This window comes from Mauremys mutica, chromosome 3 (assembly GCF_020497125.1).
Source record: "Mauremys mutica isolate MM-2020 ecotype Southern chromosome 3, ASM2049712v1, whole genome shotgun sequence".
In the NCBI taxonomy this organism is placed as follows: Eukaryota; Metazoa; Chordata; order Testudines; family Geoemydidae; genus Mauremys; species Mauremys mutica.
This window is the reverse complement of record NC_059074.1, coordinates 105,999,046-106,143,224: the sequence shown is the minus strand read 5'-3', so window position 1 is coordinate 106,143,224 and position 144,179 is coordinate 105,999,046. Positions and strand designations below refer to the sequence as shown.

Genomic DNA, 144,179 nt, shown 5'->3' with positions numbered 1-144,179 from the left:
CCTTTCTCCCCCTCAGGTGAGTGCTCTAACCACTGCACTAAAGAGTATAAGGTGGGCACCACTTCCTCTTCCAGATGTTTTGTGTGGAGGGAGGCAGGCACCTAACTCATTCTCACAAAACCTGACTTAGATGCCTAAGCCACCTGACTGCAGGAGAGGGGTTCTCAGTTGTGGATTGCAAGCAGAGACAGAAATCCTTGCAGCCTGGACTTAGACACCTATCTCTTTGGGAAGGGAAGGGCTTAGGACACACATCTGTCCTCGGCATCTCTTGTTGGCTAGTTTGATATCTCCCTGCCTAGCATGCTGGCTTTTGTGGATCCCATTCTTAGGCACCTGTCTCTCCCTGTGCATTGTATAGGGAGCCTATAAGCCTAATTCAGGCTTTGTGGATGACAGTGTTTATTCCTGTGATTTTCTAGATTCCTAAAAATTAGACATTACAACATTCAGCATCACACCACCCAAGTCCCTTAGTGGATCCAGGTCATAATGCTTAGTTAATTCAAATTTATAAAGCATGAGATTTTCATATAGAAGGTACTACACAAGTCCAGTCAGGAGTGCTGGAAACGCCCTAGAAGTGGAGGGGGCCACCAGTGCCCAAACCATGGTTTTTCCCCTTCCCCCATGGGCCACGCTCTCGCCCTGCCTCTTCCCCTAGACCCTGCCCCTACTCACTCATCTCCACCCCCTTCATCCCCATCACCCGCCCTTAAGGCAGGGAAAAAGTGATGGGGCCATGGCTCCCTGGCCTCCCTGTTCCGGCACCCCTGAATCCAGCATCTTTTTATTTTATATGTTGTTCTTACTGGGACTGATTCTGCAGCTAGTCCACTTGCAAAGCTCCCAATTAGGTCAACTGGAGTTTCAGCGGAATCTATAGAAGCAGGCCCACTATAATACTCATAGACAAGATTCATTATCAAGGCTCCTTCTGAGTCATTATGAGCTACATCAGTACTCTAAAATATTTTGCTGATGAGTGGATTATTTAAATATCTCAATGCACCATTAGCAAGACGATTTTAAAAATTAAATAGCAAAAGGATGATTTTCCTTTCCTATCTTGCTCTCTAGCCCTCAAGGCTGTGGAGGAAAGTTTGAAAATGTGTCATGAGTCCACCCTAACGGCAAACAGAAAGAACAACCAAATGTATGGTTTTTAAAATCTCAACCTTTTTAAACCAATCTCATGATTTTCGTGTGTCTATCTCATTATTTTTGAACAGGAGGGGTTGGCAATACTAGGTGAGGGGGAACTCACCTTAATCTGTCTCTTTCCCTTCAATCCTGCAACGGGAGGGAGACTGGATTAAGTTACGGGATGCAGAACTTGGATGGGATGGGGGATCCCCCCAGAAGTAGCACGCCTCAGAAGAGCAGGAGTCCAGAGTCTGTCTTTGTGCCTGAGGCCAGACCTCAAAACAGACTTCAAATTCCCTGGTGCTCTAAGTGCAGTGTCACAATTTTACTGCAAGTCTCACAATATTTGGTGGGTTTTCTAAAGCCCAGCGGCTGGAATCAAGAGATTGCAAGAAAAACCCTGCTTTCAGTGAAAAATAAAAAATTGTAGCCCCCACACAGCAGTGCAGAACTGCTGGTAAATGTGAACCAAGCACACCCTGAGGACTTGGAAACTAGAGGGCAAATATAAACAATCTGAAAAATGATATTTTAAATATCTCGGGATTTTTAAGCCAATCTCACGATTCCTGAATGCTCGGGGCTCGCAAGACTGTAAGTGGGTGCCACCCGGTAAAAGGCCACCCAGCCGCAGGTGGTTCTGCTGCTGCTCCCTTCATGCCACGCCTGCTTGCCCTTGCGTTTGTCTGCTTAGCTGGCTGCAAGCAGTCGCCAGCTCTATTGCACGCTGAGAAGGGAACAACAAACAGCCTTGCACAGAGCGGATCCGGGTTACACCCCGCTCGTCATCCCACCCCTGCAGCTGCCCGCAGAGCTGGACGCGTCCTCAGCGCAGCCCTGCTGCCTCTTGCTAACACAATGACGCTGCCGCTCTCCTACCACAGCGGGAGCGCGTAGCAGCAGCAGCAGCCCCTCCCTCGCAGCTCGTCTCGTTCGGCCGGGGGAGGGGGGCAGGGACATGGAAGCGCGCAATATAGGCGCAGGGCTGATGGAACGCGCGCGGGCGCAGGCTAGCTAGGGCGCGGCGCCGCCGCCTTTGCTGCTGCGGGGCGGGGGGAGTGCCCATTGCCAGCACTGGCGGGGAGGGGAAGGCTGGCTATAGGTTGAGGAGATGGTGGTTGGCGTTGTGCTGGAGGCGTCCAGCTGATTAGTTTGAGGGAGGAAGGGACGTGGGGGATGTGGCGAGCCAGGAGAGTGCTTAGCTGGGGGGGAGGGAGAAGGTGGACATGTGGCTGAAGGGAGGCGGGAATGGCGATAGGGGAGGGGGAGAAGAGGGAAAGGTGCTGAAGAAGGGTCTGGGGCATTTGTTTGGCAAGTGGGGCTTGACTGAAAGAACAGGGGGGTTCCCCCCCCCCCCAATTATCTAGGGCTGTTGGGTCAGTTAGCATGCAGGAGAGTCTGTCCCTGAAACAAACATAGCTAACCAACCCTCTGTCCCCCCATCCCAGGCATACACCCACATCCTGGAGAGGACATGATATGGCTTCACCTTTGCAATCTTTGTTGTCATACATGTGCAAAAATGAGCTGCCTGAGTGGCTCTTGGGGTGAAAATAAGCCCTTCACTGGAGTGAGACCTGTCAAATATTAGTCCTAGAACAGGTCTGTGGTGCTTTCTCATTGGGAACACTTGATTTGCCTGATTTTTTTTTTAAACAAGCTTGCAAGTGGTTGAAAGACTTGCCCCTGGAGGGTTTCTAATCGTGCAAAATGGATCAGACTCTTGAATGTATTTACCTTGCAAAATAGTTCCTCTCTGCTGTAGCATTTGATTAAAATAGGACTGAGAATGACTCCTGCATTTTTGGAACATGTTGGGATGACATAAGATTTTTTTTTTAAATGCTGCTAAATAATAATATTACATTGAAAATGGCTGGATCAAAACATTTTTTAAAGGACTCAAGTTATGTTTACATGCTCTTATTTTTAAATAGCATTTTATAATGGTAACAAAATAATGGATAATGAGGAACCAATGGATGTAATTTATTTAAACATTCAAGAGGCTATTAGGGAAAGTTGCTAACCACAGAGGGAGAGGTAAATCCTGTCAATCATGGATTAAAGTCCAGTTACAAGATGGGCAGGGGGGAAGAATAAGAATAAATGGCAAATTCTCATTGTGAAGAAAGTTAATAGTGGGGTTCCCCAGGGATCAATACTATGCCCAGTGTTGTTTAATATATTTATTATGGGCCTGCTGGAGATGCTGACTAATGAGGCACTGAAATCTGCTCTCTTCACAAATGATATAGGTTAGACAAGATTGGGGAGGATTGTGAGGCAAAACAGAACGACATGACAAAACTAAATAATTGGGTAATGCAGTGGCAGATGGAATTCAGTGTAGGTGAGTGCAAGGTAATGCACCTTGGAAGGAATGATTTAAACTATTTGTACACACAGATGGGTTCTGAATTAATTGTAACCTTTCAACAACAGAATGTAAGCATCCATGTGGACAGCCTAATGAAGATGTCTGCTCAATATGCTATGGTGGTCAGAACAGCAAATAAGATGTTAGGCTGTAATAAAAAAGGAACAGAGAAAAATACAGAAAATATTGTAATGCCATTATATAAAACATTGCTAAGTAGGTTCTTCCTTTGATTATTCTGTTTTGGTCACCTTTATCTTAAAAGGTATGTTGGGATAACTCTGTATGAGGAAAAAACTGAATGACTATTTAGGGCTCAATCCTACAAAGTTCTGAATGACCTGAACTAGTACTGACTACATTAGTAGCTCAGTAGTTCAGCACGTTACAGGAGAAGGGCCTAAGGTTGTGGGGGGTTTTGTTTTGTTTTGTTTTGTTTTTTTCAAAAAGTACAATTAAATATACATATATATACATACAATGAAGGATGGAAGAGAGAAGGCCATGTGACATCCTTATTTTATCTTGTCTCTTAATAAGGGGATATTAAACTATATTATTTTGATCTCTGCAATGTATAATTAATCTGTGAAACTCATTGTCAGAATGTTATTGATGAACATAGCTTAGTTTAATTCACAAATGGATTAGCCACATGCAAAAAAGAGCAGGCCAAATCTGTAGCTGGTGTAGAGTGGTGTAGGTCTTTCAAAGTCCACGGAGTTATGCTGATTTCAGCACCGGCTGGGGATCTGGCCCAGCATCTGCAGTTATACAAAGATAAAATTGACAACAGCTATCCATCTTCCTGTTCTGAGGCCAAAACTGAATGCCAGCTGGATTAAGATAGAAACCCCCCAAACATATATCTCCACCACTGTATACATAACTGGTTGGTTGCTTTATCTTGGGCAGTTTGTCTTCTGAACTATGGGGCCAGGAAAAAATTCTTCCCAATCATCCACGGTATAATATTGTTCAATTGGCAGGTGCATTATAAGTCTTCATTAGAAGTAGTTAATGTAGACATTACTGGAGGCCAGATCCACTGGACTAAGTGGGTCACTAGCCTGTTTTGTCACAGCAGTTCCTATGTTTAGGCAAAAGATGTGTAACTGAACTTCAGATGTCCTTTTAGCTGTTTGTTTTCCTTCCTGAAATCAAATCCCTGAGCTCTGTGCAAAACAAAAATAAACCAAGGCTAACTAGCAATAATGCATGAGCAAGAACAAACCTAGTATTAGGGTAAAAATAGATAAATTCAATTTAAGCCTGCTACAGTCACAGAGCTGTTTGTTTGTTTGTTTTTATTCCTCAAGCATCATAAGTATTCTGTGAGGAATCAACTGCCCTTGACAAGTTATACATTTAAGATAATGATTGAAGTGTTAATAAAACATTATAAGCTGACAGAAGTTTTCTTCTCAAATATGAAGACCTTTAGAAAATCTGTAAATGAAATTATTGAGCAATTAATGTTTGTAAAGCCTGTGGAAGATTAAAAGCTTTACATAAATGCTTATTAGTGTATTAATAACAAGCCTTACCCTACCAGATTTACTACCATCATCATCCAAAGTGGGTTGGGCAGTACTCCATGGCAGATAGAGGAGTGAGTCAGTGCAAGAACATCTTTGAGAACATCTTTCACTAAAATTCCTGGAGACTATCCCCAAGACAACTTCAGATGGATGTGAGGGCTCTCACACAAGGCTTCCACCCCCACACCAACACACATTCACATCCCGGAGCAAGCTATGAGCGGGTTATTGGGTCATGGGGGGGAGATAATTTTGGGGGGACTATTTTCTGGGTGAGTGGACAAACTGGTTGATGAGGGTGTCCTGGGATTAATTTTGTGAGAGTTTGTTTGGAGGGAAGCAGAAGGTTGGGGACCGTGTTGTGGGCAGGGGGAGCTGCTGTTGAAGAACATGGATAATTTGCTGGGCTGCTACTGTTTGCTGTATCAAGGATATTTTTCTAATGGGGAGTTGCAGGTAAACTGCAGGAAATGGGTAATTTGGAAAGAAAATTGCAGTGATCTTACTGAGCATAGACAGTGAAGATTGACAGTTGGCAGGGATACTTTATCCTGAAGCTGAGAGAAAGCAGGGGCTCCCAAAAGGTCATTGTTGCAGGGGTAATTTGTAAGAGCCTTGGAGGTGGGATATTTGGGACATATAGAAGGGTAAGGGGCGAAATCGGTGTTTAATTCTGCTGTTTGGGTGGGAGTGTGGAAAGGAACTGCTGCCAAGGAGTTGGGAGCTAGAAATGTATTGTAGCATAGGTTTAAATATATATATATATATATATGACAAAATCCTAGCTCCATTGTAGTCAATAACAAAACTCCCATTATCTTCAACTGGGCCAGGATTTCACCCATGATCTTAAAAACAAGGAACCAGCATAGTCTTAATAATTGTATGACAACAACTACATATAATAATAATAATTAATACTCAAACTAATGTAGTGTCTTTCATCCAAGAATCTCCAGGCACTTTACAGAAGTGAGTACATGTTATTATCTCATTTTAAAGACAGAGAAGATGAGGTGCATTTAGGATTGAGGGGATGGAGTTTTCAAAAGTGCATAAGGAAATCAGATGTCCAACTCCTATTGACTTACATGTCACTGGCAGAGTTGGGGAAAAAAGCCCATCTGACTCCCAGTCCCTTGCTATAACCAGTGGCATAAGTCATTATATAACTAATTTACCTTTTTGATTACACAATAGCTATTTAAATATATCAAATGCTTGTTCTTTAGAAAGTAAGTAGAAAAGAATGTATGCTAAATTCTAGAGTAATTAGTTAATGTTGGTATTGTGCTTTGAAGCCATAAGGTGCTACTTTATGTAAATATTAAGTAGTAATATTATTTACTATTATTAGTGCATGAGTATGATATCATCAAGCTGACACATGTGGACAGTAGTGTGAAAAATCACATACAACCTGCTCATCTCACCTAATATTTAAAGTTAAAAAATTGCACAATTGCCTAACATATATTTGATTAGAAAACAGGTTTTAATTTTAGGTTTCTAAGCTATTGTTATTAACAAAATTTAAGTTTAAAAATAATTTTAGAAAGTATGAGTAATTTTATATTTTAGACATTTCTTTTTAAAATGTATTTACTTAGTTGTTTCCCAGAGGGCTCATCTATGTTACTGTACATATTCCAACAGTTAAACAGACAACAATTAAAATCTATTTGGACCCGTTGTACTGCTTCTAGACCCAATGGCCCAAGAACCAGCTACTGACAAAAATGAAAATATACTCACACAAAAGTTATTCAAAAGGAAAAGAAGGTTAAAAAGAGAGGCTTCCTAAAGGACACAATTCAAATGGAAAGGTCTTAGAACAGGGGTGGGCAAACTATAGCCCGCAGGACACGTCTGATCCATCAGACATTTTAATCTGGCTCCTGAGCTCCCGCCAGGGAGCAAGGTCTGGTGTTTGCCCCATTCCAGCGCTCCAGCCGGGGAGCGGGTTTGGGGGCTTGCCCTGCTCCGCGCATGCCATGGCTCCGCATGGCTCCCTGAAGCAGCAGCATGTTCCCTCTCCGGCTCCTATGCGTTGGGGCAGTAAGGGGTTTCTGCACATTGCCCCAACACTGCCTATGCAGCTCCCATTGGCTCAGAACTGCAGCCAATGGGAGCTGCAGGGGTGGTGCCTGCGGATGGGGCAGCACACAGAGCCACCTGGCTGTGCCTCCGCATAGTAGCCAGTGGGGGGACATGCCGCTGCTTCTGGGAGCTGCTTGAGGTAAGCACCAGGGACACTCAGAAAGGGGGGCAACTGAGACAATTAGCCCCAGGCCCCGCAAGCCCTGGCCCGGCGGTGGTCCAGGTCTTCGGCCGGCATTTCGGCAGTGGGGGGGCCTTCAGTGCTGCCAAAGACGCGGAGCGACAGAAGGGCCCCCCACCGCCGAAATACCGCCCAATACCTGGACTGCTGCCAGGTGAGTACAAGCGCCGCAGCTCCCCCGCTTTGCCCCAGGCCCCCTGAATCCTCTGGGTTGCCCTGGTAAGCACCACCTGGAGCCTGCATCCCTGACCTCCTCCCGTGCCCCAACCCTCTACCCCAGCCCTGATCCCCCTCCTGTCCTCCAAACCCCTCAGTCCCAGCCCGGAGCACCCTCCTGCACCCCAAAACCCTCATCCCCAGCCCCACCACAGAGCCTGCACCCCCAGCTGGAGCCCTCACATACCCCCACACCCCAACCCCCTGCCCCAGGCCGGGGCCCCCTCCCACACCCTGAGCTCCTCATTTCTGGCCCCACCCTAGAGCCCGCACCCTCAGCCACAGCCCTCACCCCCTCCCACACCCCAATCCCAATTTCATGAGCATTCATGGCCCGCCATACAATTTTCCATGCCTGGATATGGCCCTTGGGCCAAAAAGTTTGCCCACCCCTGTCTTAGAACAAGTCTAGATGGCTGTAACAGCAAGTCTCCTCTGGATATGTTCAGAAAGGGAGATCCACAGACATGTAGCTTCTGAACTGAGAATGCCCTACCCAGATAAGATTAACTCTTATGACAAAGAACCAGGACAATTCATCTTATCTCAAATGCCTGAGGGAGACAGTGGTGGAGTGTTGAGTTGAGAGCTGGCCTGAGTTACAAAGCCTGAAACCTAAGGGTTTGCAATAAAAATTATTACTGACCTGTAACTAAAGATATGCACTGAAGGGCTTCTGAAAAGATTGGTCAGACTGGGATGTTTTCCCTTTCCCGAGGGTTATAATTGTAAAAGGAAATAAAATCAGGGGAAGTGTGTGTGAAAGAGTCTCGCAAAATTCTGACTGAACAAAATAAGAAGGCTCAGAACTTATAAATTCCCCTGAACAACAACATATTCCTGATAGTCCTTGCGTGAATGTTTTTGCCATTACACACATTGTATATACATTATAATTATTTAATTTAGAAGAAAAACAGAATCAAATCAAAGGGGAAAATGTAACTAGTTCTGCAACTGTCAGCAGTGCATAACCCATGACCACTACCACCACTACTTGTAACCCTTTATCACCAAAAGTAAATTGGAAGGATTCAAATACTTCACAATTTATATAAATAAAATATAAAAATTAAAATTAGCAAGGATGCTGGTGAAGCACTAGCGGCAGCCATGGTCACAGTGACAGCAACAGAGCAGGAATTACTTACTTACATACACAGACCTTGATCCTGCAGATACATGTACTGAATTGTGAGCCCATGCAGGGTGCCATTGAAGTCAATTTTTTGTGCACAGATTAGAAGGTACTGCTCCACATGAAAATGTGAGATCCAAGAAGTGTATGCAAGTGTGTAGAAGTGAGCTGCAGCTCACGAAAGCTCATGCTAAAATAAATTTGTTAGTCTTTAAGGTGCCACAAGTACTCCTGTTCTTTTTGCGGATACAGACTAACACGGCTGCTACTCTGAAACCTGTCATTATGCAAGGCACTGCATTTAGCCGTATGGAGTGGAAATCCATCAACTTCAGGCATCCGAAGAAGTGAGCTGCAGCTCACGAAAGCTCATGCTAAAATAAATTTGATAGTCTTTAAGGTGCCACAACTACGCCTGTTCTTTTTATAATACCAAAGACAATTCTCTTATATATCCTAATATATTATTACAGTCCAGCTTAATATGCCTAATAATTTTACATATATGTAATAATGGAAATGTAAAGGTAAAATGCAAGTTTAGTAAATAGAAAAGTACATTCACATTTTAGATTTGACATGAAAAATCTTTGGGCCGTATCCTCAGATGGTGTATATCAGTATATCTCCATTGACTTTAGTGGAGCTATGCTGATTTACACCAGCTGAGGATCTGGGCCCACAGAAGTCAAAAGGGAGATTGACACCATGCTTATGTCTGAGTTTCCCAGGTTTGTCATTTTAGATCACAAGCATAATGGGCCAGATTCTGTTAACTTTGCTCATGCTGAGCAGTCAGTTCCCAGGTAGTCCCATTGATTTAAATGCAAGTTTGTGGTATGCAAGGAATGAAGTGCAAGGCTCTAATGTGCAATGATCTACAAAAATATAATAGAGCTGTTACTCATGTGCATAAGTATTTGCAAGATTGGGGCCTACACTAGTAACCACAAATCTTTGTGAACAATAGTTGCTTTTTTTTTTTTTTGGTAGAACATTGTAACACAGTCTAACAACTTATCCAGTGAATAATGTTGGTGGTCTGCATCAAATAAATTACAGTACTTGTCAACTACCAATTCAATAATTTATTCAATGAATATTTTCTCACATGTTCAACTTCTAGGACATAATTAGAGGGAATTCTCTATTTTCTGTACCAAAGAAGTTTTCAAAAATGTCCCACCAAGACATCTGCATGCACTTATAGAATACAAGAATACATAGTATCTGTATGATCATCTTTTATAAGGTCATCTTTACCAGGGCTTGGATCCAGACAGTATGTGGTAGTATGATGTCCAACTACCTCTCTCCAGAGGTTATTTTGGTCTCCAGAATCTCAGTTTTCATTTTTTAACAGTAAGGATACATTTTCACTAGCGTGGCAGCGGTTTAATGTGGCTTGTGCAGTCGCAGCATAGCACTGGGACGAGCGCTCTAAAAAACCCACCTCCATGAGGGGAATAGCTCCCAGCATTGGTGCACTGTCTACACTGGCACTTTACAGCACTGAAACTTGCAGTGCTCGGTGGGTGTTTTTTCACATCCCTGAGCGAGAAAGTTGCAGCGCTGCAAAGTGCCAGTGTAGACAAGCCCTAAGTCATTACCTGTTGTAGTTGTAAAGAAAACCTCAAATATGTGAATGGAGAGTAACTGATGTGGAAATGTCTACATGAGTCTGCAAAGAGCCTGCCACAATAGCTCTGAGAGGTATGAACTGCCCCATTTATTTGATGAGTGTTAACTGAGATGACCAGTGATGATAATTTTATGTTAACTATTTCATTCCACTTGTAAGAAAGGACAGGAAAGATCACAGATCTGAAAATGTACTATGAGTGAGATCTGATTTTGGTGCCACAAATAGCTAGCATTTTGGAGATAGCACCACTTATTTTTTCCTCCTCAATCAAGGAGCCAAGTCCTAGGAACCTAGCAGAGTCTATGGGCATAGTCAAGGCCCACCAAGGGAGAGTTAAGTTCGAGGACCCCAATGCTGCTCAGAGAGATGCAGTTTTACTTTTAACATCTGTACAATGTACTACGTGTCGTGTTTCATCTTACCAATTCACAGGAGAAGGGCTTATTTTCTGTGTGGAACTTGGAAGAATACCTCCAGCTTTTTGTTCTCAATTTGACATCTATCTTTAGTGTTAGTTGTCTGTTCTTGTAAAAGGGAGGTTTTAATGGATTTCTGTACTTCAGGATTTCTATAAAAGGGAGGTTTTAATGGATTTCTGTACTTTAATGGATTTAATGTACTTCAGGTCCACAGTAGTATATTTTATCAGATGAAGCAACAAGAGTGGTATAAAGGGTCTGAGGTTAAAGTGAGAATCAAGCCCAAGTCCCAAGTTAGGACACGCACCACCAACAGAAGTAGGGTAGTGTGGACATCAGCCATCTCAGTAATTACCGGCTGTAAGTGAGAGGTGATTTTGTCATGGTTACAAGTACCTTCATGGAGAAAAAAAAATCTGATAACTCCTTAATCTAGCAGAAAAAGACATAAGGAGATTCAATGCTTAGAAGCTGAAGATAGACAAACTCAGACGAGGCGCGCATTTTTAACAGTGAGTGTAATTAACCATTGGAGTAATTTACTGAGGGATGTGGTGGATTCTCTGTCACCTGAAGCTTTTAAATCAAGTCTGTAGCTCTTTCTAAAAGATATGCTATAGCTCAAACAGAAGTTGTGGTATTGATACATAAAATATTAAGTGAAGTCCTTTGGCCTGTGTTATGCAGGTCAGACTGGATCATCACAATGGTTTCATCTGGTTTTAAAAGTCTGTGCAGCTATGAAATCAAGACAGGAACTACAGTTCTAAATATGGTCTCCATCCTACAGATACGCCAAGTAAAGCATGTGAGATTATGGCTGAAATTGGAAGACTCCAAAATTATGCTGGAGATCTAGGTTCAAATTGTATTTAAACTCATTTTTACCTATGGTTTCTTGACCTTAGTCTATCTCCCAGTGAATGTTTGTTCACATAACAAAACTACAATAGAGTCTGGTATAATTCAGCATACCTGGCAGCCTCTGTTCAGGGGATTCCTAGCATTTACATTATGAGGTAGTAAAGGAGAGAGGTTTAATTTATTAAAAATATCAATAGATTAATTTATGGTGAACATCAGTATTGAAACTATCATTGGTATATGGCAACTATTCTCTTCACTTTATAAGTAACCATAAATAACCATCTATGAATATAGGAATCATATCTAACAAGAGTTTAATGTGTTTTTAAAAGATACAGGAGAACTCTCTCTAGAGAAACAACTTTTGCATCTGTAGCAGCCGCCACAGCAGCAGCAATACCAACACTAATTAATAATTAGTATCCTCACGTAACCACAGGGAAGAGAAAAAGAAAAGCCCTCTCTATGCTGGGCGAGTTTTACTGACTGATTTTATCAACACCCTTGGAGCAACAACAACAACAAAAAGAGGTGAGTGTAATGGAGGGGGGGTTGATTGTTGTTTGCTTGTTTATACTTTGGTGTACAGTGGCAGCACGGATGTGAACGGTGCAAGAAAGAATACGGGTCATTCTCAGCTGTTCACCATAAGCTCCTTACATACGTGTTATAAAAATAAAAGAATGGGAAAAGCCTTGTGGACTTAATTCCAAAAGTTGCTGATGGGGGAGGTGGGACTCATTTCCTTTGATGTTCTTTGCAGGGTATCTTTTGAAAGGTTTCCACGGCTTGGAATGGAAAGAATGGCTAATTCGTTTGAGAGGTGGGTGTTTGGTGGATGTGATAGTTTTAGTTGCTAGGTGTGCAGGAGTTGCAATGGGAAGGTGGGTGAGTTCTTAGGATTCGCAGTACGGACTGGTTTGGGCTGCAGACTTCTTTCAAATAAATCAGTAGCATTGTGTGGAGGAGTGCTCTCGGAGGGGAGACATTACCTTTTCATTGTAAAATGTTTAAAATTCATTCATAAATATTTTTAACTGTGCTCATGAAAGGTACTAAATTAACATCTCTGGAAACCAAAGTCTTCTGTTTATTCATAAAAGAGGCAGTTTGGGCAGAGACAATGTAAACTTCCCATGTCCCATCAATGTTTCAGTCTATTTGTGGAGATACCTCACTGAAGGTCCCTAGTACACAGCCAGGCAATCTCAGTTTGGAAAAGCCCACCCACTGAGGTACCCCTAGATAGCAATGTGCTGTTTGTTCCCCCAATATCTCTTTCCTCTGTCCTTGTGACCTCAGACTGAGTCATTCAATCTTTGTGCCTATTCAGTCTTTCACCTTTTTGGTTGAGACTTGCAACAAGGATAGATGGCATTTTATACCATTTGTCATGTTTCTTTAATGTAGACATTTGTCTATTAGAAACTAGACAAAGACCTTCAATGTATTTGATGGAGGCCACTGAGCTATCGGTTGGTGAGTACTTTTTGTCAGAACTAATTTGGGCTGAATTTGAGCCCAGTGACCTTGAGCTTACTTCAGAAGCCATTACCAATCTCCTAAATTCCCAGAGAAGTTCCCATTCAATAACAATATCCAAAAGATATAGAGATGTACTAAAGATGTCCACACTGGGATTAGGTGTGACAGAAGACAAACAGAGTGAAATTTAATGGATGATTATTTTGATTATTGTATCTTCTTGAACCGCCTGAGGAAATAACTTTGTACTGAATAGTCTCATTTTCAGAGTTAAATTTTAAAAGAAAATGTCTTGGAATAGAATTACACTTACAAAACAAAAATGTTAACTATGTTCCCTCAGCTATGAAGTAAGTGTACGGGGAAGGGGACACAGTACAAAAAAAATGGATCCTAGCAGCCACCCATTATCTTGGCATATGTCCCTCAGCTTAGAACATCTCTTCACTGAACAAACCTATGGTTCCTGGCATGTAACTGGGTAATTTAGATATGGGGGGACCGCTCACTAGTGGCAGTGTATTGTTAGCTCCCCACTGCCACTTTAGTCTGGCCTCAGGACCATCTGTCACCAGAGGACATTAACTGCCCTATGAAGCCCAGCAAAGAAAAAAATCTGACCTGTGCAGATAACTCTCTCTCTCTCTCTAGCTTTCCTTTCTCCCATACTTGATAATTGACTCTGGCTTATCCACTACAGATTCTGCCTCTTGCAGATGCTTGTCATCAGTCTATTAATCTTTAAGCATCATGCCACTACTGGAGAGGATTCCCATTGGGGGAGCTCTCCCACACCTGGGCTGGCTGGTTATGTGCCAGGGTTTATAGACTCACTAAGTAGAAAGCTTCACTGTGGTGAGAGGATGCTCTAAATAGAAAGACATATGGTAGGCTCTGGGGAACTCCTGGCTTGTCTACAGAACCAGTGGAAGGAACAACAACGGTGATTATTTGAGGCTTGTGCCTGGCATTGCACGCTGTAGCTTCTCCAGCTCTATCCTACTGACTCTGATGATATCAAAACTAGAAAATTTGCCAAAGTCATTTTCTTCCAGCTGGATAATCAAGGAATCTGGTGCTGAGGCTTATAACCAACTCTGCAGTATCAGAGGGGTAGCCGTGTTAGTCTGGTTCTGTGACTAACATACACATACACATACAACATACACATACAACGACTAACAGAACCAGACTAACACGGCTACCCCTCTGATACTTGACACCATGCAAGGCACTGCATTTAGCCGTATGGAGTGGAAATCCATCAACCTCATGAAGAAACTTGCACAAATACAGACAGATATCATCTTCCTTTCCAACTCTGCAGTGTCTACTACGTTCTCCTTCTACCAAACCAAGTAAAAGTGACAGACTCCTAAGACAACCCTGACTGTTGTCCTTCTGAACTAGTCTTTGTCCACTGCTCTGAACAATGTGTGATAGAATGCTCACAAACGCACTCCAGGATGGTTTGCATTGGCAAGATCACAAATGAGTACAGCTTGGCTTTTCAAGGAGCCAAAGAGAGTCAGACGCCCAAATCCCATTGAAATTAATTGTCCCAGTGAGAGAGATACCCTGATGTCTTCCTGTCGTTGTATGTCTAGAGCTGAACACTGTTGTTGGTCCCAGGATATTAGAGGCGCATGGTGGGTGAAGTAATATCTTTTATTCAACCAACTTCTATTGATTAAAGAGACAAGCTTGCAAGTTACACAGAGCTCTTCTGCAAGTCTGGGAAATACAGCTGTACATAACCTTTATAGCATCTGCTTGGATTTTTCTTTTTCCATTCTGCTATGCCTATTGCTGCTGCTCTAACGTGGAAGGAATGAGAGGAGTAGCACTCAGGATCCCACCTGCTGCATGGCCTTCTGCTTCAAACTCTTAACTCTCAAGTGTGGGGGTACCATCTTCATACTCCTGTGCTAGCACATTGTCAGATATTTTCCATTCCTCTTCTGAACACAGGTACTAACTTTACCCAAGAGCCTGTTGCAGCTGGGTCAGCTTTTGAACTTATCTGCCATACTTTTACTCCCATATGCAGTGCCCTACTTTCTCATTAGCTGATGGCAGCACCAGCTCAGTTATGCAAAAGGCCCTAAAGAACACCAATGTGTATGCTGCCTTAAAGAATTGTGCTTCACACTGAGACTGACAAACTGATGGATTCTTGCCCCATTACCCATCCCCTACCTTGTCTTCCTGTTTTATTCTGATATTCTATAGAATCTGAACCATAAAGTAAGTTGCTTTGCAGCCCCAATGAAGAAAACACCATCAGACCCTAAACTTTTACATATAAGATGTAAATGCCTGAAAACACCTCTCAGGCCCATAGTATATTGGGTGATTTGCCTACTCATCTTTCTTGCTGTCATGTGCCAGTCCTCCACAATCTGCTTTGGCATCTCTACTTCTGGTGCCAGCTTCCAGAATCTGTAAAACTGAAAATAAGAAAGGGCATCCAAAGCAGTGTTAATCCTAACTGATATGTGTAGGGCTTTGAAAAGACATTGCAATACAAATGGTCTTACCGGTGTCATCCTGGATTTGTATTTAGCAGATTGCTTGCTCATATTGTCCACAACTGCCTAATTGTCAAACGGCAGCAGTATATCCTCAATACTCATTCTTTTGCCCACAAAACTACCATTACTATCAAGGGAAAAATCTCCAGGAGGGTGGTTGTCCCTCTTCTTATCACTCATGGCCCAGGTTGGAGACCATGGCTAAATCATATTCCCCAACCAAGAGCTCCAGATGTGTCAGAGAGCACCTGATTATCCTCTCCAGCAGGCTAGATATTGCATCACATGGCAATATCCCCATTCAATTCCTGTAGAAATTCCAGCCAGATGATGAGGTCACTTCCTTAGCAATGCTATTCTGGTGGTTTCCTTGCTCCCATCTTTTAATGCTTCTTGCCACCCCTTCCCCCAGGGAACTCCATCTTTGTCACACTGTTGTTGTTTTTTAAGTGGTCTGCCTCTCCCCTCCTTCTGTTCACTTGTCAGCTCTGTGCTTGGATCTTACCCACTGTGTGCAGGACTGCTGACATCTGCACATCATCTGTTCCAGTTGCATCTGTATCCTGAACCCAAGTTGGTTCTAGATAGCACTGTTCACATTACCCGCCAGACTAAGTTCCCTCTAAGCTGCGCGGCCACACAGCAGGCTATCAAGGGCCATGCAGGCGCAGAGTTGGGAGAAGTGCCTCTCCCCCAGGCCACAGCCCCAGAGCTGTGGCAACGGGAAAAGGCGCTCTCCTCCAGCCCTGGGCTGCTGCAGCGAGAGAGGGCTGGGGGAGTCCTCTCTCCTCACCACAGTCCCAGGGCAGCCGGCACCCCAAACCCTCACCCCTCCGCACCCCAACCCTCTGCCCCAGCCCTGTGCCCCCTCCCACATCCCAAACCCCTCATCCCTGGCTCCGCCCCAGAGCCCACACCCCCAGCCAGAGCCCTCACACTCCCTGCACCACATCCCTCTGCCCCAGCCCCGTGCCCCCTCCCACATCCCAAACCCCTCATCCCCGGCTCCGCCCCAGAGCCCACACCCCCAGCCAGAGCCCTCACACTCCCTGCACCACATCCCTCTGCCCCAGCCCCGCGCCCCCTCCCACATCCCAAACCCCTCATCCCCGGCTCCGCCCCAGAGCCCGCACCCCCAGCCAGAGCCCTCACACTCCCTGCACCACATCCCTCTGCCCCAGCCCCGCGCCCCCTCCCACATCCCAAACCCCTCATCCCCGGCTCCGCCCCAGAGCCCACACCCCCAGCCAGAGCCCTCACACTCCCTGCACCACATCCCTCTGCCCCAGCCCCGTGCCCCCTCCCACATCCCAAACCCCTCATCCCCGGCTTCGCCCCAGAGCCCGCACCCCCAGCCAGAGCCCTCACACTCCCTGCACCACATCCCTCTGCCCCAGCCCCGCGCCCCCTCCCACATCCCAAACCCTTCATCCCCAGCTCCGCCCCAGAGCCCACACCCCCAGCCAGAGCCCTCACACTCCCTGCACCACATCCCTCTGCCCCAGCCCTGAGCCCCCTCCCACACTCCGAACCTCTCAGCCCCACCCCCACCACACATCGCCTCCATATTGGTGCACATAACAAAATTCATTGCGCACATGAATGTAAAAAATTAGAGGGAACATTGCCGCTAGAGCAATTAGGGAGAAAAGCATCACCTTTAACTGACCTTTAAATAGGTTATGGCCAGAGTAGACAAGTAAGGCCCTGGCCAGTCAAGCTGCTCTAAAAGAGGGCTACCAGTCAGACTTCCCCTTCCCCAGTAGGGCCCCTACAGCCTGCCCTATGCTGTCACAGCAATGCCCTGTAGTTCTACTCTTTGAGATGCATGTGTGCCAGCAGCACACTTCTGTTCTTGCTCTGGGAAGTGGAGGGGGCAGAAGCATTACTGCTTGCTACTGGATGGCTAACAAGGGGTGTGCCCCATTCTTTGTCTCCCAGCACAGCTGCCATAGAGCTGAACCAGAGCCTCCAGCACTCTCAGTGAGCTGTGACATAGTGTCCCTTCTTAAGAGTTTTATATTAGATAAGATTTAAAATAGGACAGTATCCAACTTCACTGCAGTGTTCGCAACCCTCCTCCCCTTGTTCTCTCCCTCTTGTGTGATAATTTAATGCAGCTGGAAAGATCTGGTGGATTTTTAGCTAGAGATGCATTTTGAAAATCCAGGATTGCTGATATTTGGGGTTCTATTTGCATGCCACCCCACCATAGCAAAGGAGTGCTGAATGTTACATGCGCTGTGCTGAGGGGCGGGTTTATGGTGTTGTGCCTCAGCATACAGGACTACTGTATTTACAAAGCAGTTACCGTGTTTATGTATTTCTTTTTTCTTTTCCAGCAAAAAGCAGTGTCAGATACCGCATGTATTCGTTCCCTGCAAACCCGATCCCTCTAAATCAGCCTCAAATCATCACCAGACAAAGCCAGCCAGGCGAGAGGTTGTGCAACTTTGCAACCACCTCGTTCCTCCCCCACCTCCCGGATCAAGGGCAGCAGCAGCAACCGTGTATGTGTAAAAAGGTGGATCTCGGGAATGAGTCTTACTGAGTTTGTTTACAGAGCAGAGTCGCCTCCGTGTGAATGCCAAAGCTACCGAGAGAGGTAAACACAAACTTAGCAAAAGCACACGTACATGGAGCAGCCGAGTGTAACCCAGAAAGCGCGGATCGGATCTGTGTCGCTGTGTGCCATGGAGGACAAAAATCCCCAGTTATATTCCTTGCCACCTGCAACCTCTGCTTTATGCGTGCGACAGGCCCCTCCAAATAGAGTCAGAGGAAGAAATACCTAGAGGATGTGGGGAAGGGAGTTACCGCTTTCTAAAAAAAAGTAGCATGCCAGACACGCTCACAAAAACAGCATTAATTCTCACGTGTTTGGAGCTGTACCGAGGAAGCCCAGCAATTCTGGACAAGGCACGAGCAAGGCTGTTCAGTTGCTTTCAGTGTAATGCTTGTAATCGGAAGCAATGTTGCAGAATTGCATTGGGGAAAAAATACCCTACAGACAACCCCTGCTCCACAAATCAATGGCAGTTTAAAACAGCCTGATTGATTTGAGCTGGGAGGGAGTGCAAGTTGAGTACCATATTATGTGACGAAACCGAAGCCTGTTAAGTTATTCTTAGCAGTGGTTGCAACAGTGTCCATTATGAGACAGGATCTACCGGTATTTTCCCTGTCAGTCTTCTCTCCTCCAGTTCTATGCAATATATTCGTAATTCTCTCCACCTCCCTCGCTTTGAGATATCAGAAGAGTGTAGCAGGGATATGGCTCCTAGCATTAGCTGATCTGAAGACACCGCATAAGTGATCAGCAAACACACGTGTCGCTCAACCAGAACGAACAGGATTCTTTGGATTCCTTCCAGATCCGCCTGGCTTTTTTTTTTTTCCTCCTTTCTCCCCCCCCCCCCCCCCTCCTTCCCTTGCTCCAGGTTTTACTTCTGGTTGCCTGTGAGGGTTTTGCTCCTCCCTTCTGAAATCCTATATTAACTGTGGCCAAAGCTGGGTAAGAGAAACACAGCTCATTGTTGGTAAGTGCTGATGAGCCTCGCAGAGGAGCGAGAAACAGCTTTTGCGTCTGCAGCAGCCGCCGCACCAGTAACAGCAGCAGCAGCAGCAGCAGCAGCAGCAACACTAATTAATAATTAGTATCCTCACGTAACCACAGGGAAGAGAAAAAGAAAAGCCCTCTCTATGCTGGGCGAGTTTTACTGACTGATTTTATCAACACCCTTGGAGCAACAACAACAACAACAAAAAGAGAGAGGTGAGTGTAATGGAGGGGGGGTTTGATTGTTGTTTGCTTGTTTATACTTTGGTGTACAGCGGCAGCACGGATGTGAACGGTGCAAGAAAGAATACGGGTCATTCTCAGCTGTGCACCATAAGCTCCTTACATACGTGTTATAAAAATAAAAGAATGGGAAAAGCCTTGCAGACTTAATTCCAAAGTTGCTGACAGGGGGAGGTGGGACTCGTTTCCTTTGCTGTTCTTTGCAGGGTATCTTTTGAAAGGTTTCCACGGCTTGGAATGGAAAGAATGGCTAATTCGTTTGAGAGGTGGGTGTTTGGTGGATGCGATAGTTTTAGTTGCTAGGTGTGCAGGAGTTGCAGTGGGAAGGTGGGTGAGTTCTTAGGGTTCGCAGTACGGACTGGTTTGGGCTGCAGACTTCTTTCAAATAAATCAGTAGCATTGTGTGGAGGAGCGCTGCTGCACGCTCACTCGGAGGGGAGAGGTCGCTTTTTCAGGGACCCATGCAAGTGTAAAAGAGTGTGGGTTTTAAGAACTATCTCTTTCCATATGTTAACTTCCTAGGTGGCAAATGGCAGACCACATGATGGCCATGAATCATGGGCGATTCCCTGATGGAACCAGCGGGCTTCATCACCACCCTGCACATCGAATGGGGATGGGTCAGTTTCCGAGCCCCCATCACCATCACCAACAGCAGCAACATGCCTTCAGCGCCTTGATGGGCGAGCATATACATTATGGAGCTGGAAATATGAACGCAAATGGCGGGATCAGACATGCAATGGGGCCGGGGAACGTGAATGGGGGGCATCCTCCCAGCAGCATGCCTCCCACGGCACGATTTAATAATTCTCAGTTCATGGCCCCCGCTGTTGCAAGCCAAGGAGGCCCCTTAACGGCCAGCATGCAGCTGCAGAAGCTAAACAACCAGTATTTTAGCCACCATCCGTATCCTCACAACCACTATATGCCGGACTTGCACCCTGCAAATCATCCGATGAACGGAACAAACCAGCATTTCAGAGACTGCAACCCAAAGCACAGCAGCAGCGGCAGCGGCATGCCTCCTTCAGTTCCCCATGTCCCTGCAGCAATGCTGCCTCCCAATGTCATAGACACTGACTTCATAGATGAGGAGGTGCTCATGTCCTTAGTCATAGAAATGGGTTTGGACCGCATCAAGGAGCTTCCTGAGCTGTGGTTGGGACAGAACGAGTTTGATTTCATGACAGACTTCGTTTGCAAACAACAGCCCAGCAGAGTGAGCTGCTGACTTCTTTAAAACAAACAAAGGACTTTCTATCAGTGTGAATGAAAACATTCCCTTAGACACAGTATCTCGCTTTTCAGTGCGGGAAAGGTTGAGAATCTGGAAAACAGAGTAAACTATAAGCTTGTATAAATTGGGGTTGTTTTTAAATAATTGCCTTTTTTTTTGTAGTTTTGACACTCACTTCCCTTCCTGTAATAATAATTTCTGGCTAACTCTGGCTTTTTATGGGTTTTCCTATCTCTCCCCCCCCTTAATTGCCTCACAGTAATGTGTCCATAATTTCAACAGTGCTCAGCTGTTAGATATTAATCTTGGCAAATTGCTTAATCTTGTGGATTTTGTAAACAATGATTTCCAATGACTTGAACTGCATTCAGATTCTGAGTGAACAGGGAAAAAATTCCATTAGTTGGTTGCATGAACTTTGAAGGGCAGATATTACTGCACAAATGCTGCCATCTTGCTTCATTTTTAACTATGCATTGCAGTGCAGACTATTTTTTTGTTTTTTAATATGCTAAACTGGAAGCTTAACAGATGTGGGCCAACCCCTCCTAGATCAGGAAAAGAATGTTAAAGTCTGCTACCCAGTCCCCCTCCCCCATATGTACAGACAATAATATGGCGTGGATGGAATGTTGACTAGTCAGTGGCAAACATTTCACAGATTTTTATTTTGTTTCTGTCTTCAGCATTTTTGACACTGCTAATATAGTTTATTCAGTACATGAAAAGATACTACTGTGTTGAAAGCTTTTTAGGAAATTTTGACAGTATTTTTGTACAAAACATTTTTTTGAGAAAATATTGTTAATTTATTCTATTTTAATTTGCCAATGTCAATAAAAAGTTAAGAAATGCTTTAGTTTTTCTAGAAGTCATTTTACCAAATTTTTTCTTCCGAACCCCCCTTGCCCCTGGTAAGTAGAACATCTACCTGTAAAAAAAACTGTGTTGGTGTGCAGGAAAACATTCCAAAGTAGAATTACATTGCACCAATGTATATTGAGCTCAGGAGAGCAGGATTTAAACATAATTATGGCATAAAGCTTAATAAGAAACATTGTAATATGCCTGTCAGTGTGGTTTTTATCAAAAATAAAGTTGCCAAGAAGCAACTTTTTGTGTGTGACTTGCCAGCATAGTTGCTTTAAATGTAGTTGTCCAGAATTATGATGCATAAAGTATTTATTATATTTATCTATTAAACTTGTAATTTTATAAATTCTCTTTCACTTACATGCTAGACTTTTTCTTTTGTATTTTTACTGTCCTGTTGAAGAGTTATTTAAAAGATGGACTCATTAGGTGGTGGGGATTTTTTTTCTATGTAATCTTTGATTATTTGGTTTACATAGATTTCTGTATGAAACTCAAAGACATGCATGACATTGAAATCTACTATTTTTCATATTTAGTGAGTTTAGGAAAAGGAAATACCTAGCAGTTATAAGTTTTTAAAATTTTCTAGTGTGGGACAACCCTAATCCATTTCTTTTCTCAGATACGGTTGCCAACTAATTCCCAGTTAAATGAATTCATATCCATTTGATTCCAGTGTTTGGGGGGGGGGGGTAAAAACTTTGCCTTATAATGAATGTATACATTTGTTCTTTTTAAGGGCCAAATCTTGCTGGTTTTTTTTTTTTTGTTTGTTTGGTTTTGTTTTCCCTCTGTCCCCTCTTCCCTCCCCAAAAAAAACAGCAAAATCCCTTCCATGTAAATCTTCAGTAAGGACAGCAGGATCCTATCCCTAATAACACTTATAATCTCATTTAGCTATGCTTCCCAAGTTTGACACTGATCTGACACCATCCTCTTTCTAATTCTTTTAAAATTATTTTTTCAGTGTTGTGAGTTCAAGTGTGATGGGAAAGAACAAAACTATTATGTAGTTGAATTTTTGAATGTGGGTGTGTAAACAGAGGACAATAACCCCAGAGAGAGAGAGTGTGTGTGAATTACAGTGTTATGAATCCAGCTGGGAAATTAAGCTGGTTAGTATTGCAAAACAACTGATGGTAAAAGTGATTCTTTAGCTTTACCCTTTATTACACACAAACTTGTTTAGTAACTCTAGTTTATCAATGTGTAAAATCCATACAAATATTCAAAATGGCTAATGTTCATAAAATACACCAACAGACACAACAAGAGTAGGGTGACCAGCTGTCCTGATTTTGGGGTGTTTTTCTTATATAGGCTATTATTATCCCCCACCCTCTGCCCCGATTTTTCACAGTTGCTGTCTGGTCACCCTAGCCTAGAGACAAGCAGGTTTGGGGAAGCGGTAGTATAATGATCCCTTACTCCCCAGTATTTCCAGGTAGGAAACATTCTCTCCTTATACCTGTTTCTGTCAAGACAACAGTATGTTTCAGACAGTGGCCACTAATTTTGTGTGACACTAAACAATATAAAATGCCCTTGAACCATATCTTATCAATTGTCCTATAACTTAGTGCTTAGAAGAATGCAGATATAGTGTTAAAAGCTGCTGCCTAATTTGGCACTAAATAAATCTTTCCATTTTTGAGGCTGTTCATCCTACACGTTGCTTTGACAGCCTCCTTTAGGTTTTTTCTGGTATAAAACAAACTAATTGCTATTTAACTCATCTTCAATAGACTCCTAAAACATAAGGGAATAGTCTTCTGTTTACTGCTACAGATTCTTGATTTATAAAGTTGGTAAAAACATGGATTCTTCTTAGTGGAAGCATTCCTACTTAGTCTGTGTGCAGTGATAAATCCTCCCATATAAGCTTTTCCATAAATAGGTAGTTTTATAGGCCCCACAGGAAAAAATCTATTTGCATACACCTTATTGCATAACTCCCCTGCTCTAGTTCCTCCAGACAATGTCAGATCAGATTGAACTGCTAAAAGCACTGGTTTTGTCCAGAGAGAAATAGTGTAAAGAATTTGTGTTGACCTTTGAGATTATACACAGATACATTTGCAGAACATTTATAATCACATCACCTACATTGTCACTGAATTGCTAATAAAGAGTCAGATAATGGTGGATGTCATAACTATATTTCTTTTGCTACATTTCAAACTACATTTTCTTTTTCATAGCATTGTCTACCAAACAACAGTTACGGCCTGACCCTAATCTCTCTGAAGTGAAGTCAATGGCAAAATTCTCACTGACTTAATGTGGAGCAGTAGAGGCTTTTTGTAGTGTTTCTAGATATGTTTAAATAATTTGTAGTTTGGGCAAAATAATTAGTGAAATATGTACAGTGACCTAGTTTATCAGATATTCATAAACCTTGTGGTCTTGCATCCTGTTAATTTGCTTATAGTACAGGAAACCTGACCTCTGTACTTTGGCTGTTTTTCAAAAAGTTCTAATATGGTACATGAGATCTACTGTTCTTTAAGCCATGTCCATAAATAGACACTGCTTTAGTTGCAGGGGAGATCAAGGATAAGCTTTCACATAACACCAAACACACTTGTCAGAAAAATAGATACTGATTAATAAAATAATTTCAGTGTCTTGTAGTGGAAAAAAATATAGGGACGGCCGGTTTGCTGGTGCTGATAAAGCCATTACAGCCTTAGCTGGGTCTTGCAACAACAGTTACCTCATCACAGCTGTTTATGGGGTACTCTACAGAGCACACCAAGAATAGGCTGACATCTATTGTGAAGTTTATAGTCTCAATGACTTTTACAACTGTAAAAGCCTGGGCTGGATATAAATTCATGTCATCAGTAAAGGCCAGGTCCTTTAGAGCAAAATATTAATCCACTAATCTGTTATGGGTGGTCAGCTTTGAAATATAAACTCTTTTCAACCCTGAATATATTAGGTGTTCGCGCCCCCTTGTGGTTTGCATATTAAAAGGAAAGCAGCTATTTTCTTAAAGGGATATTTTTTCAGAACCAATGTTTACCTGTGGAATAACAAGCATACATCTGAATGACAGATGTCCAGTTCAATTAAAGGGATTCTGAAAACAAACTAATCAAAACTGAAGAAAGGAGGTACATTAACACTCAGAAGAAAATAACCTTACATGCCAAAGAGTTATAACAAACTGTATGCAGCTTACTGCACTCCTTACTCCATGAAAATTCCCAGTCAGAAACCAGTGCTACAGTATTCTACCGGAGCAGTCCAAAACACTGTTGTATAATATATGTAAACAGGGAAGCTCTGAAGTGCAGTCACTTTCAGGTGGAAAGATGGCAACTATTCTGCGCCCTAGCATCATTATCCACACTACTGGGGGATGAAGTGAATAATAAGGTATCCAGTCATACCCGCAAGGAGTCAAAATATAATTACTTGGCTTTTAAATGACCTTATTTTTGTAAAAAGGGCCAAAGTGAGATGTCGTTTATTTAAAAGTAAACAAATTCCCTTTCTATGTTACATTCTGCACCAAACAACTAAAAATGAAATCATTTCCTTTTCACTATGAATGCTCTTTGTTTACTTTTAATATTTCTCTCAGCATGGACAGTGAAAGCAGGCAGATCACTTTTTAGTCAGTTCCATTTTCTTGTTCTTATTCACTAGCACAATGTTACAGAGTTTGGGTTTCAAGTGCTGCAGAAGAATGTTTATTTTTAAAAAGCAACTTTCCATTATAATTAGAAAAAATTATGAAAACATTTCTGTCAGGGTCAGGTTTTGTAAAAGTTTATTGTTCTACAAAATCTAAGAGTTAAACTGTCCTTTGCTTAAGTTATTCCTGCGATAGTGACTGGAAACTGCCCGAGTCTGGGTTGCATGCAGTGTAGTTGTAGCTGTGTCAGTCCCAGGATATTAGAGTGACAAGGTGGGTGAGGAAATATCTTTTATTGGACCAGCTTGTTTCTCTTACCAACAGAAGTTGGTCCAATAAAAGATATTACCTCACCCACCTTGTCTCTCAAGTCTGGATTGGTGGAGTTTCCATTTAAATGTCTCTTTGGCAGAGACACTGTTTTCCACACACCCAGATCTTGTAGGGAGTTTATATTCTGCAACCTATGGATCTTTGGAGCTTGACCAGAAGCTATGGTCATCTCTCTGTATGGAGACCCTCTGTTTCATGGCCCTCCTGTGTCTGTCTCCCCCTGGCTTCTCCCAAAATTTCTCCTGGGTGAGGTACTGTATTACCATGCAATAGGGGGTACAGGGTTAGTTACTACTGAAGGGACCAATGTTCATTTATACCGAAAACCTTTACAGGGCTGGTAGAGAACATGATGGAACAGAAAGTTACCATTGTCCATGTATGGGCCTTGTTCCCTCTCACCCATGGAGCCTTCAATTCCTGCAGAGCAGCCACTGAGGTGTTCCCACATTACTGAGGCAAAGAAGGCTTATGCTATGGATCTGGCCTACCCCTTAAACTCATCTGTTCCATCTGTATCTCATCGCTCATGTTGACAGAGGAGTCACTGGGGACTAACTACGGGACCAAATCTGACCTGACAGTGAGGGTAGCAGAATAAATGATGAAGGCAAAGTCATTTACTTTTAAAAAAATGGCAGATAACATTGTCAGGAAAATAAAAATAAGTCTAGAAATCAAAGGAATTTGGGACCCAAGGCAGTGGCAGTTTCTCAGGCTTACATGTACTTCGAGTACATTTTGTCAGTAGAAAAGAGTTTCAGAAATTGTATTTACTCATTTCAATAGCATGCCACTATCGTTAAAATCAGAGCTCACATACAGGATAAAGCTGAGTCTCAGGAACTGCAACAATAGAGAAGCACATCAAATGACTGAACAGATGAATCACTATTATTGTATGTTCTGTTTTTCTTTTTGTCCCATTATAGAAAAGACATTTGCAACATCAGGATTTTAATAGAGAAGGGTCAGGTGTTTCAATCCCAGTCCATCTGACACTGACACACACACTGTCTCTCTCTCTCTCTGTCTGATGGGCAGTTTGATCAGTGTCCAACCTTAATAGCCATATGAAAGAAAAAGAGATTTGCAGCATTAAAAAAATAAAAGGCTTCCATCCATTGATATGCAGTATTCCTAAAATGCTCATCGCTTTTCCTCATCTCTTTTCTTTTACCTAGTCTTCTTTTTGAGTAGAGTAGTAGAATGTTTACCAGGAAAGCTATTCACTAACTTGACTATTGCTAGTTCGACTTACCTGGCCATCCTCACGGTGGCGAGTCGACTGCCGCGTTTCCCCCATTGACTCCACTTACTCCTTCTGCCAAGGTGGAGTACGGGTGTCGATTAGCAGATCGATTTATTGCGTCCAGACGAGATGCGATAAATCGATCCCTGATACATCGAACACTACCTGCCGAATCGGCAGGTAGTATGGACATACCCTATGGGTGCTCAGCACCTCATAAAATCAGGCTTCAAGTAATAGATACACTAGGGTGCTCTGGGACAAATGTTATCCTGTCTCAGCCTCCTTGTGTGCCATGTAACAAGTTGAGAGTACATTTGATTGTTGTGTAGAAAGAAATTAGGATCATGGTAGGACTTTGAAACCTATTTTGCCTTTTTATCTGCTGCTTAGATAAACAAAGAAGGACAATACAAGGGGTGGGGGTGAGAGGGAAATAGATTTTGAGCCACTCAAAAGAACTGTGAATTAGTCAGCTAATGTTAGACCACTGCACAAGAAAGTGTGAAGTTTTTTAAGTCTGTAAGATGTCCATTCTGCCTTTATTTAAATAAGTGCTTGGTATATCTTTGCTTCACCTAATTCAGCGGTGTTCCTTCGCCTTCTCACATCATCACAAAGTTAAGATCAGGCTTGTCCAAGATGCAGTCTTAAGCCTATTGCTCAACCTTTTAAAGGCTATCATTCCTCCATTTCCCATGATCCTTTGATCTCTCTCTGCACAACTTCACATATCCCCTGGTTGAGAAGACTGGCAGACAGCACAGTTCAGTTTTACACTCCTCAATTTAATTTAGGTTAAATAAATACCAAAATAAACACTTTAAAATGTACTTTATTGTTTTTGGGGAAGAGGAGTTGCCCTTAAGACACACATTGAGACTGTTTGCAGGCTTGCACCCTAAAATAGTATGGAATATCTGAATTGACCTATCAGAGAACTGACCCCATGCCAACAAAGGATGAGAACATTATTACATACGTAACCCACCTAGTCCATGTGTTCACTGATCTGGATCCTCCATGCAACAATATGTTGTGCTATAAGCCACTAGATCATAAGCCACATGGCTCTTTAGAAAATGTTCTCACCTTTTGAAGTGAGCTCCTTTTTTTCAAAGCTTTTAATCAAACACTGCAAATGAAAGACAACAGTGCACAGATGATCACACAGATTTGTTAAGGAGCCACTTAAATTGTTGAAACTCTAACATGAAATATGTTTAGATTCAATTCCCATTGTACATATTGAGATAGAACAGAAGTAATTTAACATGACATTAAAAAAAATACCTACTGGCATGGCTGCAGTCTGCGGTACTCAGTCTGTGGCCACTAGATGGAGCTGAAGCTCTGTCTTATTTAGTCATATAAGTTAGCGATAGATATTTCTATTTGATTATAATGTATATCTTAATTAACTGAAAGGCAGTCAACAAAAATGAACAGTTCTTCATGTTAATGGACTATTGTTCTTTTTCACTTTAACTTCATCATACTGTACTAAAAATTCCATAATGTAATGTAATCACAGAAATAAGATTAATATGGAAAAGGTCATCTACTCTGTCCTCTTCCCCGCCAGTACAGGATGGTTCTTTACTTTGTTTACTTTACTCTAGCCATAAATGTTTCAAGCAATGGGGCTTTTCACCACTTCTGTTGAAAGACTGTTCACAGTCTATAGAAGTAATTGAAATTCTCCCCTTCCTCCCCCCGCCCCAGTGATATCACTAGGGACTCTATTTGCAAATATTAGCTCTGCAGCTGCCAAGCTATTGAAATGTCATGTAATTCCAAAGCTGAACCATTGCTTATTATTTCAGTTCAAGAGACTAAAGGAGAATCCTGTAGTCTTCCCTGCAGGTCCTTTTTGCAGGTGCTCAGCTGCAGCCCTCAAATGGTCACTATACGGTAGCCAAGAAGGTGGAACAACACTGATCTCTTTGGTTGGTTTGATGGGAGCAACAAACCAAGAAAAGATTTGGAGTAAGGTGTAAAGCAGAATCAATATATTTACTCTCAGTTTCATTGGTTTAATCTTCAGCTAGCTCTCAGAAGGCTAGAGTATCTGCAGATAAAGATCCTGGTTTGTGGTCCATGCTGATTAATAGTGGTTAATCATCAATCCATGATTTGACCAGAGATAAGGGCCATGACTTTGCAAGCATCACCAAAACCTGATTCGATGACGTTGTTGGGCTGGTTCTGGCCCAGGTGTGTATGACCTATATTTGAAACAGCATAAAACTATGTAAGATTGATGGGTTGGTGATGTAGCTGTGCTGATCACTTCCAGTCTGAAGTGCAGGCAGTCTCTTTTACCAAAATTGGATCAAATCCACTGGACCTGATTCTCTTCTACTCTAAGGTACCTTTACACTACTGTCAGTGTCAAGGTTTCTTAACGTGTGTGCAAATTATATCTGTGCCCATTTTAAGGGACCTTTACACTGTCAACATAGTGTAAAAGGGCCTTGGTATAAATAAGAATCAGGTCCTGTGCATGTATCTTGAGAATGCTGGAATGGTGTACTGTGAAATCCCTGCATGACCAGTTGAAGATTTACATTGGGAGAACAGTGATATGAGGTTAGAGCACACTATTGAAGTAATGGACCTACTTTGATGGTCCAGTCTTGGAGGCTAATGGTATGAGGGTTTCTGGTAGAACCGGGGTGTTTCTGAGTAGTTCTAAGATACAATATTACTTTTCTGGCAGGCCACACTATCAATAATTTGGTCGATCTCTATAATCTTTTTCCTCAGCTAATGATGCTCTTGGGTATCTTCTTTCCTAACTTTGTCTTCACACATCACCATGGCTTACAACTGAAGTGGGATGGAAGTTGTTTAGCCTGTCAGTAGTGGAAATTTTGTGCTAAATCTCCCTGACTAGCATAAAGATTTATTGAAATGTTTTACTGTAGTTGCATGAGAGAGAAAGAAGAATTTCTTTGCCTCCACCTGTCTCCACAAAGTCTTGAATGTCAGAAGTGTTCCAAGTAGTGGACAGCCTGCTTAATCTAAGCTATTTTAGATCAGTGGTTTATAAATGTCTCTCTCATTGTGAGGAAGTTACAAATTACTTTTTAGAGAAAATTGAGTGGATTCAAATTGAACAGTCAGCTTTCGTGGATGCAGAGTGATATCTGCAGGGTACAAATGCTTCGTCTTCTCTACTTGAGATTAGACCGCTGACACTCAGTGATGAACTACAGGTGTTGGGAAATTTTCATGTCCCAATCTATGCCTTGGACCCATCTTCTTCTGCACCAAGGAGGAGGAGATTATCCACACTTTCCTTAGGAAGGGCAAGTCACAATCTTATACAAAGGCAGTTGTTGAGTTCAGCTGCCACTCCAAATAAATAAATAAAATAAATAAATAAGAAATTTCCTGATGTGGATAATCATGGCAGCTACTTCCTGGTATCTTCTTCTTCCTTTTTTGGTCAAGATTACTGAGACAGTTGTGACAAGTCAATTTTTTGAATATCTGAATGCCTTTGGCCTCGTTGACTGGGATTGTCTATAGTTCAGGAGCAGACCTGGTTATGGCATGAAAAGGTAAAGGCACTGCAGTTGGTCACATGTCTGCTTGGGACAGAGTATAAACGGAAGAGGAACCTGGCTCAAAGGGAATGGGTGTGCCTTCTCTCCTGGCTGGCTAAAACAGGGGAAACCTCTGGGGTGCTATTGAGTAGTATTTTTCCAGTTTATTTGTTTTTGGTGATTGTTTAGTAGAGATAATAAGCAAGCCCGGAGGAAAGAGCATCAAAAGAACTAAGTCTTGGAGGTTCATTTCCTTTTCCTGGCTGGTGAAACTACTCACCATCTTACACACATTGACTACTCTGGTTTTTTGATAGATGATCTCCTACTGGCACTGGATAAAGATCAAGGGTCCTGATTTGTCCTCCACAGCTGAGCTGTGTGGGAGGCAATGCAGCCACTTTGGCCAGCTTTTCAACCTGAGAGTTCTCCTAGGCAAGAGGAATTCTCCATAAGCTATCTCCGGTCATTTTAAGACTGCTTTGTGCTGCTTATGTGGCACAAAGTGGCATTAGTGGACTGGAGAACCAGGCCTCAGGTATCCATGCTCAGGTGATGTTGACTTTTCTGTGAATAGATGGAGATGCCTTTCAATTAGGGCTGCCAAGTAATTAAAAAAATTCATTGCAATTAATTGTGCTGTTAAACAACAATAGAATACCATTTATTTTAAATATTTTTGGATATTAACTACATTTTCAAATATATTTAATAATAATTGGAGATATACCTATCTCCTAGAACTGGAAGGGACCTTGAAAGGTCATTGAGTCCAGCCCCCTGCCTTCACTAGCAGGACCAAGTACTGATTTTTGCCCCAGATCCCTAGGTGGTCCCTTCAAGAATTGAATTCACAGCCCTGGGTTTAGCAGGCCAATGCTCAAACCACTGAGTTATCCCTCCCCCCAATTAATTTTGCTTACAGCACAGAATATAAAGTGTACAGTGCTCACTTTATATTTATTTTGTATTACAAATATTTGCACTGTAAAAAACAAAAAAAATTGTATTTTTCAATTCACCTCATACAAGTATTGTAATGCAATCTCTTTATCATGTTTAGCATATCTGGCATGTAAATACCTTGCAACTCCAGCTATAAAAGTGCCATACGAACGCGTGTTCTCACTTTCAGGTGACATTGCAAATAAGAAGCAGGCAGCAGTATCTCCTGTGAATGTAAACAAACTTGTTTGTCTTAACCATTGGCAGAATAAGAAGTAAGACCGAGTGGACTTGTAGGCTATAAGTTTTACACTGTTTAGTTTTTGAGTGCAGTTGTGTAATAAAAAAAGTCTGCATTTGTAAGTTACACTTTCACAATAAAGAGATTGCACTTCAGTACTTGTCTGAGGTGAATTGAAAAATGCTATTTCCTTTATCATTTTTACACAGTAACTCCTCACTTAACGTTGTAGTTATGGTCCTGAAAAATGCAACTTTAAGCAAAACGATGTTAAGCAAATCCAATATCCCCATAAAAATTAATGTAAATAGGGGAGGTTAGGTTCCAGGGAAATTTTTTTCACCAGACAAAAAACTATATTTATATACACACAGTATAAGTTTTGAAACAAACAATTTAACACTGTACACAGCAATGATGATTATGAAGCTTAGTGGAGGTGGTGAAGTTAGAGAGTGGAAGAGGGTGGGATATTTCCCAAGGAATGCCTTACTGCTAAATGATGAATTAGCATTCAGCTGAGCCCTCAAGGGTTAACATTGTTGTTAATGTAACCTCATGCTCTACAAGGCAACATGAATGGAGGGAGGGGAGACAGCATGGCAGACGGAGCGTTAGTGAGAAGATAAGGTTATATAACTGTCTTGTCCAATCCAGCCAGTGCTGTCAAATACTTTAGCAAGTGTTCAAAAAAGACTGGAGCATGGAAGAAGGTTAGCTGACTGCATATCAGTCCAGTTAAGACCGAAGTGATATTGGTAGAATGGGAAAGCCACGAGAAGCTACAGTGAGGATATGTGCCCATAATTCATTATAAGAATCTGCAATCTATGCATACTCAATATCTTATAGCAGTGCCCAACCTAGCTCATTTCCAGCCATATATGGCCAGTAAGTTTGTCTTGGTTCTGAGCCTTGTTACCAGAATGTGTGACTTTGTTAATTTGAGATTAGACTACTGCAATGCATTCTATATGGTGCTACACATTGAGGCACCTCAGTCTCTACTTGTGGTACGTAACAGTGTAGTCGCATTCAGTCTAACTTAAGTTATTGGGCTTAATAGCGGAGTATCTAGGGGAAATTTAATGACTGTGATATAAATGATCTAATGATGCATTCTGCAAAAAACCTGAGGTCTACCAATGTATTCTTGTGATTCATGTCTCTTCAATGGCCAGTTATAAGCTTTAAGACTCTAAAAGGACTCTCTGCATTGAAAATAGTGAATAGTAATTAAAAAAAACCCAGTGACATCATTATTAATTATTATTATTACTATTAATTTGTATTGCAGTAACACCTAATGGCCCCAATCTGACATCAGGATCCCCTGGTGCTAGGCACAGTACAAACACAGAACAAAAGGATGGTCCATTCCCCAAAGAATTTACTGTATTGGTATAAGAGAGCACAGGGTAGCAATGAGACAAGTATAACTGCATTTCATTAGACCAAAAGAGAAAGGAGGGACGTTTATAAGAAAAATAGAATTATTAATTAATATATTATTACGACAACAGTGATGATGTGTGCAGAGCTGAGAATTGTATTTGCAAGTTGACTGTGATGGCTTAGGGACAATCACAAAATGTTGTCATGTATGTCCCACAAATGTCACATAGGAATAATTACTTTCATATGTTAATTTCCCAGTTGCAACGTGTGTATATTGAACTAAAACAACAGCTGTTTTGAACATAGAGGACTACTTTTTATTGACCACTGAAGGTGGCCAAACACTTAACGACCTCATACCCTGCAAGCTGCTCATGTGAAACCCATAGTGGCAGGGTTTAGAGCTTTGGTATTCAAGTCAGCTACAGGGAACTAAAACAAGGTCCTGATTCAAGGCCCGCTGAAGTATATGGAAATCCTTCAAGGCCCCAAGAGCCTTTTTAAGGTGGCTCCATTTTCTCCAAGCATGTGCATAATTCCCATTGGCATGTCTGAAAAGAGTGTGTCTAATGATTAAAGCAAGAGACAGAGTCAGAACTCATTCTGTTCCCAGCTTTATAGCTGACTCACTCTGTGATTTGGGCCATTCATTATATTTGTGTATTTCTATTTAACTTTTCTGTGCCTCAGTTTACCTATCTGTATAATAAGTACAATAATATATGCCTTCCATACCTCACCAAAGCGTGTTGTGGAGCTCAGTTAATAGATGTTTATAAAACACTCTTAGATCCTTGCATGGAAATTACAATATAACTGGAAATCATTATCACAGAGAGCAAAGGAGATCCCTTTATTTGTCCTTTAACCTTTCGCATCAAAACTAGTTCTTAATTTGAAAAGTCTGACCTATGTTTTTTAAAAAGGCCTGTTTATTTTAACACTGCTAATTCATGAGCTGTATATAAACAATTGTTCAGTTAAACAATTGTTCAGTTCACAACATGATAAAACCATTGTTAATATTATGAATAAGTGATTAACAAACTTAAGAACAAAATAAAAATTTGAGCAGTGACAAGTCTTTCAAATCTATAACAAAATAAACAGAATGCTGATGATCGTTTTGAGAAATGCTACAAACTAAATCATAATATTGCCTTTATAATGTTATATGCAGAGGAAAACTTGTTATACTTTTTGAAATTCATAATCGAGAAATTTTAAGATATATCTGAAGATATTCAGGGCTAAATACCACCCACACATCTCTCTACAACCCCACTGAAGTCAGGGGGGCTGCAAGGATATAATTTAAGACAGAACTTGGTGCTCACAGGATATATGACAACACATACACTGACTTCTTATATCTGGGGACATGAAGATTTATTATTGATCTTGGCTTCACTTCAGTCATGTTTACCTTTCAGGTCAATAAAACTTGATATTCCCCATATCAGATCTGGGTTTTTTTTCTATTTGTCTCTACCCCTGCTGTTTTTTATTTGTTTGTTTTTCTTCCTATGTCTTAACTCACCTGAGCTTTGAACTCTTCTCAGCAGAGGCATGTTTGTGGAGATGAGTCCACATACATAGCAGGCAAATTCTCACGCCTACATACCCATATGCTAGGTCTGCAATCCGACTTTAATTTGTGAATGGAAACATATTTCTAATACCTATGTATTGAGAGGTCGCATGGAAAATATTCTTCATGTGGTGCTTCTGTGCCCATAGACATGTTAAAATGTGCTTCAGTACAGCAAAGTTGTTGTTTGCACCACAAACAGCTTTAGATAGCACACAGTAAAATCTGTTCTTTCTGCATGCTCCCTTCTGAACAAACAGTTCATCTGCCAGCCTGTCTAGAAAATAGGATTATCATTATACTTAATTCACCATCATTGTGTCTATTATTGTTTCTACCTCTATCTACATTTCTTTGTCTTCCAGCACAAATGTTCTTACCATTTCCAAGCATTGTACATCTATTAACTCAATTTTTAACCTTCTACTATATCAATCTTTATTCTCCCCATTAGTATCAATGGCTAAATATTGTTCAGATCTCCTTGCTTAGATTTCATTGTCATCAGAATCTGGTCCGGGGGAGGGACACTCCAGATAAAGACTTTTGGCTCCAATCCTGAGATGCCTTACATCCTGCACTGCTGAGGATCTAGCCGTCAGTTTCCAACTTTCTTGTTTTCTATTCTCCTCATTAACAGGTGTTGCTTGTGAAATCCAGGGAAGTGCCACATACAGAGCAGCTTCAGAAATGGGCCCTTGATAGAACTTCTCTATTTCTAAGTTTTAGTGATGACCTAAACAGTGGTGCAGGTTGACAATAACTTTGATGTAAGTGAATGTTATTTTCACACTTAAGGAGGTAGAAAGAGGATGTAGCAGGAAAAACTTCTAGCAATGTAAGAAGGTATTATATAAAGTAGGCCCATCCTACATTATCTTACACACCTTTGGTATAGTTGCTTTCCCTTTTATTATCCCCAGCACTGTCCTTGGCATGTAAATTACTCCAATTTACATGCAATGTGAAACTTCAGTAATACCGGAGTAAAACTATATATAGGGTTACCAGATAGCAAGTGTGAAAAAACGAGACAGAGGGTAGGGGGTAATGGGCGCCTATGTAAGAAAAAGTCCCAAAACACTGAACTGTCCCTTTAAAAATGGGACATCTGGTCACCCTAAATATATAGGAATGATGGAGTAGGTCACGCTGGTGGGGGAGTGGCACTATGTGTGGGAAAAAAGCATAGAGTCAAATATAGTAAAAATCTTAAATGAATCAAACTTTACCATAGAATCACTATGGATAGAAATTCCATGCAGAAATAATAAGCATATAGCAGTAGGAATATACTACTGACCACCTGTCTAGGATGGTGATGGTGACTGTGAAATGCTCAGGGAGATTAGAGAAGCTACCAAAACAGAAAACCCAATAATAATAGGGGATTTCAACTATCCCAATATTGACTGGGTACATGTCCCTCAGGATGGGATGCAGAGATAAAATTTCTAGACACCATTAATGATGGCTTCTTAGAGCACCTCGTCCTGGAACCCACAAGAGGAGAAACACTAAGTGGAGCACAGGATCTGGTCCAAGAAGTGAATGTAGCCGAATTACTCAGTAATAGCAACCATAAAGTAATTAAATTTAACATCCTGGTAGAGGGGAATACCAAAGAAACCCAACACAGTATCATTTAACTTCAAAAGGGGAACTACACAAAAATGCGGAAGCTAGAGAACAGAAATCAAAAGGAACAGTCACAAAAGTGAAAGATAGCAAACTGAATAGAAACTATTTTAAAACACCAAAATAGAGGCTCAAATTAAATGTATATCCCAAACAAAAAAAACATTAAGAAGCCCCAAAATTATCACCATTGCTAAACAGCAGAGAAAAGAGACAGTTAGAGGCAAAAAGGCATTATTTAAAAATTGGAAGTCAACTCCTGCTGAGGAAAATAGAAAGGAGCATAAACTCTGACAAGTCAAAGGTAAAAATGTAATTAGGCAGGCCAAAAAAGAATTTCAAGACCAACTAGCAAAGGACACAAAAACAAACAGCAATTTTTTAAAGTATATCTGAAGGAGGAAGCCTGCCAAACAATCAGTGAGCCACTAGACGATCAAGGTGCTAAAGGAGCACTCAAGGAAGACAAGGCCATTGCAGGGAAGCTAAATGAATTCTTTGAATCGATCTTCACTGCAGAGGATGTGAGGGAGATTCCTATACCTGAGCCATTCTTTTTCAGTGACAAATGTGAAGAATTGTCCCAGATTGAGGTGTCAATAGAGGAGGTTTTGGAACAAATTGATAAACACAAATAAATTACAAAGGAACTCAAATATGAAATTGCATAACCACTAACTGTGGTATGTAACCTATCACTTAAATCAGCTTCTGTACCAGATGACTGGAGGATAGATAATTCAACATCCTATTCAGATGGCATCCATCTCATGAGAACAGTCCTCTGTCCATGAATGTCTCACAGAGGTCAAATATACCAAAGCCCTCCTAATAGCACCACAGCCTGAGCCATCTGTTGGTCATCATAATCTTGTCTCACTTTCATTCTGCCCCTCTAGGGAAGGTAGAATCCCACTGAAGATCACCTAAGCCTCCATTTCCTTAAGCGGCTTCCCCAGCCTGGCATCGTCTACCTTGATGCGTCCCAGTGAGAATCTAGCTGTGTCATTGGTTCCCACATGAAGGACAATCAGTGGATTCTTTCCTGCTCCCATTAGGATTCTCTTCAGCCCCAGGTCCACATCCCATATCTTAGCTCCCGGCCAACAGCACACCCTTCTGTTCTCTGGATCAGCTCTGGTGACAGGCCTGTCTGTTCTTCTTAGTAGAGAGTTACCAATCACATAGACCTGCCTTTTCCTGGTGATGGTGTGATTCTCTGGTCTTTCTCCTGTTCTTTCTGGCTGCAAGTCCTCTTGTCTTTTATTCTCCCTTGAAATCTTCTATGGGCTGTATTCTCCTGGGGCTTTGAGCTATGGGTATTTCCATTGACTATTCTCTTCTTCTTACATGACTAGCTGCTCTTCTCTTCTTCCTTGCCCTCCCTCCTTCAGTTACAGCCTGCTCTGCCCCTTCTTCATTTTCCAACTCCGCAAACCTGTTCATGGGGTCTCTTTCTTCCTCAGTATCTGGTCTTTTCCTCTGCCTGGTTTTCATAGTCACATGTTTCCAATTCTTACTTTCCTCACCCAGCAGTCTCCTTTCACAGTTCTTCAGGCCAGCTTTCATCTACAAATCTTGACTTTTCCCTTCAGCCTGCTCTTGCCTTCCCTCCATCATTTTCTTGAATCCCCTTCAAAACTCAACCATAGTTTTCTCCTGCATCTCCAAACCTCAGATTGTCTCTTCCATCGGTTCTATCAAGCAGCCCTTCATACAAACTAAGCCCTTTTCAGGTACCCTCTCCAAGATCACATACATCCCACAGCTTCCACATATGGTCATCTTCATTGTCTCTTCTATTGCTTGGTTCACTACCACTGCTGCCTCAGTGACTGCCATAGCCTCCCCAGCTCAAGTCTTCTCAAGGAAAAAGAAAAAACAAAACAAAAAACAAACAAAACAAAAAAACAAACAAAACAAAAAATAAACAAACATCAAGATAAAACCAGAACATTTCCTCCCTCAAACTCCCCAAAAAACAAACAAAACAAAAAATAAACAAACATCAAGATAAAACCAGAACATTTCCTCCCTCAAACTCCTCTGTTTACAGCTCTGTTTGCTGGCTCCTGTGCCGCTGTAATTTTTCTGTTCTGTTCATTCCCTCTGAAGCATTGGCCTCTGTCAGAAGACAGGATCTTGGGCTAGATGGACCATTGGTCTGACCCAGTATGGCCATTCTTGTGTTCTTATATAATTTACACCACTATTTACATCTGAACTTGTTCCAGAGACTTCCATGGGATTACACCTGCTTACACCAGGTCTAAATTTGACCAGTCAATCTTGGATCCCACAGGTGCATTGATATGAAGTCTTTTTTGGTGGAGGGATGACACTTTTTTAAGAAAGTTGGACTGAAATAGATGGTTTTGAAAAAAACTGTCCTCGGTTCAAGGATTTTTTTGCTCTTCTATTCAGATTCTGCTCCAGTTTACAGTGGTGTTGTGAATCCCCAGTAGCTTCATTGAAGTAACAGAATAACTGAGCAAAAGATCTGGCCCTTTTTCTTCTCATTAGATTTCCTGCATATATTGGTATAAAGAAAGGCTGTTTCAAAACTGCAGAAATGCATTCAGATACGACTGCATGCCCCACCTGAGGGATTCCCTTACCTTCAGAGGGATTTTTCCTGAGACTATTAACTAACTCACCAAGTTTCCTCAAACAGCAGATAACATAACAGATTTATAGCGAGTTTATCTCTTGGGCAAGCTGAAGTGGTGGAAATTGCCTGGAGAAAATTGAAACCCTAATAACTGATTCTTCTTGCTGTTAAGATTTTGAAAGTCCTGAGTCTTTCCAAGATCAAATCAAAACTGCTCAGCAGCAAGCCATGGGGAATTCCTCCAGATTCCTAGAGCAGCTTTCTTGCTTAAATCCAGAAATGATACTGTTACAGATGTAGATTTAGAATGAAATTATTTGCCTAAAATAGAGAATTCTGTTACCTCTAGGGATTTTCAGTATCTGCTAATTTGGCTGTTATTAACTTTGTCATTGATATCCAGAATCTATGAATTGTAGAGGAACGCTGCAAAAGCTTAGTTATATAAGAAACCCTCGAGGCCATGAAATGTTATTAAGAGGCAAATCATAAATTCACAGCTCTTCTGTGATTGATTTGGAGCCAGAAAATCAGAGGGAAAAGAATACTGTATGGGACACCTGGTTTATGTTTGTAAATAAATATATATGTGCATATGCAAATATGATTTTTTTCCCCTTCTCCATTTTGATGTGGGAGCTGCTAGTGATAGCAGAACTTCTTCTCATTGCCAGCAAGGTCACCATTCAAAAACATCTGATCGATCCAAATGTTTATCACATTCCTACAGGGGTAAATGAAATCTGAAAGAAGATAATTCACGACTCACAGTAGGGGTTTGAAGGACTATGTGCGCTGGAACAATTTGTATAGTGGGGTTGCTGAGAGCCATTGAACCAAACTGTAAGCCCTGTATATGATGGAAACCACTTAAAGCCAGGGGATGCGGCAGCTCCCCTAGTTCCAGCACCTATGTGTAGCACCCTATGTCAACAAAACTGTAGCTGTATACGGCAGAGAAATACTGCCAGACTAAGCACAAGCCTCTGCATTGTTTGCATCAAAATGTGTCCCCACATATCCTGAGAGTTTTATGGAAACAATTGTTATATAGTGTTCATTCCATGTGATACTTCTCTTGTGTGTTTTGTAAAATGCATTGCACATATGTTTAAATATGATGGGCCAAATTTATCCCTGGAGTAGAATTACACCAGGAATGAATTCTGCCCATTTGTGTGTAAACCCCACACTGGGACAGAAGGGATTAAGGAGCCATTCTGGGCCCAGGTGACTCCATCCCGCTAGACCTGTTGTAGCAGGAGGAGGAGCTTAAGAGGGAGATCGCTCAGAAGGGGACAGTGGAGGGGAAGGAGAGAGAAAGGGAGAGAAGAGATGAGAGGAGAGGAGACCTATCTTGGGAGCTCCTGAATGAGGGTACAGCAGGAGTCCTTCCTGAAAGGGTGGGCCTGCAACTGGCAGCTGCTCAAGGCCTTAGAAAGGGTCTATGGAAGAGATCCAGCTGTGAGCTTTCCCTCTTGGGCAGAGGGCTAAGAGAAGCCTGAGAGGCTGAGCCCTGAGCTGGGAGCCTGGCTGGAAACAGGCCCGACCAGGGACTGCAGCCTGCCTGAAACCATGGGTTGAGGGAGAGCATGGCAGCCTCCAGCAGTGGGAATAAAACCCAGGAACTTGCCCCAGCTTGAAGCAGGGTCCAGCCTGCAAAGAAAAAGGCTACCAGCTGTGCTGAGGATTCAGTTGTATTTGCTATCTTCTGTTGGACTTGAAGTGAAGGATTTTGATGCCTTGTGGGGAAGCAAGTGATAAGAAGTCTCCAAGGGAGGCAGCCCTGGAGCATTCTGGGGTGTTTGATATCACTGCCTCTCGTAGGGCTCAGGGTCAGATCATGGTGGAGAGCAAGGGCCTGGGCTCCCCTAGCAACCACCCTTTTTGTGGAAGGGGTATAAACCCCTCCCCCAAGGAGAGGATAGAGACATTGCAAGCACTGAGTCAAGGGCGTGTCACCCACAGGGGCCCGGAGGAAAGCTGAAACTTTTTTCTTTTGCGGAGACTTTGGGCTGTATATATTTTGTTGGATTCTGTTACCCCAGAAGGGAGAAAGCTCAACTGGTGACCTGACTGGAGGGTGAGATGGCAGGAAACCAAGGCAGGTTTCTGATAGAATGTCATCAAAATTTACATAGTCTTGCAGAACGTGTTGAGTTTGACAAATTGACATATTCTGACAAAAACATGTTGTGCCAAATTTTTTCCAACAGCTCTACTAATTCTTGCTCAGGATTTCATGGCACTCCCTACCCCACCACTGTGCACTCCCAGAGGGCTAGGAACAATCTGACCCAAAGTGTCTGCCGTTGCCAGTTTTTAAGAAATTTGAATCAGTAGCAGCATATGAATCAGTAGTGCTGGTAAATTCTGTCTGGGCTTTCTCTGTGTTGATGCTGGGCCTTCAGGAACCCTACTTTTGAGTGTCCTACTTCATCCCTCCCTGCTTACAGAGGCATTGTCAAGTTACCAATGTTAAAAAAAGATTTCCCTTAAGGACTGATTTTTCTTGTAAGCCATAATGTCTGGATTCCCCCTGGGCAATGTGTGAAACCATATTTCCCATGTTGAGAAATAAAAGCAAGCAGCAAAACTCCTTGAAAAGCAAGCAACAAAACTCCATGCAAAGTGTACATATGTAGACTCTTTCCCCTAACTCAGCCACTGTCCCTACTGCTGCGTCAGGATCTTTAGTTCCCACTAAAGTCAGGTTGAGATCCTGGCAACATGTTGAGCATCTTCTGGTCCAGCCTCAACCCTCACTGGTCACCCAGTTCACTGACCTGCAATTTTCCGCTTCCTCTCTGTCCCTCACAAGTAAGTTTAAGGTATCCTTTGGGCTCTCTAATAATAGATTGAGCTGGGTTGTCTTGAGGATTTGGTCCAGTGCATTGTAAAATGGGTCCCGCAGCCCTAGGGACATGTAGAGCTTGCTGATTATAGAAGCTTCTATTATATTTTGAAACTTAAGATTGTAACTCGTTTGTGTGTATATGTTTGCCTGCTTTAACCTTGCAAATAACTATGTGGTTCCCTTTTCCTACTTAATAATTCTTTATATAGTTAATTATAGGATTGGATACAAGCATTATCTTTAGTGTGAGATCAAAGGTGCAATTCACCTGCGGTAAGTGTCTGGTGCTGTGGGGCTGGGAGTAACCTGAATATTGTGATTTTGGGACCATCTATCACTAAGGTGCACTCACCTGAGTGGCAAGGTAGATCAGAGTACTCCAGGGACTGTCTGTGACTCCATGTTAAGGCTGTTATAATGCCTAAACAGTTTACATTTGATAATTCTTGGGGATATCTAAGTATAGAACTCACAACCAATCTGGGGTTTGTGCCCTGGTTCTTAATCTGCCCTGAGGTTGGTACTCATGCTCTTGAGTCACTGCAGACAAGATTACAGGGCCTCAGTCTGTCATTATCTTTCTTCTCTCGTTAGGATGTCAGAAAGGGGGGCAGCAGAAATGTCTGTTGGGCAGTCAATTTGCAAGGGGCCTCTCTGCTCTGCTATTAGAGTCAGTCCCCTGGGATGCTTGTACTCAAACTCTGGAGTGTTTCTCTCTTGATGTGTCATCCAGTCCTTCCCCCTCCCTTGGTCTCTCTCGCTCTCGCTCTCGCTCTCTTTCCCTTGGTAGCTGGAATACCGGGTGAGAGTCCTGTTGCTGTCCTGTCCTTGCCTGCGCCCTCCCCCTGCTTTTCACTCCACTCAACTCTTCTTCTCTTTCTGGTAAGTCAGACAAACAATTTCTCTGCTGACACTATTTTAGGGCACCGGTCACTGCCTTTCATCAAAACACCTCACTTCAGTACTGTCAGTGCAAGTTTTCACGATAAGTTTATTTTGGGGGCATTACTTTGAAAGCATAGGTGCTGTGTGTGTAAGACGCAAAGCCGATATACCAATAACAGCTCTGTGCTGGCTGCCACTGAAAGCAAGACATGCATTTCTCCAAAGAAAGATTAAAAAAATAAAACAATTAAATGAAGATGGATGAGATCAAGGAAAATGGCTGTTTTGCTGCAAAAATGATCAGGACTCAGGTCTGGATGAGACGTAAGGCAGGTGATCTAGTAAAGTTTCTGGGTCTGGTTTCTTACAGTTCTTCTGCGGGTGTGTGTCCTGCAGCATCCAGTTACTTTGCTGATTTTTGTACTAGAAGTTGTTGATAAATGCCGACTACTTTATGCCTGTTACGTAATTAGTTGTGTCAGGTTTATTATTGTTTTTGAAGGAATATGAAGGGTTTAGGATAACAGAAGGCACATCCATTTGTCTGTGGGATAATCAGAACTAATCTGACATGGGACATGCCGGAGTTTGACATTTACTGCTTTATGTTTTGCTGTAGTTTAAGTCTGAGTTCATTTCTAGGTAAAACTTTTGTTTTGATCAACACATGTTGTTTGGTTTAATCATGTTGAAGACTCTGCTTTACAGATGATTTTTAATGAATTTCAAGAATAAAGTGCAAAATACCATTACCCATTTTAGAAGTGCTTAAAATAGCTTCTGGCAGCAGAGCAGATGCCATGTGTCTTTCTGCTGGCTACAAGAGAAGGCAAGAACTAAATATAGACAAGTGTTTGCAAACCTTCTTGAAGTGCAAACTGAAAGAGGGGAAGGATAAAGAAATACTTGTGGCAGAGAAGATGACATTTTTCATAATCCACATCCTCACTTTAAAGGACTTGCGTTGTTTACAGAAAAAAAAACCACATTTATTTTTGTGGCTGTTCATAATTGATTAGTATTTCCTAAGTGCAGAGTGTAACATGGTGGCAGAGCGTCTGTACTGCATGGGTGACTATTTTTTCCAGCAGTAGAAGAATACTATTATCACAATACTGCTAAGTCAGGCCACTGCCCTTTTCTATTTTGGGACTAATTGGCCTTTAAAGTAAAGGTATAGACCTGAAAGTGAGATTTAAGGGTCACTGTCAGAAAACATTTAAAAGGGTGCTGTATTTTAGATCCAAACAAACTCAACATATGACAATACTGACTGTCTTGGGATTATCAGATGGGGACCCACAGTTTCTCTCTCCCTTTGGGCTAAGCAGATTGTGTGTTCAAATCCCCCCATCAGTGTATAGGCTGACTGCAGTAGTAGAAGCTGGACTGGCTGCTAAAGTGGGGTGCTATCTCCAGTGGCAGTTATAGTCGCATTACATTTGTTTTAAAAAGAAATATTAGAGGATAACGCCAATGTCTTAACCAGTGTTCCCACAATGTCCTAACCAGTGTCCCTGAAGGCACAAAGGGTAGGTTTACACAGCAAAGAAAAACCCACAGCTGGCCCATGCAAGCCTACTTGGGCTTGCGGGGCTCGGGCTGGGGGCTGTTTCATTGCTGTGTAGACTTCTGGGCACGGGCTGGAGCCTGAGCTCTGGGACCGTCCCCACCCTGCAGTGTCCTAGGGCCCGGGCTCCAACCCAAGCCCAGAAGTCTACACAGCAATGAAACAGCCCCACAGTCCAAGCCCTGTGAGCTCGAGTTGGCTGGCACGGACCAGCTGTGGGTTTTTCTTTGCTGTGTACACATGCCCAATTGGCTCTGGTCCAAGGGACACAGTGCCGTTCCATGATTCCTAAGCTCCAGCATGCAACTGAGTTGGGGAACAAGGCAGGGCCCATAGATTCGTGATTGGACAGATTCATTGCCCATTCCTCCTCCTGCTCACCACAGAATAGGGTGCAGCGCATATGGGAACTACCACAGACATGAGGCAGTTGTAGTATTCACAGAGAATGGAATCCACTTAGGTGCCTAAAGCCAGATTTAGGCACCAAGTCTCATTTTTAGGCACTTAAGTCCCCCATTGTGATCCATAAAATTCCTACCCTCCTAAACTCATTGGGTGCTGAAATTTTTCAAAGTAAAAATTCCTTCAGCACCTATATTTCTGCCTCCGTGCATGCACACTGCTACCTTGCTCCAAGCATCTGGCCACCTATCTCCCGCCTCAGCCCCAGAGCGATTCACAAACCTGGAGAAGACAGATGTTCAGCTGCCTAACTCACCCAATGGGCCTGATCCAGTGGGCAGACTGAGAGGGGACCTACCAGATCAGGCCCATTTCAAAATCCCGGAGGTGGTTGTGCCATTTTATAACTATCATCCCAGCAATTAGACCACTCATCTGGGATGGGAGAGACCCAGGTTTTGTTCCCTCAACCCTGGCAGGAGGAGAAGGATTGGAAGAGGGGCCCTTCCATCTCTTGGGTGTGTGTGTGCTAACTACTGAGCTGTGGGACATTCTGATCTGAGACTCTCTCAAGCTCTCCTGTTGAAACTGTTCCATGCTAGCTAAATAATGGAAGAGTGACTGAAGCAAGGGGATTTGACCTAGAGTCTCCTGCCCTGTAGGTGGGTGTCCTCACCAGTGGACTACAGAGTTATTCCCATTCTCTTTCTCTGGCCTATTCTGTCATTATTTATTCCAGAGTACAACAGCTTCAACAGAAGAGAGCCTGACATTAGAATATCCTGTAGCTCAGTGCATTCTCTTGGGAGGTGAGAGACTTCAGTTTCAACCCTTTGTCCCCCTCTGCCTGGCAGGGGCAGGATTTGAACCTGGGACTCTCACATCCCAGGTGAGTGCACTAACCACTGAGCTGAAAGTTATAAGGTAGGCACTACTACCCCTGGCCATTTTGTGTGGTGTGAGGCAGGCACCTAACTCATTCCCACAGGAAACTACACAGGCACCTAATCCAGAAGAGGGATTCCCATTCGTGGATCGCTCACAGAACTAGGCACTTCCCAGCACCTATCTCTGAGAAAGAGGGTGGGCTCAGTACATCAGTATCTGCCATCCGCAAGCTTAGGCAGCTCCCCCTTAGCATGCTGGCTTTGAGGATCCCATTCTTAGGCACCTATCTCTCACCATTCATTGTATAGTAGCTAAGCCTAGACACCTAACTTGGCTTTGTGGATTGCATGTTGTTCATGTGATTTTCTAAGCGTTGTGACACTCAGCATTGCAATGCCTAAATCCTGTTGTGGATTCCACCCAGAGTGATTCTATAACTGCTTTATGGCCTGATGAGGAAGGATTCCTGATGCATGGCCAGGTTACTCTGCAGGGAGTGACAAGGTGGGTGAGGTAATATCTTTTATCGGACCAACTTGTGTGGGTGAGAGAGACAAGCATTCAAAGAGCTCTTCTTCAGGCCTGGGAAAGATACTCAGAGTATCACAGGTTAATACAAGGTGGAAAAGATATTTCAAGGGATACTACAACTCTACCCTGATATAACACGAATTCAGATATAACGCGGTAAAGCAGCGCTATGGGGGGAGGAGCTGCGCACTCCAGCGGATCAAAGCAAGTTTGATATAACGCAGTGTCACCTATAATGCAGTAAGATTTTTTGGCTCCCGAGGACAGCATTATATCGGGGTAGAGGTGAATTAACATATCTGTGTGTCTGTTATAACCAGATATGACCTAATGTGTGGTACCATGGAGCAACTGTAGCACATTTAAGGTTATATTTTATACAGTGTTAGTTACGAATTTCACACTGGATTTGCCTAGATTAGAGTTTGTGGCCCTGTTTTAACTCTAGTTAATTTATTGCCAATTAATTCAAATTAATGACCACAATTGTAAATGCTAGTCTAAACACTTCACAACTCTTTGTGTTCTAGAACAAACATTTGTAGACATCCAGACTAGCATTTATAATCATGGCAGTTAATTTGAATAATTGGCAATCAATGAACTCAAGTTAAAATAGGACCATAAACTCTAGGCTAGACAAACATATTAATGCAAAAAGGAATTGTTTGGATAAATCACTTATGCTGGGCCTAATTTTCCTCAGTAAATTAGGTACAAAATGCTATCAAATCAGAATGTAAACTCCTTAAACCCATTTCACACAGGGGTATTGACTTCAGTAGGGGCAAAGCAGCAGATAATCAGGCCCATTGATATGATAGTATTGTCCATAGGGCCAGGCACTGCAGTCTTTACACAGGCAAAACCCCCACTAAAGCCAATGAGAGCTTTGTCTATGCAAGGACTGTAGGAACAAGTCTGTAGGCCAGCATTTTAAATAGTGTTCCCCCAAAAATTCCCAATGTTATGCCCACAATTAATTGCTGGAGGACATGGTAGGCTATAGAAGGTTGACTTTCTTATCTGCAAGTAGCTAGATTTCTGAATGTTAACATTTAATACCCAAGATCAATTTGACTGGTAGGAGTTTGATATGCAGAGTCATGTATTACAAATACATTGCACCTCTCTCATCATACACTGCCTTTTAAAACAGCAGCAACTTGGACACACCAATCGATCAGGGAACAAAACTAAATTTCTTCTTTAAACCATATCTCAGTTTTGTCATATTGCTTTATTGTTAGGGCCCTACCAATTTCACACCCATGAAGAACATGTCACGGACTGTGAAATAAGCCCTTCCCCATGAAATCTGATCTCTCCGAAATCAGCCGGGCTGGGGAGGGACAGGACTTGTCCTTCCCTGCATGGCTGTTATTGGAGGGAGATCAGACCCACCTCCACAGGCAGCACAGAAGTGATGGCTCTTGTCCTGGCTCAGGGCACCTAGGCTGGGGGTTGCTGCCGCCACCCGCAGCTCCTGCCACCCGCACCTCCTGCCACAGCTTGGGGCTGGTGTCCTCCCGCCCACCCCCGTCTCCTGCCAGGGGCGGCTCTAGGCACCAGCAAAACAAGCTGGTGCCTAGGGCGGCAAAATGTAGGGGGCGTTCCCTGCCGCCGGGGGGGGGCGGCAGGCTGGGCCGGCGGACCTGCCGCAGTCATGCCTGCGGGAGGTCCACCGGAGCCCCGGGAGGACCGGACCTGCCGCAGGCATGACTGCGGAGGGGACGCTCGGCCGGTGGCTCCGGTGGACCTCCCGCAGGCATGACTGCGGACGGTTCGCTGGTCCCGCGGCTCGGCTGGACCTCCCGCAGGCATGCCTGCGGCAGCTCAACCAGAGCCGCCGGACCAGCGAACCGCCCGCAGCTGCGGGAGGTCCAGCCGAGCCGCGCGACTAGCGGACCCTCCACAGTCATGCCCGCGGGAGGTCCGCTGCTCCCGCGGCTCCGGGGCGCCTCCCGCGCATGACTGCTTGGGGCGGCCAAAAACGTAGAGCCGCCCCTGTCTCCTGCCCAGGATCAGGGCACCCAGGCTGGGGCCTACTGCTGCTGCCTGCAGCTCCTGCCACGGCTTGGGGCTGCTGTTCCCCCCCCCCCCTCGGCTCCTGCCTGGGCTCAGGGACCTGGGCTGGGGGCTGCCACCCGCCACGGCTCCAACCGGGACTTGGGGCTTTGGCCCCCCCACAGCTCCTGCCTGAGCTCCAGGGTTCCACCTCCCCATGGTTCTTGCCCGGGCTCAGGACTGCTTCCCTCCCCCTCACCCCATTGCTCCAACCAGGGCTCAGGCTGCCCAGGCTCAGGGCTTCTGTCCCCGCTCCAGGCTCCTGCCTGGGCTTGAGGCTTCAGGCCCCGCAGCTTCTGACAGGGCTCAGAGCGCCCGAGCTCAGGGCTTCAGCCTCTGCAGTGCGTGCTGGGGCTTGGGGCTTCCACCCTGTGGCTCCTGCCAGGGCTGGGGCACCCATTTTTCAAGTTGTCTGGGGCCCCTGGGTACAGGCCCCATGGGCCCGTGCGTTAATCCACCACGGGCCCTGACTAACAGCTAGGAGCCCCCGGTTGGGGCACTGCCTGCAGCACTGTGGAGATCGGACCTACCTCCACCTCTGGGAGCCTCCTCCAGCTGCAAACTCTGCAGCTGCAGCACAGAAGTGAATATGGCAATCTAGCAACCCCCCTACAACAGCTTTTGAATTAGGACCCCCGTGGTTACAACACCCTGAAATTGATCAGTTTTAAGACCTATGGCCCTGATATTGACCACACTGAACATGAATGTGGTAGGGCCCTATTTATTGTGAAAGCAAGCTCATCTTTCCAGGATAAGACAGCATTGATCTTACATATTGGATTAAAAACAGACAAAGCATTCTTATTTATTACACTCTCTGGGGCTTTATGTCTTACCAGATGTGTGACCTGTGCTATCACTAAAGGGGACAACAACAAAAAAGACAAATGACAAAGCTGAAAGAAAGAAATTCAAGGGCAGCGTGAACTAGTTCTAATAACAGGAACCAATCCTGGAGTCTAATCCTTCTGGTTTGCACCACTCCAGCAGCGCAACGTAGCAGTAAAGTCAACTCAGCCTACTCCCTGAGGAGTTCCCTTGTTTAAACTGTATCTCTCAATGGCATAGACCCAAAGTATTAGCTCTTATACCACACCCCCTCCAGGACTCCAGCCTTCAGGGTGTGGCCATAGTAGGAGTGGCCAAGACATCTTTATGCCCCAGTGATCTCTGTTGCTAGAATGATCCCTGGCTGCTGTATAAGTTAGAGCAGCCTTCACGCAGTTCCAGACCTCAGAGTTTGGGGAATATAAAGGAGGATTAATGCACAGCATATTTTAACTAGTGACTGTGGATGAGAAATGTTATGGGTTTTATTTGTTTAGTTTTACAAGGAGGAGGGAAACACAGAGTATACCAGATTAATCTCTTGTGTTAACCAGTGAAGCAAGTGATGTTGCACCTAAGCATCATGAAATAATGTTATGATGCTGGGATTCTGTCTTTTTATATGTTTTGCACAGTGCCAAGCACACAGTTTAGTAGTACTAATTAAATATGAGAATAGTGTTTTGCAGAAGTTTATTTTATTATTAATTATTTGTTTTTATTGTGGTAGTGCCAATGGGCCTCACTGTATTAGATGATATACAGTTACAGAACAGTTTTAGAACCATTTTAGATTTAAATATTTCTCTTCAGTGTTGCTAAATGAAGGTAGGACACATTGTGCCACAATGAGTCTGAAGTAGAAAGTGAAACTGATTAAAGTCTAAAGCAATGGTCCCCAAATTTTCAGGATCAGGGCCCCTTAATCCTGTGTGTGCCCCCTTCCTCCCCCTCCCCACCAGAGCCAGGAATAGAGCCATGGCCAGGGGCCAAGGCTGGGGGGGGGCAGGGCAGGAACAGAGCTGGGGGCAGAGCCACAGCTGGGCTGTGGTTGGGGGCCAAGGCCAGGGGCAGGGCCGAGCACGGGGCATGGCTGGGGGTGGGGCCAGAGCAGAGCTGAGACCGGAGCGGGGCTGGGTGGGGCTCCCTCCCTGCCCCCTTTGTGGGCCGGCCTGGGCCCTCCTGCACCATCCCAAATGTTCCTCCGCACCCCCCCAGAGGGGCACCCCACAGTTTGGGAACCTCTGGTGTAAAGTGAAGCTGCCCCAGTCAGCTGGAAAAAAAATGCAAGTAGTAAAACAAGTGGCATACTACATTCAGAAAGCACAGTAAATTAGATCATATCTGGTTTAATCGTGTGTGGTATCACTGGCAATGGGAATAAGGATTTTTTTTAAATGTTAGTTTTATGTGGGCATGTTCCATTTTTAATGTATAAAATTTGCTTTTTTCACTGGGGATAAATTGCCTCGGATGCTAAAGTTTTTTTACATGACATAGTTATCAAGTAACACATTCCCCTGTAATCTAGACAAAACCACTAGTGTGTTGTATGATAGTTGTGTACTATCAGATGGCTACATTCATTTGTTAATGTTAAACTTTCATTTGTGTGCTACTAGGTACTACACCAAGTATGGAGAATAACCAGCCCACTGATCTCAAACCTGAACCAAACCAAGCACTCCCGCCTGCAAATAGCACTTCAACATCACCTAATCAGAATGGCCTTGAAAAACAAAACAGTGAGAAATCCTTTCCCAAGCCCCAGCCCCCAGAGAATGAAACAAGTGCTCAGCCTGAAACAACAGTTTGTGACATATCTGAAGAGCTGAGCCGACAGCTGGAGGACATTATTAAAACCTATGGGTCTGCTGCTAGTCTAGTGGAGAAAGAGAGAGCTGCTAAAGGAACTGACAAGCCTGAGAAGGGAGAATCTTTCAGTAACGAGGACGGAGACTATGACGATGCAAATGACGAGAGTGAGAAAGAGCAGATAGCTACTGGGGATGCCTCGGGAGCAAAGGAATCCAGCATCAATAAGGAGCAAAAACTGGAAAAGAAAATCCTGAAAGGGCTAGGCAAGTATTTATGTAACTGAAATGCAGCCCTTCTTTGAGTCATTGCTTAAAACAGAAAAAAGAAACACTCTGATCTATGTTGATTCCCACATTAAATCTCTATCCGTCATTGATAGTAAGAATTTTCTGGTTACATGTGGAGAAGTGTGACTGTTGTTGCAAACTTTGTCTAGTTACATATGTTTTACATAATTATCCAAGAAATAGGTTTAGGCTGCATCAGATGTTGATCCTTTTAATAACACGGACACCTAGGAGAATATTATACAAAATTGTGCCACCCAACTAGCACTTTTTTCTCCTAGTCAACGCAGTTTAGAAGTTGTGGGTTGGAGAATATGCTGGGGAGAGATGTGTTACCTAGGGTTTTGCTGAATCCAAAGCTCTTGGTAACTTTACTCTTTGTGAGGCAGTGGCAGGCAATAAATCAGTAGGGACATGGCCCTTCTGGCTAATAGATAGTTGATGCAAGCAGGCAAACAAAAGTGCTTTCACTTAAAGCTTCTACTTTATTTCGTCTCCAGCACTTACGCAGGTTAGTAGAGCAACCCAAATTAACCCCACATTGATATTTACCCAAGGTCTTGAGGAGGTCTTTAGTGGATATCTGTAGACTTCTGTGGCCCACCTTCTATCTCAGGGATTGGAAACCTTTGGCCCGCGGCCCGCCAGAGTAAGCCCCCTGGTGGGTCGGGCCTAGGGTGACCAGATGTCCCAATTTTATAGGGACAGTCCTGATTTGGGGGTCTTTTTCTTATATAGGCTCCTATTACCCCCCATCCCCTGTCTCAATTTTTCACACTTGCTATCTGGTCACCCTAGTCGGGCCGGTTTGTTTACCTGCCACGTCCACAGGTTCGGCCGATCGCAGCTCCCACTGGCCGCGGTTCGCCGCTCCAGGCCAATGGGGGCTGTTAGAAGAGGCGTGGGCCAAGGGATGTGCTGGCCGCTGCTTCTCGCCACTCCCATTGGCCTGCAGCGGCGAATCGCGGCCAATGGGAGCTGCGATCGGCCGAACCTGAAGACACAGCAGGTAAACAAACCGGCCTGACCCACCAGGGTGCTTACAGTGGCAGGCCGCATGCCAAAGGCTGCTGATCCCTGAACTATCAGAGTTGTCCACTCACATCGAATTTGCACTCAAAGGGTCGGATTTCCTGTTGCCCTAAAATGGCTGCTATTGTGGTGTATAGGGGCCAAAAGAGTGGCCTTTTCCTACAGGGAGTATACCTGGAGTAAAAAAGGTCTCCAGCTGGTATAGAGCTGGCAAAGTAGCTCCCCTAGCAGCCTCTGGAATAGGAAGAGTACTGTGGGAACAGAAGGGGCCATGGCCACAGCATACTATTCTCCGACTATGTTCAACTGCACACAACCCCTAAGGGACCTTCTTCAGGCTGGATGTAAGTTAGAGCAGCACTAATGCTGCTCTAATTTATACCAATGGTCAAAATGGTCCCCAAACAGTACCAGAATATTGGAGTTACAAAGTTGGGTATAAAGTATTTAGTTGTCTACCTCAAAGGTGGGTGTGGGTTTTAGTCTGGCAATGTATGTACAGTGCATTAAAGATATAGGGCCAGATTCAATCTTGCATCCAAGATTCCACATGGGGTCAGGGAGCCTGATGTGACTTCCTGATTGCATGGACAAGTCTGCACTGGTCCTCGATAGAGTAGCCTAAGGTTCTGCTTCAATTTACACTAATGGCATGTGGTCACTGAGGATCAGCATAGTGGTGGACAATCCTACCCTGTCCCTCCTTCACTTCAGCAGGCCCCCAGCATGAGCTTTCCCAACACCAGCATGCCCTGAATACTGGGGAAAGAGGATGGCACAGCACCAGCTAAGAGTATCCAGCTGCTGAGGGAATTCTTATTTGTTACAGCCAGAATCCAGCCCTTTTGCAACTCTGGCCCAGAAATCTCTAGGCTAGTACTATGCATATAACCCAATCACTTTACTAAAAAGTATTGAATAAAAATAGTTCATGAGCAGGGATCCTAGAAATCCATTTGCCATGGAAAAATGCAGAAAAATGCAGAATTTGGGTTTTTACAGAGAATCTTTAGGTTTTACATTTTGTAAAAAAATATAAAAATAAAAAAATATAATAACTATTAACTAAATTTTTTGAAAATACCAATGTCACTTAGTCTATGTGTGCAACCTCCCCACGTTGTGGTTGATTTTTGAATGTGCTTTAAATTTACACAGCTAAACATGCTCCAATAAACTGCTTCCGTGAACAGAGGTTACTCAATTGCATATAGGGGTTCGTGTTTTAATGAATCTCAAATTTCACTTCGGCTTCCAGATGTGAGTAAGAAAGGATGCCGAAAACATTAAAAATCACTCTAAAGATCATGTCACTGAGTTTGGCAAGGACAAATTTCATGGGGATGGTAATGTGCTGTTCTGTATTGTATGCAGCAAGGCTGTATACAGGGGCGGCTCCAGGCCCCAGCACGCCAAGCGCATGCTTGGGGCGGCATGCCGCGAGGGGTGCTCTGCCGGTCGCCGGGAGGGCGGCAGGCGGCTCCAGTGGACCTCCCACAGGCGTGCCTGCCTGTGGGAGGTCCACTGGAGCTGTGGGACCGGTGACCGGCAGAGCGCCCCCTGCGGCGTGCCGCCGTGCTTGGGGCGGCGAAATAGCTAGAGCCGCCCCTGGCTGTATATTATGTTAAAAGGCAGATAATTGTAGGACACATGGAAAGCGCTAAACAATCAATGAAAAGAAACGAAAACAAGAGGCTGAAACAGCAGGGCAATCGACAACAGTAAAGAAACACTGACTGGATCATTCTATTAATTTTATTTTATGATAATGTTTGTTGGCACTGGTAGGCTTCAAACTTGCTTAAACATTTTAAATATATCAGTAAAATGTGTTTAACTGATACCTATATATATGGTGGCTAGGAAAACTAAAGTTCAGCTTTTCATTTTAATTCTGGAAAAATGCAGATTGTTATGGGTTTGTACTGGAGAATTTTGGTTTTTGTATCATAGAAAACTGGGATCCTGGCTCATGAGGCAGATTTTCAAAGGCAATTAACTCCCATCGACTTTCAATGGAATTTAGGCACCTCAGTGTGCCTTTGAAAAATCTACACCTACAGCTAGAAACCTGTTCAGGGCCAAGTTCTAGCCTGGGCTCGAGTTCTAGACATGTTTGTGGTGAGCAGGCTCTGTTCACCGTCTTCCTTTAAAAAAACAAAAACACACAAGGTGACAATTATTCCTCTCACACCAAGAGGTTTCATTTCTAACTGAGCTTTTTAGATTAACACAACAGCCTATTTCCTAACAGCACACCATATCCTAACTGCCTTCTCATCAAGCCTCTGTTTCTGGTTTTTAAGGGAAGGAAGCCACGCTGCTGATGCAAAGCTTGAACAAGCTGAGTACTCCAGAAGACAAGCTGGACATGTTATTTAGGAAGTATGCTGAGATGGTTAGTATCGCAGTGGTTGACTTATGTGAGAAAAAAAATCTATAACTGAAGCGATAAACAAGATGTGCAATGCAGTATGCTCTAACTTTGTTCTGTATAAAGTCTTTTATACAAACTGTGTCCCAAAACACTTTTCAGGGTTAAATAATAAATCATAGCCGAAGAAGAAGAAAAACTAAAGGGCAAGGCCCAAAAGATGTGTTTTCAGAGGAGATCTGAAAAGAGATGGAGAATTGATGAGGCAGAACATTGGCAGTTTAAATGAAATATGTACCAAACCTTTTAGTAAAGTGTAGCCTAATTGAAGACATGCATTTTGCCAACCAGCTGTGAGGCTACAGCCATAATAAAGAATTAACATCTACTGCAGTTTAAAAAGAATGTTCTCCTTATTAAATGTGCATATTTCCTACTATTCCTAGTCCTTTTTAAAGAAGACTAAATGTTATTTTTTTATACTATAGGTATAAGCTTATTTACCAAGGACCAGAACAGTTGTTTCATATTCCATATATTCTCTCCTCTTCATTTCTCAAGACTTGCCTGCCCTCTCATTACACAAGCAACTTTCAGAAGAAGATTCTGAGCACAAATTTTAGGTCAGAGTCTTATCTCATATACATCAGAGTAGCTCCACTGATTTTAATATAATTTCTGTTCTGGGTGTAACTGGGTAGAACTGATATCAGAAATGGGGCCAGTATCACTTGGAACATAGGGAAAGCTAAGTAAAGTATCTTTGACACAAATATATAGGTGGCAGGCCTGTTCCCTACTTACACCTTGTGTAATCATTTACATTGTTTCAGAGTGGCTGTAAAAACACTAGGGGCCTGATTCTCCTTTGCCCTACTCCATGTATAGTCATGAACATCAGTGCAAAGTGAGTGGACAATACTACCACACACTTCACATGTGTAAATTACTACACAAGCTCCCAGACAGAAGAGAAGTGGGCCCTATAGTTACAATCCAAATGCCTGATCCTGCAATGAGCTCCCTGCTGGCAGCACTCTTGCACTCCCTCCCATACAGAGCCCCATTAAAGTCAGTGTGGACTAATTTTCAACAAAAGTAAATTGGGTCCATGTGAATGCAGTGATCATTCTTTGCTGAGCTCATTGTGGGATCAGGTTCTAATTCATTCTCTGTGTAATTCTGTTGGTTACATTTGGCCCAGTGTAGGAACCAACAAAATAAGAACAATTAAGTAGGTGGGTTGGTTGATTTAAGAGCAGAATAATAAAAGACCTGATGAAGAACCAAGAAAAATCAGCCATAAAAATGTGGTGGACTAAATTTGCCAGAGGGTACTCTAGTCTTCATTCTCTCTTAACACTGCCTGCTGCAAACACTTTAATGTTAAATCTCTTTTCAGATGCACATTTAGAGATATGCTGAAGTACCAAGGTTTGGAAAAGAATCTTCTCCAAAGTTCAGGGGTGTTCATTTCTGGGAGTTGGCTTTAGATCCATCTAAAGCCAGAATATTAAAAATTACCTTCATGCTTACACACACACACACACACACACACACACACACACACACACACACACACACACACACACACACACACACACACACAGTAGTTTGCCTCTCTTCACTAGGTGCTGATATAAATACAAAACAACTTTCCAAACAGTTATGAAAGAGGAGGAACTTAGTTGAAAACCAAAGAGCCAATTTTCTTTTCCTTCCTTTCAATATACTGCATTTTTATTTTTACCTACATTTTGCCCCTCTGTCTTTAGCTGGAAGAACATCGTGCTGAGCAGAAAAAGCTGAAGTATCTACAGAAGAGACAAGCGCAGATCATCAAAGAGAAGGACCAGCTGCAGAGTGAGCACAGCAGAGCCATCCTTGCCCGCAGCAAACTTGAGAGTCTCTGCCGGGAGCTCCAGAGACACAACAAAACCCTCAAGGTTAGTAAGAGGCCTCTCAAACTACACAGCGGGATATGTGCCCCATATTGTGTGGGCAGGCTCAGAAACGTCATTGTGCTGTTCAAACATCACACTGAAAAGATTATTTACGTGAATGTATACAATAGACCTCATTCCTACCTACAATAAGGCCCTTTATACGTGTGACGGGTTGGATCACAGAAATCTCCTTAGGAACTGCCAACTGATGTGCCAAGTCTACTTCTGCCCCTGCCTTCCCTGCCAGCATGGGGCTTCAGCACCCTGTCTTGTGGGCCAGACATGCCAGTCCACTCCAACATAGACCCAGAGTCTGAACCACATGCCCCAAAGCTGCAGACTTAACTGAAAGCAACTTACAGAAGTGTTCTTGTCTTTAACACTCAGATGCCCAACTCCCAGTGGGGTCTAAACCCCAAATAAATCTGTTTTACCCTGTATAAAGCATTTTACCCTGTAAGGAGGCTCATCTGGGCAGGAATAGGCATGGTCTATAAAGCCCAGGAGCTGAAAGGAGAAGGGGCAGATTGGAAAAGGTAGACACTCCTGGGAGAAAGGGAGGAGTGAGTGAGACTGCAGATACTCCCCAGGGAGAGAGAGGAAGCTTTGGGGAACTGGTAGGCCTAGGAAAAAATAGGGAACCAGTAGTAGGAAGCAACCCAGAGATAGAACAGTGAGGCCGGAGAGAGGAGGCCCAGACTGCTGAGATGAGGGTCCCTGGGCTGGAACTTGGAGAAGAGGGTGGGTCGAGGTTCCCCTACCAGCCACAGGGCAAGTAACACTGAGGCAATGAGTGGGAAGACTGCCTAGGACTATTGAGGAGCTAAATCTCGCCCGGAAGGGAAAAACAGGGACAGTGACACAGGAGGAGGGCCAAGCCACAAAGAGGACATTGCAGTTCCTGAGGCGGTGAGAGGGGCTGCCGGTGGATAGGAGAGACAGAGTGATGGTGTGAAAACCACGGACAGAGGACATCGGCCTTGAGCTAATCCCCAGAGTACCACTCACCAGTCCGGCAGTGAGTGGTGTGCCCCATGACAGAGATGTGTTCTCTTTAAGACACACTTCAATGCACTGACAGGTATAGCCATTGACAGGGCCGACTCAGGCTTTTTTGCCACCCCAAGCAGCAAAGGAAAAAAAAAAGCCGTGATCGGCAGCACTTCGGTGGTGGCTCAACTGTGCCGCTTCATTCCTCGGCGGCAATTCAGCGGTGGGTTGAGCCAACCCTTCCCACTGACCACCTCAAGCATCTGCTTCATTCGCTGGTGCCTGGAGCCGGCCCTGGCCATTGAGGTATATGCTCAGATAAGATATATTACACATGGTGCCACTTAGTGACTGAACAGCATAATACAGTTTAGTATTTCTCTACACTTTCTGCCATGACATCACTGCTATTGTTATTCAGGCTAGCTAGGTCAAAGCTAGCTCAGCTATTTCTACATGTGCTGCAGTCACGCCTCTGATTGCAATGTAGACGTACCCTTAGACTCGGTATGTTTTATATATTACATATGTGTTTCCATAATAAAATAAGCACTAGTGATTTGCTGCAGGAGACTCACAAGGAGCTATTGGGTATTTTGATATAATTTGGGTGCTGGGGTATTTTGAAATGACCAGTGAGGATGAACCAAGCCAAAAAGTCAGTCTGATTTGCCTTGAGGATGAGACGGATGTGACCTAGTCTGCAAAAAGTGTCTCAAATTACAGTATCTGTGTAAGAGAGAAATTTTAAGGTGTGTCAATGGGCTCAGATTCAAAGTGTGTCTGTAACTTCTTTGGTGTATTAGGTGGTCATGGATTCACAGGGTCTGGTCTATGCTCCAGCATGTAACCAGTCCCTTGGGAGTGACCCCTTTAGTGTGCTGGTCCCAGGGCCAGTGCAAGGATGTTTCGCGCCCTAGGCGAAACTTCCATCTTGCGCCCTCCCCCCCTGCCCCCGCCCTGAGGCGAGCCCCCCGCGGTAGCTCCTCCCTCCGCCCTGAGGTGCCCCCCTTGTGGCAGCTCCTCACCCCCCACCCTCCGCCCTGAGGTACCCCCCCTGCCCCAGCTCACTCCTGCTCCGCGTACAAGCACGAGCACCCTGAGCACCCCATCACTGCTTCACTTCTCCCGCCTCCCAGGCTTGCGGCACCTAAGCTGATTGGTGCCGCAAGCCTGGGAGGTGGGAGAAGTGAAGCAGCTCACTCCTACCCCGCCTCCTCCCCAAGCACACCGTGGTTGCTTCACTTATCCCACCTCCCAGGCTTGCAGTGCCAATCAGCTTAGGCGCCACAAGCCTGGGAGGTGGGAGAAGTGAAGCAGCCATGGTGTGCTCGGGGAGGAGGCGGGGCAGGGGTGAGCTGGGGCGGGGAGTTCCCCTGCATGCCACCTCCCCCCCCCCTTACTTGCTGCAAGCGGCCCTCCCTGCGCTCCCCTGCCCCAGCTCCCTCCGCCTAAATGCTGGCAGCGACCAGGGCGGCTGAAGATCCGGCTGCCGCAGTCACTGCCGAAGAAAATGGCGCCTCCCAAATGCCAGCACCCTAGGCGACCACCTAGGTCACCTAAATGGTTGCACCGGCCCTGGCTGGTCCCCAAGGAGCCACACAGGTCCATAGGGGCAGACCCGTGCCTCCAGGACTCCTAAACTGGGCCTTCAGGCACCAGCAATCCATGGCTCCCTGCAGCAAGTCCAGCAACTTTGTGCAACTTTGTGTGTAGAGCAGACCTAATAGTATGGTGAGAGTAGATATGGGACTGGCTGCATTGTTGAATATCATAAATGACATCTCAGTAGTCAGATACTTCTTGATCTCACTATGACTAGGGTAACATAGTTTACTCCCTATTTTTGCATGGGGCACAAGTAGCTCATAGGGCCTTTCACCCATAAACCTAGCAAGACTGTCTCCAATATCTGTCATCTTTTAAACCGCTTTACTTTGGAACTGGGTGACCAGCCAGACAAACTTTTGGCTATTATTATAAAGCCAAATTCTGTCTGACTTCCATTGGCTTTAGTACTTGCCATATGAGCACACAAAACACAATTAAGTTGTCCAGTTGAATCACCCATATCAAGAAGTGAGGGTAAGCCTGTCCCCTAAAGGGCATAAAAGTTTCTTAGATGCTATAGACCTTTCTGTAAAACACAGAAGCACTAACCCTACTCCAGCCTTGTGCTGACATCACAAGCAAGCAAAATAAAATAAGCCAGTAGGAAAAAATATCAGGGTTTGCAAAATGGATAAGAATTAAATTCATAATGAAGACAGTCAGTTGCCAACTCTCACAAATTTAACATGATCCTTGTAGCATGTAGTGGGTTTTTTAAAAGGCCCACCTTCTGGAGTCATGTGATTACATGAAAAAAAATTAAAAGCTACGTTACTAGTCGTTAGGGTTTCAGAGAGAAAGAGGCTAAAAAAACAGAAAACAAATAAAAAGAATCCAAAGTGTATTATTTTTTTAAATCTCGTGGTTTTAAGTCAATTTAATTATTTGGGGAGATGGGGAAGCCTGGTACATAATTTTTGAACACTTGGGTAGTCAAATCTGCTTATATTATAAACTCTGGGGAACATAAACTTTAGAAAGCAGCTGATAGTGTCACTTAAGTTACAAAGCGCAAAACTTACCTCTCCTAGCCACATTATGAATCTCCTCTCACTTGCCATGTGGCATAATATATGCACATATGTCATGTGAATATCATGTGTATAGTCTGCACTCATGCAGTGTGTGGAGTTCCCATTGACATACACTGAAGTGTTACAGAATATGTAATATAGAATTGTACTACAAACAAGAAATACACAACAGAAAGGAGAGCTTTGCCTTGTTTTTTTTTGTTTGTTTGTTTGGTTGGTTTTTTTGGGGGGTGTGGTTAATATCGGGAACCTCAAATCTTTAGGCAGTTACAAACTAACCATGCAAATGATTTCCCTGCAACTACACTTGACAGCAGAAAACAGATTTTTAATTCTCCCTCAAGAAAAGCAAAATAGGTGTTCCTAAAAATAACAGAATTTATTCTCATTGTTATACTATATATCCCATTGTCTTTTTCAGAATACCCCCAGTGACACATTTCTCTGTGTTGTGTTATTGAGCTGAAAATTAGCTGACAGTCTGGTGGCTGTTTAATGGCATACATATCTCATGTCCCTTGTGCTTCTTGCTCATGGACAGTTAAGAGTAAAAGACCAGCCAGTCACCAGTTCTGAGTCTGGGCATGACCAAGCAGTTTGGGAGTCAGATTGTATTGCCTCAGAATCATGGGATCATCACCCTAATCAGGGAGTAGTAAACTGAGATGTTGACCCTGGTCTGATTTCACTTGCACTCATTCACTCAGGTGTGACTTCAGTGGAATTACAGTATTCTTGACTTACACTTGTGCAAGATCAAAATAAACCTGGATAATCTTAATTCTATGAGGTCTTTTATTAATAAAATAATCACTCGTTAAAATGATTAAACCTACACGTAAGGTAGCATTGCCCCTTTTTGACCCGAGCGACTAGTCAAAGTTCAGGGCTATGTGGGAGTTTGAGGTGGAAGGAGAAATTGGTGGCAGCCAGGTATTTCTTTGATGCAGTCTTGTTTATTTACAAGGAATGCACAGAGTCCTGTGTCTCGGAACACAGAAGGAACCAAGAACAGAAGGTAGCAGTTTCTTAGCTTTCCAGCCCCCCCAGACCTCTTTAGCCAACACCAGACCTAAAAACTCTCTAGCTTTTCCCACTCCAGCGTCACACCACTGTGCTTACAGGCTCCTGCTTGGCTTTTCTTGCCACTTTTCCTCTGCCTCTCTCTCTGTTCTTCTTTATGACCTCAGCAGTATCTGAATGTTCTCTCACACCCTCCCCAAAACAATACACAGCCCAAAAGCTCCTGAGGGTGTTCACACACTCCTGTTGTCTTAGGTGAGGCTTATGTTTATAGTTATGTTAATTGAAGGGTGAGTTGACACCTTTCAACCTCAATGGCATTTTAACCCAACACATAACAAGCTTTCACCCACTTCATAACAGTATCTTCTTTCTGATGTTATGAGATTTTATTAAATTTATTATTGAACTTTTAACAGTGAAACATAGGAAGGCTGTATCAGTATCATATTGGCATATGAGGTATGGATATACTTCTGATACGGGAATTGAGAAAAGAGAGCGAGGTAGAGGAGAGAGTAGAACTGGATCAAGGGGATATCTTAAGAATGAATTTTAGTCTCTGGAAGCTCATCCACCTGTAAGCATAGAGGAGATGCAGCATATTTATTTGTGTTAAAACTCCAAAGCATAATTTACAACTGTTAGAGAAGTGAGTGTAGCTTTCACTAATTAATGAAGAAAATATGATTTGCACGTTCTGACTGCTTCAAACATGCTGAAAAGAAATCCTTCAGGAAGAGATTCTGCTCTGTGACAGCAGTGTGAATCCAGAGCATTGGATTTGTGGAGCTACTCCAGCTTTAACGGCTGTAAGCAAGAGCAGAATCTGGCTCTTAATCCTTAGTATTATGCAGAAAACTTAAATGATCTTGCTGTACAGAAACAAGCCTAAGACACCAAGAGCAACAGGCAATAGAGGAAATGCCTGGGGAATGCTCACAGATTAATAGGGAATGGGATAGGAATGACTGGAGATTTTGGATGTACTTGAGGTGAACAATTACACAGTAATGCAAATTGGGAAGTTTACTTTGAGCCAGGTCGTGGCTGCCCCAATGTGCCTTCCCCCTTCCGTGTGACCCTGCTCAGGGGCCAGCACAATTGGTCTGGAGAGAAGAAACATTTCGAAGCTAGATCTATAAAGCCATTGCCTCTCCACTGGCCCAATGCAAGTGCAGTACATGCCACTCCCTTTCCTACGGTGCTAAAGCTATTGCTTCCTGGTATACTCTGAGCAGGACCGGCTCTCGGCACCAGCAAAGCAAGCACATGCTTGGGGCGGCACAATTTCAGGAGCGGCATTCTACTTCCGAATATTTAATTTTCTTTTTTGCTTGAACAGGTCCACTCTCGGAGCTTGGGGTGGCAAAAAACCTAGAGCCAGCCCTGACTCTAGGAATTCTTGACAAGTCAGTCAGTGTTCCTCCTACAGTAGTGTCTAGAGGCCTCTGAGATCAGAACCCCTTTGTGCTAGCTATTGTACTTACACATAGCAAGAGACAGTCCCTGCCTGAAAGAGTTTACAACCTAGACAAGCAAAGGAAGTATTATTATCATACCCATTTTACAAATGGGAAAACTAATCATAGAATACCAGGGTTGGAAGGGACCTCAGGAGATCATCTAGTCTAACTCTCTGCTTAAAGCGGGACTAATCCCCAGACAGATTTTTGCCCCAGATCCCTAAATGGCCTCCTTAAAGATTGAACTCACAACCCTGTATTTAGCAGGCCAATGCTCAAACCACTGAGCTATCTCCCCCTGCAATGCACAGAGACATTAAATTATTCACTGAAGAAGCCAGTGTCAGCCAGGAGTTGAATGCAGTTTTACTGAGACCAGTTCAGTGTCTTAACTACAAGACCAGCTTTTCTTTCAGTTAGATGCAGCCTTGTTTCAAAATACTTGAAACTCAAACAGTGACAATATCTGATATCTAAAATCATAATATGAGAAATTCTGATTGGACCAGCTACTCTATGCACTCCCGATGCTGCACAGCTGCTTGTGGAGTATTCCAAAACCCCACAAGGCAGTCAGTAGCTCAAAGCCATTGTCTGGCCTTTTGCTTGGGGCAGAGAAGGAGATCATATTGAACAATGCACCCCACACCAAAATTGCATGATGACTCTAGCAAACCTTAACCAGCGATTCTTTTGTTGTGCTTCAAGTAATTATTCTTCCTTCCAAGGTCAATAATAAGTGAGACCCAAAGTGTTATCACTGCATATGTTTTAATATTTGCACAATTGCTACTTTCTGGCTGGCTTATGTCACCTTGCTACAAAATGGTTCATTGTAACTCATCTCCAAGACATGGAAATGTTTTGCTTTATATTCATTTAGATATATTTATTACTTTACTGAATAACAATAATGATATTTTACTAGTGCACTTTTGCTCTACTGAAAGAAATGACATGCCTATGAAGGCTATACTTAAGGACCGGGCCCTGTGCTAGGAGTCTAAAAGACATGTATTCAATTCCCAGTGTTACCACTGGCTTCCTGAGTGAGCTGGACAGGTCACTTTCTCTCTCTGTGGCTCAGTTCTCCACCTGTGAAATAGAGATTATCATATTGCTTTCCTCCCACTCTTTGTCTTCTCTGTTTTGATCGGAAGCTCTTCCTGGTAGGGACTTCGTGTGTTTGTGTGTGTACGTCTAGTGCCTAGTTCAATGGGGCCCCATCTCAGTTGTGGCCTCTGGGCACTACTGCTATTACTGTAATACAAACAATAATGCTATCCCAAATTTCCCTCCTCCAGAAACTGCATAACTCTATGATCTCCATCCATGTCCAGTCCACCACAAGGAAAAGTGACCTCCAATAGGAGCAGTAGCTGTTCTTCAGCAGATCTTTGCGATGTGTGCCTTGTAGAAAGTGTAGTATTTTACGCACCCACTGTGCACTCATTTTTTTCAAGAACAGGAGCTAAATCTACACCTTTGAAGACACATCTATAATATAAATTATAGTGTGCTAGAGTCAGCTACAGCTGTATTCACACATGGTTATAGTAAATTATCCTTGTCCTGTGTAATCAGAGATTTCATATAAATAACTATGCTAGCTGAACTATGCTATGGGATTGTAAAGTACGCCACTATGCAATTTGTAGATTGGTTTCTTAATGGGGTTGCAACATGTTAGGGGTGGCTACCAACAATGTTACAACAGGATTACATACCCTTAGAAGCAAATAACTAGGAAATAAAAAAAAATTGTAGTCCCAATGCTAGAACACTGAATCCAGACATCTGATACATTCACTTACACATAAAAAGATCCTAACTAGAGTTTCACTGATAAGTGGGGAACAAATCTGGCAATCCTTACTCAGGCAACACTCCCATTATTTGGCTCTGTGTTGGCAAATAAACTTCTGTATCTGTACAACACACAGCCTGGTATAGCTGTTTGATTTACTAGTTGATGAAGCAGAAGAGGCTGGGTTGTGAGAGAGAAACACCTTAAATCCAGGTATTGGTGCTGAATGAAGACCAAACATTTTTGTTTGTGGCCAAAACTTTTCGGTTTTGGGGGTTTCAGCTAAAAGCAGAAACTTTCCACAGAAAGAAAACACCTTCCAGCAAACATGGTTATTTTGTCAAAAACCCAATTTTCCATCAGAAAACAGTTTGGCTGCAACATTTTTGACTAGATATCTTCTTTCATAGCAAAGGTAATGCTGAAATATTGGGAATCAGTATAAACATTCTCATACCCAAGCTGCTCTGGTTTGAGAGTTCTTTAACTCAATCTGTATAAACGCAAGTCCTTGTTTTCCTCCTTTCTTTCAAGGCTACTGTCTAATCCAAACTATGTATTTATAGTCACACTCATTCTTGAGTTTATGGAAGAAAGACATAGCTCTAAAGAGAATTCCAACCTTATAACTTTCAGATGAGTCCAATTCTTTTCTTTTTTTTAAAGCTGGCTGTTGTGTTACCCATTTAAATTATCACATTCTCCACCTTTTTAACAGGAGGAAACTCTTCAACGGGCACGGGAGGAAGATGAGAAGAGAAAAGAGATCACTAATCATTTCCAGGGCACACTGAGTGATATCCAGACTCAAATTGAGCAGCAAAGTGAAAGGAACATGAAACTATGCCAGGAGAACACAGAGCTGGCCGAGAAACTGAAAAGCATCATTGATCAGTATGAACTCAGAGAGGAGGTGAGACTACTAAGGCATGCAGCCTCCTTGAGGTAGGGAGAGGCAGGTTTTGAAGTGCATGAGGATTAGATTTATTGACACCACCCCATCCTCTCAATTTGCTGTCATTTTTGTTCTTCATGAGGCTTTTCTGTGATGTTCAACATGGATAACGTTGTCAAGGTTTAATAGCACATTGCAGTTTAATCCAGACTGTATCAGAAGCAAGTTAGTGCTTCAACCCTACTCTGGCAGCTGCAGATTAATAAAACGTGTAAACCAGGGTTGCTCGACATCTGAACAGACTGTAGTGTGCACAGGGGTGGCTCTAGGCACCAGCAAAACAAGCTGGTGCCTAGGGCGGCAAAATCTAGGGGGCGTCCCCTGCGGCCGGGGGGGGGCGGCAGGCTGGGCCGGCGGACCTGCCGCAGTCATGCCTGCAGGAGGTCCACCGGAGCCCCGGGACGACTGGACCTGCCGCAGGCATGACTGCGGAGGAGGCGCTCGTCCCGCGGCTTGGCTGGACCTCCCGCAGGCATGACTGCGGGCAGCTCAAGCGGAGCCGCCGGACCCGTGAACCGTCCGCAGCCGCGGGAGGTCCAGCCGAGCCACGCGGGACCAGCGGTCCCTCTGCAGTCATGCCCGCGGGAGGTCCGCTGCTCCCGCGGCTCCGGGGCGCCTCCCGCGCATGACTGCTTGGGGCGGCCAAAAACGTAGAGCCGCCCCTGAGTGTGCAGACATAACTTTCACTATAAAATCTGCAGTAAAAAATATATATAGATAGCATATTATCCCTTCAGTAAATATTAGAGTTATTGAGAAAATTTCAACAAAGCTCCTACATTTTCAAACTATGCTGATTTTTTCCCCATCTTTAGTAAATATCTCAACTCATGACTTTTTGGGACTCTTTATTGTTAATTAGTATGTTCATTGTGGTTCTCAGTCCAAATATATGCACTAAAAACAGAAGGAAAAGTGACATAAGTACTGTGTACTTCCAGTCTCAAATGCTGACCCACTTTGGACTGAGCACATCCATCTAATTATTTTAAAATCTTATTGTATCACGCATGAGACCATCCCCTGAATGAACTATACATGCATTTGAATGGTTTTTATCAAAATAAAAAGAAAGTTTATCTAAATGTGGCATTTATAGACCCATCTCATAAGAGATTCAGAATTCAGAATTTTTCCCCAACCCAAATCGGAACAAAAAATCAAAAAATTTAATAATGTTAATGAACTAACAATCTGAAACATTTTTTGGATCATGTCAATTCATAATTTCAAAATGTTTTGTTCTGATTTAGACTTTTTATTTTAAGCTTTTTTAGACTAAATTAACTAAAATTTTGGAATGTAAAGTCATTTCAAACCATAAAACAAAAGTTTTCTATTAGAAAATGTCAAAACAGGATGTTTTTAACCACTTCAAAACTTTTTTCTCAATTTTTTTTCAACTCAAGAAATTAGTTGAAAGCAACCCTTTCCTGTGGACAGTTTTGGTTTCATAAATCGGCATTTTCCGATACACAGAAAAGTTACATTGGAAAATTCCCAACCAGCTCTAATGATTTACTCAACACAGCAAGAGTCAGGTGGGCCTTTGCTGATATTTCTTTTGGAAGACGCTGCTATAGAGTCATAGATTCAAAGGCCAGAAGCACCATGAGATTATCTAGTCTGACCTCCTGTATGTTTCACCCAATAGTTTCTGCATCAAACCCATGTTATGTGGTTGAGCTAGAACACAAGTCATTACCAGGAGGAAACAATGGTCAATAAGGGCTCAACCCCACAACGTGCTGAGCACTCTGGCCTGATCCAGTAAAGTACTGAAGCACGTGCTGAACTTTACATGTGTGTGTGTAGTCCCATTGCCTCAGCAAGATAGCTCATGTGCTTAAACTTGAGCATGTCCTCAAGTACTTCGTTGTGTCAGGCCAGAATGCTCAGCACCTTGCAGACTGAAGCCCAAAGGGCCCGATCCTGTTTAGAGCTCTGTCCAGATGAATCCCTGCACCCACACTGAGCTATTTGCAGGGTTGGGGCCTAAAATCTCTGTTTTCACTTTATAGGATCAATTGGCTTTGATGTTTAAATCTAATATGCTCCATCTGTCAAAATCTTGACCAATTAACAGCACCAATAAACTGTGTTATGCATGTTCATCATCTAATGAGCAATCATTTGAGATATGTGTAATATTTTTGATTATCCTAATGAGTTTATATGTGGATTGTACATTCTAATGCACAGTATTGGAAAAGATCCCGAGGACTTTTTTGTTATTATAAATTTAAACTAATACAAACTTGGTTTCACTTCTAGAGTAAATTCTGGTACAATTTGTTCTATGACAAGAACTATCATTTTCTAATAACTGTATTAGGCTGGGAATATTTGGGGTTTCCATTTGTAGAGCCCTTCTCAGATACAAAAATTGGATCTGCATCCAATAGGTGATCTACAAAGATGGTAAGCAATACAACCGCATCTGCATCCACATCCGCAGATGTAAAGTAGATATCCATGGATTTGCAGGGCTCTATCCATTTGCAGTATTTTGGCCTTTATGCTTGTTCTAGTAGGCAGCCATACGTGTGTGAGCATGCAGGTTTGTGTATGTCACTACATCTGCAATTTCAGCACAGCAGAGTTTGTTTTCTTGCAGCAACTTGATAAAATATTTAAGCACAGAGAACTTCAACAGAAACTGGTGGATGCCAAGTTGGAGCAGTCACAGGAAATGATGAAAGAAGCGGAGGAGCGACATGAACGAGAAAAGGAATACGTACTTATCTATCTAATCTGTCTGCTCATTTGTCTGTCTATCGTTAGATAAAAGATGGGCCCAAATCATCCCTGAATACCGTTTCACCACTATAATTGGCTCTGCAGGTCTGAGTGTGATAGAGTGACAGGGCAGTGTGAGGGAAACTGTCACGGCTGTTGCCTTTGGTGTGACTGTACTATAGATACAGGAATGCAGTCTCCAGGGCTGCCAGATTGCCACCTTTTCTTAGTGCATGGCTAATTCATCAGTCATGGAGCCAGATCATGCTACCAGTCCGAAAGCACCAATCCCCATCAATCCCTGCCAATGATGTTTCCCCATAAGGCTCTGATGATCCCACTGAATGTGCCTGAATTCCAGTTGGGCCCAGCTGTTCATCTGAAAGGGTAGAGGGTGTCTCCTGTAGAGGTTGCAGGCAGTGGCGAGCAGAGAGGCCAATGAAGGAGTTTTGAGTGTATCATCCAGTAATCAAATCAACAGGTGCTGAAAGTGGAACCCCTAGAAGTGCTGTCCCGCTCAGAATGTGAGCCCCGGAGTTGTCACCTCTGCTGACTCTGTCTAGAAAACCCTTCTCCAAAAGTATTTTAGCCAGACTATATGGACCTATTTCGGTTATTTCCATTTTTTCATGAAGTAGTGAAAAATCAACATTCTTTGTACACGGTTTTCAGAAGAGGAGAATTTTCTTTGCAATTCTCCTGTACAACTAGCACCTACAAAGGAGTAAGCTCAAGAAATGGTTCAATTAGCTATAAAATTATAAAGGAATGGGCATATAATAATACATATTTATGCTTAAATAATTTTATGAACATTAACTGAATTAATGCTTGCAGCCTGCCTTTGAGGTAGGCAAGTACGTATTATTACCACTTGGTAATAATACAGCCCAAACTCAGTCAAAGATGTTAAGCGACTATATAGGCGCTGACTCCATGGGTGCTCCAGCCCTGGAGCACCCACGGAAAAAAATTAGTACGGGCAGCCAGCTTCCCCCTCCCCCCAGCACCTCCTGCCCACCTGCTGCCCCGCCGATCAGCGCCTCCCTCTCCCTCCCAGTGCCTACCGTCCACCACAATTAGCTGTTTCACGGCATGCTGGAGGCTCTGGGAGGGAGGGGGAGGAGTGGGGATGGGGCACACTGTGGGGAGGGGGAGGAACTGGGCAGGTGGGCCTGGGGGCTTGGGGGAAGGGATGGTGGGTGCAGGGCCTGGGTTGGAGTGGGGGCGGGAAGAGGCAAGATGGGGGTGGGGGGTTGGGGGAAGGGGTTGGTGGGGGTGTGGTCTGGGGTGGAGTGGGGGTTTGAGCACACACACCCCGGCCCAGAAGAAGCCGGCGCCTATGAGTGACTGGCCGAGAGCCATGTGATGAGTCAGTGTCAGAGTAGGTTTGGTACACTGGAATTCATCATTCACAGTCCTGTATCCAGACTGCAGGACTATACTTGTCCTCCACCTGAATCATATTGCACACTACTGAGTTCAAGGCACCATGCTATTTAAATATATATAATTAAGGCATTTATAATGCAGCCCTCTTAGGATGAGCTCAGTAGTATAGAAGGGCAAACTTCAATCACAGACAGCACTTTCTGGAAACGTCTTTCAGGGACAGGACTATCTTACAACTCTCTATGTACCAGTTTGCAGAGCTCTACCCATCAGTTTTGCCTTAGGTTTTTAGCTTTTTCAAGTTATTTTTTAATAAAGTGTGTTTATTCTTATAGTTAGCCAATTAGTCTTTGAATTATTATTTTTGTTTTAACTTCAACACCATACATGGTTTACTTGCCCCAGCACAAAACCTCTTTACCTCACTCAGCAAGAGCTGCGGGATCTACAAAAATGTACAAGGAGGGGTAACTAGTAGTGTTCCCCAAGGGTCTGTCCTAGGACCAATCCTATTCAACTTATTCGTAAATGAACTGGAGAAAGGGTAAAAAGTGAGGTGGCAAAGTTTGCAGATGATACTAAACTGCTCAAGATAGTTAAGACCAAAGCAGACTGTGAAGAACTTCAAAAAGATCTCACAAAACTAAGTGATTGGGCAACAAAATGGCAAATGAAATTTAATGTGGATAAATGTAAAGTAATGCACATTGGAAAAAATAACCCCAACTATACATACAATATGATGGGGGCTAATTTAGCTACAACAAATCAGGAAAAAGATCTTGGGGTCATCGTGGATAGTTCTCTGAAGATGTCCATGCAGTGTGCAGAGGATGTTAGCCATCATTAAAAAGGGGATAGAGAATAAGACAGAGAATATATTATTGCCCTTATATAAATCAATGGTACACCCACATCTTGAATACTGCCTACAGTATTCTCAAGTATTAAGTATCTCCTCATCTCAAAAAAGATATACTGGCACTAGAAAAGGTTCAGAAAAGGGCAACTAAAATGATTAGGGGAATTGGAATGGGTCCCATATGAGGAGAGATTAAAGAGGCTATGACTTTTCAGCTTGGAAAAGAGGAGACTAAGGGGGGATATGATAGAGGTATATAAAATCATGAATGATGTGGAGAAAGTAGATAAGGAAAAGTTATTTACTTATTCCCATAATACAAGAACTAGGGGTCACCAAATGAAATTAATGGACAGCAGGTTTAAAACAAATAAAAGGAAGTTCTTCTTCACGCAGCGCACAGTCAACTTGTGGAACTCCTTACCTGAGGAGGTTGTGAAGGCTAGGACTATAACAGCGTTTAAAAGAGAACTGGATAAATTCATGGAGGTTAAGTCCTTTAATGGCTATTAGCCAGGATGGGTAAGGAATGGTGTCCCTAGACTCTGTTTGTCAGAGGGTGGAGATGGATGGCAGGAGAGAGATCACTTGATCATTACCTGTTAGGTTCACTCCTTCTGGGGCACCTGGAATTGGCCACTGTCAGTAGACAGGATACTGGACTAGATGGACCTTTGGTCTGACCCAGTACGGCCGTTCTTATGTTCTTATGAGGGACATTTGTGCAGTGACATTTTTAAAAAGTGCTCTGAATATTAAACAAACCCTGAAATTCGAAGTGCCAGTGCTTTGAGCAAACGTGGCACTGTACTGCATGCATCCTCCTCCTCTAACTCCCCCCCAAAATCTTGAGCACTCAGCCCAGCTATTGAGGTCAGACAGCAGGGCCAGGATTTATTTAATATAAGTACCAATTGAGAAAACAAGTTAGTCACCTAATAAAAATTAATTGTCTAATTGACCGAGCCTGCAGGCCCCACACTCAGCTCACTGGAGTTTGTCTGTAACACAATAACTTTTGAACACTGCGTCCGATCAATTCTAAAACTCCCAGAAGTGTTCTAGGTATCAATGAGCAGAGCCCTAATTATCCTGGTGAAAGTGGAAAAGCCCGATTTCCACTGTGAGAGGAAAACCAGTGCCCACTTGTTGCTGCAGGTGGCGGAATCGCTCTGGCAGCCCGTGCTGATGCTGACACGGCACAGGCAGCCCCTTCAGACACTGCTCTCTCTCGTGGGCTGTACAGCTTAGCCTATAGAAGCAATGAAGAGTGTGATCCTCCAGTAAAAATGTAACATTTAGTACTATGTGTGCTTCTTTAGCGGTTAGCACAACCTGAGGATGTGTTAGCAAATGGCTTCAATGGCCTATAGGGGGAGGGATAACTCAGTGGTTTGAGCATTGGCCTGCTAAACCCAGGGGGCCAGTTAGGGATCTGGGGCAAAAATCTGTCTAGAGATTGGTCCTGCTCCAAACAGAGAGTTGGACTGGATGGCCTCCTGAGGTCCCTTCCAACCCTGATATTCTATGATTATTCACATCCCTGAGTGACAAATTTTCTCTCTGTTGCTCTAAACACAGCTACTGACTCAAGCTGCAGAATGGAAGCTCCAGGCAAAAATGTTGAAGGAACAGGAGACCGTACTACAGGCCCAGGTGAAGTTGATTGCATGGTGTGCCTTTGTTTGCCCATTTTTAGTCCGCGCACCACATTCCAGGTAAAGTATTCCAAAAGCTTTGTATGTATTACCCCTAAGCCTACACTGTACTAATGGAATCAGGCTATATTCACACATGTAGTAGAACAGTGCACCACACTGAAGGGTTTGCATGTGCATACAATACTGAGCCACAAAGCTCTATGCTGTAATACTTTTGGATGCCCATACCACTATACTCACCATAACTCTTTCTCAGCCGAGACCTACACGCCCTCCGAGGCTGCAGTCCAGCAAAGCACTGAAGCACATACTTAACTTTAAGAATATGAGTCGCAGTGAAGTCAGTTGTTAAGCACGTCCTTAAGTGCTTTGCTGGAATCAGGCCTGAATGCAGAATTCTCATTAACTTCCATGGGAGTTCCAAGCACAGAGTGCTTGTACAAATGGGCCTTTTGTGCTTTCTGCTCAACAGGGCATAAAACAGTGTTTGAAAACTACATTAAAATGAAATTTATTACACAAATTATCACACAGATGAGGCTGGAGTGAAATGCAATGGCAGCCAAGTAACATACAACTAATACAAAAACATACAACAGTCACTCCATCACACAGAGTGACACAATATCAGACCCGAAATGTGGGCACATAAGATGTGTATACCAAAAAGAGAAAACAGCAGTAGATTTGCCTAGCCTTATGGAAATACCTAATGGAAATATTCATAGAGAATGATCTTCTTTTAGGATTTAAATGAGAATTACCTCCATTTAGTAGAATTTTTAAACCAGCCTATAGTACTCTATAGCCCAGAGAGAATTCACTATTAAATACTAATGGTCCTCAGAGCGCTTGCTGGAGACCCCTGGAGAGCTCAGAGCAGGTCTGCCAAACACAGTGGTGAAAACCATGACAATGATACTTGACAATGGCTCAGTACTTCGTCTGCACTGGTGCTTCCATTGTTACAATCACCAGGCAAATTGCACAGGCTATAGCTATGGGGGGAAGTTTTATGAAAAACTATTGTAGACAGAGCCTCAGAGACTTGGGGACTACTTATGGGCTAGAACGTAATGTTATACTCTGCCCACAGTAAAGGGCAACATCTTCCCAGGCGCAGCCCAGGGATGGCGTTGTGACTCAGAGCATCAAAATTCACTCCCTCTGGGTGAGAAGTAAGGTATTTATCCCTTTTCATAGAGTACATATCCCCTGCTCTGTACCCTGCCAACTATTCTGGCCTGCAAGTAAGGGGAAGCAAAGCCAGGTCTCCTCCCACTCTACACCTTCTCTCTGCCCAGTTGCTCACACTGTATAGTACTGGGTGTGTAGATCCGGGTCTAGCCCTGTAGTCAGACTCACAATCCGAGTATGGTGACCTAACATCCCTGTGCAGCCAAGTAAGAGCTGTGACAGTCTAGCCATCAGTCAACAAGGTGAGAAGCATATGGTCCTTTATGCAGTTTCTCAAAGGTTAAAATAAGCAGAGAAGAAACTGAAAAATATTAAATAAACCTATTCGTTTATGGGCATCAATTTGATAGGTTCTCCAATCAGACTGCACAGGTCTCCTGAGGAATCAGTCTCCAATTTGTTTTGAGTGTTTTTAATTAAGCCTTTGTGTTCAGCTAGAAAGAGTTTTGTCTATCAGCCAGACCTCACTAGCCAGTTTAATGAAATTGAACATGAGAGAATATATTAAACATGCATTTCAAGTGGTAATAAAGGAATCCACTCAAGCCTCTCTCGGAATGCCTTAGTTGGGGGTTGAGACCCTGATTTTAATGGGACTACTCACATGCTTAAATTAAGCATGTGCTTAAGTGTTCTGCTGGATTGGGACACAGGTATGGGAGTTCCATCACTTTGACAACTGCATCCATTGGGAATGGTGCAATAATAACATGAGACACACCACTCCATTTTCTAGGGAGGATCCTGTGAGGTATTGTGTGTGCACCCTCAACTCTCACTGAATTGAACGGAAGTTGAGGGTGCTAGCACTTTGCTGACTCAGGCCCTTAAGCAGTACAGTGTTCCTTATGCCGGAGAACTCTGCACTCCAAAGGATTAAAGGCATTTGGCTCACAGAACATGCCCACGGTGGGGCTGTGGTGCTACTCACCAGCATGACACACAGCCTCTCCAGGTGTGTCGCTTGTGTTGGCTCTTTTAGCTTTGTATTTTGAAACAAAGTGAAGGATAAAAGTTAGCCGAGGCCTTTAATGTATATTATTTTCTGTGTCAGAGAACAAATTGACTATAAAAAATCAAAGTGAATATAGCAAATTCAATGAACTGATGAGTCCTTCCTGTAATTCATCAAGCAAAGATTACAAAGGGGCCACTATCACATTGGGGACATGTTAATTTAACACACTGCTCTTTTCTCATTCAATAGCCTCATTAGCAATATGGTGTTAAAATACCTGTTTCCTATAGCACTACTCCTACAAATTCATACCTCTTTTACTACAGGTGTGCACTCTCAGAAAGAATTTGAATGAAACCATAGGACCACATGATGCACTATAGTGGTCTTTGTCTCCCTAATCTGAGAACATGGCACATGTTCCTGGGGAGAGACGATTCCTACTGCATGTACCCTAGCACTATAAAACACATTTACTTGTTTATTACTTGTGTGTACTCAGGTACAATATGAATGATTATTATTTATGTTACGGTACTGCGTAGAGGCCCGAGCCAACGTCCGTACTAGTCACTGTACAATCCCATAGGGTAGTACGACTACAGTCTAACTGGGTGGGGAGGAGGAGTTCCAGCTGAGGTAGATATACATGTGCTAGTTCTGATCCAGCTAGCAAACTCGAAAAACCCAAGGGTAGCTCAGGCAGCGCAAGCAGTGTGAGGGGCTAGCCACCCAAATGAGTACCTAGGGTCCCTTGTGGGACTGTACTTCAGGCAGCTAGCCTGTCTCACCACCCACATCTCTGTAGCTACATGTACATTTTTGGCACGCTAGCTCGATCAAAGCTAGCTGCATACATCTAGCCAAGCTAGAAATTACATCCCCCAGCTCAAGTGTCAATCTACCCTTAGTGAGAGACAGTCCCTACCCTAAAGGGCTTATAATCTAAATAAACAAGACAAAGGGTGGCAGGGAAACAGAGGCACAGTGACTTGCTCAAGACAGCAGCAGAGCTAAGATTAGAACCAAAGTCTCCTGACTCCCAGTCTAGTGCCCTGTACATATTGTTACAGCTGTATTAGTATTGTTAAGCATCTGATTAACAGCTCTGTCTTCACTGCATCATTAACCCAAGTGACTGGCACCTAAATTTGACCAGTCACGTTACTTTAGCTGGGGTGCAATCATCCGCACTGCACAGCCCTCCCCATGTTACTGTGTGCTCCCTGTTTTCTGCACTCAGCCGGGTGTATCTGGGGGCATAGCCTGTGGTTCTTTGTGCCAAGATGTTTTAGGATTCTTTCCCAGCCAACTATGCCAATTGCAGGAGAACTTGTCTGTCGTTTGGGAGGAATTGTGAGAAGGACATTGGAAGACTATTGGCACTTGTATGATTTTGCCTGATCCTCACTGTAAAGTGGGTGGGTTCCAGTCTGAGCATCCCAGCTAGGTAAGCTAGCCTGTGCTTAAAGCACCTCCAAGCCCATGTCAGAGGTTTTTGGGTGTGGACAGTAGGAGGGTTAAGGCTAAAACCTATGTAAGAGCCTTGATTAACTGTGCAGTGTAGACATCCATCCTTCAACCATCCATCAGATCCCAAGGGCATGACACTCAGAAGACTCACAGTTCCCATTTGAATTGTGGGAGCTTACGCCATTAAAAAAAGTCAAACATTTGCAAATACTAAGGGTCTCCATGACCACTTGCCAGAGCCACAAGTAATCTGAATATAAATTTTATATAGGTTTAAAATCAAAACTAAATGCACACAACTATAAATAGTGTTTGGTTATGTTTTGTCTCTTCCTTGATAGCTAAGTAGTAATTGTTTGTTGTTGGCACCAACCAAACCGAAAGCTTTTAGTTAGTTGACTTAGTCATCTCCCTGTAGGTACAGGAGAGGTCAGCCTCTGGCCACGTTTAAATTCTGCAGGCTGCTTCTGAACTTTAGGTTGCACATTGGACCACCCTGCCTTGGAAATTGTGTGTTATGCCAAACTCTCTTTTGCTAACAAGAGCTGTCAAGCTGGACAGCTGAACTGTGTTGGCTGAACATTCCTGTGGAATCAGAATGTAATATTTCAATATCATCTGCTTTTCTTTTGTCCAGAAGTGTAGATAAATATAATTTATCTTTTACACCGTGTATTTCTTTGAAGTTTTAGTAGGAAACTGCTTTCCCATTATGGAAAGGGGGAAGAGAACAGAACCTAAGTAATTCTTACAGGAAAATTAACTTTAGACAGGCCAAAATTTTCAAGAATGTTTACTGATTTGGAGTGCCTCCATTTTTGGATTCACAAGTTTGAGCCAAGATGGTCACCCAAAAATTGAATCATACAGGTATGTCTACACTGCAGTGTAAGCCCAGGATTAGTAGAACTTGAGTTAACAGACCCTAGGTTAACAAAGATGCCTAGGTCTGGGCATCTACATACAACTTTAACCCTATTTTAGGAATTGTTGAATCCTGGGTCCCAACCTGGGAGTCTAGAATCTACACTGCATTATGTGGGCCTGAGTCCAACCACCCAAAACCCAGACTTACTAGCACCATCCCAAAATGTGGCTGCTCTAGCCCTCTGTTCTTGGTGCAGTGTGGGAACACTTGACTGTCCACCAATGGACTGTCTAGAGGACAAAGAAAATCAGTCCATGGGATTGTGGGATACTTTTGGTAGACTCCCAGAGCATGAGTCTAGTAGGGCTATGTCTATACTGCAAAGCAATAGGGCTAGAACTCTGGGTCCCAGCTTGACTCAGGCTCAGACCGTTCACCCCCGTAGGGTTCTGGGACCCTGACTCCAAGTCCTGGATTAGTGTGATTTGTATTTGGCAGAAGTGGCGCTAGAGTTAAGTCTGAGTTCAAACCCCGGGCTTACACTGCAGTGTAGACATACCCGCAACGTCAGAGGCCAGCTCTAAAAAAGGTGGCATTACTAATTTCAGGTGTACTTTTTCAAGGGTAGTAAAAGCAGATTAATAATGAAATATGGACCCTAACTGCTGGCACATTGTACTAGCCCTTTTCTCCTGCTTTGTTGCACGGCCTCATGTGTGAACAGCAAAGTGAAATTGACAAGAGACCTTGCTACTCTGCTTTTGCTGGCCCTGCCTGCAGCTCCACTCCATGTACAGGCTACAAAGTAAAGCTGACGAGATTCCTTCTCAATTCACTCTGCTACTTCCCTGTGAAGTGGCACAGCAGGTGGGGGTCAGCGAGTTGAGTAGAGAGAGGAGCCCAGCTAGGGGGTGCAGAAAGGGGGAAAGCAACCAGAGAACATAAAGGTGTAGAGAGGAAATAAATAAAAAGAGCACACAGTGAGAAGGACAAGAAACAAGACTCGGAATAAAGGGGAAAGGAAGGGTAAAAAGGAAAGGAGAGAAAGGGCAAAGATTTAAAATAGGAAAAGTGAAGAGAGAGAAAAAGAAGCAAGAAGAATTGGGAGAGAGGATAGAAAGTGAGATAAATGGAGGAGAGTGAAGGAGGAGGCACAAACACATGGATAAAAATAGGGAAGTCAGATAAAGGAAGGGAAGGAAAAGATGGAAATGGGCAGGAAATATGTCACTTTGGGACAAGCCGCTGCCAACTGAGGTTCCCAGCTGAAAAGGGTCTACTGTGTCTTTGTTACAAAAGCTTCTTAAACTGCCCAGGCCACACACGGCATTTTGGAAGGCATCACAGTTAGGACTCTGAGCCCTTGGGTTCTTTACTAGGTTTTACTACTCTCAATCTTTCTGCTCTTCCTCATTTTATTCCTCTCTAATATAGGGATAATATAGTTCCCAACCTCATCAGGGTGTAGTGAGGCTAAGTTCACTAATGTGATGCTTTGAAAGCTGCTCTGCAAGCACAAAAGGATTATTATTGAATCATTGTTGTTCCTTTTCATTTAATTAACATTAAAATAAGGTGTATATTCATTCAATTTGCCCACATGGAGCTTCTGAAACTGATCTGTTTGTTCCTGTGTATGTAGCTCACTCTCTATTCTGAAAGGTTTGAAGAATTTCAGAAAACACTGACAAAAAGCAATGAGGTGTTCGCCAGTTTCAAACAGGAGATGGAGAAAGTGAGTAGCGCGTATCATTTCTAAAAATCTGACACTTTCCATTTTGATACATGATTCTCCTTTGTGATCATTTATCTTTGGATTGGGACATTTCTGTATGCTTGGGTGAAACAAACTAGTCCAAGTCTGAATGGGATGTGAGATGGGCTCAGGAAGACCAAACGTATTGCAATATTGCTTTGATACTTTGTGTACGTTTCTGATTTATGTCATATAATGTCTAATAGAAAAAGAGACCCACAACCTCCTCTTCACAGAAACTTATGGGACCAGCTCCTCAGCTGATGTACTAGCCCTACGCCAGTTTACACCAGTTTGGAATCTGGCCCATTGTGTCTTAGCACTGGAAGTTACAGCTTTCGCTCTCTTCTCCAGCAAAGAAATAACAATTGTGTGAAAGAATAAAGAAGTCTAATCAATGAACTACTTACAATCTAACCCGGTGGCTCATATGATGGCCATTCTATACCATTTATGAATTGGCATAAAATGTTTAGTGTTGGCATAAATATTTAAGGCACAATTCACTGTTGCCCTGCACTTTATGCAGCCATTCACCCCACTGCCAAGAGAGATTAAAACACTACCTAGTCAGAGTTGTCCCCCCAGTTTGCACTGGTGGTTTAAATGACTGCACAAAGTGCAACACAAGAGAGAATCTAGCCCTTAATTTTCATGTTCAAGGGGCTCAAAATTCTGAGGTCCTGATTGAGAAGATCTCTAGTTATCTTAAGTGGGAGTGAGGTCTGAGTAAAGACTGAAGGGAAGATTGTGGTATTTAGCTATTAGCCTGTACTGAGAACAGTGCAGAGGTGATCATCCCAGAAGGTGCTCCACTAGGAGTTGTGCCTCGGGATACACATACTGCACCTGCTCCCCTTAGCATAGCCAGCCAACTCTGCAGTCTGGGCAAAGGGCAAGGGCATGGCCCCACCTCTTCCCTGTGCCCCTTTTGTGATGGTTTGCACTCCAGGAGCGTGCTCAGGAGTTCATGTCTGGACTAGTGCAGGAGTGCACAAAGGGAAAGACTCCTCATTCCTTTTCCTATCCTGTTCAGGGGAAGGTGCAGTCTAGTCCTGAGCAGGACCTCAAGTGGGGAAATCTTAGACTGATAAGGAGGGAGAAAGAATCCCTGCCAAATGCCAGAAAATTCACTGTGAATTTAGTAATGCAACCAAGAGGGGCTTTGCTTCTGTGAGCATTTCAGTCATCCCAAGAGGTGACAAGTGACTTCAGGGAGAGCTAGCAGCACTCAGTATCTCATAGAATCATAGAACTGGAAGGGACCTTGAGAGGTCATCTAGTCCAGTCCTCTGCACTCAAGGCAGGACTAAGTATTATCTAGACAATCCCTGACAGGTGTTTGTCCAACCTGCTGTTAAAAATCCCCAATGATGGAGATTCCACAACCTCCTGAGGCACTTTATTCCAGTGCTTAACCACTCTGACAGTTAGGAAGCTTTTCCTAATGTCCAACCTAAACCTCCCTTGCTTCAATTTAAGCCCATTGCTTCTTGTCCTATCCTCAGAGGTTAAAAAGAACAATTTTTCTCCCTTTTATGTACTTGAAAACTGTTCTCATGTCCCCTCTCAGTCTTCTCTTCTCCAGACTAAACAAACCCAATTTTTTCAATCTTCCCTCATAGGTCATGTTTTCTAGACCTATAATCATTTTTGTTGCTCTTCTCTGGACTTTCTCCAATTTGTCCACATCTTTCCTGAAATGTGGCACCCAGAACTGGACACAATACTCCAGTTGAGGCCTAATCAGCATGGAGTAGAGTAGAAGAATTACTTCTCATGTCTTGCTTACAACACTCCTGCTAATACATCCCAGAATGATGTTTGCTTTTTTTTCAACAGTGTTACACTGTTGACTCATATTTAGCTTGTGATCCACTATGACCCCCAGATCCCTTTTCGCAGTACTCCTTCCTAGGCAGTCATTTGCCATTTTGTATGTGTGCAACTGATTGTTCCTTCCTAAGTGGAGTACTTTGCATTTGTCCTTATTGAATTTTATCCTATTTACATCAGACCATTTCTCCAGTTTGTCCAGATCATTTTGAATTTTAATCCTATCCTCCAAAGCACTTGCAACCCCTCCCAGCTTGCTATCATCCACAAACTTTATAAGAGCACTCTCTATGCCATTATCTAAATCATTGATGAAGATACGGAACAGAACCGGACCCAGAACCAATCCCTGTGGGACCCCACTCGTTATGCCCTTCCAGCATGACTGTGAACCACAGATAACTACTCTCTGGGAACGATTTTCCAACCAGTTATGCACCCATCATCTAGGTTGTATTTCCCTAGTTTGTTATGAGAAGGTCATGCGAGACAGTATCAAAAGCCTTCCTGAAATCAAGATATACCACATCTACCACTTCCCCCCAGGGGCGGCTCTACAAATTTGGCCGCCCCAAGCAGTCATGCCCGGGAGGCACCCCCGAGCCGCGGGAGCAGCGGACCTCCCGCGGGCATGACTGCGGAGGGTCCGCTGGTCATGCGGCTCGGCTGGACCTCCCGCAGCTGCGGGCGGTTCGCTGGTCCGGCGGCTCCAGTTGAGCTGCCGCAGTCATGCCTGCGGGAGGTCCAGCCGAGCTGCGGGACCAGCGAACCATCCGCAGTCATGCCTGCGGGAGGTCCACTGGAGCCGCCGGCCGAGCGTCCCCTCCGCAGTCATGCCTGCAGCAGGTCCGCTGCTCCCGGGGCTCCGGTGGACCTCCCACAGGCATGACTGCAGGAGGTCCGCCGGCCCAGCCTGCCGCCCCCCCGGGAAAGGGCCGCCCCAGGCGGGTGCTTGCCCCGCTGGGCTCTGGAGCCGGCCCTGCTTCCCCCCTATCCACAAGGCTTGTTACCCTGTCAAGAAAGCTATCAGGTTGGTTTGACATGATTTGTTCTTGACAAATCCATGCTGACTGTTATTTATCACCTTATTATCTTCTAGGTGTTTCCAAATTGATTGCTTAATTATTTGCTCCATTATCTTTCCGGGTACAGAAGTTAAGCTGACTGGTCTGTAATTCCCCAGGTTGTCCTTATTTCCCTTTTTATAGATGGACACTAGATTTGACCTTTTCCAGTTATCTGGAATGTCTCCCATCTTCCATGCCTTTTCAAAGATAATTGTTAATGGCTCAGATATCTCCTCAGTCAGCTCCTTGAGTATTCTAAGATGCATTTCATCAGGCCCTGGTGATTTGAAGACATCTAACTTGTTTAAGTAATTTTTGACTTGTTCTTTCCCTATTTTAGACTCTAATCCTACCTCATTTTCACTAGCATTCACTATGTTAGACGTCCAATTGCCACCAACCTTCTTGGTGAAAACCGAAACAAAGAAGTCATTAAGCACCTCTGCCATTTCCACATTTTCTGTTATTGTGTTATTGTTCCCCAGACTCCTCAATGAGTAATGGGCCTACTCTGTCCTTGGTCTTCCACTTGCTTCTAATGTATTTGTAGAAAGTTTTCTTGTTTCCTTTTATGTCCCTAGCTAGTTTGATCTCGTTTTGTGCCTTGGCTTTTCTAGTTTTGTCCCTACATACTTGTGTTATTTGTTTATATTCATCCTTTGTAAATTGACCGAGTTTCCACTTTTTGTAGGACTCTTTTTTGAGTTTTAGATCATTGAAGATCTCCTGTTTAAGCCATGGTGGTCTCTTACCATACTTCCTATCTTTCCTACGCAGTGGGATAGTTTGCTCTTGTTCCCTTAATAATATCTCTTTGAAAAACTGCCAACTGTCTTCAATTGTTTTTCCCCTTAGACTTGCTTCCCATGGGATTTTACCTACCAACTCCCTGAGTTTACTAAAGTCTGCCTTCTTGAAATCCATTGTCTTTTTTGTGCTGTTCTCCCACCTACCATTCTTTAGAATCATGAACTCCACCATTTCATGATCACTTTCACCCAAGTTGCCTTCCACTTTCAAATTCTTAACCATTTCCTTCCGATTTGTCAAAATCAAATCTAGAACAGCCTCTCCCCTACTAGCTTTCTCATAGGATTGGGCCCTAAGGAAATCAGAAGTCTCCCTATCAAGTGTTTGTATTTGTTCACATTAAAACACTAGTAAGACTGCTATTGGCTGCAGACAGTAATCTTTGCAGCAGAAAGTGAGAGAGAATTGAGTGCTCAGTTTAGAAACTGGCCATTACTATTGGAGTAACCATTTTGTGTAGTCTGTGGCACCAGGGTGTCTCTTTTCTTCATGTAGATTTCCTTTGGGAAATATTAACTTTCCTTCATCACAGCCTTAACTATTTTTAACATGTATAATAATTTTTTAACCATGCAATACATTTTTCCTATTTTGGAGCACATGGGCGTGAATGGCAGGAGGTATTTGTTTGTGTCAAATTTCAACACTTGGGGAGTTGAAATTAAACCAGTCTCTTGCTATATGTTATTCCTCAGCCATCATTCTTTGACAATGCTGTATTCATTTTCACTGTAGTTACTGGTAACAGAGCTATAAGTAGAGGTTTAAGAAAAGATAACTAAAATGCTGTTCTAACTTCAATTAACATTTGGGATTCCTGCTGTGATTGTCTTCCTGCTTCTGTAGATGACAAAGAAGATGAAGAAGCTGGAAAAGGATACAGCTACATGGAAAGCCAGATTTGAGAACTGTAATAAAGCTCTATTGGACATGATTGAAGAGGTGAGAAACCTACTTCACAATTTTTTTCATATTTTCAAGTTAATTGGGGGCTGATCCAAAGCCCACTAAAATCAATGGGAAAACTGGGTCCTTTTTCTTTGTATATGTTGATAAGGTCAGGTCTTGGAAAAAACATCATATCTGTTGAAGCCAAGATATTACTGGGTCTGGCTCTGCATACACTAACAGCTTGTCCACACGGGAAGTTAAGTGTAATTAATTAAGAGTGAATTTAAAGTGCATTAAATCCCCGTGTGGATGCTCTCATTCAGAAGTGAAGTGGCCTTAGGTCATTTTAGATTAAGGCCACTTGACTTCTGAAAGAAAGTGTCCACACAGGGGTTTAATGTGCTTTAAATAATGCACTTTAAAGTCAGACTTTTGGTTAATTCAGCTTAATTTCCAGTATAGAAGTCACTGGGGTCCACCATAGATTTAAATGTTCCCTACACAGAGAGATTGCATAGAAAATTAGTAGGGAAATGGAAACTGATTCAGATAAAATAAGAAGCTACCTAAAGTTTCATCCCAAACTTAGATGAAACGTGGACTACGTTTTTGAGGTTTGAAAAAAGAATGAATAGCGTCCCCACTGCAACCTCCAGTATTGTCATTTTTGTGGACTTCTACATCCAGCTAGAATCAGAAAATGTAGATGTCCACAAAATGCTGCAAGAGAGGCTGTTCTCACAGAATTTCCAGCCAACCAAAAACAAGATGGACTGCAAATATGAGGCATCCTGTTCTCACAAAAATTCCAACACAGGAAGTCCAGATAAGCAATACAGCTTTTGGGTGCTTATCTGTACTGACATCCTGAATGTTTTGTAGTCCTTCTATCGCGAGAGATTATTCATGACTATGCCTATGCCTCATATCTCTCGGTGAAATCAGCCGAGTGCAGAGGACCTGCAGAATGCCTTATTCATCACTTAAGTGACACATTTCAGTGCACTGGGGTGAATTCATACTTAGTTAGAAAGATTGTAATTGTATTTTATTACTTTGGGAACTCCAGCTACCCTGCAGTGAAGAAAGGTTGCATGTAACAAATTATATCTTTATAACTGCAACATACGTGTGTGAACCTCATGAATATGAACTCCATTTTCCTACATCTTTGCCTGATTTTGATTTGATCACAGAAAGCAATGAGGGCTAAGGAGTACGAGTGCTTTGTGCTGAAAATCCAGAGGCTAGAGAACCTTTGCAGAGCGCTGCAGGAAGAGAGGAATGAACTGTACAAAAAAATTAAAGAAGCAAAATTCACTAATGAGGAAGAGGAGGATGAGGAGGATCAAAATGATGACATCTTGGGAAAAGAGGCTGATGCAAGCCGTTCTGTTACTGAACAGGATAGTGCAGAGCTGTCCATTATTGATGAGAACATCCTGAAGAATCTAGCTGCAGCATTCATGGTGACCCATCACGTGCAGGATCCCCTCACAGTCTCCAGTGAGAACAGTAATCCAGAGCCAGCTGACCTTCAAGCATGCAGTTCTCTTTGTCTCACAGAGCCAGGGCTTCCTTTCCATCCCACCCCGCAGCCAGAGGCAGGGAATCCCTCTGGGCCGCTGAGTCTTGCTCCGAAATCTACTGAAAAATGTGAAGGAGCCCCAGCAGAGCAGCCTGCTCAAGATCAGCCCACGGAGCAAACACTAGATGCTGACATGGAAGGAGTAGATTAAATGTAACGCTGTTTTCTGGCTTGTCTTTCTACCAGTCACAGCTCCATTTTCTCCCAAAATTGATTTTCTGAAACAAAAACAAAAAAAATAGGTCTTGAAAACATGCTCAAATGTGTTTTATAGCAGTGTGTAATGCATCTTACCTCTTCGCCACCACAACACACTAATAATGGGTTTGCTATTTTGGCTGTCCCTCACATATGCAAAGCATAAAATTTTCTTAATGTCAGCAAAATATAACAAAATTACAGGATCTTCTTTCCAGGCATAATGAGTCATCTCACTCGACAAAATCCAGGCAAACTGTTGAGGTTTCATGTTTTAAGAATTGTTGCAATACAGATACACATTTTTTAAAGCTATATAATTAAACATATCAATTTGGCTTGATGTTGCACAAAACATGCCCTGTTTAGAGGCCAGGTGAGCTTAATAAATGAGGTGATGAGGATTTGTGATCATAGCAGAAGCACTGATAGGGTAAATTGAAGCCATTAAGAAGTACAATAATGGCACATTTTTGCAAAAGTTACCTGCACAAATCACTATCTTGTTATTGGAAATTTTGTATCTAAACACCCACACACAACTCCAGACATCTACCCCTAATTGCCATCTCTGTTCAGTGCTGTGATTATGTCATTGCTTTCAACAGAACCATAATGAAAGGGAAAAATTCTTCGCAAGATGCCTCATAATATTGCTGTTTTAATCTTTAGGGACAGATCCTGGCTTTAAGCAACAGAGACTGTGTCTCAGGCAGGTATACTCTCTCCCCATATTTCTCTTTGTGCACAGGTGGTGTACAGTCTGCTCTGTCCACAGATTGCTCCCATAAGCCCTGGTGTTTAAGCTGTTGCAGTCAGGACCGGGAACTGGGCTATGCTGCTTCCTCTTCACTCCCTTTTTGGTATCCTGCTCCCCAGAGGGGAACAAAAGCAAACAATCCCTCTGCTCCCCGGATTGCCAGGAATACAGAACATAGGAGAGGAAGGGTTGCTTGTGCTCCCCTACCCTTCTGCAAGCCCACCCAAGGGCCCCTCACACTCTGGTCCTTACAACTTTAGCCAGCTTCTGTGTGTCATCAACTTGTTTTAGAGCCATGAGCAAAACGAGGAGCTTGCAGGGCATTCAGCAGGGAATATCAGGAGTTTTGTTTGGTGGAGAGTCCTAATCTGCCTGCCTGCCCACTGCTAGAATCCCTCTCTCATCTCCAGCATTCATCTTCTGCACTTAATGCAGTGGGCATGGAGCCCCAGTGGGCCAGTCTGTATTCTATTCTGGTTTCATGACTCTCTGGGGATATTAGTGGGCAGTTCCTCCATGGAGCAATGAGCACAGGCGTGTATTTGGCACGGTTCATGGAATCCCATGACACCTATCCTATCTGAGGCAAGAAAGAGACCCTGAGTCACATCTATGTAGAGTGTGTCAGGTTGCAGCCATTCTTCCGGCTCCTTCAGAATATCTTACTGATGTTCTGGTTGCACCATTCCCTTCACCTGTTTGTCCTTGCACATCTTTTATCCATGGCTCCACAATGTCGCGAAATCTCCCTGTCAACCTACTCCTGGAACTGCCCAAAATGGCCACCACTAAACCAGGAGGAGAAACCTTGATGGGCAGGAGAGGCACTTTGCAACTGTGGGGGCCTATTTCTGGTCCCTCATCAAATCAAACCACTGGGTAGAGTTCCTGTGGGTAGTGTCCACTGACTCCTCAGACATCTTTAAGGAGTGATGGACACTGTCGGGGGTTCTCTGCTTTGTGTCTCCTTCTGGATCCCTGATTTTTAACCTTTGACCTTCACTCCCATTCCTGTTTTCTAATTCATTTTCCCATGTAATCATTTGTGGCTTGGGCTTAGTGGTTCCTCCCGCACCGGGGGCAGGCCTTTAGCTATGGTTTTGACTAGGCTTGCCGTTTTTAAGAACATAAGAATGGCCATACTGGGTCACACCAAAGGTCCATCTAACCCTGTATTCTGTCTTCCGACAGTGGCCAATGCCAGGTGCCCCAGAGGAAATGAACAGAACAGGTAATCATCAAGTGATCCATCCTCTCTCGCCCAGTCCCAGCTTCTGGTTACCACAATAGGTACACTTAATCCAGGGCCCGCCAATCCCAGTACCCACAATAGGTATACTCAGTCCAGGCCTTCATGCTACCAGTTCCTGGTCTGACTATCTCAAGACTGTGAAAAAGCCACTAATATGAGAACAGATGTCCAGAAGTTAGAAAGAGAAATGTTACACACAAGCAAACCCAGCCATACATATGAATGCTGAGAAACCCTCAAATGCTCTAGAAAATCTTACCTGCAGATTTAAATTGAAATGTTGGTGACCTAGGGGGAAAGATGTCATTTGTCGGATACTGTGATCACCAAATTCTTGTTACATTTCACCCAAAAATGAGTCTCCATTTTGAATCCTCGTTCATTCCCGAAGAGATAATTCAGCCTGGTTAACACAATATAATTGTTTTCATTATTTACACTGTTTGGTACAATCTTTTGGAAAGTTATCTGTTGCAGTATTCACAGTATGATTTTGACAGTTGTTTGTTCTGAGGTTGGACTTATCCATTATGGATAAAATTTTCAAATGTAGATGCCTAAAATTAGACACTTCCTTTTATATTTAAGCACCTAAATGTTGGTAGTCTCCACAGAAAATCAGGCCACATAGGTGCCTAGCATTGAAACTTTTAGCCTATAAATGAATTGTTTCAGTTGCCGAAAATCTATAATCATGTGGTTTACTTTCTTTAGGTTCCAGTGATTTTATGTCTATAGAAGCTGAGTATAAATTTGAAGCATATAGTTTTGCTTGTTGTTAGAGTGTTTTTAAATTAAATGAGCATGATTCACATATACAGTAAATCTCTTCCTGCTCTGGTGATTTGTGAATTTTTCGGTTTGGGTTTGTTTGAGGTTTTGTTTTGTTTTGTTTTGTTTTGGGGTTTGGGACTTTGGTTTGGTTTGGTTTGGGGTTTTTTGTTTATTCGTTTGCTTTTGTTTTTTTGTCATTTTAATACCTGTCTTCACCACAACTCCATCTAAGTTCCTTACAAACTTAAATATTCAATTACATCCCCAAAAACTACATTAAAAGAACATTCAGTTTACAAAGTCATGAATTCTGAAGGAAGGAAATGCCAGAGTTAACATTGCTCATGTAACCAACAGACAACAGCCCCATCCCCTACACCACCCGGACTCATTCTCAGCACACCACCCATCCTGTGCACTGAGTGAGGTAGGGGTCCTGTGGAAAATTAGTACGTCATCATGCCACTTTTGCTCATGCCTCTCTTCCCATCCCAGCTCTTGCTCCTAACGCCCTTCCCCTTCTCCAAGTCTCCAATTCCCTCCTCTCCCTCAGGCTCCTGCGCCTGTCTTCCAACCCTGCAGCTCTTCACCTACCACCCCACACCACGTAGGCCAGATGGTGAGGCCCATTATTGTGCTTAGAAAATGAGTTTCATTCCGGCACTAGGGGCACCATTTACTCTCTGCAGATTTATACAGCCAATAACCTGAGAGGCCTTGTACTAAAAGTTCTCTGCAAGAAACCCTACAGTTTTCTGTCATGGCACAAAGTTACCAATTTTGACTCCATACCGAAAAGAGTTCTTGTCCATAATTTCATTAATATTTGCCCTGTAAAGTCCCAAATTGACTGCAAATGATTGAACTGTATATGGAAGTATATTACAGGCAAGGCGGAATGGACTGAGGAACTTAGAACTCATACACACACAAAAATATTGCAAATAGCCAATTTGGGTGAAAAATCTTTTATTTTTAGTAATTATGGATAATAAAATGTGCTAAAGAATTACAAATTCTTGCCTTACTGGGGTGTTCATGCATTAATCATTTCTACCATCAGTCTAACAGATAATGTGTAATAAACTACCATGACTAGCTTTTGGTAGTAAGTATAGGTCAAAGTATTACCCCATCCCTATCATTTATTTTTCTTGGCAATACTCACCTTTCACTGTAGGCTGAATTATGTTACCATTTATCCTCAAGAGAAGTGTTTGTGCACCAGCCTAACTACGTGAAATGATAGAAAAATGTATCAAATATATAAAATTTATGAAAATGCTTAAAATGTTATTATTTTCCTTGGCAACGAGCATGTTTTCTTCAGCCACAGCACTGAACCAAGTAAAACACAAACCTTTTGACTGGACTCCCCTTTATTTCTTACTCAAATATTTATAAGTGGCAATTTATCTGGATTGGTACGAACCGACATCATTGTTGATATCGGTCAAAATTGTATTTTCTATTTCAAGTCCAGTGTTTGTTATGAATTATATATATTGCTGTTGGCCCTGTAATGCTTGTTCCCTGAGTAAAATACATTTTCATTTCCCAGTCTGGCATCCTACTCACCACAATCCCTCTTGCAGGACACGTCATCATTGTGAATAACAGGTTCAGCAGCTTTTTTGTCAATGTTCTCACACTTCTGACACAAGCCTGGGCAGGAAATCCCAGTAGTAAGCCAGGAACAATGGAACATCACCCTGTTTGACATTTCATATGCTTGCAGGCATGAAGCACTGCAACATACGATCTGGTGCTGGATTTCTTGCCATCCAGGTGATGGCAAGCCCTTTGTTTTCTAAATGCTATCCAGGGCCAACAGAGGAATGAGCATTCATCCTTCAACAAGAGAGTGCCTCATTATAGCAGCCTGGTAATTTGCCCACTTGCTGTGTTGGTGTAGAGCATTACATGTTTGTGGCATACTCAGTTTAGGCAGTGAAGATGAAGCTAGGCAGAATACCTTGTATCAGGCATCACTGACATCCTATGGTGAAGCTTGGCCATACAGATAGCACACACATTTCTCAAGCACAAGGAAAGTTGAGTCTTGAAGTGTAAAGTCTTTCCCAAGGTCTGTGAAAGCATCCAGAAACTCTTCACTCTGCGAAGCCACAGCAAATGCCTTTCTCTTTCCCTTCCCCTAGAAGGCACTTGTAGAATCACATCCTGTGAATGTGTGGAGTCCAATAAAGGGGATACTTACCTTCAGGCCTAGAGTTGAAGTGACTCTCCAAATCAATAGTGTGGCTTTGATTCCCAACACAGCTGAAGAAATGTGAATTGACTGGCAGTTGTGACTTAAGACTGATGCCTATGACTGTAACATCTGTATCTGGGTTCCTAATTATCACAATCTAGTAGTCCTTGGCAGCCTGTTTCACATGAAGAAATATACATGAGTCACATTCTTCGTGGTCCCAGCTTAATTCATCAACAGTTGTGAGTATTACTGAACCCTTCTGCACAGCCAGGCAGCAACACTCTTCTCTAGGGTTTATGCAGAGAATGATGTCCTTTCCTACAGCTTGCAAATCTGCATCCCTTCACATCATGTACAAGAATGTCTGAAGTGCTTCCTTATTGTTGCCGTAAGAAAGAATCTTATTCCACTGACTGGGGGTTTTCTGGTCCTTTCCATAGATTTGTACCACTTGGGAGCCACCTGCTGCTCAGCATGACTGTACCACATTTTTGATGCTCACACTGGGTTACTGGTCTGTGACAAAGTCCAAAGAAAGTACACTTGTACTTTCTTGCAAGCTTAATTATGTACTTTAAAATGGCATCTGCAAGCTCACCCAATGTTGAAAGAACATCATGTAATATCAAAGATTATTGCACTATTCTCTGCAATGCGGTCAGTAAGGCAGTCTCCACCTTTGGATTGAAGATTGAGCAGAGCTAATTTGTTTTTTGCCAGAGCATCAGCAGCACTAGCAAGAGGATAGGAAACTGCTGCCAAGGAGTAGGACAAGATTTCCCAGAGATTGAGGCTAGATGTATATAACAGTGCAAACCAGTTTTATTAAACTGGATTTCTTTTGAATCTTAGATGATTGACAAGGGATTTCCTGGTCTTCATCCTTGAGCATGGCCATACTGGTTGAATACATGTAACTGGTCAAATTCAAAGCCTCCAAGCTTTACTACTGTCTCTTTTTATGTGGTGCAAGTGGCTCAGTACTGGGTTAACTTTCCAATATTTGCACACTGAATGCTAAAAAATGAAGGGGAAAAAAATACCCCAAGATCTAGGAGACAGCATGAAGCCACTTCCTGAAAATCTACATGGTTGAAAATGTTTATTGCTGTACTTGCAATGTCCCATAAATATTAATTGTTGCTACAAAAATGTGGTGGTGCTAGGTACAAGCACCTTTTGTTGTGTTCCTACACTGTCTTCTTTTTATTTGACATTAAATGTATCATCATTTGAGACATCAAAATCTCCCAATAAGATGTAAAGACTTTACGTGCTATTTTTCTACAATGCTGCCACTAAGAAAAATATGCTGTTTGCCATGATAAGACATGTGACTATGACTATTTAGGAAAAAATTAATTTTAAATATTATGCATTTATCATCCAAATACTTTGCCTGGAGTTAAAATGGAACACATTAACAGTGATACTGAACCATGAGTATTGCTGATGATAATACAAATTGGGAGTGGGGTAATGTTTTGCACCACTCATTTTACCAAAATAGAGATATGGCTAATTATTGCACATAATCTGTTTGCATGATAAATGAGAAAAATGTTGGTGTATATTATGCACTAGATGGACCAGACTTCTGGGCCTTATAAACAATTTCAGGCATAATTCAAGGGTTTGAGTGGGGTTTTGAGTATTTTAAGCATTTTTTCACCCATGTGTCATTTATAAGCTGTATTATGCTTTCACTGATAATTTCAAGACATTTTTTAATACGCTTCAATTATTTTTAACCATCTTGGGCCCAGATTAGGCAAATATTCAGGAAATTATAGGCAAAAATTCTTTAATCAGCATGGTGTCAAAAACTGTTGCCTGCCACGTAACTTTGGATGTGCCATGACAAAAACTTCAGGGTTTCTTGCAGAGAACTTTTAACACAAAATTACTGTCTACATCAAATTGCATAGACTATTTAGCGCCCCTCTTGCTGGAATGGCACAGCATAATAATGGGCCTCACCATATGGCCTACCATAGTTACTCACCTGTCTGCTTCCTCCGTCTCCTCCACACTGCTTGGGTGCCAGCAGAGAGGAGCACTGAGAACACATAAGAGACAGTCTCCCTCTCAGTTAAGGCAACCAGCACCACAGTGGCCTGCAGTAAATGGGAGGAGGAGCTGCCATAGAAGTCCTGGCTTAGCCCCTGTAGCTCCAGGATGGAGCATGCTCAGTCACTGTGTGGGGATGGCCACACGCATAGTCCAGTCTCATGTAGGAACTATGTGGAGTGGAGCAAGCTCAATGAAGACAAAATCTTCAGCAAATTTAGTTGACAAACTGAGAAGCCTTCCCTGAGCATGTGTAAGCTGAAATTTTTCAGAGGCTTATAACTTGGCCAAATTTGGGCAGATTTTCCCCAGGGATGGCAAAAGACATATATCTCTGATGCTCACAATACCCCTGCCAAATTTCAAGTCCCTGCTCCCAGAGTTGCTACATCTTCTCAAGGAAACAAGCTGTACACATTTTTTTAACATGGATAAAATCACGTATTTTCCCCTAACCTTGTTCTCAGAAAGAACTGAACCGTTTTATCTGAAACTTCCCACAAAAAGTCAGTCTGAGGCAGACACTCTGCAAGGAAAATTTCTGCCCAAATGTTTAGCCAAACTATAAGCAACTGAAAACAGGATCTTATAACAGCAAGCGTTGGGCAACCTTAACTATTGGTGTCACTACCCGCACTATCTATAATACTCTCTAGGGTTGCCACCTGTCTAGCTTTTCCCAGGATCTTCCCTTTTTTGAGGTAGCTGTCCCAGGATATCTGTAAGAGTACTCAGTACACACTGCCAGCTGTCCAGTTTCATGAGCTCAGGGTCATCTCAGATGTCCCAGTTTTTTGTACCTCAAAGATGGCAAACCTAAGAGGAACTAGTCTCTCTCTCCCTCTCTCTCTCTCTCCCTCCCTCCCACCTCCACCTCCTAATAATTACATCAATTTAACTCTAGGCCAGATTCTTCCCTGGGATATGTATGCCCAGCTCCTGTTATACTGCAATCAGTGAGCACTGCGTATGCACTCATGGGACCAAATTCAATGCCGATTTACCCTTTGAAATGAATGGCATTGCACAGTATGTACATCAATGCTCAATTTGGCCCTGGGTATTTAATTTAAAAGTTTGTTTAAGAAACTATAGCATCAATCATGGTATTTATACCCTATCTATCCCTCCATGTTTTCCTTTATTTATACTGGCATGTGTTTGATTCTCAACACTTTAAATAAACTACCTTTACTTAGACATGGAGCAAATATTCGATATGATTCGTTCGGTTTCCTTTTTATGCCTCTTTTCCATTTAGCACAAGAGCTGTGAAGTCTTGTACTGTCCTAAACTGCTAGGAATCCCTAACCATGATGCTCAGCAAGGGCGGTACACCCTGATTTCAGAAAACGACCCTCCAAAACAAAGTGCACCAAGAGTTAGGGTTTCCCTCCCTGACAGAGAAAATTGCCTTCCTGCCAGCAGCACAATGAACACTTTCAGAGGACACTGAAGTTTCATAGGCCCCCATGCTCCCCGTTTCTACATCCTGAGTGGGAAGGCAAAGCAGGTTCTGGGCTATGTGCTGAAGGGGCTGTCCATAAATTATGGAATGCACTAGGGGGTGTGGGTGTCCTTAATTTTGCATGTTTGTTTCAGTGTTCCAAGGAGTGAAAATCACAAAAAATAAATGTGTTATGTAATTTATGGAGACCTGCAAAGGGAAAAAGGCAACTCTATCGGAGCAAGTCTGTCACAGCAGCCAATGCACTCCCTGTTCACATGGATGAGGGGCCATGCAAGAAAAGAGTGTGAAGAGCCAGAAGGATGCAGAATCAGGAAATGGTTGCTGTATATTGAGTCCCTGACCAAATCTGCATCACACAGATGGAGGTTTAAAGTGAATGCTTCTTGAAACAACAGTAAAGTCCCCTTGATACTCTTTGCCCCTATCAGCGTGGCCACAGCGTGCAGTCATGCCTTACATAGCAACGGAGGCTATACTGCCAGTTTTGGAGGCCTGTATAGGATAAGGAGTTCCTGCGTTTGCACGGGGCAGCTGAGCTTTCCCCCCTGCATATGTGCTTTGAGGCTAGTCTCTCTTAATATCCCATTGGAAATATTATCTCCATGCAATAGTCTGTCTGCTAATCCTTACCAAAATAAAATACAATAAAAAAGCTAGACTACAAGTCTACACCTGAGTAAGTAATTACCGAACTTCTTTGTGATTCACCTTCCACACCCATGATAATGCAAAGGGAATGAAAAGCAGCATTAGCAAACACACCACACTCAGCCAAAAATATTTTGAAATCTAGGCAAAGGCTTCCCACCAGATAGCTGCAGGCATGGGACAAATAAGGGGAGAAAATCATCTCATTCTTACTGACTTTGTTAAAATGTCAGAACTTTGGAGCTAAGTAAATAATTTAAGAATTTGTAACAGATTCCTTATTTCTTAGCACGGATGCTTCTGATGCCCTCCTATTTGCATTTGTTTTACACAGTGCTTTCCATAAATAACTAGGGCTCCATGTCTGTCACGAAGGTCGCAGAAGTCATGGACTCCGTGACTTCTTGTGACCTCCGTGACTTCTGCAGTGGCCAGTGTAGCTGACCCCAGAGCTGCCCAAGCAGCTGCTCAGGTGGCCCCAGGGACAGCCACACCAGCTGGTGCTTGGGTGGCCCTCCGGCCACTCCTGGGACTGCCTGAGCTGTAGTCCCAGGAGTGGCCGGAGAAGCCACTGTTGGTGGCCCCCGGCAGCTGGTGCCACTGGCCCAGGGCCTCCCTCCAGCAGCAGCACCCTCCAGCAGTGACACCCCCCAGAACCCTCCCCAGCAGCAGTATTGGGGGCCAGAGCAGCTGCTGTCAGTGGTCCCCAGCAGTGATCCTGGGGCAGCCGGAGCAGCCACTGTTGGCAGCCCCCAGCAGCTGTTGCCACTGGCCCCAGCCCCACCCCCCTGCAGCACCCCTCCCCCGGGCTGCACACCCCCCCCCCCCCCCCGAAGATTTAGTCAGGGGTATTTATAGCATAAGTCATGGGCAGATCACGGGCCATGAATTTTTGTTTATAGCCTATCCATGACTTTTACTAAAAATATCCATGACTAAATCGCAGCCTTATAAATAATATATCACATATAGCATCTTTAATCTCATAGGATCCCAAAACGATTTACAATCAATGGACATTCTGGAATCACTTCACCCGTTGCTGAAAAACGACCAGCTCTGTGGTGGACTGCAGTAATTTTTTCACAGTTCATAGTAACAATGAATTTAGGGCAGTTGGCTTCATTAGATAGATAAGGAATATAAATTCCTCATGCTTCAGAGTATAGTCCTGCTACTAATTAATTGCCTGGGGTTAGGAAGAAGCTTTCCCAATGATCAGATTATTCCCTAGTTGCTCATTATGGGGATCTTTTGCAGTGTCCCCTGAAACATGTAGATATGGCTACAGTCTGAGAGTCAAATTCTCAGCTGGTGTAAATCTACATAGCTTCTTTGACGTTAATACAGATACACTGATTTACATCATTTAAGAGTCTGGCCCAACATACTGAACCGCATAAATCATAGGCAATTCCTTTGTTCCTAGGAAGTGACTATTTTACCCAGGTGAAATGGCAGGGGGTATTTAGATGCACAGTTACCCAAAGGAGAATTTGGTCAGGACACTCTGTTAAACGTCCCTATTTGGGGAAAAGTGCCAAAAAGGGATCTTTGATGACTGCAAGTGGTCATGACTTTTTACATCTTATCCAAAAGACAGTTCCTCCAGCAGCACAATGCCTCTTAAGCCCTGCTCCAGGAATAGCTCAGAGAGCAAAGTATCAGTTCCTGAACCGCTGACCCCACTTCCTGCTGCAGCTAGGTTTTTCCTGGAGGTGTCCCTTCCAGTTACTAGTCCTGTTCTGCTTACTGCAGCTCGTTGGGCAATCTGTGCAAAACCTTCATAACAGCATGCAAAAACAGAGCAAAACTCACCCGGTTCCAGGTTTCATTTCAAACACAAGGCTTGGGCCAGGCTCATAGAAAGGTTGTTCAGTGGACTTGAGCTAAGCTTCAAGTATCAGATAGGGACTTATGGAGATACTCGGCAGTTTTTCTTGGTCAGGCACTTATATACCATGGCAATGGGTGCTAGAGAAAAAACAAAGATTTATTTAGACCAGAAGCTAGTCAACATGTGTCAGTTTTAGGTAAATTTATCTTTGAGATTTTTCGGGTCAGTATGAACCCCAAGCTTCAGGAAGTCCCACATGACCCAAAGGAAACAACAGAAAGGTTCACCGTGAAAACTGAAAGCAAGTTCTACATGGCTCTGCTCTTTGAAGTATGGGATCACAAGCTGAACATCTCAAATGTCAAAGCAATATTATATAGAAAAGAACCCAAACAAATCCCAAAAGGTGGGTTCAAATTGAGCTAGTACCCAGAGCTACATAGTCCTAGCACTTCTCTGGTGCTCCCAACAGTTAACACGGAATTAAAAATAAGTTTCTGGCCATGCTAGATCTGAATCAAACCTTCCAAATGTGAAGCCCATACAAATGAATAAAAAGTAATCATAATAGTATTACCATAGCATGTAGGAGTCCTAGTTATGGACCTGCACCCTCATTGTGCTAGGCACTGTACAAACACAGAACAAAACAGTGCTCTCTTAATGAGTCTGCAGAGAGAGAACCAAATGCACATGTGAAGTGCACTGTAATTTTATGTTAACTCTGGAGCTTAATGATGTGATTACATGTCAACAGTAACACTTTCATTTATTGTGTTAGCAGAAATAGCTACTATCCATGGGTTGAGAGCAGAATTTGAGTAGAGGTCATTTTTGTAATCTCAGTCTGACCCTCTACCCACAAGGTGTTGCTCAGTGCATCTATCTATAGCTACAGCTACACTATAAGCTTGGGATGTGATCCCAGCTTGCCGTACACCTACTCGTGCTAGCTCCCATCAGCGCTAGCAAGCTAAAAGTAGTAGTGTAGCCAGGGCATTCGCGGCATGGACTAGCCGCTAGTACATACCAAAGGGGTGCAGTCTGGTTTGCACTTGGGGCAGCTAGCCTGTCCTGCTGCTGCCTTTGCTTGTGCTACCCCAGTTATGCTACTATTTTTACATGCTAGTTCAGATGAGAGCTAACGGGAATATGTCTTCATGAGCTGGAAATCACACCCTTAGCTCCAAGTGTAGACATATTCTTAAAGATGCAAAACAAGAAAGTAATGCAACAGTCACAAACCCCACAAGGTTAGGAGAATGCTATATTACAGCTTGTACTAGTAAACCCAAAACTCATGCTTAGAAAGAGAGGTATAGTGGTTCTCACACATGCAGGGGAACTGATGGGATACATCAAAAGTGTCTGCAGCAAGGCGATCAGTGGATCATTATAGCTTATCTTTGTAGCTCCAATAATTCCATTGATTGTTAAAGGGTGAACTTCTTCAGTGATATGAATGCTCTGATTTGTGTTTGTTCTATAGCAAAAGCTCCAATTCAATAATTTTGGATTGTTTGTTTCTTGTATATCTGCAGTCCATAGCTCTCTAGCACAAAAAAGATTCAGCTAGAATCCCAGCTAGAATTCAGTTTTCCCCCATTTCAGATTAAAGCCAGATGATGGAGAAATTAGAAAACCTTTTTTAAAAAATGAACAGTGTGGTCAATGGTCAGTTGTACTGAAAGCAGCTTTCTGGGGGGAGGTAATGCAGTTTCACATCTGGAGATTCGGGGTCACACCTGGATTAGATCAAAAGAGAAGACAACTTTGGTCTCTGTCCTAGTCATTTTGAAGACATAACCACTTCACAAAACCACCCTCCAGCCTTGCATTATTCAATGCAACTGGAAATGTCTGCCTCAAAAAAGGCTGAGGACTGGAATAGTGAGGTTGATGCTGGTCAGGAAAGAAATGTACCTACAGCTGTGAGAAACAGCTTGCTCTGAAACTTCCTGCACTATGCATGAGTCTACCCATGCTATTTGTCTTTCATTTTCAGGATCATTAAATTCATCCATAACGTTAAAAAACTAGATTAAAAAATCAATTTACAAATTAAACACAATTGATATTTAAAACAAACCTGCTTATTCAGCAACAGTATTGGAAACATCATATGCTGGCTACACACAAACACTGATCTCAAAGCAGCTTGATCATCTCCATTATGTTAAAAAAAATCACATCTACATAGTTTGCATTGTGTGTGTGTGCAAAGTAATGACTTCCATGAATTTATGCAAGGCTTCTAAGTGTCCAGTTCATTAATCAGTCTCTGCCACAGAAGTGTTTTAACCAAGGTTCTAAATCACTTGATACAACATAGCATAACAGCTTAATCATAGCAGTGTAGGACTAGAAGGAACCTTGAGAGGTCATCTAGTCCAGTCCCTGTGCTCAGTAACTAATCATTCCTGAAAGGTGTTGGTCTAACCTGTTCTTAAAAACCTCTAAGGATGGGGATTCCACAACCTCCCAAGGCAATTTATTCCAGTGCTTAACCACTCTGACAGTTTGAAGTTTTTCCTAATGTCCAGTCTAAACCTCCCTTGTTGCAATTTAAACCCTTTGCTTCTTGTCCTATCCTCAGAGGTTAAGGAGAACAATTTTTCACCCTCTTCTTGTAACAACCTTTTATATACTTGAAAATTGTTACCATGTCCCCTCCCAGCCTTCTTTCCCCAGACTAAACAAACCCAATTTTTTCAATCTTCCCTCATAGGTCCCTCATAGGTCATGTTTTCTAGACCTTTAATCATTTTTGTTGCTCTTCTCTGACTTTCTCCAATTCTTTTCTCTAATGTGGTGCCCAGAGCTGGACACAATACTCCAGATGAGGCCTTATCATTGCAGAGCAGAGTGGAAGAATTACTTCTCCTCTCATGCTTACAACACTTCTGCTAATACATCTCAGGGTATGTCTACACTGCCCACATTACAGCACGGCCATGGCAGCGCTGTGATGTGGGCAGTGTAGACACGCGTTATTGCCAGAGGAGAGCTCTGCCTACAATAAAAAAAAAAACATCTGAGTGAGCAGTGGTAGCTTTATGGCTCCTGGCCATAAAGCACTGTCTATACTGGTGCTTTTCAGTGCTACAACTTTTGTCGCTCGGGGGGCGGGGGAGGTTCACACCCCTGAATGACTAACGTATTCGTTCTGAAAGTGGCAGTACAGACAGCCTAAGAATGATGTTTGCTTTTTTTGCAGCAGTTTTACACTGTTGAGTCATATTTAGCTTGTGATCCACTATAATCCCCAGATCTCTTTCAGCAGTGCTCCTTCCTAGGCAGTCATTTCCCATTTTGTATGTGTGCAATTAATTGTTCCTTCCTAGGTGGAGTATTTTGCATTTGTCCTTATTGAATTTCATTCTATTTACTTCAGACCATTTCTCCAGTTTGTCCAGATCATTTGGAATTTTAATCCTATCCTCCAAAGCACTTGCAACCCCTCCCAGATTGGTATCATCCACAAACTTTCAGAGTGTACTCTCTATGCCATTATCTAAAACATTGATGAAAACATTGAACAGAACTGGACCCAGAAATGATCCCATGGGACCCCACTCAATGTGCCCTTCCAGCTTGACTGGGAACTACTGATAACTACTCTCTGGGAACAGTTTTCCAACCAGTTATGCACCCATTTTATAGTAGCTCCATCTATTTCCCTAATTTGTTTATGAGAAAGTCATGCGAGACTATCAAAAGCCTTACTGAAGTCAAGATATACCACATCTACAGCTTCCCCCTATCCACAAGGCTTGTTACCTGTCAAAGAAAGCTATTAGATTGATTTGATATGATTTGTTCTTGATAAATCCATGTTGACCGTTACTTATCACCTTATTATTTTCTAGGTGTTTGCAAATTGATTGCTTGATTATTTGCTCCATTATCTTTCCGAGTACTGAGGTTAACCTGATTGCTTATAATTCTCCCGATTGTCTTTATTTCCCTTTTTTATAGATTGGCACTATATCTGCCCTTTTCCGGTTCTCTGGAATCTCTCCTGTCTTCCATGAGTTTTCAAAGATAATAACTAATGGCTCAGATATCTCCTCGGTCAGCTCCTTGAGTATTCCAGGATATATCTCATCAGGCCTTGCCAACTTGAAGACATCTAAGTAATTTTTAACTTGTTCTTTCCCCATTTTAGCCTTTGATCTTAACTCATTTTCACTTCACTATGTTAGACATCCAATCACTACGAACATTTTTGTTCAAAATTGAAACAAAAAATCCTTTAGCACTTCTGTCATTTCCACATTTTCTGTTATTGTTTTTCCCACTTCATTGAGTAGCTGGCCTACCCTGTCCTTGGCCTTCCTCTTGCTTCTAATGAATTTGTAGAATGTTTTCTTGTTACCCTTTATATCTCTAGATATTTTAATTTGTACCATGGCCTTTAATTTTGTCCCTACATGCTTTTGTTGTTTGTTTATATTGGGGTGGGCAAACTACGGCCCATGGGCTGGATCTGGCCTGTGAGCCGTTTTAAGCCGTCCCACAAGCTGCATCATGCGGCTCAGCCCCACTCCGGCGCTCCAGCAGGGAGCAGGGTCAGGGGCCACACCACATGGCTCCCGGAAGCCACGTCATGGCCCTGTTCCAGCTCCTATGTGCTCCAATAGGAGCTCCGGGGCGGTGCCTGCGGATGGGGCAGCATGCAGAGCCTCCTGGCCGTGTTTTCACGTAGGAGCAAGAGAAGGGACATGCCATTGTTTCCAGGAGCTGCTTGAGGTAATCACTGCTCAGAGCTTGCACCTCCTGAGCCTCTTCCCACACCCCAACCCTGATCCCCCTCCTGCTCTCCACACCCCTCGATCCCAGCCCGGAGCACCCTCCTGCATCCCAAACTCCTCATCCGCAGCCCCCCCCCAGAGCCTGCAAACTCCTCTCTGCACCCTAAGCCCCAATTTTGTGAGCATTCATGGCCCGCCATACAATTTCTGTTCCCCGATGTGGCCCTCAGGCCAAAAAGTTTGCCCACCCCGGTTTATATCCATCCTTTGTAATTTGACCTAGTTTCCATTTTTTGTAGGATTCTTTTTTCAGTTTCAGATCATTGAAGATATCCTGGTCAAGCCAGGGTAGTCTCTTGACATACTTCCTATCTTTCCTATGCAGTGGGAAAGTTTGCTCTTGTGCCCTTAATAATGTCTCTTTGAAAAACTGCCAATTCTCTCCAAGTGTTTTGCCCCTTATACTTGCTCCCCATGGGATCTTACTTACCAACTTCCTGAGTTTGCTAAAATTGGCCTTTTTGAAATCCATTATCTTTATTCTGCTGCTCTCCCTACTACCATCCCTTAGAACAGGGGTGGGTAAACTTTTTGGCCGGAGGGCCACATCTGGGTTTCAAAACTGTATGGAGGGCTGGGTAGGGAAGGCTGTGCCTCTCCAAACAGCCTCGCCCCCTGCTCCCTATCCGCCCCCTCCCACTTCCTACCCCCTGACTGCCCTCCTCTGACCCATACAACCCCCCCTGCTCCTTATCCCCTGACCATCATGACACTCAGAGCACCAGGACAGGCAGCCGCGCCGCCCGGCCGGAGCCAGCCACGCCGCCGCACAGTCTAGAACGCTGGCGGCACGGCGAGCTGAGGCTGTGGGGGAGGGGGAACAGCAGGAGAGGGGCTGGGGGCTCAAGGGCCGGGCAGGACGGTCATAGTTTGCCCACCTAACTCTATCATGTCATGATCACTTTCACCCAAACTGCCTTCCACTTTCAAATGCTCAACCAGTTCCTCCCTATTTATCAAAATCAAATCTAGAACAGCCTATCTCCAGTAGCTTTCTCCACCTTCTGAAATAAAAAAATGTCTCCAATACATTCCAAGAACTTGTTGGATAATCTGTGCCCTGCTGTGTTATTTTCCCAATAGATGTCTGGGTAGTTAAAGTCCCCCATCACCACCAAGTCCTGTACTTCAGATGATTTTGTTAGTTGTTTAAAAAAACCCTCATCCACCTCTTCTTCCTGGTTAGGTGGTTTGCTGTAGACCCCCTAACATGACATCACCCTTGTTTTTTACCCCTTTTATCCTTACCCAGAGACTTTCAACAAGTCTGTCTCCTATTTCCATCTCAACCCCAGTCCTTCCTGAACAAGCTGCACCCTTCTATACCAATATTCCACTCATGTGTATTATCCCACCAAGTCTCTGTGATGCCAACTATGTCACAGTTGTGTTTATTCACTAGCATTTCTAGTTCTTCCTGTTTATTCCCCACACTTCTCACATTAGTATACAGACATCTAAGATACTGCTCTGATTCCCCCCCTATGTTCACTCTTGTCTCTCTCTTATCCCTGTTATAATGGCCCATGTTCCCCCCCAGATTCCAATCCTTCTCCCAAGTCTCCACGTTTTTGACTTATCAGTGGGCTTTTGTCTCCTGCCCCCTTCGAGCCTAGTTTGTCAATGTTAATATAGATCTGACATTATCACTAGTGCCCTGTGAAGCCATAAGTTAGGGAGAGAAGTATGGCATGAGCACTGGACTGGGTATCAGGAGCTCCCTGCTCTTGCAACCCTGGGTGCCTTGAACAAACCAAATGATCTTTCTGCTCACTTTCCCCATGTTGAAAATGGGGTGTTGGGCTTGAGTCCCAGTTATTTTGGTGCAAATCTCTGTGTGATGCTTTTATTTTACATTAAGAATGGCCTTTTTGTTATAACTTAAACCTTTTGAAGTGTTAAATTTTGTTAAGAAACAAAAAAATTACTTAGCCAAAAATCACTATTTATTATTAATATTAATTAATCTTATTTATCAAGTACCTAAAGTGTGTGAGGTGCCTTGTAGTGTACACAAAAAAGGGGGGGGGCTAACTGTGAGGTTATGTGTAAGTTAGTAACTCATACAGGTTTGGGTACCTTTATATTCAAACTTCATTAGCCCGATTGTGATCTCCTACCCTCATGTAATTCCAATGAAGTGAATGGGGTTAGGGTTACACTAGTGTATGAAGGGATCTAGGCCCCCTTGGAGCTACTTGCAGCTATTTGACAGATATCTAAAGGACACTCATGCTCTGAGGAGCTGGAAGTTGTAAGGTAAGTCAGGGTGGGAGCTGGACAATGTTCTGCCTCCTTGCTGTGTAAATGAGACCAGCTAAGAATCCTTTAAAGATGGTGACACTTGTAGACAGCTCTACAGGAGCCAACACTAGTGTAATGTACTCAAATGTATCTACATTCGCTCAGAATTCAGCCCTGTGACTCTCCATAAGAGACTCTAGACCAGGGGTCAGCAACCTTTCAGAAGCAGTGTGCCGAGTCTTCATTTATTCACTCTAATTTAAGGTTTCGCGTGCCAGTAACACATTTTAATGGTTTTTAGAAAGTCTTTCTATACGTCTATAATATATAACTAAACTATTGCTGTATGTAAAGTAAATAAGGCTTTTAAAATGTTTAAGAAGCTTAATTTAAAATTAAATTAAAATGCAGAGCCCCCCAGATGGGTGGCCAGGACCCGGGCAGTGTGAGTGCCACTGAAAATCAGCTCATGTGCCGCCTTTGGCACAGATGCCATAGGTTGCCTACCCCTGATCTAGACCCTGTCTTTATGAGAAGAGTTGCAGTGGTCTAATTAAATCAGATTTAAATTGGTCTAGTTAAACTGCTGCAACCCCCTAATATAGATACAGTAAAACCGCTTTAACCTTTGCCGAAATCAATCCATTTTAAGATTGGTTTATTTAAACTAGTTCAAATTTTCTCATGGGGACCAGGCTTACATTCTATTAAGAAGAAAGTGTAACTCACTCAACATCAGGGCCGGCTCCAGGCACCAGTGAAGGAAGCAGGTGCCTGGGGCGGCCAATAGAAAGGGGCAGCACATCTGGGTCTTTGGCGGCACTTCGGCGGCAGCTCAAGCGCTCCACTTGAGTCTTTGGCGGCAATTCAGCGGCGGGTCTTTCACTCCATCTCTTCCTCTTCGGTGGCACTTCAGCGGCAGCTCAATCGGCTTTTTCTTTTTCCTTCACTGCTTGGGGTGGCAAAAAAGCTGGCGCCGGCCCTACTCAACATATATCCGTACATTCTTTAGGCTTGCTTTGAATCCCCTCTGAATTTGGCCTTTGGCCTCTGCCCTAGATTACAAAATTAAGTTTAGACATAACAGACAAAAATGGGGAAGAGTAGGGGGAGAAAAGGATACCATCAAATAATACTTCAATTTGTAAAGTCTTACAGTGTATTACAGTCAGGCAGACTTGGCAGTAGAGAGAAGTGAACTGAAATCAATGGATCAGTTGGTGGCAATGTCCCAGAAGGAGTAGGAGCTGGGCTACCCAACACTCACCCCTCCTGCCAAAGCTGGTGATCCCAGTACATTTTCACTGGAGAAGTTAAGACTCTGAGTGTGACAAAATCCATGCAATTAGCACATTTCAAATAATAATGTGACAATACCACCATGCAAGACATGGAAACTAAATAGAATGCATTCATGTTCCTTGGCATGAACTGAGTTAAGCACAAGGATTCCACAACCCCTTCAAGTTCCTGAGAGATACTTTTATCAGGTTGTGCCTAATGCCATCAAGACAAACTCAGCCTTGGTCTAAGGCCAATAATTCCAGGAAAGATCCAGGGTTGAATTTGGCACTTTGTCACTTGCCAGTATTTTTTCTCCCAAGATTAATTTTATTTTGTAAAAAGCTAAAGTAGCTGGTAAAATATCCTGGTATAAATCCCTTCCCTCCCCTGCCCTTTCTGAAATTCTAATCTCTGCTCTTGCTCACTCTGCCAAATGAAAATCCATGCCCCTCCCTTAATTAACTTTCCATTGTGGATTATTCCATGGAGGGAATTGAGATCTTGATTGTCATGTCCTCTTCTTGTTCTGCTGTGTGCCTTTATCCAAACTTCCTTCCTGTACTTTACAAATCAGATTTTGACTCTTTTCTTGCTGTGAAGGGGATTTATGTGGGTAATTCCTCATTAGAGTTCATGGGAAATCCCCCAAACACAAGATTAGGCTCCTTTATGTAGCAGGTAGTTTCAGTTGTAAAAGTAGTCTGAATTTCCCTGTTTGATTCTCCTGTATTAGCAGATTGAAGCCCTAGGAAAAATTCCCTTCTGGCAGATACAGGCACTACTCTGTTTCCATGCATCATCACCCTGATTTTAGTGGCTCTGTGGCACATACCCTTATTTTCCTTGTTCCCCTGAAAGCAATTACTTCTCTTGGTTATTTCAACGAGGGCTGTATAAACCCTTATGGCTATTTCTATAAGTGAAGGACTCTCACACAGGTTGAAGTTCTGCCATTACTGATAAAATATGGGCTGGCTTGGCAAGGAGAAACTGAGCAGTGTCACCTTTGTTTGTGGCCCAAACAGCCATCCTGCGTGCTTGGACAGGATGCATCACAGTACGCATATCTTCTTATTGATGAAAAAAAAATATTCCCCCCCAGCTAGCATGCTGCAGTCAGCTCACCACTAATTTAGCTAGAAGCCTGGTCATGCTTTGTGGAGACCATGTTAAACAGGTGATTTCAGCAAACTCACCCCTTTATGCTCTTTTAAGCCTTATGTAGGAGTATTGCCCTGCTACTGCACAAGAGCAGGGAGAAGAAATAGCCTGAGGCCTGCTTTCCCCTGCCTTCAAGTGAACCCATGCAACACAGAGCAGGAATTGGCCCTCACTATGTACTCAGCAAAATACTGTTTGGCCTGTACCTTGCTAGCGACAATACTAGACTTATACTGATGGGTGTTGATATCTTCTGCTGTTCCCTTTCTGCTGTCTGTCCATCCACAGTCTGTATAGTGTCAAATATCCATAGTGGAAAGATTAACACGTGGAAAAGAAAGGACCACAATGTGAGGATTCTGCTGTTTGTGAACAGTATATACTTTATCTTGCTTCTGATAGCCGGGTGATGTTTCCTGGAGCCAGTCTTCAGCAATTAACTTTAGCCTATGTTTAATCAAATTCCAAACAAGGTGGATAGGTTTGTCTCTAAGCACCTTCAGCTCAACATACCTAAAAGCTCAGACAGCGAAAGCAAGCATGACTGAGTTATTTGGCAATTCACTATTACTATTTAAGTCTCCTTGATTTTATGGTTGGATTAACTTGTATCTCCCAGGACACTGTTCCACAGCTATGATTCTTTTATTAGTGCAGAGTTATATAGGGCAGCAGTGTCTTATTATTCAGTAATTCTATCAGGATAACCAGTGAGATGGTGGGTTTTTATTTTGAAAATGTCATATTGGAGCTTTTTATTTTTAAAAAAAATGTTTGCTACGTTGGTACATAGCAGGGAAAACGTGATGCAGCAGCAGTCGGATGGCTATTACTTACACTTGTGTGTCCTTTTCAAAACAAAACCAATGCAGTGTAGGTGTAACAAAAGGCTGCAGCTTCAGGTTAAACTATGCAAGTGGACCCAGGTAGAAACCATTGAATACATGCACTCCAGGCCAGACCATAGAAAATCAGAACTCCACCAAAGGTGGAGTGAGGGTAAGGAGCATGAATTCCTTCTTGAAAACCTAACTTAGACAGGGAGAAGCTTCTGTTATAATGGTGGGCCCAATCCTGCAAGCCTTACTCACATGAGCAGTCCCACTGAAAGATTACTCAGATGGGTAACAGCTAAAGCATCAGGCTGGGTCTAACGAATAATACACTAAAACAGCAAATGTAGTTTGCAAAGCATGTCCTATTAAATTAAACTGGGACATTGCTGACTGAAAGAATATGCTGCAAAAATCTGTGAGTAATACATATTTAAGGCCAAAAATATTCTAAATTAAATGCAGTAAGTCAATATTAAGTATATTGGCTGCCTCTTAAAAAGAAACCAGTTTTTGATTTATATAGCTAGGCTGTACAAGCATCGGAATGAACAGAAGATAGAACACTGTCAGAACAGAAATCAAATACCAATATAGCTGTGTGAAATTTGGATCTGTATTTTTAGGTACACACACCCACACACATATGCATCCTCACTGGCTTATTCCTCTCCTCTAATACAATCAGGGATGCCTCCAGCAGGAACATGAGACCAGGCACTTTTCTAACCCAATTTATCTACACCATCCCCACTTAACTAGATACTATATCATGCAACAGTTTGATTCCACCCCCCTGTGACTCTAGCCTTCCTCTGTAGTCTCATAATAATTTTTCCTTAGGAACATAGAAATTGCTCTACTGGATTAAACCTGAGGTCCGTCTAGTTACCATCTTGTCTTTGAGAGTGGCCAGCGACAGCTGACTTAGAGAAAGGGGTAAGAACCCGGCAGTAGGCAGATGTGGAATAATCCGTATCTACTAGTTAAGAGATTGGTTTAAGCCCTGAGCATGAGGTTTAATATCCTCTCTAAAATTTTAATTATAATTCCAGATTCATTATTGTTGTATGCCTTTAAAAAAATACTCAATACATCAGTCCATTGTACAGGTACATCTTTCCTTACTCAGGAGGTAGATGATGTACAGGGTTCTTATCATTGTACCACCTCAGTATCCATCGCCTCAGTAATCTGGCTATCAAACCCATGTGCAACATCTGCCTCCAAATTTAAGACTGGACAATTTTACTGCTGGCTCACTAGTCTCTCTTGTTTCAGATTCTCACCACATCCATCTGAGCCAATAGGTTATGTTAGCCCCAGAGGGGTCATGTGCCTATCTTCCCTTCTGACCTTCCTTGTCCTATCTTCTGTAAGCCCCCCAGGGCCTTGTTCTCTTCTGTAGCAACCTGACTCATTTCAGATACCCCACTCACTTGGAGTGTTTTAGGCCTCTCTCCATTCTGAAATTCCTATTTGTTGCATACAATGGTGGAAAATTCTCATTACAGAAACCTCTGCTAAAATGCTTATGTATAACTTGCCTGCATTTTGGGCCAGGAGGCAACCAACCTGATGTGGGGACCAAGAAGATACCTTCTTCCCAACATGATTTCAGAGATAAAGTGCTCAGTCCCAGTGTGGAGAACCCTTTCTGGATGGCAATGCAGGGCAGGATTCTCCTATTTCCCTGACAGACACCAGAGAGGCAGTTCTATCAACATATGGAGGAACAAATAAGGCTTTAGTAGGCTGCATGCTATTTATTCTCACTTGTAAATGGAATAGTATATACAGCACATAGGGGCTTTGCTATGCTGTAGCATTAGGTTCCAGGGAGCTGATCTATGAATAGCACCTCCCACTTTTCCAATGAGATGTATCCCCTTTTCTCCATGCCCTCCTGTCCCACTTAATAGACCTACCTTTCTAGTCACTATGCAGTGATTGATATTGTCACAAAAAATTAAAGTCACCATGTCCTTGAATACCTCAGAGCTTCCCCACCACTACTCATTCCTGAAAAGTGACTGTCCAGTGATAACAGGTTTTGAGAAAGCTAGTTTAAATTATTCCCTAAACGGACCAAAATGCACTCCACAATGAACTTTAATTTAAACCATTAAAAAAAACAAAACCCCACACAGTTAGCTTTCTGGAATTTATTTCTTTTTTTAATACAGAGAAAATGCAACAAAAAAATCCTGTAACACCACACGCAAACAATATAATAATCAATTATTTTAATGTCATCAACATTTATTTGCTATGTACATACTCTTCCCTCTGCAAAAGTGCATTCTAAAAATGTCTCTACAAGAAACCTTTACTGACAAGTTGTTGTTTTTTTAATGGTTTTATTGGTGATATCACAATGTATTTGTCCATGGTTACCTGATACAGTAAAGTGAGCAGTATAAAACTAAAGAAACAGGGTTAAATGTCTCCCTCTCGTCAGAATACATTTACTGAAATTTACTTATTCCTCCAACTAAAGCACCTTAGAAATTCATTTTTATAGACTAATTACTACTAGACAAATAAATGCAAATTCTGTATTTTTAGCTCAATATGGTACAAAGTACTTGATTTTTTAAAATGGCTTTGTAGCAGCAGACAGAACAAGAATTTCACCCAGTTCATGTTGGAAGATATCATACATTTTAGTATGTAAAATTATCTGTTTTGTTAATTACATGTACCAAAATCTGGTTTTAGAAGTCCTATTGATGGAAAAAATAATTTGCATATATGCAATGTAAAATCTCTCTCAATGCAAGCATCTCCTTTGGAAAGTTCATTCGGAGATTGTAGATATAAAGAGTACATGTCCTCACTACGCACAGAAGTAACATGGGTATAGAGTGAGCAGAATGAACGCCCAAAATTCAATGGACTGTATTATGGCTTATGAATGCATGTTTCACATGGATCACTTTAAGCAGACCACAGGGGAGGGAAAGGGGGACAGGGAGGAGGACTTGAGCCAGACACTCCAAGCAACCAATTTTTTAAACTAGACAATTGTTTCCTAGTTGAAACATTTAAAAGCTCAAGACATTTTCCACCCCTCACCAAGATGCAAAGCAAATCAATTTAAGTTTCCAGTTTAATTCTTAATGTGTATTTTAAAAGCCACCACTGGGTCCCAACCCTGTAATTGGATCCTTGCACATGTGCAGAGCCCAGCTGAAGTCTGCATGGGGAAAAAGGGTCTGCCTGTACAGATTAGATTGCAAGACTGAGGTCTTAGTTGGTATGTTAAGCACATACAACTTTAGGTAATGTAACTTGAGATCCAGTTCTCACTATCATCAAGAAGCACAAAAAGCATTTTCTACAAATTAGGGACAATTTACTTTGCAGGAGAGGGTAAGAGGAATATTTTTATAGTTCAGTTGGCTTTCAATAAGGATACTTTTTACCCATGTGATGCTAACACCTACCTGAAAGTTGTATTTTTATAAGAAAATAGGCATTGTTTCAAGCAGTAGCATTCAATAGCAAAATAAAAAGTTTCTCAAGACTTACATTGTTTTATTTTCTTGGACAGTGTTGCACTTACCGTCCTCTAAACACTTTCTTTCAAGACAACCTTAAACATGCTTTATCCCATCACACTGTTTGTTGAGTTCTTGGCACTGCTTTGCAGATACTGTAGTCTTTGTCATACCTTTATCCTTTTTAAAAAATGGCCAAAGTCCTATTTTGCCTGTATTCATACTACAGATTGTCATATATAAAGTAAGCCATTGAATGAAAGGTATATTAACTGGAATATTTAGGAAAGCCCCAAAGAAATCAAGATTCTGATTCTCCACTCCCTTGCATAGTCATTTACACCTTGACAAAGTGAGTGAAAAGCAGGTATAGCATGCTACCATTCTCATTTTCTTTGATACCCACTTTGCACTGGTATAAATGACCACCTGAGACTCAAGGCAGAGAAGAATCAGGCCCAAATATTGAATGATAAAGCAATCCAAGTGCCCTCTGTTCCTCTCCTTATGTTTAAAGCAGTTTAATCATTGCAACATGATTTAGATCACTAAGATGGGTGCAGTAGACTATATTTACAAACAAATCAGTTAAAAGAGATTTTGATAATGCTTTCAGGCACACATGCTAGATCATTTGAAAAATAACTAAATACTTAGTCATTGAGTGCACAGGTGACTCCTGTGTATCAAAATACAGTCTACATGTCTTGAGGACTTGTCTTCATTGCAGAGTTAACTTGAATTATAACTCTAGACCCACCCACCCACAAACCCTTAACTCAAATGGTTTTAACTCAAGTTGGCTGGCCTGTCAGGGGATTCCGGCTACAGCTCAAGTTAGCACAACACCTCAGCTGCTAACACAACCTTTCTGCAGCTCAAGTTATATTTTGCAGAGTGGCCTCTCTCACTCGAGTGAGGCTAACTTGAAAGGAGAAAACTCTGCCGTGAAGATAGTGGTCTTATCTACACTACAGAGCCTTTATCAGTGATAGCCTTGCTAGCAAAGAACCCTACTGGAGATGGAGCACATGAGGACAAAAGACGACATCCTGCCAGCGTAGCTACACCACCTCCCTGAAGGCTACTTCTGTTGGTATAGCGTCTACACTGGTTGTTTTGCCAGCATAGCTGTCAGCTGGGGTGGGGGGGTGTGGGTGTGATTCCTCCCTCCCCCATATTCCTAGCCAACATAGCTATGCCAACAAAACTTTATAGTGTTGTTGTCCAAGCCATAGCCTCATGAAAGGAAAAATATGCTTTGAATTGCTTTGTGAATACAAAAACCAGTGACTAAATAACCTGGGCACAAAGTTCAAGTACCAGGTATATGGTATTTAAAAAAAAAAAAAAACAGGTAGAAAACAGCCAATACAGTAGGTCACCATTTTTCTTTTGTTTCTCACCCACTTTGGTTGCATGTGTTTTGCATTCTTTTATAGGACATGCAGAATCTCAAAGCCATTTTAAATTCATACTTGCAATAAACATTAACAATTATAATCTGGGGAACCCATATTTTGTTGTATAAACAGTATCTTACCACTTAAATACTGTTAGTTTTTTTAATGTGATAACAGATACCATAGTGATGAATGTGGTACAAAGAAAACTTAGATTGATCTTGAGGAGTCAAGTAATAGACTTTTTATTTTTAAATTCTTGCACAGAAGAAAAATAGGGAAACAAAGAAAGAGAACATTGGCAAACTCTATGGAGACAACCCCTCTGATACCAATTCATTATCTGGTATAGTTTATTACATGTGGGAATGTAAAGAGGAATTACACTCAACTTTTTAAAAATAAACATCATTTCCAAGTCCTCAGAATCAATTGGACAATATCTGGATTTACATATTATTGAAAGACTAAGGTGCAGTGGCTATTACAGCAAATGTACTAAATTTTGTTTGAAATAAAGTCATGATGCACTCTCATACTAATATGGCACAAAGACCTCACAGTGCTCACAGATCTGACTCATCTCAGATCCTATTTTTCAAGATCCTCTTTAGAAGTCAGTCATACCAGCCTCAGGCATGCTGTCTAAAGTTCCAACCCCACCATACATGTGTACACACACACACACACACACACACACACACACACCCCTTCATAACTGGTTTGCAATGGACCATGTCTTCCTTTATGTTCCTTCGGTGCATCACAACAAAGTTCTAAAAATATTTGCAAAGCAAATAACTTTAAATAAAGTGTATTAAAATCAAGCTTGTTTTTGTATAAACAATTGACCTGACTGCTAAAATTACAACACTGGTGGAAACAGTACTATCTCCATACAATCTGTCAGTGAGGGTAACTCATATCAAACATATACTGCAGGAAGACAGCATGCCAAAAAAGTATGTTTTAAGGTAACATTTTCTGGCACAGATTTACATTCACTCGTCACAATATTTTCATTTACCCAATTCTGGGAATCTGAAAGCAGACCAGCTAATATAATTTAAGATTTTTTTAGGTCTAATCCTGCTCCCATTGAAGTCAATGATAAAGATCCTAAAGAATTCAGTGGTAACAAGATTGGGTCCTTCATGAAGATTTCCCCTCTCACCAAGCCCTAAGGGTGGTGGGCCCACAAAATCTTCCATTTCCAAATGGGGCTCATCCTGTTTTCTAAAAAACTTTCCATCCCTTTAAGCTCTTCTGTGATGATACAAAAATTAAAACCAAACCATTTAAGCTGAAATTTCCCCACTCTTGGCATTAGTTGGCTTGCCTCCACCCTTTGCTGAAATCTTGTCAGGAGGACCAGGTCTTAGTAACACATATATACATATTAATATTATATGTACATAGACACACAAAGAAGCTGCTCTTTCAGTTAGAAAAGAAATTAATTTTGTCACAGAATGGATCCTATAAAAAGGTGTCTAATAAAGTAGTAATACCCATAAAATAGCTATTACTAAAGCAAAGCTTTCGTCAATAAGCCTCCAGAACTTTAAATGAAGAGAATGGCTTCACAAAGTGGTAGTCTAGATTTCCACAGTGCGGGCACTGCTGGACGTTGCTGTATTCAGAGAAATACTGCATCCCAATCCGTACATCTATTACTGGCTTTCCACAGTGCTTACAGTTCAGTCGAGCCTGTCAAAAAGTAGACAGAAACACCTTGAAACATTCCAATTTGCTTCCACCCTTGCCACAGAAAAAGAGAATTTGTCTCACACAGTCCATTCCTCTTTCCTAAGGACAGGCTTGATTAAGAAAGTATAGCTTATGAGATTTGATGGCAAGGGCCACTTCTTAACTGGAATGGCAACTTCCTTAACTGGAATGCCTTCAGGTGATTTGGCAAAAGTACTGAACAGCCTCAACTCCCACTGAAACCCCTTGCAATATTGAGCCCTAAGTGATAATCAAATAGGTAACTCATCTGTCATGCTGATGGCAACCTGTCTCCTAAGATAAGGCTTCAAATGTTGCTTCAACTCCTCCTTCCAAGCAAGTTTTTTCATCAGGCTGGCATTATCACATGACTTTCCAGATTTTTGGTGGACTAATTTAAGGGTAAAATTAACAAGAGTGCCTACGTTCCATTTTCAAAAGTGACTGAGGTGCCTGAATTATTTAGTCACTTTTGAAAATTTTACCCTGTGTGCATTTCAGTTGGGAGCAGAGGTGCCGGGGAGAACTGTTGAGGCATGATGTATTTACCTTAACTCTTTAGTGAGCCAGCATGTTTAGACTAAGTACAGCACAGCAATGACAGAAGCAAGAAAATTTTCAGATAATATAGCATTATGACTCATTTGGTCAGAGACCATCTAGCAGGGCATTCCACCTAAGCAGTCTGTGCTAGTAAGTTCTATAGATGGTGGTGGATTTCCCACTTCACACATGCGGCTGACGAAGTGGATCTTCACCCATGAAAGCTTATGCTCCAATATGTCTGTTACTCTATAAGGTGCCACAGGACTCTTTGCCACTTCATACAGCAGCTATAGTTAGGATATATAAGCTAAAGTATAGGAATAAGCAAGTTCTGCTAATTGAGTTTTTGTAAATTAACATTCTAGAAAATCTACAAAAAGAACATTATAAGTTTGCACATATTTACCTGTATGGATGTTATTAATGAACTTCTGAATTCACACTTGAGACATTAGGACAAATCGTGAGGTTTTTTTCCCATATGAAAATGAAATATAGTGCTACCTTTGACTCCTAATACTGAGAGGAATTCAGTTCTGACTGGTCATCCATGCAGAATCCAAATTTATAAGAACATATGTTGGTTTTGTGTTTATTAATCCCTAAAATAAAACTCAAATCCTTCACACCATTATCGCTGTTATGTGCCATAATTTGTAAATTTAAAAGCTGAAGTAAAAAAGAAAAGGAATTTTTAAATCTGTGCAATACAATTCTTAATCTACATGGTTAAAATCTATTATTGTGATGCTGTTTAGACTTCTTATATTCAAACATAATCTGACTATGCTGCGTATCAGGATTTTAATCTTTATGGATTAACAGATTTACAGGTTATGGTATTTCAGCATCATGACATGGTATTACATCATGCATAATATTTTAAAAATATATTTAAACATTGACAACCTATGTAAGAGCTACATATTACTATAGTACAGCAATATAGTATACAAAGTATTTTACAAATTCCAATTAGACAGAACCTTGCCTTGAGGAGTCAACAAAAATGCAGGCCACTTGACAAAAATAAAACAGCAAACTGTTGCAAGCACAGCAGGCAATGTGCAAAAGACAGACTCAAGAGTGGGAGGAAAGAAGATAAGCAGAGAATCGAGTCCATGAAGGAGGGTAGGAGGAAAAAAGGGCTAATAAGTATGGAGGCAGGGTCTGAGCTGCAAAAGCCTTAGCATGACAGCCTAATGGGTGCTTCTGAACATAAACCACAATTCAAAAGAACAGTAATGATCTTCAATAAAAGATCGTCGATGTTTTTTGCTTGCAAAAAAACAATTCACTTATGTACAACTGAGGTTGAGAGGGCATTAAAAGCCAGTGTCTGATCTGCTTGGAAGCTAAAGATTCCAAAGCATTCTTTGATGGAACATGCATTTGCAATAAATCTCCTTGGCCAAAATTTCACTTTTTCCATCACTGTTGTGCTCTGAGATTTTTTGGAATAAGGTACCAAATAAATTATTTTAACTGAAAAGTAGTAAGGCAATTCAGATTTAGTTTACATAATATATCTTAACTCTGCCCCTTTGCACACATGCTTTACAACAGGGTCTTCTGTTACATGGTCATGCAACACACCTGTAGGTGCAGTAGCAAAAATGAACATATCTAATAATTTAGGTGACTGAAAACTAATAATTTCATATTCTATTATATTGAATTGCTTACCAAATACTTTCACACTGCCCACTGATCATATAACTAAGACTCTTGTAATATACACACATAAGGAACAAGAATTAAGATGAAAGTGCGAAACAATCTAAATTGCCTGATTTTTGCAAGATCAAAATGTCAATACTGCACTTAAAAAAACCTTCCTATTTAAAGAGAAGCTCACAATTTAAGAAGTGCACAAAACTGAGGTAACACTCTTCATTGTAGATACTACTGTAGAAGCCAATTAACTACAGAGTTTGATGTTTACTCATCTTCTACAGCAGCAGCTACTCCTTCTTATCACCTACCATTGTTTATTTTTAATTTTAAACTATACACATTAGTAAGGAGAGCTAGTGAACATTTGCATTCTGACAAAGTTTCTTTGATTGCAAGGTCTCCAGGGCAAGGACAGTCCCCATCCCCCTACAGAGATAAGCAAAACTTGATAAAGACATTGCCCAGGAAAGAAAGGTAACTGAGTAAACAATGAATGAAGGTGTATCCCCACTTGTGAGGAATGTATCTAAATACAGCAAAGAGTCCTGTGGCACCTTATAGACTAACAGACGTTTTGGAGCATGAGCTTTCGTGCATGCATCCGACGAAGTGGGTATTCACCCACGAAAGCTCATGCTCCAAAACGTCTGTTAGTATCAGAGGGGTAGCCGTGTTAGTCTGGATCTGTAAAAGCAGCAAAGAGTCCTGTGGCACCTTATAGACTATCTAAATACAATACGGCTACTTATTGAACTGACTCAATCTGTTTTGTTTTTTTTTCCTGTTTGCAGTACAGACTAATCCAATCATTCCCCTAGCACTTGCTTAGTGTGACTCCTATAATTAATCAATGGAGTATCACTTATACCTCTAGTGGATCATCATTTGAGTGTTACTCCAGAAATTAACATTTTATGAACTATTGCCCACTGCTGCAAGGTGTTGAGCATCTCCAATCCATCTAATCACTTAACCAGCCATTAATCTCCAGCAACTGCACCTTCACACAGCAAGATTCTGAGCATTCTGTCCCTTACATGAGATTTTCTCCATCTAAGGCTTTGGCTACACTTGCACTTCAAAGCGCTGCCGCGGCAGCGCTTTGAAGCGCTAAGCGTAGTCTAAGCGCCAGCGCTGGGAGAGAGTGCTGTCCGTACTCCACCTCCCTGTGGGGAATAACATACAGCGCTGGGAGCTGCGCTCCCAACGCTGGGGCTTTGACCACACTGGCGCTTTGCAGCGCCGCAATTTGCAGCACTGGAGAGGGTGTGTTTTCACACCCTGCTGCAGCGCTGCAAATTTGCAAGTGTAGCCAAGGCCTAAGGTACAAACTGGACTACAGTCAAGTTAAACCCAAGTTTCTTTCAAATGTGAAGATTTGCAGGATAACATCACTACTCTCATACTGAAGATTAAAGAGAAAGGGGAATTCTTTGAGCACAGAAAACCTCTAAGTGTTTCCATTACTTTTGCCTTTTCCCAGGACTACCCCTTGATAAAACAGCCATAGTTCAAACAACTGACCAGGCCTTGACTAAAAGTGCTATTTTAACTGTAACTGCAGATTTGCTACTACATTACTATAATCCCAAAATGAATTGTGATGCAAAAGCTTGATGTGCATGAGATACTTTGTTGTGATTATCCAATCTAAGCATCAAGGTTTAATGCATTTTAAATTATTTTAAAATGTATCTTAGTTCTATCCCCTCCACCAATGGTTTACATTAGTTTGTGTCTAATTTTTTTTAACCTCCTGTTTCTGCAGACCCCTGCACATTATAATTTCATAGATTTTAAGACAAGAAGGGGACCAGTATTCTTGCCAGCAAGTTAAAGAAGTATGGGCTGGATGAATGGACGGTAAGGTGGATAGAAAACTGGCTAGATGGTCGGGCTCAACGGGTAGTGATCAATGGTTCCATGTCTAGTTGGCAGCCGGTATCAAGTGGAGTGCCCCAAGGGTCGGTGCTGGGGCCGGTTTTATTCAATATCTTCATTAACGATCTGGAGGATGGTGTGGACTGCACCCTTAGCAAGTTTGCAGATGACACTAAACTGGGAGGAGTGGTTGATACGCTGGAGGGTAGGGATAGGATACAGAGGGACCTAGACAAATTAGAGGATTGGGCCAAAAGAAATATGATGAGGTTCAACAAGGACAAGTGCAGAGTCCTGCACTTAGGATGGAAGAATCCCATGCACTGCTACAGACTAGGGACCGAATGGCTGGGCAGCAGTTCTGCAGAAAAGGACCTAGGGGTTACGGTGGACGAAAAGCTGAATATGAGTCAACAGTGTGCCCTTGTTGCCAAGAAGGCTAATGGCATTTTGGGTTGTATAAGTAGGGGCATTTCCAGCAGATCAAGGGATGTGATCATTCCCCTCTACTCAGCACTGGTGAGGCCTCATTTGGAGTACTGTGTCCAGTTTTGGGCCCCACACTACAAGAAGGATGTGGATAAATTGGAGAGAGTCCAGCGGAGGGCAACAAAAATGATTAGGGGGCTGGAGCACATGACTTATGAGGAGAGGCTGAGGGAACTGGGATTGTTTAGTCTGCAGAAGAGAAGAATGAGGAGGGATTTGATAGCTGCTTTCAACTACCTGAAAGGGGGTTCCAAAGAGGATGGATCTAGACTGTTCTCAGTGGTAGAAGATGACAGAACAAGGAGTAATGGTCTCAAGTTGCAGAGGGGGAGGTTTAGGTTGGATATTAGGAAAAACTTTTTCACTAGTAGGGTGGTGAAGAACTGGAATGGGTTACCTAGGGAGGTAGTGGAATCTCCTTCCTTAGAGGTTTTTAAGGTCAGGCTTGACAAAGCCCTGGGTGGGATGATTTAGTTGGGTTTGGTCCTGCTTTGAGCAGGGGGTGGGACTAGATGACCTCCTGAGGTCCCTTCCAACCCTGAGATTCTATGATTCTATTCTATGATTCTATGACCATAAGATCATCTAGTTTGGCCTTCACTATGTGATGCTGGTTTATGGTCTTAAACTAGGGGATTTCAGGAGGGCTAGAGGAAGGAGGGAAAATAGACAAAGACTTCTGCTTTGTTGGAGCCTCACCTTATTATGCAAAATACTAACCTGACAACAGGGAGAGGCTGCTAGAATATCATAGGTATACATGGTTCCCAGTTGATGCCAGCTTCCATCCCATCGGGACTTGCACTTAATGCAGATAATTTTGTGAACTCCTTCTAAGCAGTCGACACAAACAGCATAGAGGTGCATAAGTCTTCCTGTGGACAGGAAACACATTTCTTAAGGAAAGGAGGCATTATACAAAAGGTTTAAGCAGACATTTCCTGTAATGTGCCATTTTGTCATTATACAAATAATAATTTTTAAGAAGGAGAATGACAAAGTACATAATGCTACTTTATAGACTGGCCCAAAATGTTTTCTAAAGGGGCAAAAAGGTCCCACTTTAAAAAAAAAAAAAAAAAGGGATGTCAGATCCTCAGTATTCTCTTTGCTGGAGGACTTTGGCAAAATACTATGAGGACCTGGAAAGTGGTGTCACACCAACCTGAATCTCCAGCTCCAATAATTCATCCACTCTCAATTCCCACCACAAGGAGGAAGAGCTGCAGCTCACTTGCCAGTCTGGTCTGACAATTATATTCAAGTCTGCCAAATATCTTGCCAAGATCTTCCAGCAAAGAGAAGGAAATAAGGACGTGTCATTCCTAATGTGAGAAACCATAAAAAAGCAGAAAAGAGCAAAACTGCAACTCTGAGTTTTGCTTGGCAGTACACTTTAAGGCATGAGCAAATGATGCTTTAATGCAAATTACTTTTTCAGATCTCAATACAAACTTTAAAATACCATGTAGTATATTAGACACTTTCAATTCCAGTGTGAAGTGTTAACATAACTCCCTCTCCCTCTCATATTTAATCACGGACTCCCTATGCAGGGGTGAATTGTCAAGAGTTGGATAAATTACACTGACTTCCATAGCTGTCAGACAGTTCAGACTTCAAGACTGATTATTTATTTTATAAAAACATAAACTGACTTATCAGTAGAGACTTACCCCAAGATACAAAATTCAGATGAGAGTATAAAAAGCTTCACACAAGTTTTGGGGATCCAGTATTTTGATCTGGGCTCATCCCGTGTTATTGAACTGAGGATTGGCTATTTAACTATGTACATACATACTATAATAAAAAAACCATCATCCTATATTTTACATTACAGGTATGCAAGAAAGTTATGATCTAATATTAAACTACAAATACCATCTACAAACGAGTTGTGTGTTGTGATTTTGTGCTTTTCAGGAAACAGACTATGCTCTTATGAATCAACGTCTTGAATGTACAATTTCTTAATCAAAGTAATGAATTCATGAATCTAGCAGCTGCTTTGGAAAAAAATCTCAAAATATACAAAGTGTCTGGAAGCCAACAAGTACAATTAGTCTATATCAGAGATTTTAAACGTTTTCTTTTTTTTTTTTTTTAATGCAAACCTTTTAGAGAAATGGAGTGGAACGTAAAGCCATTTGACAAAACAGATAAAGCTTCCAATTATTTTTGCACTCCTGTAACTATAAACTGGTAAAAAAGTGTTCCCAGTCTGTGAAAAATGTACGAGTTTTAAAGCTAAATTCTACAATCTTCAAAAAATAGTTTATTATGTGAGTTTTATTACTCAGACCCTGCCTTACAATGCTCCTAGTGTACAAATACATCAAGAATGTTGTTCAAGTGACTATCTGGAAATGTAATCTTTGACATAATTCCATGCATTAGAAATCTTTTACTGTGTACCAAGATTAATAACTTTTTTATAGAAGACAACTTTAAATGTACTTTACAGTATTCATAGCTTCTGCACACACAGAAGTATTTCATCTTCTCCACCATTAATTTTGAGATTCCTAGTTAAATGGCTTGATGGCTAAATCACTCACTGAAATAAAGAAATGATTTAACTCAGGAGGGAAACAGTGCCCTGGAACAGAGACTCACAGTTTAACTTTATGTGTTAAAATGTGCACTAAGAAGATTACATTTAATCTTCTTGTAACAAATCACTCTATTTAAGACAAAGGAAAGTAAACTTCAACAATTTAGGCAGTCTCCTTGGATCTAGTATTTCCACAGGTGTATATAAATCTACTGAAAGTTAGAAAGCAATTAAATACACATAAGTAATAGTCATGTTAAAAAGAGTTTCAGATTATTTTTCGCAAGTGTTAAATTGACATGTGACATTTCAATTGTTGCAAAAGTATTGATTAAATTTGGCAAAACCATGAGCACATTATGCACGTCTCCTCCAAAAAAGGAACAAACACTCTTGCCCCATATCACTACATTCTGTTTATGCTACATATTTATCTTAGATCATTTGCTCTTTGTCTGTCACTTTTTTCCCTTTGAAGTACATTAGGTATTATGGAAACAATACTGTTAGCATGGACAGAGCTTAGTGACTTAGTGCAATGTAATATTTATACCAGTGTTTGTTAAATCAAGTAAGCTCATATAATGGGTACTATGACCATGCATGGAATATAACAAATTTAATGCACAGGAAAAAATGCATCTTAAAAATACTTGCTTTACGGGGTTGTCTCACTCCCACTTTCTTGCTTTTTCCATTAAACTCTCAAAGTAATCCCTGCTGTGTCAACCAAAGTTGTAATAATTCTATAGACACTTGTCTTGCACAGATTGTTGCCCCTCTTCTTTGGTCAATCTCATAGATCGCCTGTGTGTGTGTGTGTCCAGTTAGAGGTAGCAAGGCATAGCCTTCTTAGTCCTGTATATTATGTTAGCCCATCACCCTCTTTTTCACCACAAAGTAACTTACTGGTTGTTGGGATTTTATTTAAATCAAACTGGCCCCCAGCAAGCTATCCAGCCACAAAGTGGCATGACAGGCTCCTCTGGTAGATGTCTAATTTCAGCCCCTAATTTAGGCTGCAACAGGAAATTTAATTTTGAGACAATGCATGACTTACTGTAAGACTCTCAGCAAATAAGGCAATGCATGTGCAGTGCAACACAGACTGGCAGGAAAACCATTATATGCTGTACCTGGAACCTTGAAGGAAAGTCCCTTAGTTGTAGAATTAATAGCAAGGTACATCAATGTTTACACCTCCCAACCTATACAACAAATCCCTTTTTAATTAGCATACTTATACCAAGTTTGATTACTTCAGATTTGACCCAATGATAAGCTAGAAATGAATTTAGGTTTTACAAAAGCACTTGCTGCATGGGGATGCAAATCTAAAATGAAATGCACAAAAAGCAGTTCAATCATTTTAAAGAGACCCAACACAACTGACAAGACAACCTGTACCTTGAAGGTGACAGGGAACATCATATTCAATTTCATCATGTCTCGATGGACTAAGAAACAGGGTTCCATCCACTAGCGGAAATTGTTCAAATACGGGCAGTGCCCTGTGGCACAGCGCACAGTTTACAACATTCCTGTGGCTGGCACTAAGTGCTGCAAGAATAAATTTCCGTAGGTCCTCCCCTTGACCCACTTGGGCATCATCTTCCATCCGCACATGGAAAGTATTCAGTTTATGCCTGGGTATATGAGTAAGTAGCTCAGATAGGTCAAGCCTTCTTAAAAATTGCACAGGGGCATCAAAATGTCCTGATCTATGCATTTGCAATCCAGACGGCCCATAATCAAAATGGGCATTCCTGAACATGCCACCACCAGTCATGTTCTTTTTATGAGGTTCTAAGTGAATGGCATTCTTTAAAAATTCTCCTAAATATCGTGACGAACGAGGGCCACTAAAATGTGCAGGGGCAAGAATAGAGTAGCCTGTAGGAGGGGACTGGCCAGGAGAGCCACAGGGAGAACGAACTGCATAGCTCCCACTAACTATGCCTTTCTCTTGAGAGTTCTGCCTGTCCATCGAATGCCTTCGCTGGATATCATGATTTAAACCTTTTTGTGGCTTGTTGACAGGTCTGCACTTTTTAGCATCTTCCACAGATTCTGCCATGGACCTGCCTGTGCTCTTCTCTAACACCGACTTTTTCTTCTTCTCATCCTGCATTCGCTTCACTTGGTACCAGTCTGTGTCTTTCTTTAAGTGACCCTGCCCACATCGGCAGGAGCAAAAGCGAAAAGCAAGATCATATCCCTTTTTTGTCCACATGTTTTGACGACACTGCTTTTCATTCCAACTCCTTGCTCTGCCAATGCAGTTAAACTGAACAAGAATGCTGCTTTCCCACTCATAAAAACATTGAAGGTGCATCCAGGTGCTGTAGGGACAATGTTCATTGTTGCATACAACCTTCTGGTAGTCATCTTTTTCTAGATCAACAGGCCTTCCAAAGCTACAGATCAGTGGAGTAGCACAAGGTGCTTCTGTGGGACATAAAACAGAGACATTAGTACCTTACGCTGAATGCAATTTATTTGAAATACTTATTTTAGGTTTGCCTGATCAGGTGTATAAAGGAATCCACCACAATTATTGATTTACTGTCATGGTTTTACAAACTGAAAGACTTTTGCAACATAACCAAGATAAGAAAAAACTGCTACATTAGGCTCTCATACTACAGAGACTTAAACACTTTTGTCACTTTACGTTCATGAATGGTCCCACTAAGTGGCAGTATTCAGGCATGTAAAGTGACACATATTAAGCCTTTGCAAGACTGGGGCCTTAGTATGCCTTTGGGTATTAATAGTTTTTCTTTTGTTGTTTCTAGTGTTGCATGTGGGTCAAGTCCTAAAGCCTATACAGAGCAAGTATATGAGGGGTCTATGCAGGGTGCTCACTAAGAGCCAAAAGGCAAAAGTCCTTCTCTCTGAGTCTGTCCATGGCCATGACTACACCCTCAAGCCTAGAGTAGTCTCCGTGGCCGATGCAGCTGCCTCCTTGACTGGGTTTGTCTGCCAGAGCTGCATATTCACCTTACCCCTCTTCGGCCATGCTAGGACGCAGGGACCTCTGGCAGAGCCACCACTCCTGCATGAGCTTCCTGCAGGCAGCCTGCTTCCTTCCCCTTCCCCGCCACTGCCCTCCACCCCACTAAATCAGTTCAGCCACACTGAAGGTTTTTGGAAACCACTGAGTCAAGGTATGATTTACCCTTATGTGAATCTCAAACCAGCTCAACTAGCAGCCTTTGCTATGTTCTGGAGCAAGAACAGTCCATTTGAATTTCCCTGTCATATGAAAGTATCTGCTTCTGTACATGTGTTTGACTTTTTATGGTTTATGTATTTTTTCCCTAATCTAAATGTCTGTTGTAACATATGGAGAAATCGTTTGGCTGGCTTTTGAACTTGTAACTGAAGATGAGAACGGCTAGAAGTGGTTCTGCTGCTGCTTTCTGGGTTGCTGAATATGAAAACTCTTCCCCCCCCCCCCAATTTCTAATACACAAAGGATTTTTGCAGTATAGTTCACCTTGGTCAAACTTTAGGAGATTTGACTTTGATAAGCATCAAAATTTTCAGGTATTGAACCCAATATTGAGGATATTCTTTCACCTCCCAGAATTTTTCGTACCCTGCACTTCCTTCCTTCACCTCACTTCCCAGAAGTCATTCAGAATTTTAGCAGATCAGGCAGGTACTACTGTGTTCAAATAATACCACCCTTCTTCAGGGCTTCTGTGGTCAAAGGTGGCCCAGAGTGCAATGTGCAAAAGAGTGCACAAGTCAGGAGCAGAAGGCACAGCAGGAGAGCTGCTAGAACTCCTGGACTCTGCAGCAGAATTATATCAGAAGTAGGCAGGCCTAGTGGGGAGGGAATTTCATCCCAAGCTGGAGGAAAGCCAACAGCTGCGGAGGAGCCCACAGTTCAGGTGGAGACATCCCTCAGGAATCATAGAATCACAGAAGATTAGGGTTGGAAGAGACCTCGGAAGATCATCTAGTCCAACCCCCTGCTCAAAGCAGGACCAACCCCAACTGATGAATATATTAAAGGGAGACTCAATATCCTAGTAAAGAGGGTAGGAAAGAACTTGGTAAAGTACAGGTAGGAGCTAGTGAGGAACAGTCAAATGTAAAAGAGTCCCATTTAAGTATAACACATGAAAGCAAGCCACTGAATATTGACCAAATGTACAAATGCTTATATACAATACTAGGAGTCTAAATACTAAGATGGGTGACCTAGAGTACCTGGCATTAAATGAGGATATTGATATAATAGGCCTTGCAGAAACTTGATGGAATAAGGAACATCAAGGGGACACAATTGATATAGTGTACCGAGATTTTCAGAAGCCTTTGACAAGGTCCCTCACCAAAGGCTCTTTAGCAAAGTAAGCAGGGACAACAGGGAAGGTCCTCTCATGGATCAGTAACTGGTTAAAAGATAGGAAACAAGGGTAGGAATAAATGGACAGTTTTCACAATGGACAGCAGTAAATAGCAGGGTTCCTTAAGGATCTCTACTGGGACCTGTGCTGTTCAGCATATTCAGAAACGATTTGGAAAAAGCTCAGCTTCAGCTGCTTAGAGCCATCACTAAAAACACTATGCTAATACTATTTAAAATATGTTACTTTTATTTAACAGCCATCTCCACTTTAAGAAACTTTCCATAATTTTATACAGTGGCCATGCATAGACATATGCAGTTCATTTTAAGACAATCAAATCTTCAACATTCTAGTAGTATTGTTGCCCTTTCCTATTATGTTCTGTTAAAAGGATAATAAAAGCCATAGAACCTTTAGCAAATTCATGAAAGGTAAAGAACTGAAAGCTCTAGAGGCCTTTTTATCCAAAGCACACATACAGACAGCATGGAAAAAATCTACCAATGCTGCTCCACCAATGTGCCTCAACTCTCCTCTGAAGAGACCTATCTCTTAGTGTAAGAGGTCAATCGAGTCTCCATAATCATTTATTCGGTCATTTTTCTCTCTGTTCCTAATGCCAACAATGGTGTCCATGATAGCGGCGGTTTCCGAGATGTGGATACTTTTTCTCTCAAAGTGTGAAGAGCATGCATTCCATTTCAGAATACACACTATGTAAACAAATCAGAGGCAGAGAGGAAAAGAACACAAGTAAACAAGCTGGATGAAGAGTGTCAGAAGACAGCTATGGTATCCCTCTGGCACCATTTAGGAAGCTCATCTAACTAATACCAGGCCTCTTTTCCTACTAGTTATCTAAGCTCACAGAAATTATGGTGAGGTTTTGTTAGGTTTCATATTTCTAGTCTTCAATTATTATTATTTGTTGGTTACCATGGCTATTAAAACTTCTCTTCAAGCTGCTCACGTGTATTACTCAGTATACTAACTTTGGCTAAGATAACAAAAAACTGAGTTTCCCAACCCAGCTACTCATTTGATACTGCCCCCTTCAATTCAACAGACATCATGCCACATTAGTAATGCTTGTGCAGGGTTTTTTCTTTGGCTCTAGCAAGTAGCAATAATTTTATGATATTTAAGATTTGAAAAAGTGTATCTTTGGATTATAGCATATTAGGCAATAATATGCAATTTATCTCAAAGGAGCTAATTAAACTTAAACCATCAAAGGCACATCATCATAAACCCAATGCTGAAAAAGATTTTTTAAAAAGTACTACTGTGAAAATCTCTCATTTACACATCCTCCAGCATTCATCTACTTTGCAGTCAGTCTTTTATACCATTTCTGATGGAAAGAAACCAAAAGTCCAATACCCCCCTAAAAAGTTTAAATATTCTCTAATATTTGTGTACACAAATACAACTGAGATGGCCTATAATTTAATGATTGTTTTAATTTTATGTTCAGAGTTCTCCAATGTTATTTTTTATTAGAACACTCTTTGGAACAGAGCACAAGCATTAAACCTGTTCCTTGTTGTTAATTTTTTTAACTGTCTTTATCATAAGTAACGCTGAAAAAACACTTCCTTTGTCCCACCCTCTTAACACATACTACAGTTCAGTTTGCTGAATGCCAAACAAACACAAAAATAAACTATCCATAACCATTTGGACAAGACTCGTGCCTCAGCAGCATGCAAACAAAAATGGGATTAATAAAATAAATGCTAGAAATAAAAAAAAAACAGCCCATGCTTTGCACAGAGGGCATCGATAGTCATTTTTTGTTGTTGTTTGTAATCTTGGTTGTTACATCTAGTGGATATTTTAAAGGCAATTGCAAAGGAGTGGGAGGAATTTTTTTTTTCTTAAATTGAGCTTGCCCCCCCCCCTTTTTTTTTCTTTTGCGCTGTTTCATGATGGATAAAGTGCTTTGAAAGGGGTTTGGTTTTGTTCCCTTCCCCCCACCTTAGAAATATCAGAACTGTGAAATGTGTTTTCTGTAGTTTTTCTGTAGAACGTACTGGATGTCTTAGCATTGTACAGTGGACATGGCAAGGCTCCTCTCTCTCCTACTCAGCCAAGACAGGTGTTTGGGGTAATTAATCCATCTGAGAAGGGTCAAGGGTGTGGTCAGATGACTGCAAAGGGTGGCTCTCAAAGGAGGCTCCAAGCAAACTAGAGTCAGGCAGAGCCCTGAGGAGGAGGATTCTACCAGGACTCAGTTTCAGGAGGGCTGTGGAGAGATCCTGAACTAAATGGGTGAGTCTTTGGGTATGGGAAGCCAGAACTTGAGTTGCATAGTTCCAAAAAGAGGTTAGAGAGTCCCCAACCTAACAGTGGGTGAAAAGGCCTCTCTTTTGGGAGTTGGATTATGACTAATGAGGCCCCAGAATGGGGGAATATTGTTCTCAAGAATGTCAGGATAAGAGTGAATCCATAAACTTCAAGGCCAGAAGGGATCATTGTGATTATCAAGTCTGACCTCCTGGATAGCATAGGCCATAGAACTTCCCCAATATAATTCCTAGAGCAGATCTTTCAGAAAAACATCCAATCCTGATTTAGAAATTGACAGTGATGGAGAATACACCATGACGCTTGATAAATTGCTCCAATGGTTAATTACTCTCACTTTTAAGAACTACACATTATTTCCAGTCTGAATTTGTTTAGCTTCAGCTTCCAGGCACTGGATCATGTTATGCCTTCTTCTGCCTATTATCAAATATTTGTTCCCCAAGTAGATACTTACACACTGTAATCAAGTCACTCCTTAACCTTCTCCTTGTGAAGCTAAACAGACTGAGCAACTTGAGTCTTCCACCACAAGGCATGTTTTATAATCCTTTAATCATTCTCACAGCTCGTCTCTGAACCCTCTCCAATTTATTAACATACTTCTCCAATTGTGTACACTAGAACTGGACAAAGTATTCCAGCAGTGGTCACACCAATGTCAAATACTAAATGTAAAAAAACCTCTCTACTGCTAATTGAGATACCAATAGGGTTGAGTGTCTTTACTTGCCTAAGCAGTGCCTCATCGTCTACACTGCTATTTATGCCCATGCTGAGAGGGTGTGTACCCTACACACCACCAAAAGGAGTGTGCAGTGTAGACATACCTTTACCAAGACCTACTACCAAGTTAAAAAGTATGAAGAGCCACTGCCCCTCCTATAAATGCTGTACACAGAAGCAAAGTACCACAATGCATCTAGCAAAGTGCTTATTAAAGAACTGTAAAACAAGTGACAATCTGAAAATTAAGATATTTTAAAGATCCTTAAATTGTCAATCCCTTTTGCTTCCCGTTAATAAAAAAATAACTTTTGTGAATATTTCTCAGAAGGCTAAAGCCTCACTGATAAAAATATTTATAAATGCACTATGCTAGCAATTCTACAGTTTATAGCCAAAGAGAGACTTTCATTCTAAACCTGCATTTTTTTTTCAATGGCTTACAGATGGCCAAAATAGCTTAAAAAGGGAAGATAATGGGTTCTTAAATTTCTCAGGTTTTTCCTCAGAGCAGCCTTTCTGGAAAGAGGAAGAAAAATCTTTTCACTTGTAGGAATATGAAAGTAACTGTGTTTTCCAAGAGATAATTAAAAGAAACAAAAAAACAGTTCAGATACTTTTTCTGCACATGTCTCAAATGGTACTGTTTCTAGGATTCAAGAGTGGCATACGCATGGTCCTTAATCTGAATCGTCCTTTGCCAAATTTAAAATGTAAAGATACAAAGTTATGGATGAAAATGGTATATTATTCCAAGGCACAATAAATTATTTGCCTTGAAGATGCCAATGCTGCCTGTTTAGAGCTCCATTGACTTCAAATCCACGCGGGCACAAAGGTACAATTGCAGAATGGGTGGCTCCGGAGACTGATCATGTAGTAATGAGAGACATCAGTGGGGCTCCATATGGGACAAAGGCCCTGTCTACACTCAGCTAATTACAGAATGGGGCCTAAGAATCCAACAAGTGTATTATCTAGATGAACATACATGTGGGTATGTATCTGAATAGCAACATACTGAAATAACTGATCTGCATTCTAAGACAAAACAACACTACACCTCTCATCCCTTTATCCCTCCAATTGCTGTCCCTCTCTTATAATGGATTGGGTGAGACTTTCCTTTTAAGAAATGTCTTCACTGTGTTCTGTGCAGATATTGGATCTGGTCCTCTTCTACGCTAATAGTGTAAAATTGAAGTACTGTGTTGACTCAGGCCCACAGCAGCTGAATGTATGTAAGCAGAAAAACACATAATTGGATGCATTATAGAAATCTAAAAAAAAATACAGACTGAGTCCACCTTCTTCTGCTCCCAACTCCCTCACATCACTCAAAATATTTAATGACATATTTGAAAGGAACCCCTTGGTCTAGATGCCTAATGGGTACAGGCCACTGTAAATTTTGACATTTGGACGCCATATATGCTCCCATGTACTCCACACCCGCCATAGAGTACAGTGGCTTGGGAGAATGGTCACCAAACCAGTTAGGTCCAGAAAGATTTAGACAGAAGGGATGTCTTGCCAGGAAGTGCAATACCACCACACACTCAAATCATCATCTCATTCACCTCATTACTGAGTTATCTGGGACAGTCTTCAATTTGAGTGAAGATCTTCTATCACAAAAATCAAATTATATTATATTACAATTTCAACTAAATATGAGACAGGATCAAATAAAACTTGATCACGACATAACTAGGGCCTTACCATCCTAAATCATGGTCATCTTGTAACTTATCGATTAAGCTTAGAATTTTAATACCAGAGGAAGTAACTTAAACTTGGTCCCAAACAATGATGATATGCACGAGATGGGTACATACAGATATTTATAAACTAAAATGCATAAACATTCCTATTCCCTTGGTTTGCTTACTGATGGCATTTATCTTCCATTTCCTGCTTTGAGAAATGTTACACATTATGTTCTTGGTGTGGGTTTTTGTACTGTCTTGTTACTCTTACAACACATGGCTTGTAAGAAGTAAAACAATGTTTAAGCCAGTGGTTCTCAACCAGGGGTATGTGTACCCTTGGGGGTACGCAGAGGTCTTCCAGGGGGTACATCAACTCATCTAGATATTTGCCTAATTTTACAATAGGCTACATAAAAAGCACTAGTGAAGTCAATATAAACTAAAATTTCATACCGAAAATGACTTGTTTATACTGCTCTATATACTATGCACCAATGTAAATACAATATTTATATTCCAATTGTTTTATTTTATAATTAGAAGGTAAAAATGAAAAAGCAATTTTTCAAGTAATAGTGTGCTATGACACTTGGATTTTTATGTGTGATTTTGCAAGTAAGTCATTTTTAAGTGAGGTTAAATTTGGGGTTACGCAAGACAAATCAGACTCCTGAAGGGGGTTCATTAGTCTGAAAAGGTTGAGAGCCACTGGTTTAAGATATAAAAGGCAAAAAGTAATTGGTTATAAGAAAAGGTATATCTGAAGTGACATTTTCAGTGATAGTCCAGTTGAGTTTTCCTCTTGAATCAACAGTGAAATGCTTATAGAGGATGCTATGGATCTGTATGCAACCAATGTATGCCAGAAGGATTGTGACTAGACTATTTTCCTTCATACTGTGCCTCCTCAGCCAACAATCTAGGATAAACCAGGAACAGATTAAACTTTTCCATAACTTCTTCCTTGTCACTTATGTGCTTATTTTATTTTTGTTTTATGAAGCTGTAGTCTTACTTTACTGTGTATATTAATGCCTATTCACTATAATACTGTCTCTTTGCAAGTAGAGTAGTTGGTTTAAAAAAAATTAAATACAAGACTACATGAGTGAAATTCTAAGGTTTTAGATTGCAACTGCACAGAAATAAGGAAAATCAAACACAGTTCCAATAGCATCAGCGATTCCTCCTACATTATTTATATTTTCTATGTAAAGTCAACATTACTATGTATAGTACAACAAAATATGTGCACATGTACTAATGTTTAAGTACATGTAATGATTATTTCATATACACACATCCAATGCTCATCAATTATTGATACAGGAACCACATATTTGCGTTTCCTGACAAACAATTCAAGTTTCGATTTTAGTGCTCCAAGCTATTTTTAAATAGACAGTTTGCTCAAGCAGAAAAGCTGGAGTTAGGAGAGCTGTACTACTATAAACATTAGCAGTCTCTTCAAAACTTTGATTGTTTGTTTTTGTGTTCCCTTTCCACCATTGAGTCTACATAAATCAGGGCGATTTAAATGAAATTAAACCATACACTTAAGTGTATGGTTTAATTTCATTTAAACAAGTTTTGAATTTACCTTTCAATTACAATCCTCCTTCTCAAGGACTGACATCATTAAAAATCTATTGAAATTAAACCAACTGTAAAACCTAGTTAGTTTAGCATGTTGAATCAATATTAAAGGCATTACATGTCTATGCTATTACTCCAACAGAATACATCACACGTGGTAATATGGCTTGTTTTCTTAAACACCAAGCAATTGTTTTAAGGAATATTATAGCCAGTGCTACAAAACAGTGACTGAGCTTTTTTCAAAATCTCAATATTTTAAGTTTAATGAATGGGAGAACAGAGCAGAGCTTTAACTTGCTGACATTCCGTTGGAGGAACCCTTTCTGAGTGGCAGACCCCCAAGGGGTTCCACCCTACCTTAAGACCAGGTCATGTGGCCTCAATGCCTCTGAGACTGAACCTCTGGGCTGCAGCATTCCTGCTTCACACCATGAGATCTGCTCACCAAGTTCAACTGAGATAGACTCTTGATCAGAGACTGGTACGCTGTACAGGAACCCATGCACTGCAGCAAGTATTTGCAGTGACACCAGGCAGCTTTTTTCAAAACAGTAGGATTTATTAGTCAACCAGAACATAGCATCTGGAAGTCATTAGGTTAGCATGGTGGAAGGCTGGCTTGGCCAGAATGCACTCAGTCAAGCACTCATGGAATCCCTTCCTGGCTCTAACGCTGTGTCTGACCAAAGGGCAGCCATTTAAGCCAGCCACCTGACACCTTTCTCCTTTGTTCTCAGGCTGGGGGCTGTGCTCTGCTTCCCTGATGGAGGTAGGGGGGAAAATCTCCTTCCCCTGGGTTGTTGGTTGCTGTGAATATCCTGGCCACTGGGGTTCCTCTTGTCTTTTCAGATGCTCTATTGATACAGGTCAGTTTCAGACCATCCTTTCATTCCACCCCAGACAGCTATGTGCATGTCTCTTACTCTGCTCCAAGAGTAGCTTTAACCCTTTTGCACCCATTGGGTAGCAATGCAAAGTACTGAGAGGAAACTGAGGCATGCACAGGATTCATAAAATTATTACAGACAAATCCCACTTCATCACACATCATGCATCCAACAAAGTGGGTATTCACCCACGAAAGCTCGTGCTCTAAAACGTCTGTTAGTCTATAAGGTGCCACAGGACTCTCTGCTGCTTTCATCACACAAGCATCTTCATTTTTTTCCCATTAAACATGATAGTTTATTTTCTCCCAATCTGTTCAGCAAATATGAAAACAGTCATCAAAAAGAAAATATTTCCCTATTTAAACGCAATCTGCTTCCAGGTAGCTGTCTAACCACTTGCATACATTTAATGGTTCAACTTTCCAATTTTGGAAGCCAATATGCACTTCAGAACAGTTCTGATATTGAGTGGTTGGCAAGACTAATGAATGATTAGCAGATGCCTATGTATAAAAGCATCCCTTTAGTAGAGCTTTTTCCAACATTTAGGAATCTTGGCCAAATGCCAACTTAAGTAGTTCCGCTCTGCCTATCTATAATTCCTCCTATAGTTTTACCTGAAGTTGCTATTCTCTCCTTCTGTAATTCATTAAGGAGGGGAAATGAACATGTAGTATTGCTGTAATAGAATGGCTTCTAGGTTTATGCCAAGACATGGCTGCATTTCAGAGACATGAATATCAAGTTCTGATTCACCAAATATATGATTGTTTAAACAAGCCTTGTTTCCAAGAGTTTTCATGTATTGGTGCAGTTGAACAAATACTTTTATATAGCTTAGCATCTAATAAATAGAAATAATATTCACAAACATTAATATTCTGAATAAAAGTGCACAGATACATTATTGCTTAAATAAGGTATGTTTTGGCTTTCACACCAATCAGTAAGAATGAACTTTAAGAAACAAAAACATGACTGAAGACTGCTTCATACTAATTTCTAGTCTACAGATTTTAGCCACTATAAAAATTGGCGATTAAAACAGGCAACTTAGATTAGTCCTCCCAGATGTAAGACACATTTACCTGTTTCAACGGACTGAGAAAAACAGAATGACAAATGCATAAGACCCCCCCCCCCGCTTCATGATGCAAAGATTATTTAAATACCCTCTTTGTAGCCTTCTCCGTGGCCTTTAATTCTTTGAAGGTCTTCAGAAAACTAATCCCTATGTCTCAGGAAGCAGAGCATAATAATTAATGCAGATTTCCAGTGCTTCAGCCCTAGTATAATAATTGGAGATATACCAATCTCCTAGGACTGGAAGGGACCTTGAAAGGTCATCAAGTCCAGCCCCCTGCCTTCACTAGCAGGACCAAGTACTGATTTTTGCCCCAGATCCCCTAAGTGGCCCCATTGAGGATTGAACTCACAACCCTGGGTTTAGCAGGCCAATGCTCAAACCACTGAGCTATCCCTGGCTCACGACAAGCTAGCACTGTGAAATTCCAACTTGTGATATGAATAAAGGGGTCATTGCAGTGAGATTACTGAATCTCCCTCTTAAGTACAGTATCCATTCCTACAGAAAGAAACTGAGGCCTAGTCTATACTACAAAGTTAGGTTGATGTAAACTGTCTTACAGTAACCTAACTGTAAGTGTCTCCACTAAAATGAAGCTCCCACCGATGTTGCTTGCCCACTACACTTAATAACTCCACCTCCGCGAAAGGCATAGTGCATAAGTCTATGCAGTTAGGTGGACACAATGTCAGTGTAGACACTGTGTTGCTTACGTTGACTGTTGCTGCCATTCAGAAACCATCCCACAATGCCCCACACTGGCAGTTAAATTGGTACAAGCGCTCCTGGTAAGGATGGGCACTGCCGACCCAAGGAGCGTAGTATGGACATATAAACCAATTCAATTACTGCGGTGGCTGTACGTCAACATAACTTAGGTCGACTTAATTTTGTAGTGTAGACTTGCCCTGAATCTTAGGCTATGGCTACACTAGAGAGCTTACAGTGGTGCAGCTGTGCTGCGGTAAGCTCTCTAATATAGTCGCTCTAAGTGGATGGGAGAGAGCTCTCTTGTTGGCTTAATTATTCCAGTTCCCATGAGCCATAGTAGGTATGTTGGCTTGAGAAGCTCTCTTGCCAACATAGCACTGTCCACAATGGCACTTAAGTCAGCATAAGTTATGTCGCTCAGGGTGGGTAGCTAATTTACACCCCGAGCGACAAAGCCTAAGTCAACATAAGTTATGGCTGCGCTACACTTTACTTATAGTAGAAACACATCCTTTTTCTCTCTCTCCCTCCCTCCCTTTCTTCCTAATGGAAGAAACACTCCTTCTTGACATGTTACAACTGCAGTTTAGCTGTATCCCATCTTCATAGCCTGGCACTCTATCATGACATTCCAGTGCTGCAGTCACTGGTTTCTTACTCAAAGATGAGCTAGCCTTCTGCATCTGAACTCTCACTTCTTTGAACTAAGCTGTTTCCTCAAATCTTTTGCATTTCTGTAATCCTGAATTGCTCTGAAAAGGACTCTAATTAGAAGAAGGGTGTGACTTTTTTTAATCATTATTTTGTGTGTTATTGTAATTCAGGTGCCTTTTAAGGTTGCAAACCATATGGATTTATTTCCTATAATTTAGGCCCAATCTTGCAAAACGCTGAGCACCCACAACTCCCAATGTCTGTACCCCTGAAGAGCAATGGGAGCTAAAACACTTGGCATCTCAGCTCATCTAACCTTTAGGCTGAACCTATTTAACTGTGGACAACCAACAACTTTTGTCTAATATTTTATAGGCGGAAAAGTAGAGAAGCAAGGATGGGTTCAGGACCACAACTATCAAGCAGACAAAAGTGTGTGTCTGTATGAGGATATAAGGGAGGGTAGAGAAAGAGCTTACAGACCTCTCCCATGCCCAGAAATTGTCTTGTCACTGCTGTTTATAAACAAATGGGAGGGAGGTCTGGAATGAGTGGATGCAAAGAAAACTCTCCTCTTAATTCTTTCAACAGTCTCTCACCAGTTTCAAATAAGTCTGTTTTTAAAATACCTCCTAAAGCAAAGCCTAGTGATAAATATAGGACCGTGAGCATGGAATCCAGCCCATGGTTAACCATTCTGAGAGCATATAATTTTTTTAATTTCCTGACCTCTGCATGTATATTTGCTTATCTCACACGTATACAGGAATAGTCTTTATTGTATTCATCAATACTATACAACTGCCTCTGTCTACACAGATTTGTAATTTTATTAACTGTTTTGTCCACAAAAGCAAGTATTTGCAGTTTCTAGAATCCTACAAATAGGTATTTCAAATACAGCATAAAGGCTCTTTTCAAAAATAAAGTGCACTGGTGTAGACAATAAAACAGTAATGTTCAATTGAGTTTGAGATAAATAGAATTATGAAGCACAAGTTATGCTTTAGTATCCTATTATAGGTCATATTTTTATGTCCTTACTCACACTTAGCAGTACTTTAAAACTCCACAAGTGGTCCCATTTAAATCACTCAATGAGTAGAGAATATTTGATAGAGAATATTTATCAGTGCTTAGCCATAGTGATTTGTACTCCATAAATATATACGTTGGAATATTTTATTTTGAAAACTGAACCACTGATATATTCTTACACAAATTCTCTGGTCCTCTTTAAATACCCCAGCCCCACAATGTAACCGGTTTTTAAATTGTAATGGTTGGCTAGTCACCGTTTCAGTATATCTTAGTTACTGCTGTGCCAACGTTTTCCATTTTCTATTTTAAAATATTAAAAGCAGGATATTTTATATATATTTCTTCCAGCCTGGCATTTCTAATTGAAAGTAAATAAAGTAGTTCTTAAGAACTTGTATAGTCACAGTTAAAAACAGCAAAGATACAGCTGGACATTTTAAGTTTTGGGGGGGGGGGGAAGGGGATTGTGGGAGGGTGTGTGTTTTTTTTTTTTTTTTAAACCCCAAAAACAGTCAGCTTTCAATCTGCTTGGATACATTTCACATGTGAATACTCTAATAAATGAAGCATTTTTCCTTGACATTTTTTCCCCAAAAATTTACAATATTGACGTTAGTATTCAGCTCATAATGGTACCCTTCAGAATATTTCAAATTACTGTTTCCTCTATTAGAAGAATGTTACCTGCATTTATTTATTTTAAAATTAGCCATATAGTAATCATGATAAACTTGGATTGGGCATATTTTAGGACACCAATAAAAAAAAAGTATAGTAGTTGAAAATATGTCACTCACCTTGTGCATTACACTACACCACAGGTTTAATTATCAGTTTAACTACATTTGAGACAGACCTGAAAGATGTGCAGTCACTTCATATAATGTGGCATTATATTTCTAGCCATACCACCTTGAGCTATGACCCAACTCAGATCTCTCAAATTAAGCAGGGTCAAAATAGGTCACTACCCATATGGAAGACCTAACGAACACATAGGTGCTGCAGGAAGTGGTTGTGGTGATTCAGAGAAAATAGTTCCAGCTACAAAGACAGCACTGAAACAATGCCTTAGCAGGTGATGAGGTAACTGCACTGTTAGAAAATCCAGCTGAAAATGAGATTGTATGAAAAAATAGGCTTGATCATGGAATCAACAGACAGTAGCACAATACATATGCACAAGGGGGACGAATTAAGTTTGGACAAGGAACCTTAATTCTGGCTTTTCCTACCTTTTGAATGCTTGACTCCACAACCCGAATATACTTTTAATATAACTTGTGTGTAATAATAGCTATGTTATAATATTATCCAAAACTGAGAGGGAGGGAGAAAAATCAGGTTATGGTACTCTATAGTAGAACTATACTAACTTAGGGCACCTGAAAACATTCCCAAAACTCCCTGCAGTACCACATCTCAGGGTTTGAAAAAATCCTTTTGTAATCACCTAAGAATAAGTGAAATATCTCAGATTTATGAAGCCTGTTGTCTCAAAGGCCCTATCTACATTACACCTCAAGGGAGATTCACAGACTTTAAAAACAGGGACTTTATTATGATCCCCCAGATGGGAGACCCACTCACACAACTGCTATATTTTGTAGTGTAGGCTCCATAGCATGTATTGGGTTTTTCTAAAACCATGGCTTGAACTAATCTAAAGCTTTGGATGGACAACCTAAGACAACTGTGAGCATGAGTTACAATCTGATGGTGGTTTGGTGACCAATGTACAACAAGGTTAGTGTCCACATAATAAACACCTTCATAATTGGCACCTTTGTTAGTAGTCTCAGTGGGGAGGAAAAAAGCCTGAAAGGAGACTGAATTAACTTTTCACTGCTACCAGCATTCCCGTCAGGTTAGGGATGAGGTGCATTGGCTGGCAGGGCAGTCTGAATGTACTTGCACTGCCCAATGCTTCACCTGTGGACAATGAATTCTAAGGGAAACAAAACTGAGTTCAAAGGAACTTCTCAGTATGATTTTCCAAAAGGTAGCCTGGACTTCGAGAACCTGATCAGAATAGAGCTAAGGTATGCAAACTACTTGGTATAGTCAAAATTCTTCTTTAAAAAGGGGAAACTGTCCAACTGGAGGGGAACTGACAGTGCTATCAGTGTGGTACTCAGAACTCCCATTGTCTTCAAAAGGCATCTGTATAAAAAATGAGGTTGGGTTATCCCACAAACACAACACACCTACCTACCCACAATGCTTCTTGTATCCCACTGGTTTCATTTGGGTTAGGGAGAAAAAAAAAACAGGGGTCTTTTTCCCTCCTTTTGTCACTTTGAAGTGGGCAGTTCTTACAGAAAATATCTCAATGAAAATCGCCTTAGCAGGCCCAATACTTATTCTCTGATTAAATAAAAATGTAAAAGGCTCTCTTGTCACATAACATGACAAACAAGGTTAAAAGGTTCCAAATATTCTCTAACTTCAATTTTTCCTATTCATGCATCTAAACCAAAATATAGGACCTGATCACTTACTCTACAGAACTATACAGAGTATTATTATATTCTTATAAAAAACAGTCTGACAGGCCTAGTGAGATAAAAAGGTTTGTAATTAACTATATTAATTCTATTAAAAATATGCAACAGGAGCTCTCCTCTCCCAAAAAATGAAGTGATACTCTTGAAAAATTATCATTGCTGATTAACAGCAAGGTGCAAAATTGTCATACCGAAGTATAAATCCAGTTGCATCTACTCTCCTTGCCTTGCCAACTTACTCATAATGGGAAAAGTTAAAGCACTGGTCCTGAGTCCTACTTTGAATGGGGCTCTTCACAGGGTCCTCACGGACTTGATTGCAGGACCTGGGCCTATTGTTTTATTTGCCAGTCAAAAAAACCCAGACCTCTCTAACTTGCCTTGGGTTTGTACAATTCTGAATGCTCCTTTAAAGTAACTAAAGCCTGGCAGTCTACAAAAAAAAACTGCAAATGGTAAATCAAGTTTCCACAAGAAAACATCCTAGCAAAATGCTCTGAGTTAAAACTATAGAGCTCAAAAATGGCTTGTGAGGGAAATCAATTTCAAAAGGATGACACAGTCTGCAAATATGATTACATTACACCCCTTTATGTTAACTTAAATTTATTTTTATTTAACATTCTAAAGTACACCAGGACTTGTTTTATTTTTTCTAATTGTGATTAAATAAATGGTCACTTCTAAATGAAGAAACAATTTCCACCCAGAGCACTGCATTATGCCAACGGTTTTAAAGCAACAACTCTCATTCAAGTTAAACAGGATTTCTGCTTAAACAGGGATGGTACGTACAAGCCCTGAAAGTTCTATACCAGTGCAATCCAATAATCCTACCATATAATACCTCTAATATTCACTTAGAAGGATAGCAAAACTGCCACAAATCTGAACTTCCTGAAAACCTTTGCCAAAGTAAGGGTTTGGACTGGTGGCAGTGGCAGGGGATGGTGTTTGACTTCCTTTTAATCATGGCCTTTGATGGCGAATAACCTAGGGGTTGCTGACTGACAGTTTGTTACAGTACTGGATGGATGTCTACAGTTCTATTTTAGAAATCTGAAGAATTAAAACTAAATTACCTATGAGTTTAAGTTGTAAGTGCACCCCAAGGGGTGCGATGGAAACGCATTTCTATAAATGCAGCGGGAAGAATAGCCATCTTCGTGAGAATGTGCTGAGCACATACATCTATGCCCTAATATTAGTACCAGCCAACTCTTAGCTTGCCATGTCTCCCCCCCCCCCCCCCAGTAATATGGTGCCTTTACCGGGTTTGCTTTCAGCCTGTGTAAGCTGTCACGCCCCAGTGCCTAGGCAGTAGGCAAAGTGCTGCTCTCCAGCTGTTTGACACTACTGCACATACCCTCGCAAGCAAGGCTGGGGGGGGGGGGCGGTCACTTGCAGGTTAACCTCAGGCTCCATCGCCGTGCTCAGCACGGAGCTCAGCCTGAGCAGATGACCGCCTCGCCCTTCCATGCCAGCCGACACAAAGAGGAGAATTTTTTCGGAGGTAACTTTTCCTCTTGGCCCTTTTTCCTTCCTACTTCGCTCCCCACCGCCTGGTGTGGCGCATCACACGCGCTGGGCGCAAACACAGCCCCCAGCAGCACCAGGAAGGAAAATAAAATGGGGGGAGGGGAGGCCAGAGAGAAGAGGCAGGAAAAGACAAGGAGTCTGGGCAAGTAAAAGCCTCCCGTGGCCCTTGCCAGTCCCAGCGGCGGCGGCACGGCGGGGAGCACATGGAGCTCCCCAGATGACATTTTGTTTCCTGTCGGGCAGCGTGGCCCGAAGGGCTGCACCGGGCGTTTGCTTTTTGCTCCGCTTTCTCGCGGCGCAGGGCGGCGGCGGCGGCCGGCCGGAGCCCGGGGATAGGGGCGAGTCCTAACTCTCGTTCGCCCTCTGGCAAGGCGCCGCCGAGGGCCCCGCTCGCAGCTCGGGCCCGGGCCGGGGAAGGCACAAGTTGCCCATCACGCTGCTGATGCTGCAGAAACCAGGGCAAACCCCCGCCCTCCAGCACCGCCCGCCGCCCCCCTCTCACCGCTCTTGCTGTCGCTGGGAGCCGCGCCGGCTGCAGTCACCGCTCCGCCGCCTCCGGCCGTGGCCGCCGCGGCCGCTGCTCCTCCCGATCCTCCAGTCGCCCCGGCCGCGCCGGCCGCCGCTCCCATCGCTGCGCCCGCGGCCGCCGCCAGGGCCAGGGCTCCATTTTCCTGCTCGTCCCCGCTGCTGTTAGCGCGCTTGTTCTTCTTGCCCTTGCTGCTCTTCTGGTTCGGCATCGCGGAGCTGGAGCAGGAGGCGGCGGCGGCTGCTGCTGGTGAGGAGGCGGCTGCTGCTGCTGCTACCCCCGGCTCATTGCGGCTCCATTGCAAACAGGGCGCCCAGGAAGCAGAGAGGAGCTGGCTGCGGCTTTCCCAGGCTGAGTGCTCCCGGCCCTCCCGGGCGGGCACCCGCGGCCAGCCCAGCCCAGCCCCGCCGCGCACACACTTACACACCCCGGCGCCCGGCCCGGCCCCGGGGGGAAGCAGCGCCAGGGGAAAAGGCGTGTCCCGCTTGTTTTGATTCTGCTTCCCCTACTATGGCTCTCCTCCCGCCCCTCTCGGCTTCCTCCTTTCACACGCACTAGCGCTGGCTGGTGACAGAGGGAAGCCGCGCAAGTTAAAAGGGCGGGGGGGAGCTACGGGGCTGAGCTCCACCGGGGCAGCAAAGAAAGCAGGAGGAGCTCAACTGGGACCTGACCCCCTCCCACCACACCACGGCCTGGTGGCTGCCAATGCTGTAGAAGGGGGTTGCCATGCAAGGCTCCTCCCTTTGGCCTAGCAGAAGCCTCACGTGCTCACAGCAGAAGGGAGCAGTTCCCTGGAAGATCTGCCTCATTTCCTGAAGGAACAACCTCCACAAACGCAAGGAGGGAGGCAGCGCAAGCTTGTGTTAAGTGTACTTCGCTGGAAATGCCTCTGGTCTTCTCCCTGGAAAATAGCTGGAGCTTTGTTGGCAGGGTTGTTAACACTGTATTTCAAAAATAAGGGACTGTTTCTTAGCACTCCTTCCCCACCCCTCCTCCTGATATTATTATTATTATTAATAATAACGATGATAATAATAATAAGTACTCACCTATAGTCACATCTGGTATTTCTTACTGCCTTTTGCAGCACTCAACAACGCCCGGTTTTCTTGTACAGAGATGAAAAAATAAGGGACGTTCCTTGTAATAAGGGACAGTTGGCAACCCTAGTTATGGACATCAGCCATGGCCCTTGTGTACTCCGTAGCCAAGTATTGTGCAGTGATATGGACCAGAAGTAGCCACACTTGACTTCTTGAAGTCCAGCTGAACACTGCAATGCCGTGCATCACTGGAACCCTCAAGTCGACCCCAACACCTTGGCTGCCGGTGCTGTCGTGCATTGCACCTCCATCCATTTGGGGTGATGCTGCAACCCTTCAGGAATTTCAGCAGACTGTGGAAAACAAATATCTTCCCATCTTAACAACATCCCTCACCACTGTTTGAAGTCACATAAGCCCCTTTTGGACCCATTAATTTAACCTTCAACAATTCAACTTCAGCCTGATGAAGCTTGGAAAGATGAGTGGAATTCACAAGAAGTCAGAAATAAACACCTCGTGAAAGACCCAACACAAAAGATCCCTGGCTTCAAACTCCCATGAAGCTCATGGGCAACCCTAAACCACATCCGCATAAACTATGGCAGATGCGGATAGTTGCTGCACAAATGGAAAATTAAAGACTCTTCAGTGTGCAACTGTGGTCACTCAGAACATACCAGGGAACATATAACAACTCAATGCCCAATTCAGAAATACAAAGGAGATATCACAGCAATACACTCTGCTACTCCAGACGCAATTATCTGCCTTAACCAAATGAATATAAAATTATAGTTGTTGCTCTACATTTACATCATCCATGTGAAGAAGAAGACTGAGAGTCCCGCAATAATTCACAACACTGATTAACACTGATGCTAATGTCCCCGAGCTTGTGCTTGCCAGTTTTTTGGACCAGGTTTACCCTTGTCTTCTTCTTGCCAGCTATTTTCTTCAGATCGTGGAGGGTTAGCATGCGATCCAGCTTCAGTCTGAGATAGGTCGGAGTGGGCTCATGTCTCACAGTATTGCCAGAGAAGATCACTTTCAGGGTGCACTTAGCACTCCTGTTATCAAGATGGAATGCAGTGACTGTTTTTTTGTTTTTGTTTTTTTGTGAGGATTTGGCTTGAGCTGGCATTTCTGGAAATATTCTTCCATGGTGTTTAGGTCCCCATTCAAGTTGGACTCTGGAGGATGATACGTTCCAGAAGTTTGTAGGTAGTGTACAAAAGTGATATTGGCCTATAGCTTCCTGGGTCGTTGGTCAGCTTGCCTGGTTTGAGTATGGCAATAACTATCGCCTCCCATCAGGCTTTTGGGGTGCATCCAGATTCCATAGTTTTGGTGTACAGTTTTGCCAGCCATTGGAGTTCCATGGGGGATACGATTTCCACTGGCCGCCTTCCCTTTCTTCGTTGTAGCGAAACCTTTTTTCACTTCATCTGTACTGATGGCAATGGGGTCTTGTGGAAGGATTGAGATCATGGTCCTATGTAGCTGATGATGGATCTCTCACTTGCTATTTTTGTCAAGTGGTCCTTTTGTGCTCTCCACCAGTTTGGAGACTATGAAGTTGGGCCAGACTTTTGAGTTCTGATATTCCATCTGATTAGCAGCTCTGAGACATCCAAGTAAGGCCCAGGCATGGCAACTAGAGTGTGTGAAGTTCAAACCTTCAACACACTCAATCCACCACCAAGGTCTGGCTGAGTCTAGATACTCTAGCAGGGCCTTCACAACATGTGGGCTGCTGACTAGTTGTATTGCCAGTGCAGATCCTGGGTCTCTTTTGTCCAGCAGGGAGTGTATTCTTTCGATACCCTTCTTGCCAGCAACGATAAGGAGGCCGACAGATCGGTGATAACATTCTGGTGTCGCAGGGATATGGATTACCACTTTTTCGACAGGTTCCCCTATAGCAGTCTGTTGGCTTTGGCCAGATTCCACTGTGGGATTTGTTTTGACAGAATCACAGGGACATCTGGTCACCCTAATCTAGTCTGAAAGAAGAGCAAGGGCTGGGAAAAAGTCACTGGTACAGACTACAATACATCAGCAAGCCAATACTACCTGATAAGAGGTTACGGGACTGATTTGTTTTAACCCACAGAAATTATGACATTTCAAGTTAAAGATGCCATTTCTGACCTCAGAAATCTGTCCCCAGAAGCATGCTACCCATCTTGCTTTAATGGTGAACTAAGGAAAGAGTGACATGGTAAAGGGCCACTCGGGACGCAATAATATAATGGTTTAAATATCACTTTTGCGAACACCCTGCTTTGCAGACTCAAATCCTGGCAAAGTCTATTCAGCCTTTCATCCTTCTGAGATAGAAAATGGAGTTCTATTCAGTTCATAGAGTAAGGCTTTCTTGTATCAGATCATAGAAAATGTGTTCCTCACTCCCCTGTATGGACATGAAGTAATCCATGGCACTTTTTGTAACCTTAGAGATTTGCCCTGTCATATTGGACAACATTTTTTCTCCCTCTGTCCCACCACTAGTATGCTGTGTACCAATTGGCTACCACTCCAGAAGTGTCTGCATTTTGATGGTGTTTGCTAGGATGTAATTTGTGAAGAACTTCACAAAGGCAGGTACTAAATATATGTAAAGCACTATTATTAAGAGTAGATACCCAAGGGATAGGATTAGTTGTTTTTTAATGACCTAAGAAAGGATAAATAGTTAAGTAGAAAAATTTGCTGAACACAAAAATTATGTAGGTTAATGAAGAGCAGGGAGGTTGTGAAAACCTACAGAAGGACTCAACAGAGCTATGTAACTGGCATGATAAAATTTGACATAGATGAATGCTCCCCCAGGAACTGGCAGGAACACTTGAAAATAACTCTCTAAACTGATGCATTTTTGAATTAGTGGTAGCATCACCAGAAAAAGATCCAAGCATTGTGGTGGACAACTCAGTGAAGAGATCTCAATATTCAGAGATAAAAAAGAAAAAAAAATGCCATAGGTAAATGAACAGCACAAATAATGGCTCCACATTGTGCTAATATGTAAAGACGGTAAACAGGATGACTTGGTAATTATAGGCCTATCAGTGGCTGACATGGGACTTGATTAATAAAAAATTAAAGGAGGGTAATATAATTCATGCCAATCAACATAGGTTTATGGAAACAGATCTTGTCAAACTAACTTAATTTTTTTATGAGATTCAAAGTTTGGTTGATAAAGATAATCGTTTTGATGTAATATGGTTAGATGTCTGTACGGCATTTGACTTTGTACCGCACAAGATTTTGATTATAAATTAGGAATGATATGAAATGAACATGGCACACATTAAATATATTAAAAGCTGGCTAACTGAGGAGTCTCAAAATATAATTGTAAATGAGGAATCATCATCAAGGGGAAGTGTCTAGTGAGGTCCTGCCAAGTTTGGTTCTTGGCCCTATGCTATTTAACGGTTTTTTTATTACTGATCTGGAAGAAAACATAAAATTATCACTGATAAAGTTTCAGATGACACAGAGATTGGGGGGAAAGTAAATGACAAAGAGGACAGGACGCTGATACAGAGTATTATGGATTGCTTGGTAAGCTGGGCACAAGCAAACAATATGCATTTGACCATGGCTAACTATAAATGTATACATCTAGGAACAAAGATTGTAGGCCATACTTAGGTTGGAAGACTCTATCCTAGGAAAGAGTGACTGAAAAAGATTTGTAGGGAGTGTGGATAATCAGCTGAATGTAGAGTTCAGACAAGAGCCATGAGAATGATTAAAGGATTAGAAAACGTGCCTTTTAGAGAGAGATTGAGCTCCTTGAGTCTATTTAGCTTAACAAAGAGAAAGTTAAGGGGTGACTTGATTACAATCT

The 144,179-nt window shown here is 42.5% G+C and overlaps 3 protein-coding genes and 1 long non-coding RNA gene across 4 annotated transcripts; 2 read left to right on the top strand and 2 right to left on the bottom strand.

Moving 5' to 3' along the window:
• The first annotated feature begins 12,063 nt into the window (after positions 1-12,063).
• CITED2 (Cbp/p300 interacting transactivator with Glu/Asp rich carboxy-terminal domain 2) lies at positions 12,064-21,918 on the top strand. Its single transcript, XM_045011227.1, has 3 exons — positions 12,064-12,143; positions 19,406-19,427; positions 19,977-21,918. The coding sequence occupies exon 3, from the start codon at positions 19,984-19,986 to the stop codon at positions 20,686-20,688; it is 705 nt and encodes a 234-aa protein (XP_044867162.1). The 5' UTR covers positions 12,064-12,143; positions 19,406-19,427; positions 19,977-19,983; the 3' UTR covers positions 20,689-21,918.
• Positions 21,919-50,449: 28,531 nt separating this feature from the next.
• Positions 50,450-84,405, top strand: TXLNB (taxilin beta). Its single transcript, XM_045010940.1, has 9 exons — positions 50,450-50,894; positions 54,257-54,348; positions 56,100-56,270; positions 64,920-65,114; positions 67,774-67,893; positions 71,731-71,805; positions 77,949-78,041; positions 82,622-82,717; positions 83,863-84,405. The coding sequence occupies exons 1-9, from the start codon at positions 50,450-50,452 to the stop codon at positions 84,403-84,405; spliced, it is 1,830 nt and encodes a 609-aa protein (XP_044866875.1).
• LOC123366976 lies at positions 83,793-100,876 on the bottom strand. The gene is made up of 4 exons (XR_006578242.1): positions 100,724-100,876; positions 95,461-95,616; positions 86,724-86,867; positions 83,793-84,472 (listed from the first exon to the last, which is right to left on the bottom strand). It is a non-coding gene; the product is annotated as an uncharacterized LOC123366976 (long non-coding RNA).
• A 7,294-nt stretch (positions 100,877-108,170) lies between these two features.
• Positions 108,171-139,808, bottom strand: HECA (hdc homolog, cell cycle regulator). The gene is made up of 4 exons (XM_045011513.1): positions 139,248-139,808; positions 121,010-122,050; positions 117,766-117,920; positions 108,171-112,431 (listed from the first exon to the last, which is right to left on the bottom strand). Exons 1-4 carry the CDS (start codon positions 139,480-139,482, stop codon positions 112,267-112,269), a joined length of 1,596 nt encoding a protein of 531 aa, XP_044867448.1. The 5' UTR covers positions 139,483-139,808; the 3' UTR covers positions 108,171-112,266.
• Between the last annotated feature and the right edge of the window lie 4,371 nt (positions 139,809-144,179).

Excerpts from the sequence above, each read along its gene's own strand:
- TXLNB (XM_045010940.1), top strand. The coding sequence starts at position 50,450 with ATGGAGAATAACCAGCCCACTGATCTCAAACCTGAACCAAACCAAGCA. Across the intron at positions 54,349-56,099 it reads TTAGGAAGTATGCTGAGATG|CTGGAAGAACATCGTGCTGA; the intron begins GTTAGTATCGCA and ends CTCTGTCTTTAG. Across the intron at positions 82,718-83,862 it reads TATTGGACATGATTGAAGAG|AAAGCAATGAGGGCTAAGGA; the intron begins GTGAGAAACCTA and ends ATTTGATCACAG.
- CITED2 (XM_045011227.1), top strand. The coding sequence starts at position 19,984 with ATGGCAGACCACATGATGGCCATGAATCATGGGCGATTCCCTGATGGA.
- HECA (XM_045011513.1), bottom strand. The coding sequence starts at position 139,482 with ATGCCGAACCAGAAGAGCAGCAAGGGCAAGAAGAACAAGCGCGCTAAC. Across the intron at positions 122,051-139,247 it reads TCCCAGCGACAGCAAGAGCG|AAGCACCTTGTGCTACTCCA; the intron begins GTGAGAGGGGGG and ends TATGTCCCACAG. Across the intron at positions 117,921-121,009 it reads TGTTCCCTGTCACCTTCAAG|GAAGACTTATGCACCTCTAT; the intron begins GTACAGGTTGTC and ends TCCTGTCCACAG.